The 123,955-nt window shown below is 32.9% G+C and overlaps 6 protein-coding genes and 1 long non-coding RNA gene across 10 annotated transcripts in view; 3 read left to right on the top strand and 4 right to left on the bottom strand.

Annotated features, from left to right (window-relative positions):
- The first annotated feature begins 5,408 nt into the window (after positions 1–5,408).
- LOC148610780 (uncharacterized) lies at positions 5,409–12,705 on the top strand. Its single transcript, XM_088596139.1, has 2 exons — positions 5,409–5,493; positions 6,853–12,705. Exons 1-2 carry the CDS (start codon positions 5,436–5,438, stop codon positions 11,103–11,105), a joined length of 4,311 nt encoding a protein of 1,436 aa, XP_088452265.1. The 5' UTR covers positions 5,409–5,435; the 3' UTR covers positions 11,106–12,705.
- A 4,428-nt stretch (positions 12,706–17,133) lies between these two features.
- Positions 17,134–37,955, bottom strand: LOC148610778 (uncharacterized). The gene is made up of 14 exons (XM_088543236.1): positions 37,883–37,955; positions 37,124–37,312; positions 36,080–36,178; positions 34,843–35,175; positions 24,499–24,786; positions 23,837–24,181; positions 22,904–23,479; positions 22,132–22,238; positions 21,324–21,379; positions 20,430–20,641; positions 19,890–20,010; positions 18,825–18,987; positions 18,110–18,259; positions 17,134–17,765 (listed from the first exon to the last, which is right to left on the bottom strand). The coding sequence occupies exons 1-14, from the start codon at positions 37,953–37,955 to the stop codon at positions 17,649–17,651; spliced, it is 2,829 nt and encodes a 942-aa protein (XP_088399362.1). The 3' UTR covers positions 17,134–17,648.
- LOC148610779 (uncharacterized) lies at positions 29,304–33,843 on the bottom strand. Its single transcript, XR_015924756.1, has 3 exons — positions 33,333–33,843; positions 30,578–30,779; positions 29,304–29,447 (listed from the first exon to the last, which is right to left on the bottom strand). It is a non-coding gene; the product is annotated as an uncharacterized LOC148610779 (long non-coding RNA).
- A 5,387-nt stretch (positions 37,956–43,342) lies between the features above and the next one.
- Positions 43,343–58,536, bottom strand: LOC148610777 (fatty acyl-CoA reductase 1-like). The gene is made up of 13 exons (XM_088596137.1): positions 58,397–58,536; positions 56,077–56,325; positions 52,189–52,364; positions 51,506–51,578; positions 50,214–50,320; positions 49,757–49,934; positions 48,456–48,500; positions 47,460–47,646; positions 46,900–46,981; positions 46,116–46,205; positions 45,490–45,619; positions 44,917–45,044; positions 43,343–44,243 (listed from the first exon to the last, which is right to left on the bottom strand). Exons 2-13 carry the CDS (start codon positions 56,275–56,277, stop codon positions 44,081–44,083), a joined length of 1,560 nt encoding a protein of 519 aa, XP_088452263.1. The 5' UTR covers positions 56,278–56,325; positions 58,397–58,536; the 3' UTR covers positions 43,343–44,080.
- A 20-nt stretch (positions 58,537–58,556) lies between these two features.
- On the top strand, positions 58,557–114,760 carry LOC148610775 (uncharacterized). Of its 4 annotated transcripts, XM_088596135.1 has the most exons (14): positions 58,611–58,695; positions 64,434–64,525; positions 66,620–66,673; positions 67,888–67,975; positions 75,074–75,252; positions 76,118–76,609; positions 100,458–100,586; positions 101,236–101,343; positions 105,287–105,379; positions 106,979–107,047; positions 108,677–108,763; positions 109,537–109,626; positions 111,988–112,101; positions 114,244–114,760. In XM_088596135.1, the coding sequence occupies exons 3-14, from the start codon at positions 66,623–66,625 to the stop codon at positions 114,385–114,387; spliced, it is 1,644 nt and encodes a 547-aa protein (XP_088452261.1). In that variant the 5' UTR covers positions 58,611–58,695; positions 64,434–64,525; positions 66,620–66,622; the 3' UTR covers positions 114,388–114,760. The 4 variants fall into 4 exon arrangements, with proteins under 4 accessions (XP_088452259.1, XP_088452262.1, XP_088452261.1 ...); XM_088596133.1 differs by lacking the exon at positions 64,434–64,525 and having other exon boundaries at positions 58,557–58,695; XM_088596136.1 differs by lacking the exons at positions 64,434–64,525; positions 114,244–114,760 and adding an exon at positions 113,113–113,157 and having other exon boundaries at positions 58,557–58,695.
- On the bottom strand, positions 87,414–88,739 carry LOC148610776 (octopamine receptor beta-2R-like). The gene has a single exon (XM_088596138.1). The coding sequence runs from the start codon at positions 88,592–88,594 to the stop codon at positions 87,563–87,565; it is 1,032 nt and encodes a 343-aa protein (XP_088452264.1). The 5' UTR covers positions 88,595–88,739; the 3' UTR covers positions 87,414–87,562.
- Positions 114,761–121,103: 6,343 nt separating the features above from the next.
- LOC148610774 (uncharacterized) overlaps positions 121,104–123,955 on the top strand; it is an 11,519-nt gene continuing 8,667 nt past the window's right edge. Inside the window, exon 1 of the mRNA XM_088543235.1 lies at positions 121,104–122,147. Within this exon, the coding sequence (XP_088399361.1) occupies positions 121,977–122,147 (171 nt within the window). The 5' untranslated portion in view covers positions 121,104–121,976. The remainder of the gene's footprint in view (positions 122,148–123,955) is intronic.

Raw genomic sequence — 123,955 nt, 5'->3', positions numbered from 1 at the left:
TTAAATAATCACGTGCCGACTTTTCATATATGAAAATATTGTTAATTGAAAAAAAAAGTCATCCGACATGTATAACTAATTTTAGCTAACTTGTAGCAGTTTCACAGAAGGGTATCTAAGTAATTCTTATGTGGTTTAAAATAACTTCCTTAAAAATATCATAAAGCTACTAAGTTATAATGAAACTATTATTTTGCGGACCTGATTTACACGTTAAATGAATCACACTACAAATACCCTTTACTACCGAGAAAACCCACAGATTTTGTAACACATCTGAAATAGAACGTTTTAAATATGATGCGGTGTGTCAAGGAATGGTTATGAATTAATTGTAGTTCTGTAATAATGAAATAAAGGTACACTTAAACCACAATATAATCTAAAAACACGGTCTGTTTATCCCATCTTAGAACCATTTCTCAACTTTTGAAAGCCCGGAACTCACGGTCGGATGCATGTCAAATAATGTGTATGAAATGATCAATCAACAAGTATATACTACATACTACACGACTTTTTTTAAGATAAGATGAAGATGACGCTTACCCTACCAGTGCACCTGGTCCATGCACCCAGTTTTAGTTGAGTACGAGGTGCTCATTTACCTTCGTTGCTTTGTGTTATTTTGGTTGTTTTATGTTCTTTGTTGTGTTTGTCTGTTTTCCATGTCTGGTATTTGTTCCTGGACAACATTCTTTTCTTTTGATTTCCGCCAGAATTTTGGTTCCCTTGATTGCTCTTATGTTAGATAGAGTATTCATGGGAACAAGAATTAGAGCGGAAATCAATAGAAAACATTCCAAGGACAAATACCAGGCAGGGAAAATAGATATTCACAGCAAAAAAATTAAATAAGCAAGATGAAATGTGCATGGAAACAAAAGTAAAAATAATTCCAAATTATTCTTGGTATAGAGAAATACTTTTAAAGATGTCATGGGCGCCTTAACCACTATTATTATTATTATTATTATTATTATTATTATTATTATTATAGTTGACTATTATTGATGATGATGATGATGATGACGAACAAAAAGCAAATAAAATTCACTATATTAGGAATTCGAGTTCTCTCAGCTTATTGTGTTGTACTACAGTATATGAAACAAGTTGAAGTTCAGCATTTAGGCGCCTTACAAGTGGTATAGATATCACACACACACTTATTATTTTTCGAGAGTTAATTGATATAGTTACTTCTGCATAGAAAAAGAACTGATATGGTGAAACGTAATGTGCATAGTTTCCTCCACTTTTCTGAATGTGGATAATAAATATCCCGATTTACTCACAATACCATCAGCATCCATCCTCTCCGGAGCATAAGCGGTTTTGGAAATTAAATTTCGCTTATTTGATAGGAAACATCCAAGTTGCTTATTCCTGATAAATAATTGTTTTTCTATTGTTTTTCTATTGAATCTCTAAATATGAACTTCATAATTTATAATCACTAAAATGCAGTTCACTTGTACAGTGACCATTCCACTTATCCTCTCTTTTTAGCAATTTCGTCTTCCGATATCAATTTAGATCTTATTTCAGATTATTCTATAACAACGGGACAAATAATTACTGGTACGTTTTTCACTTCAACAATCATCTACTCGTACGTTGAGTTCACTACCGTTTCAACCATTTTGACTCTTGTGAGCACAACACAGTCACAAGAGTACGTCGAAATTACGATGGTTACTATGAAATCGGAAAGTATTGGTAGCCATAAAACTTGGTTTAACCCACAATTTCACTTTGAAATCCCTGTACCAAGTGAGGAATATATCGGCTAATTTCATTTTCCAGGTTTACCATTGATTATGTCAGTTTGTACAATTTGATATTACCCTCGCCAATTTATAATTATGAGTTTGGTAGTTTTGTTTTCACCTTCATTCTCTTATGTCTGCCTTAGCAATTGAAGTATCCAGAAAGCAAGTATTTTGATCCCTTATAAAATTCAAATACCTAGATCGAAATAAAATTAAATTCAACAATCATTACATTAACATGGTTTGATTTTAACCCACGAGGATGTAAAATTATATCTTCATAAAAATCAAGGTCGTCGTCTGGCACACTTCGATATATCGTTGATCATAATTACCCGATTTTTATTTTAGAGTGAAGAAAAAAACACACCCAGAAGTGCTGCGTATGAAGAGATAATATATGGGTCAAGATAATAAATAATGCTCTTTAAAACCACAATCTCGTTCCTAACATCCTTACACATTTCAAAATCTGTTGTACTTAATGCATCAAAAAGTGTACCTACATTTGCATTGTAAATTTGAATAAAGTGATTTGAATGCATACGTAATATGAATGTAATTATTTTCGTTTGATTTAAGACCGAGTTTCTTTTTTGACCTGGCTTTCTTAGTTTGATCGATCCTGAATTCGACCTTAAAATTATACCAGTCCTTTAAATTAAAAATGAATTATAACTTTGATAACCCTTTTTCATTTATTTCGTTAAGAGGCTGTCCATGGAAAAAAGGCAAATCCTATGATGCGGTTTACACAGGATAAATTTTATCCTACTGCATTTTTTTTGTTTTTGTTTCAATGTAATATTCATATCAAATGTTTGTCAAATAGTAAAAAGCTTTGTTTAAAGCGACAATGGATGGCTCGGGAAAACGCTTTTAAAGTTCCCTAACAAAGGTGCAACCAAATCTTGCACAAAAACCTTATTCAATGAATTTAAATATTGTCTATGTAGTTTATATCTATTTAATCGTTGCAGTTAATCAAAACAAACCCAACATTCGACTTTGAGAAAGGACGTCAATCTTAGTTTAATCAATCCTGACCTTATAATTACACCAGTTTGTTTATTCGTACCATAAAAATACATAACAATTACTTTGCTTATCCTTTTTCTCTCATTACATTAAATCACTGTCAGATAAGTTGTCTAGCATTAAAGAGTAATCAAGGAAACCAAAATTCTAGCGGAAGTAAAACAAATGTAATCCAGGGAGAAAGACCAGACAGGGAAACGGACACACACAACAAAAAATATAGAATAAACAAATAATATACATACAAAGCAACAAAAGTAAATGAGCAAATCGGAGGTGCACCGGTATATTAAGAATCCTTCTGGTTTTTCAGAAACACCGTCCGAGCTGTCCATTCAAGTAAAGTAAATTGACGATTAACAAACCAAATAAGTGTTATCATCCGTTTATATACAACTAACAGGAAATCTTAAAAAGTACTGTGAATGAAGGAAGTAATTACTGAGGCAATTTTGTATTTTTGTGTTTTAAAATTTTTGCTTGAAATCACAACTACAATTACGATTCCGTGTAAAATGACGCATTGGCATTAATTTGAATAGATTTATTTACTTCTAAGACAATTATCATAAGTTTGAATACAATACTTGAAATGAAAATAAAAAACTATACATTAAAGTGATCCAGAAGAGCTTAACTTGTAAAATACTGTAAAAGGACAGGAGCATTCCGGTTTTTTATTCCTATTTGAAATTTGTAAAAAAAAACATGAATCGTTAAATGTTGCTATTACACTACTTAGAATTGAGTTTTATTCCCTTTTTAACAAAAACAATACAAAAGACATCCCCAAAACAAAAAAACAAACAAACAAACAAACAAAAAAAAAAAAAAAATACAAAATACAAAATACAAAAAAAAACAAAAAAACAAAAAACAAACAAAACAAAGACAAAACAAAACAACAAAACCCGCAAAAAATAGGGTAACATCTGGTCAACTATATCTTTAATGTTTGATAAACGATGATCTTAGTGTACGTATCTAAAATGTTAATTTATCATATTCATAACGCTTTGTGTTACATTTATAGAAGTTGTTGCAAGTCTGAAAATTTAATATTAAACTAAAAGATCACTTCTAATTGATTGATTGATTGATTGATTGATTATGGTTTTAGCCCTATGGCAGATATTTAATGCGTTCGAGGACAGAAATATTTGATCAGTCGAACTGTTTTATACTTGTAGAAAAGACTGAACATTTTTTTTGTGCTGGTTCACAGAATCAACAGCACGAATGTAGGCATGTCACCCCTCTCTGACATATTTTTTTACTCCGGACCCGGGCCAATTTATTTCATTATCCATTTATGTTATATGACTAGTTATGTAAAACGGTGATTTCCAATCCAAAAATCTTTGGTGTGACTCGACTTTACGCACCCCGCACTCGAGCTGAACATGCTTTCACTAGGCAATGGAGGCGGTGATTTCATGGGGCCAAATTAAAAAAAACAAAAAGACAGAGAGTGCAATGGTACGTAAATCAAAACATCGTTATTTTACCAATCTTATAGTTTAAGTTTTACTAAGATGTTCATAAAATAAAAATGTTCATTATATTACCTCATTGCGTCATTTATATACGTTTGTTTCGAATGCAAATTATACAAAATATATATCAACGTAGATATTTTAAGTGCTATGCAGACAATTTGAACGTAAGCATACGTTTGTTAGCCTTTTGTAGGTAGTTTATCATATGAACATATTATACAGTTGAAATATTAGACTATTTACAAAGGTAGTTCATTACAGTAAGTTGCATTTGTAATAATTAGGTGAATATAAAATACCTCGGACAATATTTGCATAAATTGAAATGATACAAAAAAACTACCTTGCGGTCATTGTTCTGAAGGACTCATATTTATTTATTTTAATAATTATTGACATTTAAATTAACTATTGTTGTTAATTAGTACAATAACAGTGCAGCATGTCAACATTTTTTCATAACACTGAGCTTATCAATAATATTATAAGTAAGTGACAAAAAGCACTTAAAGTTAGTCATAACTGATGTTGTTTATGGGCTCATCATCTCTGCATTTTAATTTAAAAAAAAACGGATTAACATATTTATTAACATTTTTGAAAACATTGCCATAAAAAATAAATTAGTAATTTAACGATCAGATATTTAATTTATGGAGTAGTTATTATCATTATGCGAAATTACATTAATAATTTTTTAGTTATTTGTTTTTTTTTTAAAGCAAAGCCAAAAACAAAATGACGAAACTTTAGATGTGAAATATGAATGCACGTTATTCTTGTTAATTTGTAGGGCTGCATTTACCCATAATATGTATGACACTAATCTTTCCTTTTTTCTATTAATAGTCAGGTGGATATTTATGTCATAAAAAGAAAAAAATAACTAATTGCTTTATAAATGGGCTTTTGTAATTCTACAAGCACGACAAGTGTCGATCATATGAATTTATAATCAAGTTAGTAGGATATATGCAAATAAATACGCACCGCATGATTCAATTTGCCGGGAAAATTAGCATAATCGACAATCAAATAATTAAGACCATATAAAATTGGAAGTAAGTTAACAAGGTGTACATTTCGAAATTATACACAGTGTTGGAGTGGATCCCTAAACAAGATGAAGGGACTAGCCAATTTGTTGATTTTAATAGTGCTTGTGAAAGTTTCTGTTTCTTGTAAGTATCGTAGAATATGTGTCAATTGCTAGTTTTTATAAACTGTAATTTCACGTATAGATATATAAAAAATCATTTTATTCACATATTTAACAAAAAAGTCAAACTATAGAAATTTACATAAAGCAAATATCAGTTTATGCCACGTCCAAATAACATTAATTTGATTTACTTTTTGCTCAGATAGTTGTATATATAACCTCACACTGGGCAACCCTTACCTACACCAAAGTTTTAATTTCTCGTTCAATCTGTATCATTTTATAAATTACAAACTTCTTTTATTTAGAAGCTTTGTTAGCCCAACAAATATTTACATGACCATCTTTGAGGTGTTGAATTTATAATGTTACGCAGTTGTAGCATTAATTCAGAAATTAACTATATTTCTATGTCATGTATTAAATCTTTTATCTTTTTATGTCATCTGTTAAAATCTAAAACAGGTTTTTTTGTACATGTATGACGGTCTGTTCTCAATTTGACCAATTATTAATTAGCGCATTTACATAAATACATAAAAAATACAAAGATATTTGTACATTTCCTGATTAATCAAATGTACCATGTAATAGTTTAATGGAAGTAGTGTTAGCAAGGATATGCTATTTATGTACTACAACATTATTGTCCCCTGGACATGGCGTTAGAACTGAATAAGGTGTTATGGGTAGGAATACACCGTTTACATGTACTTAGCATATCAGGATTGATACATTGTGGTAATGTGACAGAGGTATATAGGTTTAATTGCATACAACTTCTATTGGATTACCTTTCCAATTATCTTTATAACAGATATTGAGTTGTACATCCGAAATGTTTTTAGTACTGATTATTCTTTATATTTGTGTATATTTATAAATAGATTGGGATTGACATATACTTGAAAATTTCCTATCATTTTACCAACTGGGTTTTCGTAATGTATCTTAAAACATTTGTCATGTCCCTTTTGAATTTGTTACTGGAATGTGCCTGATGGTTTGACATTATGACAAACGTGATGACGTAAAATATAGGGACATCAAGTTATACAAGGAAATAATCCAAGGAAGTGTATAAACGTTATAAAACTAAAACAAAAAGTGTTCAACATATAAGCTTGTACTTCCATCTGAATCATTTAATTCCGGAAGGTAAAATATATCAACACTCAAGAAAACACAAAATTTTGTACACTTAATTAGGTGGTGACTATATCAATTCTCTTGAATAAAACTGTAACAACCATTAAATGTTTGTTAGACTGATGAAGTAATATTCAAAGGTGCAGGGCATTTCGAAAATTAGAATAAGAATAAAAAAAGATTCTACACAAGAAATGTAACTATAAAAAACTTTTTTCTTTCCATTTAGATCCAGTAGATTCGATTCTTTCGGGCAAAAGCTCTTTAGTAACTCAACTCAAGAGCAAGAATGAACAAACTCTAACTAGTAAAGCTACAAGTCCAGTTCTAAATGTAAAACCTACGGAGACGGCAGCATTAAAAGGGTTATCGGAGTCTGGGGTTGTATCAGAACCCGAAGCAAAGCCATCAGAATCTGCTCCGGCAAGTAACCCGTCAACAAAATCTGACCCATATTCCGTTAACAATGTGAGGGATAAAACTTCATCTTCAAGTTCTTCCGTAGCAACAGCAAAGGCTGTATCATCCAGTGCTGATTCCAACGGACCTGCTTTTATCGATGCATATGCTGAATCAGCTTCCTCAACCAATACAAATAAAATCCTTGAATCGTCTGGCACAACAACTGGAAACACCAATTCCGACCCTATAGCAGCAGGTGACAATAAAAGATCCTCCTCCATGACAGGAATAAGAGCATCGGAACCTTACATTGAATTATACCAAACAGGCCGACAAGCTGTAACAGCAACAAAACAAGAAACAAATTCATTATCCAAAACTTCAGGTTCCTCTTGGTCTTCCTCAAGCGTACATTCTACGAGTACTGGCACTGACGGAGGAAACGCCTACATACCGGGAATTCTCATGTCATCAGGCATTGAAAATTTAGTACCAACGGACCAGTCAAATACTCAAAATAATTTTGTTAGTCCCATTCAAGATACTAATGGAATCATGGGTGGCTCTGTCGAAATGCAATCAAATCCGTCAATGACCTGGGATATGGAAAACACTCAAGAACCAAATTTTGTTACCAGGGGGACACGATTTGGAAAATGGTTTTGGGGTAAAACAAACTCATTTAACAGTGACGAAAGTGGAAGCGGATTTGAAAGCAACTTTGAATACGGTTCCAGTGGTGACTATCAGTATAGTGACAGTGATGATACAAGCTCTAGCAGTAGCGACAGTTCTGATGATAGCTATGCATATAGAAACAGCTTCTGGGGTCCTGGTAATGATGCAAACGAAAACAATAGCAACGAGAAGGACATTGACGTCAATGCTTTAATCGAAAAACACCGCACTATGTTAAGAAATTCTAAAACCATTGGCACTGGCAACAATGAAAAATCTTCTTCTGATAGTAACAGCGACGAAAGCAGAAGCAGCAGTAGTGACAGCAGCAGTAGCAACGAAGATAGCATTAATAATGACGACTTTGGAAACAGAAATGTTGACGGTAGCAATATAAACAATGATAGTAGTAGTGAAGACGATGACAGTAGCAATAGCTATGATGACAGTAGCAACGGTAACGATGACAGTAGCAATGGCGACAACGATAGTAGCAACGGAGATGAAGATAGCAGCAACGGTAACAATGACAGTAGCAGTGGAGACAATGACAGTAGCAACGGAGATGATGATAGCAGTAACGACGACAATGACAGTAGCAACAAAGATGATGATAGCAGTAACGGCCACAATGACAGTAGCAATGGAAATGATGATAGCAGTAACGGTAACAATGACAGTAGCAACGGAAAGGGTGATAGTAGCAATGGTGTCGATGACAGCAGCAATGGCAAAAATGACAGTAGCTACAACGACGAAGATAGCAGTGATGGTGATGATGACAGTAGCAACGGAAGCGATGATAGCAGCAACGGAAGCGATGATAGTAGCAATAGTGACGATGACAGCAGCCATGGCAACAATGACAGTAGCAACGGCGGCGATGATAGCAGCAAGGGTGACAATGACAGTAGCAGCGGCGATGATGATAGCAGCAACGGAAGCGATGATAGTAGCAATGGTGACGATGATAGTAGCAATGGTGACGATGACAGCAGCAATGGCAACAATGATAGTAGCAACGGCGACAATGATAGCAGTAACGGTGACAACGACAGTAGCAACGGCGAAGATAGTAGTAATGGTGACGATAACAGCAGCATTGGCGACAATGACAGTAGCAACGGCGACGATGATAGCAGCAACGGTGATAATGACAGTACCAACGGCACGGATGATAGCAGCAACGGAAGCGATGATAATAGCAATAGTGACGATGACAGCAGCAATGGCAACAATGACAGTAGCAACGGCGACGATGACAGCAGTAACGGTGACAACGACAGTAGCAACGACGATGATGATAGCAGCAACGGAAGCGATGATAGTAGCAATGTTGACAATAACAGCAACAATGGCGACAATGACAGTAGCAACGGCGACGATGATAGCAGCAACGGTGATAATGACAGTACCAACGACAAGGATGATAGTAGCAACGGAAGCAATGATATTAGCAATAGTGACGATGACAGCAGCAACGGCAATGACGATGGTGGCAACAGTGAAGTTGACAATAGTAACGGCAAAGATGATAGTAGTGAAGGTGAAAATGACATTAGCAACGGCAAAGATGATGACGACAGCAACGGCAATGATGATAGCAATAGCGAGGATAAAAGCAGTAGCGGTTTGGATGACAATAGCAACGAAAATGGAAATAATGTTAATGATGACAACAATAGTAATGATGACAACAATAGTATTGATGACAACAATAGTAACGATGACAACAACGATGGTGACGATAACAGTGGCAACGGAGACGATCATAGCAATAGTTATGATAAAGACAGTGATGGAAGCGATGATAAGAATAGCGATGATGACAGTAGCAATGGGACAGATGACAGCAATGGTGACGATACCAGCAGCAATGGAAGCGATAACAGCAATGGGGATGATGAGAGCAGCAACACAAACGACGATAGCAATGGTGGCGATGATAGAAATGGTGAGGACAATAGCAGCAATGGAAGCGATGACAGCAATGGCGATGAAAACAATAGCAACGGTGACATCGACAGTAGCAATGCTGAAAGCAATAACAGTAATGTTGACATTGACAACGATAGCAATGGTGATGATAAGAGCAGCAACGGCAGCGATGATAATGATGATAATAGTAATGGTACCGACGATAGCAATGGTGACAGCGACGAAAGTAGTGCTGATAGCGACAACAGCAATGGCGACAGCGACAAAAGTAGTGCTGATAGTGATAACAGCAATGGCGACAGCGACAATAGCAGTGCTGGTAGCGACAACAGCAGTGGTGACAGCGACAATAGTAGTGCTGATAGCGACAACAGCCATGGTGACAGCGACAATATTAGTGCTGATAACGACAACAACAATGGCGACAGCGACAATAGCAGTGCTGATAGCGACAATGGCCATGGTGACAGCGACAATAGTAGTGCTGATAGCTACAACAGCCATGGTGACAGCGACAATAGTAGTGTTGATAGCGACAACAGCAATGATGACAGCGACAATGGTAGTACTGATAGCGAAAATAGCAATAGTGATACTGACAGCACCAGTTCCGATAGCAATGACATCAATGGCGACAACGACAGCAGCAGAGATGTCAGCGAAAACAGCAGTAATAAACTCGAAAACGACAAAAATAGCGATGAAAGTGTCAACATCAATGAACACAAAGAAGACAATGGCGAAGATAAATATGATGATGACAAAACAGTTGACGAAAATAACAATAGAAAAGACAGAGTGGGAGAAATTCGCAAAAATGTCAAAATTGGGGATGTGATGGAAAAAATAAGCGAGCAGCAAAATAAATTAATTGAAAAAATCAGTGAACATCAAAACAAAATACAAGAATCAATAATTGAGCAACAGAACAAAATAAAAGAAAAAATCAGCGAGCACCAGAACACGATAGAGCAAAATATGAATGAGTATCAGGAAAAACTGAGTGATAGCATGGGAAAAACCATTGATGGCCAAAAGACAATGCAGGACGCCCAAGAGAAAGCTAGCGATGATCAGACAAAAATAGGTGAGATAATGAAAAAAATAAGCGATTATAAAAACGAAGTCAGTGAAGTAAAATCAAGCGATGACCAGAACAAAATCAGCGACGTCATTGAGCAAATAATTGAGAAGAAAAACAATGGCGAAAACATACTCGCTTCCGTTCTTAATAAAGATATAAACAACGAAGACGATGACGAAAAATTAAAAGCCCTTTCAAACGCTGGTGGTTTTATGCAAAAAGATAAAATGCCATTGGTCGAGGCGGGTAGTGTCGCAATGGCTCAACAAAATGTTTTAGAAACAAATCCTCAATCAAGCTATGATGTCCAAAAACAATCCAAAGCCCAAGATAAAAATGACATTATTACAGTGATAGAAATAGTTCCATCTAAACAATAATAGGGACCATGTGTGTAAGCTGTTGTGAATGTGTTGTTAGTCGTTAAACGCGTGTGAAGTGATTTTACTGAACTACAAAGTCTCTTATTTATTATCAGTATTTTTTACGATTGTATTTTTTGTAAAGAACGACCATTTAACTTTCATTAAGGTCGTCAATGATAAAACAAAGAACGGAGATATTCATATTTACATTGAATACATAAAATAAATGTTTTATACAGAAAAACACATATTGTAGTTAATTTGTCCTAATCCTAAGTTAAATGGTCGTTTGTTTTCATGTAAACAAAACAACAAATGAAAAATATCAAAAGGGACAAAAACCCTGCCATTAGATTTTCAAGCTATAATTAAAAAAAGAAACAAAAAAAAAACAAAAACAAAAACAAAAACAAAAATAAACAAATTCATTGGTACATTTTATTGTAATAAACAAACGTTTTCTAGTCTTTTTTTCTACACTAATGTACATGTACTTATTTGATATTTTCTGTTTATAGTTTTGTATGCATCATTCATTTCCTGATTATATTATGTTTATATGAGAAGAAAATCCTTTTCTGTTAATAAATTGTTATTTTAATGCTGGTACTACTGATTACAAATACATCGAAACCTTTATTAAAAGAATTTCATGCTCCATGCAACAACGGTCGTTCGTTTCCTCTCTCCCTCATGCTTACCCTACCGGTGCACCTAGTCCATGCTCCCAGTTTTTAGTAGAGTCCGAGTTGCTCATTTGCTTTTGTTACTTTTTATGTATGATTTTAGTTACTTTATGTTCTTTGTTGTGTATGTCTGTTTTCCATGTCCGGTCTTTGTCCCTGGATTACATTCTTTTGATTACCGCTAGAACCTTGGTTCCCATGATTAATCTTAAAAGAAGTTTCAAGCTCCATGCAACAACGGTCGTTCGTTTCCTCACTTACTGCAAATAGGCCTATTAAAATTCTAGAACATTATTCAAATTAAACGTCGTTTGGCAATCGGATAACACCGCTTCAAACCATTAACTTTTTTCCGACTTCACAAGATTCTTGAAATTTATGGGAGGCCTGACTGGCTGCAGCGTCTTGAGTAAATTTCAAAGCTTGATAGAGTTATAACCCCACTTGCTACATTATACAGTTTCAAAAGGTTAAAATACAGGCCTAATTTTAATAGAAAAAAATTACTTTATCATGACTATAACAAGGGAGTAAATGGTTTCTAGACACTTTGTGCACAATGTTCACGATGATTGTTTCGTGAAGTGTAACATTTTACACGAGGTTTAATCAAGCATTCTGGGCATATAACCCCTCCCCCCTCCCCCCCCCGAAATGAAATCTCTTAAAATGACTAAAATTGATATTCATTGAAATGTAGTGCCATATTCGTTTGTCTCACCAAGCACATTTACAGGACGAATCATAAGTATCGAAATGTCTTTAAGTTATCCGTTGACTCACTAGTGCATGTTAAGATATCAACTAACATGAACAAACTCAGATGTGAAATGATGATACTGCTAGTGGAATGGGTTGTACATAAATGGGATGAAAAATAATTAAAATGAACACTTGATAAGTAAATAATGTACCACTATCTTTCAAGACACCGCGTCAATGTGTTTGTATGATGATAATAAAGACTAGATCTAATAGAATGTAGTTGTAAATCTGTCGCGACATTTGCTTAAGTAGTAATCTTTGTAAGAATCATGCAAAATCGGCAAATTGTGATACACACCAAAGAAGGCTACATATTTTTATTTTTGAAATGAATTTGTTTTATGGGTCTGTACTATGAAATGTGTAATCATTCATTCAAATCTGCCTGCTCTTAGGAGAGAATCAACATTGAAAATCCAATAGATTCTATTGTATTTAAGTGTCATTTACAAAGTTATCTCCCTTAATTTTGAAATCTACAATGCATTCTATATAATTGTTATCTCCTAAGAAAACGAGTTGTATGAAAAACTAAATGTTAGTCTCTCTTTACAATGGCAATTCAAACAAAATATCAAAAATAAAGATATGTAGGCTTTTTACCCATGAATCGCATTTGCATGATTCTTAGCTGGAGTGCTACTTAAATATTAACCTATTGAATATCTCAATATCTGAATCTAAATATCTGAATATCTAAATATGCCTATTACTTCTTAACAGTACAAATATCACTGAATCTGTCGAAAAAAATGCCACAGACCGATGGTTTATACATTGCAAGATATCTACACATATATTTCCCCCAATCGCCATACCAGTTGCACACACGAACTGCTATACAGTCTATCAATAACAAGCCAACTAATTATCAATATGGTCTTAAGATTAGCTGGTAAATAATTAGAACGTTTGTGGTGAAAACATATGTACAGGTGTCTTACTTTGTTAAAAGGGACAACACTTAACTTTCATTAATTATCAACACTAATAGAAAACGTGACATTTCCTTAGAAGTCAAATACATAGTCATATTACACATCAAAACAAAAAACAAAGTAAGCGACATTTAAAACTATTCCTTGATTCTATATTGTCACAATCACCTTTAACAAATATAACATTTTTCTGTTGTAATTAATAGCTATTTTAGGATATAGTTTGAACTAATTTGGTTTAGAGAACGTGAGCTGTCTTTCCTTATATAACAGTCTTTGATATACGCTTTGTCTTTTTGTAAGCAAGTGTCACAGTATTGGACGATTTTAACTGTACAGTCAGAGCATTTTTTCTAGCATTTGAACATGCAAATATTTTACTGATAAATTAAGAGGAAATAAAAGACAGAACATAGTTCAGCCAGATACATGTACAAAATATCAAAGAAGTTCTAAATGACATTATAATTAAGCATAAACATTCGTTTCACGTACTATACAGAGCCAGACATAAGAATCATATGATTTCTAAAATACGATTTTCACATGAATTGAGTATTATATGATAATGATGTTTCAGTTTACATATGAGTATGAAATTATTATCATTGATTATCATATGAGTATGGCATGATTATCATTCATTATCATATGAGTTTACAAATACATGTTTTAATATGTTTCCAAGGAAATGCTAGCATATGAGAATAATATGCTAATAAAATGAGTATCATATGTAAATTATGTACCATATTTTAATCATTTGTTCCAAGGAAAAAATAACACGAGAATCATATGATAATTATATGAGTATCATATGTAAGAGTAATCAAGGGAACCAAGGTTATCATACGTTTTGCATCGATGATGCGACAGACGGTTGTTTTTTCTCTCATTTACCGAAACAGACAGGCATTCCGAATTTCTCGGACATTATTTAAATCCATCAGATAACATGATATTGATTCGTTCCCATTTTATCAACTGCGCAATTGATAATATTGGTTTTAAAGTCATGGAACAAAAAACCGGCAAACATTACCTTCAAGATGAAAAAAAGCCGGGCACACAAATACATATATCAAAATAGAATGACAGTAATCAGATAAAAGCAAAAGAACAAGAATGAACAAAGAGATGATAGACCAGAAACAACGAGAGGGGCAAATAACGAATCGTCTTATTCAAATCACATCACCATATTAGTTTTATTATAAATTCATTAAATTTATTATAAATCCTGCGTATGGAGTGTTCATTTCACAACTCATACGTTATGCCGAAACTACGCAGAATTTTTGTATAGCGCTAGAACACTAACAAATAGACTTCTGGAACAGGGTTATATTGCTACAAGATTGAAGTCATCACTACAGAAGTTTTATGGTCGTCATCATGAACTCGTGGATCGTTATGGTGTATCCATCGGCACCATGAAAACTGATTTATTCAACGGGTCATAGTTTTCCTTTCCTCGTTTGTCCACCCGCACTTGACTTTTTGTGAGTAACTCTGCGGGTGTTTCTAGAAAAGCAGAGGACGCTTACCCTACCGATGCACCTGGTCCATGCTCCCAGTTTTTAGAGGAGTCCGAGTTGCTCATTTACTTTTGTTACTTTGTAAGTATGATTTTAGTTACTTTATGTTCTTTGTTGTGTGTGTGTGTTTTCCATGTCTGGTCTTTGTCCCTGGATTACATACTTTTGATTACCGCTATAACCTTGGTTCCCTTGATTACTCTTTCAAATATCACAATATACAGGTATTGATAGTTCTACTTGCATAAAATGATTGACAACTTCAAATGAGTATTAGAATTTCAATCAAGAGTTCTGTGTAATTAATGAGGGCATTGGTATAACTTTGCGTTTGAACGCATTGACTTACTTGTTCGATGCATGTAGATTGCATTTTTAAAAGCTAAAACTAATTGACGGTTATTAATATGCCATGTAACACCAAGGGTGATAAAGATTTCAATTTTGCATTGCCAATTAGGTACATCTTCATGTCATAGTGAGGTAAGTGGAGATATATGTAACTTTTAATTCTAGAATACAACCAATACACTCGATTGATTGATTGTTGGTGTTTAACGCCCGAACAGCAATATTTCAGCTATATCCAGGCAATGAATATGAAATACATTTGTAGATGATAAAATGAACATTATATGATAATGAAATGAAAAAAGGAATGGGATACAATGATTAAATAGTTTACGAATTGCAGTTGCCACTGGAAATAGAGAGGTGTGGGTAGGGTCAGGCAATATAGCCTCCTGTGGCGGACCGCAAAGGTTCCTACTCCTAATGAATACCACAGCAGGGTTCTTTAACATGCAAGGAATGTGGAATCTTTCCCAATACATTGTACCACTATGGTTTGCGGTCAGGTTTTCCGTATTATGGCCTGGCGATCCCAGCATGTAGTATGCCAGGGTGACCCCATTCAGCCACCTGAGGCACACAACCCATTTTCTCTATGGCCCCAACCAAGCTTCTGAGCACTATTTAGTCGCCTTTTACGACAACCTAAGCGCCGCTGCGGGCATATTCCTTTGAAACCTGGACCTGCATGGGGTCAAACCATTCGGAGTACACTCTTGATGCAACCAGTTCAAAGTGCTTAGGCTGCGTCGTTAGGACAGCAGTCTAAGTGCACGATTATATTTACTTCAGTGAATATCAACAAACTTTCAAAAAGAGAATACATATTTTCACAAATAAATGCGGAAATAAATAGACTTAGTATCTGAATAACCTGTTGAATGTATTTTAATAATGCAAAAATCGGCAAGATGTTGCGAGACACGTAAGAGTAGTTAATGACGATAAATGTCGCCACCATTATAATTGACTTCTTCTGACACCGATCTGTACTTTATATGAAGACTATTTGAGATACTTCGAAATAGCATTTCTATATGGTGCATACACATAAAATACATCGAGAAATTACACCGATATCAAATTGCATTTAAAAAAACTACTAGTTTTTCAATACTGACATTTTTGTAAATGTCTATCCAAGAATGAGCCTCCAAATTCAGATGTACATTATTGGAAATAACTACATAGGTTACATTCACCACTATCTATATAATACTGATAAAGTAATATTTTTACCAAAAAAAAAAATAATAATTCGATTTGTTTTCAAATTTTATTGGATAATTAATTCTTATCTATCTATATTAAATTTTCCTTGTATTTTTGTATGGTCGATATCCATTTTCGTCTTTTAAATCATTGATGGTTTTTTGGTGGAATCAATAGAATAATTGATTGGACTTACAAACCCTATGGGCAAAATATTTTTAGAAAGTACACAATTTCAAATACGTGTCGCTTTTTGATGAAATAATTATTGTTGTTTTCTTCATAGAATCAAATAATTTGACATGAAAAATACTTTCCAGGAATTTGTTTTATTTCATCGTGCATATTCATAAAAGGAAATTAATTAATTTAAGAAGGTTCATTGTCTAAGTATTCAACAAACACTGAATGTTGACAGTGAAATTTACGTACCATTCCGCATTTCTCAATTTGACAGTTATAAGATATTCAACAATGTTTTTACTACTAAGAATAAACAAATGCAAATTGTTTCACATTTCATTGGTTAATATTAAAATAGACACGACGAAAATGTTGAATTATGTGATTATTTATTTTTAGTTGCAATGGTTTATATGCAAATTCATGGTTTAATAGTTATCTATAAGAATCAAAATACATATATACAATTAGTTGAGTGGGTTGCAATCTCCAAATGTTATGTCTTGCATGTTTAAATAAAGGTCACAATATTTATTTATAATGATAGAAATGCCCTTGAAATTTACATCCTGTTATAAAAATGACATGATAATACGCAATTCTGTTTATGTCAAAATAAATAAACGGATTTTTTTTTCCAAAATCATTTAAAAAACACACGCTTTCGTATAAGAAATTATGTAGGAAATATTTTTCCATCAAATTCCTATACCTAACTATTTTTCATGAGCTAGCTTTTCAGTTCTAAGCAATATTCATATGTTTCACATATCGGTCTTAAACATGGAAAACATATATTCATTTATATTTGCCTTATAATTGCGGTTGATTCATCATTTTACAGCAATATGACAGTAATAAGCTGTTTAATACCCTTGAATCATTTCAAACACTATCCCCGCGCCTGTGCCTCTTCTTAATTTTCAGTCGTCTTTTTAGTGTTTTTGTATCAGCAATAAAATGACCAAGCCTTTGTACAATTTCATCTATTTCTCTTTCTTCCTGTAAAATACATGGAAAAACAGAATTGTTTTTGCAATACTAATAACGTAAAGCTAAGACTACATAGTTTATTGTCAGACTGTATGGTTTTTGACATGCATGTATCAGATTTTCCAGTTTGCTCGATTCTTACAAAGACTTATCCCAAACCTTTGTTAAGACATGAATGAAGGTGTTACAGCATCTAAAACTGACCCTTATAAAGAAAACAAAATCCCACAGTTCCTGATCCATATTTTCGGTTATTAATTATAAGCATTACGAAAGGCGCTCCTGTTTTCTACTGTGATTGCAACTGATTGAGAGTTTTTTGTACAAAGGGGGATAACCTCTACTACTTTTACCTTTTGACTTGCAAGAATCATCCTACATGGAAGAGACCGACCTCTCCTTTTAATCTTCTTTATACGCTTGCGAGCTGAGAATCCAGTCATAGTAACATTACCAGAGAATTTATTTGTGACGAAATCATGAACTGATATGATGTCATTGCTCTAAAAATAATCAAATCTACTTAATAATTATCAATTTTGTTAATTTTTTTAGCTTTGTAAAACTTGAACACGTTTTAAACATGATTGATTAGACATCCACTTTAAAAGTGAATAGACTTTTAATCTGTCTGTAGTTAAAACAATCATTAAATTCAATATTACTAAATCCAATTGGAACTGAAAGTATATTCGCCAAGAAGATATTTTTAATGCATCCAAACAATGTCGTATGTATATCCTTCTTTCTGGTTCAAACGCGTGTGAATCAATCGGGGCCTAATCTAGAGGGAGAAATGAGCAAACACTTCTCCTTGTTTGTGCTCACTTCTCCTATTAGTCATTGGCAGGGAGAAGTTTTTTTTTAAAGATTACAAAGATTCAAAGTCAATATTGTTGTTTTCCAAACTCTAGATTAGGCCCTGGTTTATACGCCTAGAATATTATAATTTGTCATAGTTTACTACAACTGTAACCTTAATAAAAAAATCCCTCATTCAATATATGCATTTACCTCCAAACGAACATTACATTAGAATTTTAGGCATGAGACGAAATACATAAATACCTCTATTCCAATATTTCGCCGGGAACGTTTTCGACAATAGAAAACTACCACGATGATGATAATTGTCAGTAAAACGGTACAACAAACAGCTCCAATTATTATTATATTATAGTCATCTTGATTGACGTTTGGAAAAGTCGGCGGCTTTGTGGAAGATTCCATTCTAAAAATAATTACGCTCATTTTATCACTTTTATTTTAGTGTTACTAATTGGTGTTTGTTTTGGGGCTTAGTCTGTTAATTTTGATTAGCAATAATAATTTTCATTTCAAATACAAGGGTAACAACGTAATTACCGAACACGTATCCGAACCATAATGAAGTCCAAACTTAAACAACACCACCGCAACAGATGGTACTGCAATGGCCCGGACTTAGTATAGGCATTTCACACGAAATGGTGGGTTAAATGATAAACACGGAGTCAGCGATAAAATAAATAAAGACTTTGCTATTCATTCTCCACTTTGTAATTCATTGATGAAATATACAAATTTCCAAGTAAATTTCAATGCGTACATTTGCAATTATTAAGGAAAGTTTCTAATTTTTAAACGGGTTATAAGACATAACCTAGTTTGTGGCAGCTTATACTTATAAAACGCTTCAAAAATTGGCATAAACCATATATTGGTTATAACCTGTTTAAAAGATAGAAACATTTTTATTTCAATATTGTGTGACAGGCCACATATAGAAAGAATGAATCGTAATAAAACATTATTTCGTTTGGGATTATTTGAATTGCGGACTGCGGACCAGTCGATATCAATGACGTCATAGTACCAAGCCAGGTTTTCACAAAATAACCTGGTTTGCTCTAAGACACCAACCAATCAAAACGATTGCTACACGTACTAATAAAATTTAAAAGGAAAGGCTAGAATATTTCAAACGTAGTACTGAATAAAGCCTTACATTCACCAAATTTTGGTGGTAAAAGGGAAACAATCGTGACCTTTTCTTGATGTTTTATATATAACATGATAGTTACACAAATAACTGGCGATACTCTAATAAAAGCACTTGGTTTAGTTTATCGACAGGATCTCATTATTGCTTACAGTGTCGAATTCTGGTCTCCTAACATGTCACAGTGAACATCATACGTCGCTGTAACACCAGCACGGCATCCTAAACAGGATTTTCTCAGGAGTTCGCATGGGTTATGTATTTCTTGATTTCCTGTAAAATGTGGGTGGGTTGAAAACGTACTGCATCTTATATTTATTACAACGAACCAAAAAAAGAGGTTACTAATTTCATTTCCATTTTCGATGCAAGCCAAACAAGACAAATAAATAAGACAACAAATGATCCATGTATTGCCTAGCATTTTCGACTAATTAATTCACACATGTAAATGCAGTCATTTCTTTTCAGTAGAAGTTTATTTGTTAGTTTGTTTGTTTGTTTTATCATTTAAGTTTCATTTGCAGTGGCAGATATAGGGGTCACCACCTTTTTCAGGTATGAAAGCAAATTCCTAATGTTGTGCATATTGGGGGTAATAATTGACTAATTACAATTCTTTACATATTTTGATTTTTACAGGTCCAATATGTTTCTCGAAGATAAAACAAATTGTATAAGGTTTCGCTCACGGAAGTTCGAACTGCTCCGGAATTTTTGCAAAGCTTGCTTATCAAGTTGAAGTTGTTGCACCCAAGTACGGTTGTCTGTCAATAAATGCTCTATAGCTGTTTGGCTGATGAAATGAATTAAACTAAAACTGGAATTTTCTTTAAATTTGGTAAGAAGTTTAGAAACCTGAAACTTCACTTCTATTTCTATTGGAATCAACTCATGAAGTAGTCTGAAATAAAATCGTACATGGAATAACTTCGATATTCGTTTTTTTTCTGTGATTCAATCAGGAAAATAAGCTTCTATCAAACACCTATTAATACTAAACAATAACATGGATAGTCATGAAACTCGTGAATTTTTAATCCTGCGTAGGCACGGACAACCCAGATAACATGCATAGAGTCTTACTAGTAAGACAGTAATTGAACAAGCAACCTAATTTATTGAAGCAGAAAAAATGCCAATTTTTTGTGGGGTGTTCGGTAGGTACATCAGGTGTTCGGTAGGTACATCAGGAACACTATATATCTGTATAATCTGATTTTTGTGTGAAGAATTTGTCTTGTTCGTTTTCCAGTGGATGGCATTTTAATCATAAGCGACAATCGAACTATTGATATCAGTTTTATGTTATTTTAACATATCTGAGTTAATGTAATACATGTTGATATCGTAAAGGTATTAAGTAAAGCTGTATTTATTGCATTTTTCGCGACCGTATTAAAAATTCAGAATCATAATTTGTAAAAAGAATACTTGTGCAAAAACAGATAAATGATTTGGTCCTTTCATTTACTTTTGGTTCCGGTGTATTTGGGAGCTTACTGAAATGTGTGTTTATACTTGTTGAAAACTTTTTGGTGATATCTGTAAGTATATATAGTTTTGTATCTCGGTTATATAAATACCTCCATTTTGTAACTTCTAAACTCTTAAACACCGATCTACTGAAGTATGGGACCAACTACAAAACAATCGTATTTCATTTCAGCTTATGTCATACAGAAAAATCTGTTAATTATCAATTATTCAATTGCTATAAATAATCCAAGTGGTAAACGTTGTTTTCTTTCCGTTCATTTTTTTTACATTTAATCAACTTAACAAATTTTATTCCAGTCCATTAATTTTCCTCAACAAATATTGTGGCAAATCATGGCCAACAAAAAAGAGAAATTCTTTGATTAATACAAGACAGTTGAACGTTTTATACGTATATTTTTAATTGTGTAAACCAAAGCATGAGAATTGTTGTTCAACGTTTGAATTTACATAGTATTTTGGACAACATGCTTATTAAAGTAATGTGGAATTAATTTTTGTCATGTAATATTGTTGGTAAATTGTAATTGTCTTATGGAGGTAGACCTAGGGCAAGGGATACAACTTCTAAAAATCATTGGAACGTTTGTATTCAGCATTTATCATCAATCTTATATAAGCATCTAATTAATTTGGATTCATTTTATTCTGATTCAAATGAAAGCTCGAGAGGCTTAAGTGAAATTGAATGTGATACAAACATATCACTGATTTCATGATTTGTGTCCCTTACCCTAGGTCGACCTCTTTAATATTTGCTTAAGTTTGTTGTGTGTCATCATCACCCCATTCAAAAATGCATGCAGTACTATTAATAGTAGGCTCAATGTTAAAGACAGGATGGACGGTGCTCGTTGCAACATTCACTAAAATTCATCCAATAGCTATTCTAACCTCATTCCGAAGTGCTGGTATTAGCTGTGTTGTGTTGTATTCCTGGCCGTTTGATGCATTGAAGCGGTAAATCAGCATGATGTATATAGGATGGCTAGGAATCCTATCTTAAACGATACAAATAGTATAGAAACGAATTAAATCGAAATTGCACCGGGGAAATGGTTGTCACTAAGTGCTGCTTCACCTAAGGAACTTTCCATTTATTTTTTTAGATTCACTTTGTCTTTAATTTGAGCAACGTATGCAGTTTCCTATATAAAAATTAAGTATACCTTTCACATTTTTGGCATCGTTTTTCTCCTGAAAATGTTATTTTTTTTATAAACGACGTCCCATGACACATCGATAAACGTTTTTCATTGTATTAAAAAGTCATCAATTACAATTCATGATTTGTACAGTAACGTCTCACTTAACGGTATTTCAATGAACATTTATGGATTGCAGTGAGTTTTTTGGACGAATTGGGTCCATATTGATTTCTGCCATTCGATAAATATCTCTTATTTTCGTTAATTCAGCTGCTCTCCTCCAATGGAAAAGACGAAAATTCTCGAACTTATAAGAAATTCCAGATCTCCAATGGGAATTCGTACAAGACAAATTTCAATTGTTACCATTCAATTGTTTCTAAAGTTATAACGAAAAACTAACTTAAAGGAGAAATCTAGAACTGAATCGATTTCACCTTTCATATCTCATATATGATGTGAGATAAATTATATGAGTAATTAACCTATTCTTAGAAAACGTTATAAATTCGCCTTACCCAAAAAGGGTGTAGATATTTCTGTAAAAGTTGAGTGATTCTCAGTTATATCATGCGAAGTAGTAGTCGATATAATGATTCCCTCTCTATCTATTGCAGTTGTCTCGTAGTCAGTTGAAGCTCGTTGAATCGACATTTGTTCATTTATCGATGAAGTTGTTGAGGGTGAAACCGATATCTTGTATATAGAATAGTGCGTCGTTGTTGACGACGTCGTTGATATTAAAGTGGATGTGCTAGTTGTCGGTGTTGGTATCAAAGTGGGTATGGCCGTTGTGGGCGACAGACTTGTATACAAAATAGTTGACCTTTCCGATGGAATGATATCAGTTGATACCAGTAATCCATCCCTTGATACCCCTTCTAAGGAGGTACTTGTTGATGACGTTGATCTTCTTGAAAATGGTTTTAAAAAGATATCAGAATGTAACAGAGAAACCGTCCCTGACGCCATTTTTAATGATGATGCATTTAATTGTATCATCAATGCAGTAAAACTATTGGAGGTGGATACAGATGATTTGAAATTATTGCTTTGGGTACTTTGCTGTAGTGTTGTCTTCGAAGGTTTGATATCTGAAAAAAACATGGAAGTATTACAGTAATGTTTTTCTTTCATATGTTTGTTTGGTTTGTTTTATTTTATATACTATTATTAGCCTTCGAAAAGAACCATAAACGCTACATTCTATATTTTGTATCAGATAGTTATCTCAAAAGTAAAATAAGAGTATCATATTGAACTGAAGAATGATATGCTCCACACTAAACCCTACCAATTTGTGTGCCGTGGGTAATAAATTGAATAAGTAATGCTTATCATTTTTGTTTCAAATCTAACAGGACTGAGCTATGAACCTAGTGTAATGATCCACAGTAATCGGGAAGAGGTTATCAGGCCTGTGGAATTTGGAAGAATTTGATTTATATCACCTGTTGCCTTAGGGTTGTAAGCTTCTAGTGAAAACCCGTGACCTTCAATCCTTTCGTCTGAAACAAATGTTAGCTCGACTGATCCCTTTTTGAAGACAGTGGTCGACAACTCATGTGACGTACCACACATTCTTTCCGTCTTTAATGAGACGAACTTTAGAAAGTCACCACTACATGCTGTTGTGTTCTGTATATCAATCCACTTCCGGTGTAAAGTTAGAGGAGAATAATCCTCTGTCCGGACAGACCAGTGACACATTACTCCAGATTTGTACAGTCCTGGATACGATGGGTGAGTTATAGATATTTTATGACTTTTTGGAACGACTATCATCTTTGAACAAACTGAAAAATTTGACTTTATATCAAGTTGACATAAACTTATGCATGTTGCAGTATTCGTACACTGATCACAATAACTTCGAATAACTGCAGTGAAACGAACCTTTTTTTTTTTGAATGAATAAATTATTTGGTTAAGCATGGTGTTCCATTTATGAAGGTTTATATATATTGCAATTAAAATGTTGGAACTGAATCAAGAAAAGTTTTCGGTTAGACAGATTTTAATGTATAAATACAAAGCATGACGAAAGAATAACAGCAATAACCCGTTCTCGTTCTAAAACATTGTTTCCAAATATATCCGGTGTCATACTTACACGCTCGTAAAATTTTGTTTGTAGAAAATGTACTTTCAACATCTTCAATTCTTGAAGTCATGGAGATAGCGAAGACTTGACCTTCGTGACCTCGAGTACGTAAGATGAAACGATTCTTTGGATTGGCTAAAATTATCACACAAATTCTTGACGAAACAGGCAGTATCTGATGACATAATCGGTATGATGAAATGTTAACGTGATTTCCTTCCGGTAGTGACCAAGTGACCAAGATAGCTTTCGAAAGCTGGCTTAGTGTAATATTGGCCGGAGCTGAAGGTGTCTTTACTGAAATATTTATATATAGAAGTAAAAGTCTTGATTCCTTGATGAAACAGTTATGTAATTAGATTTTCATAATTATCTTGCTTCATGTTAAATGACAATTTTAAAATAACTACTTTTGGTAGATCATGCCTAATATTTCTTGTAGGTACACTTTCCTAGTTTTTCTGGAAGATAACATTAAATAAACTTACTTTAGAATTTTAATGTGAAAAACACAGGTCATCAAACTTGATTTCGAGATACTGTGGGGAATTTCAATATTTCGCAAACAATGAGAAAACGGGTAGATGGAATTTCTTCTTAATTTATATCAAGAACACATAACTGACATCATTTCATATTACCAAAAGAAAATTGGGGATCACAGGAATTTTTTTCTTGTAAAATTTGCAAAACAATATATAATTTCGATTTCATTTCTATACAACATTTTCCTGACAATTACCTCCCCTTAAAAGAGGCTTTATACAATTAATGTTTGTAATTTTACTACACAATTTCCTATGTCAAAAATATTTTTTAATAATTTTAACATACTGTTTTTACAACATTTTAAACATTAGTACGTTAATGAAAAAAATAAATGTCATGATTTTGTAAGATGACAGAAAAGAATGCTCAGTGTAATAGGTATGGTCTATTTTATGTCACGATTTGGTATAGTTGAATGCTGAACTAGCAATAATCCTCGATTTTGGTTGCAATATTAATAGATGGCACTTTCTTAGAACACTTTGTAGTGGCTACAGACATATAAAAGTTATCTGTCCCTATTCACGAGATGTGCGTTCCTAACAAACGAAAAAGAGTGAAAAAATGCTAAAACTATATACAAATTCAGCAGTAATCAAGGGAACCGAGGTTATAGCGGTAATCAAAAGAATGCAATCCAGGGACAAAGACCAGACATGGAAAACAGACATACACAACAAAGAACATCAAGTAACTGAAATCATACATACAAAGTGACAAAAGCAAATGAGCAACTCGGACTCCACTAAAAACTGGAAGCATGAACCAGGTGCACCGGTAGGGTAAGCGTCCTCTGCTTTTCTAGAAACACCCGCCGAGTTGCTCATAAAAAATCAAGTCCGGGGTGGACAAACGAGGACTGGAAAACTATGACCCGTTGAATAAATCAGTTTTCATGGTGCAGATGGATACACCATAACGATCCACGAGTTCATGATGACGACCATAAAACTTCTGTAGTGATGACTTCAATCTTATAGCAACATAACCCTGTTCCAGAAGCCTATTTGTTAGTTCTAGCGAGATACAAAAGGTATAACGTATGATACAAAAAGTCTGCGTAGTTTCGGCAAGCTCTAGCATAACGTAAGATTGTGATATGAACACTCCATACGCAGGTGCTGAAGGGATGTTGCTACAGATGAAAGGAAAGTTGACAATTTTGAATGAAAAGTCATCACGTTTGTCGTAAAGTTTGGTCAATAGTTTTCCTTCACCATCGATTTCTAAGTGTAGGTCAAGATATGAAGCTGACTTCACAGTGCCTGTAGTATCCTTTATCTCAAGTTCTTTGGGGTAGATGCAATGTATCAAATCCCCGAAATTAGGATTGTTTAAAGATAATACGTCATCTATATAGCGGAAACTGAGATTAAAGGATCTAGCTAAACGATATTCTTTCTTTCGGATCAGATCAGCTATAAAGTCAGCCTCATGAGAGTGAAAGAATAGGGCAGCAAGTAAAGGAGCACAATTTGTTGGAATGCCGACCGTATGTTGAAAAACACGTCCACCACACTGGACAAATATACTGTCGATTAAAAATTCCAGCATTTTGTAAACATCTTCCTCTGTATATTTGGAAGATGATTTGGAATTATTTCTTACAAAGTATGCGGAATCTCTACCAAGAACTATATATTTGTATCTAGGTGTACCATCTTTTTTGGAAAAACAACGATGTATAATGTTTTTAAGTTGAGATTTTAACTGAGTATGGGAAATAGAAGTATACAGTGTTGAAAAATCATAGGTTTTAATGCTATTATATTCAGATAATAGTCTTGAACTGATTGTCTCCAAAAGATCTTTCGAATTTTTCAGGATCCACATTGAATTAATACCACTACTGGAGTAATAAGTGTTGTGGTAGGACTGCAGACCCTCTTACACAGTTGTGAGTATAGAAGTTAAGAGTTTTGAAAGAGGTTTGGTGGTACATTTTGCAGATCCAGCTATGAAACGTTGTTTGTATGGATTTTTGTGGAGTTAAGGAATCCAGTACATAGACGGTAAAACACAATCGTCGTCCTTGGTAGAGAGAACAAAAGAGGATAGCACAGATTTATGGTTTTCCGCAATCTCTTCTTTGGAGAGTGTGGTAGCAGTATAGGTCTTATCACTGATATTATTTTCTACGTCTACCTCTGATAATAAACATTGGATGTAAAACGTTTTGCAGACAAAAACAATGTTGTTTTGTGCCTTGTCTGCTGGTACGACAACATACTTGTCATGTATAGTAGACTATATTTTTGTTACATCGGGGTCTTTGAAAACCGATGTAGCCTTGGCACTCATCGACCTACTTAAAACTATCATTCGTTTCAAAATTAATGACCTTACGTCCTTTAACCACTCTTACAGAGAATCAATGTCTTCTTGTTCTCGTTTTATCCATTTTCTTGCATAAACTTCGACGGCATCCATAAGAACTTTAAAGTTATAATTCCAATTCATGGAGCGTGGCTCACGGTATTTGGGACCTTTAGAAAGGATATTACGCAGAGATTCGTTTTCGATGATGGTTAAATCTCCCGTAACGAAGTGACCAGGACCATATTGGAATGGAGAGTTTTTGCAAGAACAGTCAGGTGGTTTAGCCTTGAAGTCTTTAATCTCGAGGTTCTGCAATAGCCTTTAATTATTGAAAATTTTGAATGCAATGGGCGAAGTATAGGAATATGAAATAATTCGTATGGATTTGTCTTTGAAATATGGGGGAATTATGTTGGTAACGTTTTTGTGATGGAGGATGTTAGCCAAGTTAATTGCATCTATACCTTTGTTAACAAACGGTAGTGGAATGATCGTTTTTCTTCATCGTAAATCGTAAATTTCCCTATCTGGCCCGTTTTTTGTTTTTTTTTGTTTTGTTACTATTTTTATATATTAAGACTTGTTTTTTGTTTCGTTGTTTTTATTTTGTTTTGTTTTTTTTTTCATTTTTATATTGGCCCTTTACTCTGTATTGGTCCCGTCCGTGTTCTGATTAATTGATGTCAAACATAACTACAGCCCTTTTCACAAAAAAACTTTATAAGTATAAAATTAGTCGTAAGTTAAGACGTCATATTAGGCCACAATATTATGACGTCATAACTTATGACATATTTTACACTTACGATTATTATTTTTTTTTTAAGTCGACCACAGGTGAATATATTAGTGTATATATGTGCCGGCCCCAGCGCCACAAATCAAAGTGCTGAGGCACTGAGTCAAAGAAGACCTCAAATATTCATGTAACCAAGTTGCAAGCTAAAAAAAACAAACGATAAAAAACTTTGTCGTTTTAAAGACAACCATCTGTTTTAATGAAGTGTATATCAATACTGCTTGTTTATTAATGCATTTATGGATCTTCTTTTCTTTTATTGTTTTTTTGGTATTTCTGGCTGCGTACGTTTATGTTCTCAAATTTCTTGACACTTTACACCTAAACTAGCACTTCATTAAAAATATGATCTCCACTGTGAATCACTGAATATCAATACTATATGGATTTTCAAAGTAAGAAAAAAATCCACACTTTGAAATTTCGGGTTGGAGATGCATGATGTAGAAATGAATCCTGTGGACTAGGGGAGCTAGGTTGACCAAGGACCAAATCTAAAGGGAGAAATGAGCAAAAACACTTCTCCTTGTTTGTGCTCTCTTTGACAGTGATTTGTAATAGATTAAATGAACAAATATGTAGATACTGTTTTCAAACAGAATTGACTAAAGCTTGTCCTTATCATTGTTGTCTATATTAGGCCCCGAGTTGAAAATGTTAAAACTATACACTTTTTTACAATAAATAATTACCTAGGAATTTTTCAATTCAAACAAGGATACAAACTCTTGTTATCAAAACTACAAAGCAGTTTGAATTCTTTAAAGTAAAAAAAACTTTGGTTGTACCTTATATATTATAGCAATTTAAGGTTCCAATCAATATGGAAAGTCAAGGATAAAGAGATGTAGTGAATACAGGCAATATTTTGTATTTCTTAATAACAAATACACTTTGAATATAAATCCATCTTTTCTACTTTCCAAAACAAAAAGGTTACTAGTGAACCAATACCCCATGAGTACTACTTTTTATGATGAATCATTATTGCGCTAAAGCAGATTGTTTTATACCTGTCTGCCTTCAATAATGTATGTGCATTTCTTTCATTTTTTTTTTTCTGCATGACTGTTTCACTGATATGTATTATATTAAAATACAGGTAACTCTTATGTTTTGCCAACAAATAAGTGCTACAAAATCAGACTTCATATTTATAGTTTTTATTAAGAGATGTTGACATGTACCAGCACCTTATTTCATACCTAAATAGTGTCACAGCACAACAATAGTTCATTTTGCTTTTGCTTTCTTCTTGCTACATGTAGTGAAACTTTAAAAGGGATTACCACTGAAAAGAAATCAAGGAAAAGATGATAACAATGCCTTTGATAATTGCAATATGTAAATGCATGAATATATACATGTATTTTAGCCACATCATATGCAAGTACAGAAATCTGCTCTTGATGAGAAATATTCTTACATGTCTATATAATTGTGTGCAAAATCAGGCAAAAATAGAGGTCCGGTGGTTATCATTATCCCAGGTTTTTAATGGTTTTTAAGCCACCTAGTCAGTACTGGTTGATTGAAATTTTGCAAACAGTATTTCCGTAACATTATAATTTCTGTCCTACATTATAAAAAGTTAATACAATAAATATATATGATATTTTAGTGTTCTGAAATGTTATTCTTAAAATATCTCTATCATTTTTTAATTAAGAAAAAATGAACACTTCTTTCTCTAAAATAATTCAAATTTATCTTAAATAAAACCTAACAAACTTTACAAAAATGTAGTACAGTGTACTTCATGAGCACATCTTTGTTTCAATAACTGTTAATAACAGATAACATAAGTAAGAGTAGAATAGGTTACTTTTCACTTGTCATTGTCAAAACAACATCTCCTCATAACCAGAAAGATCATTAAAGTGGTTTGAAGTGGTGAGTTTAAAACAATAAGTTAAAGCCATTGCATGTACTAGACAAAACATCTAAATACAGAAATAGGAAAGTTTACTAATGATATTGCTTTAGGGCTTCTCCCATGTATGGTTTCTAGTTATCTGATGATTTATAATGATGTCTGGACCCCCCATTTCAAAATATCTGGATCCATCCCTGTCTGTTGATTTATTTATGAGCAATTAATGTCACACTGTAAAGTAAATAACAAATTCGATACATGTATTATTATATTACAAATATCATAATTTCATGTATGAAATCTTTAATTAATACTGTACTGCATATGCCAGTTAGCATAGTTAGAGTACATGCACATGTATTTTTGAAGTTTTCAGTATAAATTTCCTGTTCATAGAAATACAAATGTAAACTGAAAATTTTGCTAAGACATATGACATCTGTTCTACACTAGCAATGTTTACAATAGATCTATCATCAGTTCTGAAAATTTTAAATCATTGTGTACATTGGAAGTATATGAACAAACTGAATACCTTCACTTACCTAATACATTGTACATGTATGAGTGTCCCTGAAAATCAGCTCTTAGGAAAGGTCTACTTTTGGGTGCCTTGATATCCATCATATTTTCAATCCACTTTCATGAACATAGAATTTCTAACCTAATTGACTGTGTCCTTCATGTGTCATGAAAATCCTGTATCTAACTTAAGATCTGCATTCTAAATGATATCTTGACAATGAACTAAAAAAGAACCATATTGATAATCAATTATGACTTACATGTATATGGATATAATACACATGTACATTCCATACTGAATATTACATGCCAAAATCTGTATCACATGCGGTATCAACACAAGACTCCTATGCCAACCCACTTAGGGCTATTGGTCTCAGGGTGATTTAGGTTGAGGATTGATATTCCATCAGATACAGATTTTGGCATGTCATGTTCATCAAAACATATTTTAATTATACTTCATGTGTGTTCTGTGTAGGGTGTGATATAAGGTATCCAATATAGGTCTAGGGGTGGGATATATGGTATGCCATATACCCGGTAGATCTAAGGGTGTGGTATATGGTATGCCATATAGGTCTAGGGGTGTGATATATGGTATGCCATATAGATCTAGGGGTGGGATATATGGTATGCCATATACCCGGTAGATCTAAGGGTGTGGTATATGGTATGCCATATAGGTCTAGGGGTGTGATATATGGTATGCCATATAGATCTAGAGGTGGAATATATGGTATGCCATATACCCGGTAGGTCTAAGGGTGTGGTATATGGTATGCCATATAGGTCTAGGGGTGTGATATATGGTATGCCATATAGATCTAGAGGTGTGATATATGGTATGCCATATAGGTCTATGGGGTGTGATATATGGTATGCCATATACCCGGTAGGTCTAAGGGTGTGGTATATGGTATGCCATATAGGTCTAGGGGTGTGATATATGCTATGCCATATACCCGGTAGGTCTAAGGGTGTGGTATATGGTATGCCATATAGGTCTAGGGGTGTGATATATGGTATGCCATATAGGTCTAGAGGTGGGATATATGGTATGCCATATACCTGGTAGATCTAAGGGTGTGGTATATGGTATGCCATATAGGTCTAGGGGTGTGATATAGGGTATGCCATATATATGTACGTCTTGGGGAGTGATATGCAGTTTATGATGTGCATATTATGTATGAGTAAGGGTGTGATATAGTCCAGCGGTGTGATATAGGGTATGCGATATACATGTACATGTCGGTCTAAGGATGTGATATACAGTATGCCATATAGGTCTAGGGGTGTGATACACTTTTGTACAGTATGCAATATAGGTCTAGGGGTACACGAAATAGGTCTAGGCTTGTGATTTAGGGTATGCAATATAAGTCAAGGGGTGTGATATAGGGTATTTAAATCACAGGTCAGCCACAATGATAATGATTGAAAATTTGAGAGTGGGGAAATTTCTAATACAATAAAAATTTAATCAAATCGTTTTTAATGTATTTAGGAAAATTTTCAGCAGTAATGTCATAAGCGGGGATTCTTTATGCTCTAAAAGTTTGTTTGGCTACATATAAATACCTAATGTTTACTAGATATCCCTCTTTTTGATAGATCAAGATCAACTACTGAATGTGATAAATATGCCACATGGCTTCATATCATCCCAAAATCTAATTCTGATTAGATTTTAATTGCTCCCTCTTTTTCCTTTGTCGCATGACTTCATGTGACATAGAAAAAAGGGGGAGCCATTAAGATCTAATTTTAATTACATTGCCTTTCGTTCTTACCTTGGAAACAGACATTGTTTATGTTTCTGCTTTCGAAATCATATGTTTTTTTAACAATTCCATGATTCAAATGTTTATTTTCTAGTTTAAATACTTCATTTTGGATGAAGAAATTGCAAACAACTTCTCCTGATGGAATCAACGAGAAAAAATAATTCATTTTTAGGTTGGTCTAAGGCTGGTACAGCACTACTTGCTATACATCAATACGCCGTACTACTATATTTGGACTTTTTATTTTTTTTTAAAGTGTTTTCCACAGTTAATTGTAACTTTGATAAAAAGACCCTCTTTGTTATTTTCATTCAGGCCCCTTATCAGTTGCTTATGTGAGCCTTTGATAAAGGTACAATCACCCACAGCGTACGCGATTCAGCTTCTGAGTCTGTTTTGATCTTGAACTTAGTGAGTATTATGCTCATATAGTTTTATGAGTTTTATGCTGAGGAAGGATATCAGTTATCCGAAATATTCAATTAAAATTTTACCATCTTCTGGTGATGTTAAACATATTTAGACGTTTATTTAATTTATTGTTATGTTTCGCATTATATATATATAATCGTCTAAATCATATATTATTATTATTATATATATATATATATATATATATACAACGTCTCAGAATGTGACGACTCTATTCAATACACTGCTCCATCGGATCAAATTGATACAGGGAAGATAACGTAAACTTATAGAAGGGTCTGAAAAATATTTTTATCAAAATTGTTCACAAAAATACCTGTAATTTATAAATACTAGAACACTTTCTCAAACCTTCAGGACCCATCTGGCAGAGGCGGATCCACACACTTTGAAAATGAGGGGGTGGCAGCTTGGGTTTCTCAGAAAAAGGGGGCGCTAGGACATAATTTGCCATTTTTGTCAATTTTACACACGAAAATTATAATTTTTCCATAAAAAGGAGGGATGCCAACACCCCCCTCAATGTAATCATAAACATTAAAACTATACTTACGGGGTTTTTTTTGTACATCACAAAATAACGTACACTGCAGCTCCGAAAATCTGTTATTAGAAGCTCCTAGCATTCGCAATAGATCCTTACAGTCATGATAGTAATCTATATTTAACTCCTTGGTAAGATTGACAAACATTTAATACTTTCAAACCTACAAGACCCATCTTGTAATGATAGACATTAACAATATACTAACAACTCAAAGAGTGTACATTGCAGGTAAAAAAAATCCATCATTAAAAACTTCCGACATCTTCTTCGGTTGCTCGAATAACCAAAAACCTCGGTATTAACCGAAAACCAGATCGAAAATCCGAAAAGCTCAATAAAACACGTTTTTGGGGTGGTATAATTGCTCACTGTTTTATTTAAACACACTTGCAAAAATTTTTTATTAGTATTCCAGCACTTTCTAGATACCTAACGAAAGTCTGTAATAATCAATATGGCGTCAGTACTTTGAAATTAGTCACTTGTCCTTCCGACGTAATATTGTTTTCGGGTATTGGAGGTACCGTGTTTGACCTGCGTCAGGTCAATTAGAAAAAATAGTCCTGCTTGCTAAGTCAAAAATCAAATAGTTTAAGATAAGCACATAATCATATAAACATAGCAATTCAACAAAAATAACAAAAGCTTTGATGTCATAATACTTCCATCTCTTACCAAAAATAAAGGATCACATATTGATCGGCGGCGGAGCGACATACTAACGTAAATTTGCAAGGCGGAAAAGGGGGAGGGTAAAGAGAACAGACCGCGGAATATTTAAACAGTTCCATGTGGCAATATCCACTTCCAGTTTAATCCCACTTGCCGACGATCTCTAAGTCAAGTTCAGGATATAAATATTTGTGTGTGTGTGTTGGGGTTTAACGTCCGAGCAGCAATATTTCAGCTATATTCAGACGATGAAAATGAAATTGATGATAAAATGAATATGAAATGATGATGAAATGAAAAAGGGATGGGACACAAGGACAATGGGGTCGACAAATTTTGATTGCCACTGGAAATAGGGAGAGGTGGGTAGGGTCGGGCAATTTAGCCTCCTGTGGCGGAGCCCTATGGTTCCTACTCCGGGAGAATACCACAGTAGGGTTCTTTAACGTGCGAGGAACGTGGCATCTTTCCCAACACGGTGCACCACTATGGTTTGCGGTCAGCTTTTCCGTATTATAGCCTGACAACCCCAGCATGTAACACACCAGGGGTACCCCATTCCACCACTTGGGGCACACACAGGATATAAATAGCCTTCCTTGACAAAAATACTCATGTCTGAGAAAACTGTTTCTGACGTCATCAACTTCAAATACTTTGATTGGAGTTGCCATGGAAGTTAGGAATAACCTCAGGCATTTATTTTTAAAACTCTTATGGCGCCGGGCCCATGTCTCATTTTCTTGACACGGATTGATAGTTATAAGTTTTTTTAAAAATAAAACTCTGATCAATGCCCACCCTAGCTATCAATTAAATGACTTGATGGTAATGTTGTACATACCAACTGACGTTACAACAGCCTTGAACCCTCTGCCTGTCTTTCCGATCCCACTTTTGAACAACAACTTAACGTCACTAGATTCCAGTCGAGTGTCTGAAGTATTAGAGCACACCTTTTTGCTAGTGTTGTCTACGCCTATAAGCAGATAATTTGTCTCGCAGTTATAATTTTCTTCTCCCAAATCTATGTCTTCAATGTAAATGTTAAATCCGTGGGTGGCTTTAGTGGCAAAAGTCCAGACGCATACCACTCCTTCATGGAATCCGTCGGGATAGAAAGGTGACACCAATATATTTTTCTCTCCTGGGTCTATGAAAGTGTTTTCCCCGCAGCCTGAGAAAATAGAAAAATATAAATAATTTTATTGTCTTGTTTAGATATTTAATGAAATATATTAAACTAGGGCTGTATCGAATTCTTTAGTAGATTGAAATGGGTTATGGCATTAGTTAAATCCAAATGATACTTAAACGCGAGATTATAAATGAATGTTAAAAGGCGGAAGGGGTTATATCAGTCAAACAGTGTTCTTTTTTATTAACTTCTAAAAAAAGTGACAATTTCATAAAAGCCAAAAATCGATGGGCCCAGCCTTGAACATATGATCAAAATTGAACAAAAGTTTCTAAAAAGTTATTCATTAAGGTTCATCATCACCTTTGGACAAATGTGACCTCATTCACTCAGACTACAGACAAATCTGTGTATCTATAAAATTCTTAAGGCATAGCATCCCCTAAATATGAAAAAAATTACATCAATTATATATAAAATTATATCAAAAACTAACCTGAATTTTGCTGTTTTAATTTTATCAATTTTGCAGAAGGTGCCAAAAAACACCTCAGATTCATTTGTTGTAGTCCACCCATTTGCACAATTTAAAACACCTTTAGTGTATTGGTGGCTTTGTCTTTGTCCTTGTCAATGCGAATAGAGTTTACCTTCACAAATCTAGGGAACATCTCAAACATTATCTCGACTTAAATTAGTTTATTTTAGCACTCTCTGTAGAGTTGATAAAATTCTAAATAGGTCATGTCAGTTTTTCATATAATTTTACATAAAAATGATGTAACTTGCTCATATTTATGGAATGTTATGCCTTAAAATTCTTCTGGATACGCGTGTTTTTTTCTGTAGATAGAAGGAAATTTATGATGAAATTGAGCTCCACACTGTCGAAAGGTATAATGATGAACCTTAGATGATTTAACGGAAAAGGGTTTCACCGTACCAGCTCTGATATACCTAGGGCCAGTCTGTTTTCCAAGTCCAAAGTCATTTGACGCTTGTAATGATATTAAGAACAACTGTCCGAGGTGGTCTCCAAAGGCTGCAAAGAAATACCAATGAATGTAAACCGTTACACAAGTTTTCATTATGTTTTACTTCTTTGTTTGAATAAACCCACTCTGTCGAGTCATAATAAACCCACTCTGTCGAGTCATAATAAACCCACTCTGACGAGTCATAATTTAAAATAATTTTCTATGCATGTTGATTAATTGTTGTTAGTGTATGGTTTCTCTCATACTAGTATCGTGTTTCTAAAACGTATCATTTGTCTAAATATTTTGTTTGTTTGTCTGTTTTTATTGTTTGTTTTTTTTGTTTGTTATAAATGTTGTGTTTGTTTTTGTAAACTGTTTTGGTATCGTATTATAGCGTCAAGAATTGTACACAGGCAAAATTATTTCACATTTTTTTTTCAATCGAGTTTAACTCCATATCAGAAGTCTGGCAATGGCATTATCTTAAAACCACCTTCTTGGTTATCTCTGTAAGTTAATTGGTATATGATGGTGCATTTGTTTCGTTTCACCATATCTGTTCCTTTTTTCTATTTTGGATGAAGTTTTTACGTGAAAATGTCCATTTTTATTCAGTCAACTACCGGTTTGTACGATTTTTTATTTTATATACATGTAGTACAAACCACTGACTTATGGTCCCAAAATGTGCGAATATTGTACCGAACAAATAACTACTTGAGGATCAAATGGTGAGGACAGAATTTTCTTAGCGTGCATTCACTAGTCCGCATATTTTGGCTATTTCAAAGCTTTGCAACTCTGCATGCCGTACTCATCCACCTTTTTATGAAAATAAAATGCAAGTGCAGTAGAGTGGAAACAGCTCATTTGTTATGCAAAGTATTCATAGCCTTGTAAAAATGTTCACACCCTTTATAGCACAGCCTATAATAAATAACGAACTGCTTGTATGTTTACGGATGGTCGAGGTTGGCATCTACACCTGTGTTTATGAGTAAACTTACGGATGAGGGAAAATGAGTCGTTCCCATCGACAACATTAGTAAAGACACGTAAACTTGGTAGTACATTATAATTTACGAGATAGGTCAGTACTCCGCCATAGGTCTCTGAAGGAGGCTTCCATCTGACCAAAAACTCCCTCCCCGTTGATTCTATCCGTACCTCCTGTGGCGGTGATGGCGGTGATGGCGCTTCAAATATAAAGTTTCATTTAAGTGCATAAATATTTAGTTATACGGCAGTCACCTCATGACTTGGATGACCAATATGGACATATACAAATGTTTGACTAACAACCTTTATCGGTCATAGGCATTCTTCCTCTTTTCCCAGGCTTGACTCTCAATGAACAGCATGTTGATTGTCATGCAGAAAGCAGGAACTTCTCATCTGATTTCACGCCCGTTTTTTTCTCTCTCTCTTTTTTGTAAGGGGGGGGGGTCACATTGCAGGAGTACCTAAGTTCATTTCCAGTTTATACTGGGTTCGCGTTCTTTGTTTGTGTGTGATTGTTTAATTTTATTTCATTTTGCTGTGTGTGTGTACATTTTAGTTCCCTTGTCCTGTATGACTTGTTCGTCTGTCGTCCTGTTAGTGTTAGTGGCGCTGTTTCCTCCATGGACTTCCCCTCAGTTGTACACTTTCAGTCTTGCCATAGTTATCCTTTAAAGCCGTAATTATGCTCTTTACTTTCTAATATACTACAATAGTTTATGCATGTCCTATAAACTTCAAAATGTAACTCTAATATTTATATTTACCTGTAGCGGAATGACAGAGGAAATTAATGATATATATTACATCCAACACATGATAACCCGTGATGTTCCGCATAGTTTTACATTGTGGTGATCACATTTTGTGCTTAATTCTACAGAATCTTTGTTCGTTGTTGATTATGTCACTAGCCACTCTGTGTGGTCAAAATTGTCACCCTGTATCAATAGCTTGGTTAATTTTGGAGAGAAACGCAAATTGTCTCTCATTTTCCTTTTGTTCTTTATCGGATTTCGTGTAAACTTCGGAGAGATAACTGCTGGCTACACCTGTTTTCGGGGGTAGATGATGTGATATGTTGATAAGAGGTGTGGACATACTCAGATATGACCCAACGAGGTTATTTCGTGGGAAATTTAACAGATGTGGATGATATACAAACCCCACATATCGGTGCAACCCTACATTAGCAACAGATGTTATTTTCATGGCCATCATTTTTGTCCGTCTTAATCCCAGTGCAACTGGTTGTGCTTGTCCAAGATCGTGATTTATTAAGTGGTGTAATCTTTATTTTGCATCTTTTAAAACAGTGATGAGGTATTAATTCAATTTGATTTGCATGTAGTAACAAGCTTTCTTTTGAGTGTGGTACTATGTGGTCATTATTGTCGATTGGTTCGCACTCCGGAAATTAAAGTAATTCCTAACGGAATGACGTTTTGATTAGGAACCAAATCTTAAAATATTTGGTATGTCACACATAAGAAATTAATGTGCAAGATTTTGACCAGGTTATACTGAAATGGTATGATTGTTTAATTGGTTGGAGTCCTATAACTAATGGCTGGTATTCCATGCATTTAAGGACAAGAACGATTGACAAACTGAACAGACCCTACTTTGTACTAGTCTGATAAGCTAAGCCCGACGTTTACTCTGCCAGCTCATAGAAGCAAAAAACTTCATGGATCAATAATGATTATGCTTCAATCACTCATTGAACAAAACGTATCACTTGTTGCTCAATCATTCATGACTTCACAGGAACGGTAATATTTTACTTCAATGAACCTGAAGTATAGTTTGATATCTAGCAACAAGTTTCAAGGTATAGCAGGTAATTTTCGCATGGTGCCTATTTTGGAGTATTTTATCAGTCTGTCTAAAAACGCCAAAATAAATTCCATAAAACATTATACTGAGGTTAATAAGTTAGTTCACCACTTAAAATTCTGACAAAATTAGAAACACTAATTTTTTTTTCTTTAATTGAACTTTAACACCCGCCAAATTAACCAGCCATATGGTAATTGGCTCACTAACCACCTTTTAACATTGTTACTCTGGTCACTTTGAACTCATTGGATATACTTAACAAAACTCTGTTATTTTAAGAGAATTTTTTATTTAAGTTTTAAACTTGTTTTATATAAAGAGTTATAACAAAATTTTCATAAATAAAGCACTGAGCAGGCAACTTAACATGACATGTAAACTACACCAAATAATAATTGACATTAACATAAAGTTATGTAAAGTTTATATTTCATGTTGACACAGATATCAACGTCACATGCACTTTACTTTTATCATTGGTGTGTAAAAAAATCCTATAATTGATCAGTACAGTGAAACTGGCGTAACTGAACCCCTTTTCAGATTGATAATTTTGTTTGCTTAACACAATGGCAAGTTTACAAAGGTTCAAAATGGACTGAGATCAATTAAGTTCAGCTCAAAAGATGTCTGCTTGAATCATGTCTACTGGAATAGTAGTTCTGCTCATCAGATATCAAACAATTGGTTTAGACAGGTTTAATATTGTTTACTCAGGGTTCAGTTAAGAGTGGTTTCACTGTAGATGCACATTTGGATGGAACAGAGCTAAATTGGAGAAAAACAATACATTTTATTGTTAGAAACCAGTGATGATAGGATCAATCATTAGTATTGACACTTTTTAAGTGTAAGATTTTGTAAGAATCAGGCAAAATGGGATAAATCAGAACCATGCATGTCAAAAACCCAAAATCTGACAATATTATTTCAATCAAGGATGTTTTCTCTACTTGAAAAGACCATTATTGTATCTCCGCATCAATGGATTTGCTCAGAAATTTTTCAATATAATGTTTGAAAAACTTTGATTTTTGACAAACTTAGATTTTTGACAGAGTTGTCTATCCCTGAAATGCTCATTTTCAGCACATTTCAATGAAACTATAACTCAATTTAACAAAATGATATGGAAAATCTGTCTTTTTTCCTTGATTCTGATGGTGCAAATAAATTAGGCAAATTAAACTTTCAAAATGGTGTTTTTTTTTCATACAATGTTTCAACCACTACATGATTCCTACAAAGACGGACACTTCAGAACAATTAGTATTTGTCTGATCATGCTCAAGTCTGTACCAAAATGTCTCTAAAACAGTGGTTTTCAAATTCAGGTTATACCTATTTGTATTTTGGGTTTGTTTTGTCCCTTTATGGAAATAATTATGCAATAAAGGAATTTTAACAAAAATTACAAGCAAAATTATATATAAAAATTATAACGATTATTAAGGCACAATAAATACAGCAACTAGACAACATTTTAGCGTGTCACTATTTATAGAATTTACCTTGTTCTTAGTGACATATATTTCCCTTCTCTGCAGAGTAGAGTCAGAAGGCAAATTATTGCAAGACCAAAGATACATGCAATTGTAAATGTAAATAATGACATCATAGGCAATATATTATTAGGATAAACATATAATGATAGGTTACCTTCAGGCTGATTGATTTTCTTGTTTATGCTGTGCCTGCTGAAAATAGAAAATCAATATTCCTAAGATGATCATTGACAATATATGACCATTACAAAGTTTAAAGACTTTCTCCATAGAGAAAAATAGCTGCAGAACCATAACTCTTATAATCCTTAAGTTATTTTTGTGGACCAAAAAATTAAGGTCCCCCCCAAAAAAAATTACAGATCCACAGCTATAATGGAGGGCTGGAAGAAAGAATTGTTTTACAAGTACAAGTATGAGTAAAAGATTTGAATGTACAGTTATAGAATTTCTTTAGAAGTGTATAATAACATCAATTACCTGAAAGAGATGAAATAATTGCTTTAAAACTATATATAACAAAATCATCATTTTTGCACATTGGTATGTGAATAGTGTATATTAGTTGACTAGCCAATATATTCACTTATTGTTACAAGGGCAGTAATTCATGTAAATAATGATAAGAGTACTACCTCAAATGCCAGCGAAGTTTTATAATGTCAAATTAAAGTAGTTTTGTGCAGTTGCCTGAATGTGCTGAGTAATCAAGTCTTGTGACTGGCCGAGGTGTATGTACCTTGGTCATGATAAAGGTAAAATTTAAAGCATCATCTGGTATGGCACTCTGATATCACTGCCATATATGGATCCAAAGGGAGCTCATTTTGCTTGATTATAAAGAAAAACTCTAGATGGGTCCCATCTATAAAGAAAATCTCTAGATGGGTCCCATCTTAGGCAAGTCAGCACCCAACAACACCCACCCCCCCTTTTTTTTGGGGGGGAGGGATTTCTAGATCTGCCCGTGTATCATATTTGACAGATTCGTTGGCGTATTACTCTAAAGGTAGACTAAAACATGATTACATAATGAACTTCTTCAAAATTAAAGTCTTAAACATGATAAATTTGTATACATAAGCAAATATCAAATGCTTAAAAATTACTTTTAAATAGATAAAATATGAACACATTGTAGAAGAAAAAAATTGAACAAAGAGCTTGGATACAAAAATAAATACTGATAAGTTAATCAGTTGTGACTATTTGTTTTACCAGTCAAGCTTTCTACAACCTCCAAAGAAAAATAAACAGAGATGACTACACTACAGTTCTGGTAAATTTTGAAATTCCACTTGTCCATAGTGAATTTACAATTGAAATATTCTTATTATTCCAATCCATGTAGATATAAATGTACATATGTAATAGCATGTGAACATCACTCTTACACTAAAAATCACACTACAATAAGTGGAAATCCCACTCCACTAAAAATTGCATTACAACAAGTGGAAATATAAGAGTCCACCAAAACTGTAGTGTAGATATTTGCAGTGAAACTGAATCCATTTTGACAATAGATTCTCATACAATTTACATAGGTGCAAAGTTTACACAGGATTAAAATACATTTACACTAATATGAAGGAACATAAAAAAGTGTCTGAATTTGACAGGTTGTTGGTTTAGACACTGTATTTCGCTGGCAACAATTAAATCTATACAATAATACATTGTTTGTTTGAAAAATCAAATCTCTATAAAAAATGTAAACGTAAGTCAACAAATACAAGCTTTCTACTGTAGTAGTAATAATACTTTTACATGTAGTGGATATATAGGTACATGTAATTGCTAAGAGAATGTCAGATCCTAAATCTTTGAATAAAGTTTTCTTCTGTGCAAACATTCTAAAGTTTAAGTTACAGTTATGTGCATTTTCAACCAACTTGTTTCATTTATAACAAGAATGTTTTTAACATAAAATTGAAATTCAATATGGTAAAAAAGTTTTACAATTTATATGTAAATATACAATTATAACAAAATACATGTTCAACAATTATCATTGACTTGGTTCAATATTGTTCCCTGTACAAAGATTTTATTCACAGATAAGAAGTGACATCATTATTTTTTACTGACTAAGTAATTACATTCTCAGCATGCCATGGACATGCATATCATTGAAAATGTGAGAGTGAATATCCACATTCATATGGCCACAAGAGCAATTAAAATTCATCTTCACTCAAATTAATTTTTTAACTTTTGTCTTGCTGGGTCAAGTAACAAATTAGCTTTGGTGAAGGTGACAATAGAAGATATTAAATATACAACCTTACCAGAACATTTTTTTCATAAATTCCTAAAAAAAAAAAAAAAAAAAAAAAAAAAAAAAAAAAAAAAAAAAATGAAAATAATGCACTAGTAAATGACCTGGAAATTCATGAAAAGCCCAAAGCCTAAGTGTAATCTTATCCTACATGTACCTTCAACTGCATGAGGTAAAGTCATTTATATATAATATCATGTATACACAGCCAAATGTGCTACATATGATAATCATATGGTGCTTGATTCATATGATAATCATATGGTAATCATATGAAAATCATATGATATCTAACATATGATAGTCATATGATTATTATACATGTATGATAATCATGCAATTATCACATGTAAAGTGAATCATATGATTATCATATCGTGCTTGATTTATATGATTTTCATGTGTGGCACATTTGCCTGTGTAACATGTATCTGTCTGTAAATAAGCAGAAGAACTACACGTATGTGAAACACAAAGTCAAAAGCACATTTCTAAAACTAATTGAGGATTCATTAATGAAAACATTGCCATTTATATTGTAATAATTGATAAAAAAAATCTTAAAATAAAAACCTTAAGATTTTAATAATTCAAATTCATTTTTCTTTGTTTCTAATTGAAATATCATAAGCATATTTACAGCAAAATTTTCTATTGTTTATTTCAATAATCCAAGTACATCAAACTGGCTTTCCATAGTTTCTGATTCATACAGCATTTTCTATTTCATCAATTTAATTTATTCACATGGAGAAAAATTGGTAACGATATAAATGAATTAGTGCCAAGACATCATAGGTTCAAACGTTTTGGAAGGATTTGTTATTTACATACATTTTTTTTCTCAAACAAACCTGAGATACAAGTACTTAAAATTTTGAATCAAAATTATTTATCAGACAAACTTTGTACTTAAGTCCACCACCTAGTACAGAATAAAAACTTTTAAAATTCATGCATTTTCAGTAAACACTTACAAACAGGTCTTTGAACATTTCTCCTTTACAACTTGTTAAGATTTAAACACTTTTCAACATGTTCAATAACAAAAACTTTAAGGGGATTTTCATCAAAATTATAATGGGCTTACGAACAATTATAGCAACTTTACAGAGTCACAGACAGACAGACACGACATGTAACAATTGACAAGACAAATGAGATGATGAAACCTTCCTTAAACTTTCAACAAAATTTCAACAAAATAACAAGAGTTTGTGACCCCTGCTCCTTTTGTTCGATAAAGACATTTTTGTCTTGTTGCTCTTCTCTGAAGGAGATAAATTTTACTTGTGTCATAGAATCAGCACTTTATTCTCTTGACGCATCGTTTTCTGTTACCGTGGTAAAGCACTGGTCAATCGGAAAAATTTAACAAATTTTGTAACAAGTCCAATAATAAGTGTCCACAAGTTTCTAGCAATGTCACTCCTGGCGATAAGAACTCTCCATACTGCAACAATCACTACTGTGTTAAAAATGTAACGAATGTTCCTTAATCTAAAAACAGAAATATTTGTTTTTATAGTATGACTTATGCTTGAATTTAAGCATATAAAAAAATGAATTAGTGTTGAAACAATATTGTGTATTTGTATTGTTGATGGTCAAGACCTTATAAAACAAGTCTGACCCCACCACGAGTTCATTAACCTGTCAACAACCAGATGTTGGTCATAAATGTGTTTTTGTGCATTTTATTACTTTTCAGTTTGATTCTGAAGAATTTTCATCGTTATGTTACCATGGATTTATCACTTTTGTTGCTGAAGCGTTTCAAGGCTTACTTAAAGGTGTGTTTATACTAATTTAAGACCTTTCGGTAATCTCTGAAGGCATTTTCATTCTTGGATTTAGGTTATACAAATGGCAAATTTGTTGAGTCACCATATCCGTTCCTTTATCAGTTGTAATAATACACAGGCAAAATAGCTTCACATGAAAATTTAAGATGAAATCTATGTGATTTTTCAAATTTTATTCACTTGACAAGATTTTAGTGTGAACATATCTGGTAATTTTTTATATTCAAATAAGTATTGGTGTTTATATGTAAAAGAAAAGGATTAATCATGATACTTATTGGTTTGAATGTTAATATCTTTTTGCAATTTTTCCAAAATGCCCTGATGGGATATTTTTTCTCAGTTTCATTATTAGCAATATAACTTACTTCCTAAGATGTGCCCTGGCTGCAGGTAGACCAGAAAGGTCTTCATTTAACAGGTATTTCTTGGCCCCTAAACAGTACGACTCCATGTAAGTAGGCCAATGTAGTCCTCGTGGGTCAAAATAAAATAACTGCAAATACACATAAAGCTTTGCTAAACATATAATTAAACAAGAATGATTTAAATCTGAGAAAGGGCTGTCACTGAAAGGTGCTTTTTCAAAAACTGCAGACTTAGGGTCTTTATTCAATGGAAGTATGAAAGTGCTTTATCCCTTTACTATATATTGCAATGTGTTATGCTACAGAACTTTTTTAAGAAAGTCAAACAAGAAGTCCCAGCAGACCGAGCAATGTAGTGTATGACATTAGCTTTGATACTAGCTAGGATTCCTCATTACTTCATTCACATTTTCAGGGATATTTTTAAGTTATATGCTACAGTTGACCTTGTGTAAATATGGAAATTTACTGGGATTGTCATTACATCAGTACAAATCCCACAATGATAAAAAAAAATAAAAAAAAAAAATACCCCAAAATCTCTTGAACTTTCAGGTTATCTCAATTACCTACCCTTCTATCTTCAGGTGACATCTGACTCTTCAGCATGTCTAAGTTATTGTATGTCCATTCCCATGAATGTGTTGTAAAGAATGTCAAACTCCCCATGGCTTTGTGTAACTTGTTGTAAATCTTGACCATTCTGTGAAAATAAAGTTTCAAAATTTATAGAATAACGAAAAAACTAAAATTTGATCACAAATGCTGAGAATTTAACAAGAACAAAAATGAGTTGATTATCCTATTCATAATGTAGATGTATAAATATTTTGTGGTTATTTTCAAATAAATGTTAAATTTGGTGATCAAAAGATTGATATTCTACCGCTTACCCTACCGGTGAACCTGGTCCATGCTCCCAGTTTTTTGTGGAGTCCGAGTTGCTCATTTGCTTTTGTTACTTTGTATGTTTGATTTTAGTTACTTTATGTTCTTTGTTGTGTATGTCTGTTTTCCATGTCGGGTCTTTGTCCCTGGATTACATTCTTTTGATTACCGCTATAACCTTGGTTACTCTTTAACTCATCAGGGATGTTTTTTTTCCCAAATAATGTTGGCATTACATGAATAAGTGCTGTGATGTTTTTAAAGTGGCAAGGTATTAACAGAGTAAGTCAAATTTAAGTATAAGTTATTACCTTGGTCTTTTGCCTAACAGGAAGAAGCCGAAATCAGCGACGTACGCAGGAATCAGGTGACTGACTAGAACATAGTAGTCTTGTACCAAACTGTGAAAAAAAACAAAAAAAATCTCAATTCAAAAATATTGAGCATAATGTAGATAAAAAGCAGTCTACAGGAAGTTCTGTCAGACAATTATTGATAATCAGATCTGCACTTCCCATTCAAAATACGACCCAAACCAATGTATAAAAGCAAAAATTGTTTTGTTTTGACCAAACCAATGTATCATGTGTATTTTATAAAGACTGGAATAGAAAATGCTACAAAGATGTACAATTCAAATCAAGGTCTGTTATATCTGACTCTACAGACATGAACTTGTTACAAGGAAACTACAAAGTCACTAGAAACCATTTCATCTCAATTAAAATAGGTCAAAGACAGAAATGGTCGTGTTGCCATTGAAAGATACAAGTCGGTCACCAGGAGGTAGAAGTGCTACAGACCTGAAATTGCATTCCATAATATGGGAACCCATACTGGAGTTGTGTACCAAATATCTATGATGAGAAAAACGTGAAAATATTTTCCCAGCATGCCCGGCACTCACCTTTCTATTAGCCTTTTGCATGAATGCATCCAGGTCAAAAACCACATCTTAAAAATATTTTTTTAACCTAAAACACACCTGAAGTCATCAAAATCTTATATATTTTTTTTCAAATCAAATAGCATCTCTTCATATTCATTCCTATATTTATTGAAATGTAAATGATACATTCAAATATTGGTTTTTACCTATTTTTTGTAATTGCTGCTTTTGGTCTTCTGAAACATGAGTCTAACGGTACCTTCTTCCAAAAGTTCATCACAACATTTTCTAAAATGAAAAGAAGAAAGTAAATTTTGATTTCAAATGAAAATATAGTTGTTTGGAATAGTTCCAGTTTTGATTATTTTGTCAATTAACCAGACTTTTTTGTACACTTTTTATGAAAGCTGTTATATGTTCACAACACAGTAAATCATTCCTTTATTCAAGTGAAAAAAACATGGACAAGGGTAAAACAGTATACTGTCCATTCCTTCTGAGTGGTTGTATAGTAAACTGTATCAGTTGAAAATGTTTTACAAAAAGTGGAATTATCAGGATGGGAGTGAGAAAGATAAATGTTGTTGTGATAACAAAATTAGTAGGGACTTCACTAACAAAGGATAGATGTTTTATCCCATAAGGTACATGCAAATAAGAGAATTTTTTACATGGATAAGATGGGAAACCATATATAGTTCTTAAAGTTCTGATGCAAATAACAGAAATATGCAATAAGTGGAACCTTCTGTACTTGTGAACCTACCAATTTCTCCCCACGTGAATGGATTTACTGACCCCGTCGTACTGTGGAATATAGGTACTGAGCTAGGTTTGTGTACAGCAGTGAACCAGGCTACACTAATCATCATGTTAACAGGAATATCTACAGGAATAATGTCTGCTACACCAAGGGAATCTCCCTTCATTGATCTCAGAATTCCTTTCCCTGCCTGTAATTAGATAATGAATAATCAATACCATAATTAATTTACATTATCACGAAAATTAAGTGCTGGAATCTGTAAGAATCACACAAAATTGACAAATAATGAATAATGCTAATGAAAAAAATACAAATTTGACAATGTGGGTACATATTTAAAGGTCAATTGAAGATGAATTAACAGTTTTATCGTCTTCGTCACAGGATGAAAAAGAGTAAGTTCAAAGTTACAATAGAATAATAGAGGAAAAGTGAGTTATCTCCCTTTAATGATGAAATTGCAAATGCATTTTCATATAATTTTTTTTTAAACCTCGGATTTAATACTGACACTTAACAATGCTTAGAAATGAATTCCATTACAGTATTTCAGATAACATTTTGAAAAGATTTATGAAAGGACTCATGTTTCTTCCACCATGATTCACCCACAATACAAAAGGAAGTTATGTGTAACTAACAACAGATGTGTAGACTTTGCTTGCTATAACTCAGAAATTTATCCTTAGTATTTTTCCCTTTTTAAAACCTGTACATGTATTAACATGATTAATTACAGAATTAGAGTTAATTCAGCACGTGTGTTAAGAAAATGCATTGTTTTGTCTATTTAAATCTACTTCAAGTATCATAACAGGGATACTAAGAAATCACAGGAAAAACTCTGAAATACTCCATACACCATCATACAAAGAAAAAATGTTCATTTCATTTTGAAAGATTTCATTTTTCGTTTTAAGTTATTGACCATAAATATAATGTTTGGACAAAGATTCACCAGAAATAGCAGGGTTTTAACATAAAATAGTAACTCACCGCAACATAGAGACCACTTGGTCCATTGAAATTGTCTATCCAGCCCTGAGAAAAAAGAAATGAAATGTGTTCATTCAATGTTCAATTTCATTACCTATACATGTATTCATATACAATATAAGCACAGATACAAGTCAAAATTTGATTAGCTACTCAGTATGTTAATGATCTAATATGGTATAAACTGGAGAGATAATTTCTTATCAGGCCAAAAAAAAAAACAGTCTCACCAGCAAGAAAAATAAGGTAGGTATGTAGGGAAATTATTTTATTGTTCAAAAACATTTATACATTGAGTTAATGGGGAAACAATCTTCACTTTAACAGTGCTTGAGCCAAAATGGCAACAAAATGTTAAGGGTAAGCAAAAAAAAAAAGGGTAGGTAGGGTAGCAGGCCTCAGGAATGATAATCCCACAGTAATTTATGTGAACAGATCATCGGTGACATCCTTAATATGTAGATTCTAAGAAACGTTTATTGCTCAAAACTGTTCTATAGGTAGTGACATAAACAGAAATGAAGTATGCAATAAAGAAGTGATTGTTTGAACTTTCAATGCAGAGGATGAGCATGTGTCGCATAATCCCAAATGTTGGTAGAGACATCAGTGGTATAACAACATAACCATGCATTATTAACAGTTCTATGCAGTTCTGATATGCTTCAAAGCTCTTTAGACCACAACCATGGTAAAAAAAAAACAAACACATGACCAACATTTAGTGCAACCCTTAGGCTGTGTCAATAAAAAAACATGAAGAAACTAGTCCTATTAGAATTGAAATAAATCGTGGAAACTCCATTTTATCATTATTTAACCATGGGCTGGCAATTCATGTTGTTATTAAACCCCTTGCTATCGCTCGGAGTAAAACAATGTGACATAATTGGCCAGCCGGTAGTTAAACAACGATAAAATGGTATTTTTATGATTTATTTCTTAATCAAATGTTATTCGGGTACAAGTAGCTCCAATTCTCAAAGGCAAAGCCTAAAGTCATTTTATTTTAACAAAGGTTATATTCATGAGGTTCTTATCATTGATAGTCTGGTAATAGATAGAGGATGATAAAATCCCTATTAGAAAACCTGTATCTATACTTACTAGAAATGGGTCTTTCCAGGAGGCCCCTACTATGGATGGTATAACAATAGATAGAGGTAGATGAAATTCAGGTTGGGAAACCTGTAAATATACTTACTAGAAATGGTTCTTTCCAGGAGGCCCCTACTATGGATGGTATAACAATAGATAGAGGTAGATGAAATTCAGGTTGGGAAACCTGTAAATATACTTACTGGAAATGGTTCTTTCCAGGAGGCCCCTACTATGGATGGTCTAACAATGGCTAGAGGTAGATGAGATCCCTCTTTAATCAACAAGTGTTCAGCTAACTGTTTTGTGAAGGTGTATGTGTTTGGTTTGTTGCCGATCAGCTGTGGTGTTACCATGTCAACCATCTCATCATCCATCCATCTATAAATAGTAAAAAAAAAAACATTTTTAATTATTTATTTAAAAATAGATTCTTCCAGACCTAAAAAACATTTAACCGTTGACAACTGAAGACTTAGTGTCATTTGTACAAGACATCTGGACAGACATTTTTTTCAAAGTATATTTTGTATATAGGTTCTTCAGAATTTTAACAATCAGAAACTTTCAACCAGCAGTTATCAGATAGTTTTGAATTCCCATCTAAACATGTATGTTTTATTTTGTGTATACCCAAAATATCATATCAATAAATCTTACTCCATGGCATCTATAAGTTTCTGGGGCTCTACTGGAGGATTGTATACCATCTCCTCAATGAATGGTCTATCACAGTTAGCATAAGCAGTTGATACATGTAAAAATACCTGCAAAATATGCACAACATATGTATTACATGTACCAGGAACAGAAAGAAAATAAGAAAAAAACATTTTTTACTTTTATCAAAAGTAGTTGAAGTCAACTTTATTTAGGCCAATTGAAAGTTATATCTTGTTTCTCAGATCAATTTTTACAAAAAACCTTTTGTTTTACTATACTTTTGTCCCTTGGTTATTTTTAGAATTCCTTGACTTAATTTATTTGATAATAGTGTTATTGCGTAGCGAACTTGACCCAGAATCTGAACTATTTTTTGATACCTGAATTTGATAACCTTGTAGATAACTGATCAAACTCATTGACAGTCCAAATTGTAATCACAAAGATAGGGACCTTTTATCAAAGATTATCTAGTCAAATCAGAGTGAATAAACATGTCCTCTTAACAATAGAAAAAGTACATGCACATAACTGATCGTAATTAATACATGATTTTATGGACACTTTGTATTAAATCGATATTTTTGCTAAGAAAATATTAAAATAATGCATTCAGAAAAATAATTGTTAAAATTTAGTAAATAGGAACAATTTTGATTACACATAATAAATTTACAGACTTAAATTTCGTATATTTTTGTGTATTTTTTTTCTGAAATTGACAATAAAATGAAGCTATTTAACAATATATGACCTAATTAAAACAAAGGAAACAAATGTCAATAAATGGGTCTTTAATTAGGCCAATTGTTCATTCAAAAACTAGGTACATCTACATGTACATGTAAAGTGTAATTGTTATTACATATCTTTTTTTATTACATGCTTCAATGGTCTTTAGACCACAGTCATTGTAAAATGGTGAAACATTAGAAAATCACCATTTAGTGATTGTTTTACATTTGGTTGGCCATTATTTTAGCCTGGGCTATTGATTGATTAAAGGATTAGCCCAAAGAAATACAATGACTAAATGGAGTCTCTGTGAAGAATTTCTTAATTGATACTCCATGTGCAGTGGCTTCATCATTTTTGTCAATGACTATTCAATTTCCCAAGTGACTAAAACTTTTTCCTAGAATATGATCTTATTTAGTCAAAATGTGTATTTTACACAATGTCTGATAATGTGACTTAAATCTTTTGATTTCCTGACAAAAACTCTGCATGTGCATTTATATGTGTACACATGCATACAGTATGTGTGTTCCATGATTTTTTTTAAATACCTGTAGTTTCTGGAATTTACTGCACAACTTAACCATTTTTCTGACTCCCAACACATTCATGTCCATAGCAATCCTGGAAAAATTGAAACAGATTAACTCAAAATGTATAGTACATTGTACAACCAAAAAAAAAATGCTGTCAACAATACCACATGTACATGCACCTTCAAAGAAAAGTGCAGATTTTTTATGCGCAAGTTTAGTTCCTGAAGAAAATGTTCCTCAACAGACATCATGTACATGTACTGTAAAAATATGGTTGACCAAATTTCTAACTTTCCATAATTTTAAGTGAATGCCATAATTTTAAATGGAATACATCATACATGTACATATCTACCCATGTATAATCATGAACTTTAAGATTCTCCACATTTTATATTGGAGCTTACAAGTCATTATAGAAAGACATCCATATTGCATTATATATACAGTGAAATTCTTACAAATTATGGAGGAGCTAACTTGCAAAGTGGATGTCTTGGACGAACAAATGGATACATGGACATTGCAATTTCTATATTTCACATGCATGTTCATACCTCTCACTTTGTTTTATACAAGTTCATACAGGAGTTTAAAACGAACTATAACATTACTGTTACTCAAGATGGCTGGTTATGAGAATAATCTTTAAAGTTTAATCCTAGAAAGTTCAAAATGGAAAACAATACAAATCTTACCGCAATGGTTCATCAAACCGTACTGTTGCCGCACTATGGAACACAATTTGGATTTCTTTGGACAGAATTTTAACATCATCTTCTCTGATTCCAAGGTCTGGTTCAGATACGTCTCCATGAATAGGAATCAGTTTCTCATGGAACTTGGGATTTTCTGCACGAACTTTGTCAAATACCTAAAATAAAAAAACATTTAATGTAAAGCAGGAAGGTCCTACACCTTTCCAAGTTTCAAAGCAATGTCCACATAGAGAAAAACAGACATCTGTAATAAACATGATAGAGTCAATTTAAGTGTTTGAAGGTCCTGGACCCTAGTAACTGAAATTTAAAAAGACCATGGTTAGAAATTAAGGGCCTTGGACCATGGACAAACACTAGCTTGGACCCCTTGTGAGATTACCAAATAAATCTAGTAAAGCATTTATTGCAAAAGGATACATGTATCCAGTAATTGAACTAAATACATGCAAATTTGTGCAGAGCCTGTCTTAAAATAAAAGCAGTGGGTTTCTTCATCACATGTAATGTATGTAATAAAGGCCCCTCTATCCTACAAGTGACTCAAACTGTCAACCCAATTATCTTGCTTGAAATTTTATAAAACTTGAGGTAAAACTAAGACTTGAGGAAAATCTAAATCCTAGTATCAGACTACACTGCCTTGTGGTGTGAGGGTTTCTTTGTTGTTCATTCAAGACCCATGGGTGGCCTTAAGCTGACATTTTTCATCCCGATGGGGTTGTTGTCTCTTTGGCATACATGTTATGTATTTGCCATATCCATTCTCGTTATACAGCGTGAGACTTGTTTTCTAAATCTTCCTCTACATGTATGTAATTTTAAAGAATTTAAAGCATTTTTTCAAGAATAACATACATGTGCATAAGGCCAAAAAATAAAAATAGTCTTGTTTCTTGCAACCAGCAAGAAAAATTGAGTAGGTACAATGTACATATAGGAAGGAATTTTTTTTCAAAAACATTTTACATTGAGTTAATGGAGAAATAATCTACACTTTAATAGAACCTTACCCAAAATGGCCATAAAATGTTTAGTAAGCACAAAGCTAGGGTACATGTAGGTAAGGTAGCAGAAAACAAACATATTAATTTATAAACAGTGATGAGTTTACAAATTTTATGAAGAGAACAAAGTCAGCCGATCTAAAACATGTTGGCAAAAATTTCAATCTACATAGAATTAGATTTCACTCTTGATATGACCCAACATATCAATAAATAAGGAGCAAGTGTACATGTATTGATTCAACAACAAATGCAGTAAAATCTATCTTTCATAAATTATGTATAAATATGTTGCTGAAATCCATAAGGGTGCATTTAATTCACTTTTTTGTGACAGCAGATCTTGTAATCAATTGTAAAATTAAAAAGCCTTTTTAGAAAACTAATTGACAAGTACACAGTTGTATCAATATAATACATTCATAAAGCTCCTGCTGTTTAAATTCTAAGTTTTTAATAAAAAAAAAAAAATACAAAATCAATATTTAAGAGCATGTCACATGCACTGGGTATTGAAAATCATCATGCAGAACAGAATTTGGCATTATGATAAAATTACAAGATGGTTTTAAATCCCTAAATAATCAAAAAAAAAAAAAAACAAGAAAGAAACTGCTGATGCTGGTATAAATGAACTTTGCTCAAAATGAACGACAGTTTATGACACATATAATGAACTTGTATATCAGACTTGGTAAAATAGATTTTTGATCTGTCTGACCAAATGGCATACATGTACATTTACATTTCAACTATGTTTGTTCAATAAGAAAATGTAAGAATTTCTGTTGGATCACATGCAATTTTGTACCAAGGATGCTTTCACAAATTTATGGAAAAAAACAATATTTCTTGTGCAGTAAAAGTGACAGGACCAAATCTAAATCTTGATTAATACATGTATCTTACATGTATTTGATATTTCCACTGCATTTTAACAAAAAGAAACACAATTTGACTTTAATGCTCAAATAATTAATGGGTTTTGGGTGGGTATAGTCTAACAGTTTACCTGTGTAATGTTTGACACCTTGACAATAAGGTGTTAGGTAAAAAAAAGTGGCAAATTTCATTGAAAAGTGATTGTCACTTCTGAAATTTACATGTATTCATCAATTGTGAAAATGATGAGCTACACATACAATGTACATGTACATGTAAGTAAATCACTGAGTGTTGTACTTTTTAAAAACATGGGCTGGGTATAAAATATAAAATAAACTTGAAGGCCAACTTATGTTTAACTGAGTACAACACCATGCCTTACATGATTTTTTTCTCTTCTAATACAAATGTATGAAAATGGGACCAGCCCAGCAGCCAATACCAATGCTGGGAAAAATAGGGGCGGCCTTTCAGTAATTTTGCCTCCAAGCCAAGGTATATGTATCCCACATACCGTGCATGATATAAAATTCCTTTTAGATTAAGAGTAAGGGCTTGATGTCTGAAATTTTGACGGCAAAGACAGAAAACAAATTTTCTGCATCTGAATTACATTATATATTAGGTAATACATGTACATGTATATTGTTTGACATTTTAATGATTTATGGACATAATTTTTCTGCATCTGAATCACCCAGGGATAGATTCAAAATGTACATGTACAATGTTGAAATCATTTTTCTTTGATGTCATATTAAAATTGATTTTCTTACATTTATAGAGAGAGGTAATAAAACGTACAATGTGCATTTGCTCAATTTAAACACAATGTTAAAGTTCATCAAAGAAGTACATGGGTTAAATTATTCCAAAATATCTCAAGTGTCATATAAACAAAATATGATAAATATTTACAGAAATAAAGTAAATGAAGTAAATCGACTGAAAATGTTTAAGTCCATTGTCATTTAAAACTTCAATATAAAAATCCTATACAAATCAATACATTCATATATTAAATTTTACTTTGTGCTGTGAGTGGGATTAAAATGTGAGCCAAGGTTCAAATAAGTGGTGGTCTAAGATCCGATACCCTCAATTTCTTACTAACCTAGGGCCTTTGAAATTTCATTTACATGTCCAGGATGTAAATAAATGCCATTGTCCGGCAAAATTAGCCGGCCACTTGTCCATCTTTAGATGACTACACTATTTTAAGAAATGGGTGAACTCCTGCAAATTTTTCATCGGTTTACCAGCTACCTTTTCTTTTTTTCCTGCTGCTTAAAGAGGTAGACCTAGGGTTAGGGACACAACTCTCACAAATCCTTGGAATGTTTGTATTCAGCATTTGACAATAAGCTCAAGTAAGCATCTAAGTAACTTGAATTGATTTCATTCTGTTTCAAATGAAAGCTTGAAAGGCTTTGGTGAAATTGTATACCCCAGGTATACCTCCTTAAAATACACTGACACTTTATTGAAACTTTTTATTCTACTCAAGTGGACTATTAATTTAAAACTTGGAAAGATCCAGGCCCTTCCACATTTTAGGATTAATTTTAACCCCAGGAGAAAAATCAAAATGGACAATGGGCTATTTGCTGTTGGAACATTAAATTTGTATTATCTGTGCATTTCTGGTATTAATGGGTCATTTCTTGCTGGAAACTTATAATGCTGTCTAATCCACCATTTTGTCCACTAATTTCAAACACTGTTTGTGTATATGTACATTTTGTTTTTAATTACTGTACACATACATGTACTTGTACATTTGTTAACAGATAAATTGTTCAATCCCAGAATATGAGCATGTACCAGTGTACATGGATTGGAAATTGAGAAATGCTGTATAGCTATTCAATGAAAAAAAAATAGCCAAAATTGACATATGGTTTTTACTGACAGGATACTCAATTTTTTTGTAATTAACATGGGATTCAGTTCAGACAGCTGTGCCCATACTTACTGGACATTGTGAGATTTCATTAATTCTTTGATGGCAATCCTGAGATTTTTTTGGTCGAATTAGTAAATATAAATTTCCAACTTTAGGACAACTCCTCAACAGTTTTTCTATAAGCACTTTTCCTATGAAACCTGTAGCTCCAGTAATAAAAATGTTTTTATCAGTGTAGAATTCTGCGACATCTGGATTTACAGTGGCCATTATTGTTTTCTGTTTTATTTTTTGCTTCTTTTATACATGCAATTTCATCTACAAAAAAAAGGAAGGAAATTGGTTAGTGTAAGATTATGATCAATACATTTTTTTTGGCAAATTTCATAACCAATAAATACATGTACACATGTACAGGAAATGTTTCACGTCATCATGGTCATGAACACTTAATGTACAAAAAATATGAGCATGCATTAAACTATTCTACTGAATTGGTGAAATAATAGGTGTCTCCTTTTTTAGTTGGGTAATTTGAAATACTGAAGTATATGTAAATTATGTGTAATTTCTTAGATTTGAGTATAAAACTTAAAATTTTATATTGGATTACAAGAAAAATCAAAGACTGAAGTCTTCAAAGTAGCTAATCGTTAAATATTCTATGCCACTGAATTTGGCTTGCTTTCAACATCCGAAATGGTACAAATGTGATATGCTCTAAAATTGAGTGACTTCCGCAAGAATTTTGGTTCCCATGATATGATTACTCTTTTGTAACCTTGTTGACCCCAATGTTTTTCAATCAAAACAACTGATTCCTAGGAGGTGTAGGGTAATGTTTTTGTTCCACAACTCTCTCCCAAATTTTTAGCGATCTTTGGGTCGCTTATGATATTGATCAAGGAACCAGATTAGGAGCCAGTTTAACAACTGGCAATGGCTAAATACATGTATATAATGGGGCCCTGATAATGCATATGACCTACATGTATATAGTCAATTGTAATGAACCCCTGTGTCTGAATCAGAAACTGGGTAATGTTCAGTGCTAACCGATCATTCCATCTTTTCATGTAAACTTCCTGTTCTCATACAAGCAAACAACACAGGTAGAATGCATGTGTATGATATTTAAAAGGTACGTTTGATCTCGTATGAGGCTAGACATATGATGCTATGATGGTAAAAACAGCTTAATGTGGAGTAGTAATATATAATTATGCAAATCATATGTGATTGTAAAGTACTGAAATTATGAGTGAAAGAAGTTGCTAACAATATTACACTTGAAAAGGTTCATATAAAGTAAAATTCAGGCATTTCATGATGTAAAGAGAATGTTTGATTATCATTAAGATTAAGCTAAAATTGAATAAAGAATTACTTCAATTCTTATCCAAACAGCTTGATTTCGAACCTATGATAAAGATCATTAATTTACTATCATTGTAATATAAGGAAACATCATGTGTCATCTTTCAAAGTTGGAGACATCACAAGAAATTAAATTTATGTTCAATTTAGTAAAAAATGTAGCGAAAACAAAACCAAATCTCCATGACTTGCATTCAGATTTTTCAGAGGGTGATCTCCAACTTGACAATTTCCAAAGATTTACACCTGTAAATCAATCTAAAAGAAATTTTATTGTGCTACAAAATGTAGCTCCCAGAAGCAACATTCCAAAGGAAGGTTCATTTGTCAAGGACTTCAAGCCAACTTTGGTGTGACTAGGAAGGAAGTTGAACCATTAACCTCCCACAACTCATGTGGGTATGAAAACCATGAGACCACAAAGTCTATCAGTATGAAATAATTACATTAGACAATAAAAATGTATAATGTCCCCCCTTTTTTTTCTTACCCAAATTTTCTGGTTTGTATACATGAAGAACTAATTAACAGCAATGAAGGTAGAACACAATATTTTGACAACTGCATTATACTTTAATAATAAAATTACAAAATAATACAATAGTTTATTATTTAGGACTCGGCTGTAATGTAGCAACAAGAAAAACAATTATAAAGGGGCGCAATCCAAATTTGTTGTTTATAGATTTCTTACAATGTTAAATTGTGCATGCAGTCAAGTGCATGTAGGATATAATTATTGAAGTGCAAGATTTTTATCAACGTAAATGTTATATTCCTGGCATGATAAGTAGATGGACACCAGAAAGACGCAGTGTAAACAAACTTAACTCATAATGATATACGAGGCTTGACTTCGACAGCCGGCTTTTTGACCCAGCCCTCATTTCAGACAGATTAATTATTGAAGAAATCGATCATTTTACGGAGTTTCATCACAAATTTCGTTCAGAAATAGTTCGAAATAATTGTTACATGTCTGTTTATAAAAGTTCAGTTATTAAATACTCACATTATGTCTTAAATTTCCACTTCTACAGTCCTCCAGAAGAGAGGGCTATCCCAGCCATTCAAGGTTAGAGTTCAAAGGAGAGATTAAAGGTTTTGATTGGTCAACTTTCATGAGTCCACGACATGAATTTTCGTCACGTCTCGTAGTTGTTCGTGACCTCATTATCCAGACGAAGAAAATATTAGAGAGAACCCGAAAAGAAGTGATATTACTCGGGACGTTTCTGTACCATGTATTATTAGCAATGTCAGCCTCCAGTGATTAACTCCGCAAATCCTTGTTTTTAAACTCTCCGATTTGTAAGCACGTAACAGTGGATCATTGTTAGAAGTATACCATTAGCCTTACATTATACACCAACTGACGTTTAATTTTGAACTTCAGAATTGTTTTTTTTGGGGGGTTAACATGTTACAAAATTTTGTCAAAATATAAAACCGACTGAGACAGCCCACACGGCCCCTGACACTCAACGTTATATCAAGAACTTTATATAGTCCCAGGTTATATCAATATTGTGGGAATACTAACCATGGGGAGAAATACTATCAATGTTTAGCTTTTTTTCTGTTATTAAGACTGCACAAAACAGCCATGGGCATGGAGCTGTAAAAGTGGTCATATCACAGCCAGCATTTGTTTCATTAAAAATAGCTCCCTTGTTGAGGGTGCTAGAGTATATTGAATCATGAACATTAATCATACACCCAAACTAGGGACTTAATATGGTAGGGACTGGTCACTCCTGATAAAGTCTACACAATATACAAAAAAAAAAACTGCTTCCCTAGTCTTTATAGTATGTAAACTTGAAGCCTTTAAAGTTTATATTTGACTTATGCATACTGGGGGAAGAGAAATTATTCAGGGTTCTAGTTATATAAGTTATAAAATTAACATACTGATTATGACAAAGTTATGATGAAAATACCGAGGCAATACTAAAATATAATAAAAATTACAAAATTTACCTGTAAAAGTCAATAATTACTCTGTACTAATCAGTAACCACCCCAGGGAAAGTTAATGAAGTTGGTCTACTTCTAACTGTTAAAGTATTTCAGCTCATTATTTTGCAATAAAAAATATATCATTTTAAAGAGGTTTCTTTAATCTTCAAATTGTTAGTAAATCGAAAGGCTAAACAAGCAGAAAGACACAATGATTGACAGCTTATTGGAGTACAGTTTTTGGAATTGGATTTTTTTATATTTCTCAAGAAATAGGTGTATTCATTTAGTCATCATTTTATTGTTATTCAAAGCTCATATATTAAAAACAGCCATTGCCATTCAGAGAATTTTTCTTTTTCATTTGATATTTACTTCATTTTAATAGGTGCAATATTTTTACAAACACCTAATGACAAATCAACCTTTATGAACCTTTGAAAAAGTGAATTTTTTGGTCATTCCGGAAGGGAAACTGAAACTAGAATGAGACTTACAAACCCTATATACACTCCCTGCCCAAACATACAAAATGTAGTTAACAAATAACAACATCCACAACCATTCATACCTGATTTGCATTAATTTGAAGCATATGATTTTAGAAAAAGAGAGAAAAAAATAATATGGTAAGAGCCATTCAAGATACCTGTACATATGGCTTTACATAAAATGTTAATCAAGCATTTTTGCACTTTTTTACGTTAAAATTTGATTTCAAATAATCCGCCAGGAAAGTCAGAACTTAAATATTTTCAGTGGTTAAATTCCAGATAAAAAGCATTTCAGAGTTCAAATAACTTAGATTTGGACAAGTTGTATAGCTTTTCATACAACACTTTTCTGCTCTGATCCTAGTTAGGACAAATACACATAAAGTGTAATTTGTCTTCAATACAATTAAGTGTGCATTTTTGACAGACCCTTTCAATGCAAGGTAAAATCTCTTGATTGTCCACATTGTTTCCTCTCATGGCGACCAGTTTCTATTCTTAGTGAGTGGTTACTTATTCAATATTTTGTTGAGGTTTTTCGGTTTTCATGATTCTTAATATCTAAATAGCACTCAAATTTAAAAGTTGTTTTAACAAGTTTTCCATGGTCCTTATAATTAGATTTTTTGATATCCCAATATTTCAGAATTTTATTTTTTTATTCTCTTTTTCTATAGCATTTTAAATTTCCCTTTGCTAAGGACTATGCAAATTGTAAGTTCTATGTCAAATTTTCTGTTGGTTTGTTTGTTTAATCTATACTCATTGTATGCAAAATTCTAAGTCTATGATAGTGAGATCTCAAGTCTTTACCAGTACATGAACATCTGGATTATAAGGTCACAGTATAGCGGAAATCTTGAAATTTCCATGCAAACTGATTTGTTTCATGTTTTATAGTTTTCTTTTTCTTTTTCGGTTACCTGGGACTTGACTTTTTATGAGCAACTTGGTTTGTGTTTCTGGAAAAGCAGAGGACACTTATCCTACCGGTGCACTGGTCCATGCTCTCAGTTTCTAGTGGAGTCAGAGTTGCTTATTTACTTTTGTTACTTTGTATGTATTATTTTAGTTAATTTATGTTCTTTGTTGTGTTTTTCTGTTATCCATGTCTGGTCTTCATCCCTGGAGTACATTCTTTTGATTTCTGTTACTATCTTGGTTCCCTTGATATAACTCTTCCAAGTTCTTATAACATGGCAATATTTGTTGCTTGCTTGTATTTTTGGTTGAGTTTTTCATAGTCCCAATCTTTGTAAACTTCAAACAGATTCATTGTTTTCCTCTTTGTTGTGATATTTAGTACACCCCAATTTTCACTACCATATAATACAATCAAATATGTGCAGTAAAGTTTTTAGTGAAGGTGAGGTAGACTCGATGTCTCTGTAAAGCTAAAAACTTACTTTCAGAGCCTTGTCATATAGTTTGAACTTGGCTTCTCTGTATTTACCTGAGTTATTAAAGTAGTAGTATTTGTAAGGATCAAATTCTGTAATATGTGATACACCGAAAAAAAAGGCTACATACATGTATTTTTATTTTTGTTATTAAGTTACTATATAGGTCTATATGATGAAATGTATAATTATTCATTCCAATCTGTCTGCTCCGAGCAGATCATCCACATAGAAAACCCAACAGTTTCTATTGTGTTTCCGTGTCGTTTGCAGAGTTTTTGAATTCTATAGTACATTCCTTATAATTTATATTTCCTATGAACAGGGCTCTTACGAAAAGCCACATGTTAATTTTTGTTTCTGTATCAAAAATAATAATATGTAGGCTTTCCAACCATGAATCACATTTTGCGTGATTCTTATCTGGAGTGCTACTTAATTACTATTCCCAGATATCTATTATATTTTACACATTCATTTGGATGTTCATTGTCTAAAAAATCCTACTTTTGTTATTGAATATTTAAACCTTGTTTTTTTCAGTGTTAATATCTAGACACAATTCAGTGCAATAGTCATTTAAGATATTTACCGGTAGTTGATTCTGTAAGTTCACAGACATCAGCACAAGATCATCTGTTTACAACAAGCATGTTATTTTTTTTTCATCCAGTATTACAGAACTAGACTTATCTACATGCATACCAGGCAGATAATTAATAAAAAATTTAAACAAGATGGGATATAACAATTCTCCTTGTTGAACTCCTACCTCTGCAGTGAAGAAGCCTGTCCTTTTGTTATTTACTCTTACACACAGCTTGTCTTTGGAATACATATATTTCCATCTGCACCATGAAAACTGATTTATTCAATGGGACTTAGTCTTCTAATTGGTTAGATCCATTTGGCATAACCTGGTCTGGCCCTGTGGTCTCATTTAAGATTATTGGAAACTGATTTGTTCAGTGTGTCATAGTTTTCCTTTCCTCATTTGTCTACCCCGGACTTGACTTTTTATGAGCAACTCGGCGGGTGTTTCTAGGAAAGTAGAGGACGCTTACCCTACCGGTACACCTTGTCCTTGCTCCCAGTTTTTAGTTTAGTCCGAGTTCTCATTTGCTTTTCTTACTTTGTATGTATGATTTTAGTTACTTAATGTTCTTTGTTGTGTATGTCTGTTTTCCATGTCTGGTCTTTGTCCTTGGATTATATTCTTTTGATTACCACAACAACCTTGGTTCCCTTGATTACTCTTTCAATATTCTATAGAAGTAACCATTTACATTTATTTCCAACAATTTAATCATGATACCTACATGAATGACCTATTGACCTTGTCAAATGCTGATATGCTGGCCTCATTGGTATAAGAATTAATGTACAAATGTGGCATTTTTATTTAGCCACTTATTTGCATGAGATGGCTTCCTATTGTCATTTCTTTTGTCAATGATTTCAATTTTGATCATGACCTGTGACCAACATTAATTTGGCAGAAAACTGTGCAGATTGAATCATTTCACAACGTGAAAAAAATAAGAAAAAAAAAAACCTTTAATTCTTTTACAGGACTGAATTGACATCTTTATTCCATGATTTCATGATCCATGATCACAAGCACTTTAATGTAAAAAATCCTTTCAATTTGAATAATAATGATGATAATTTGCGAATAGGTTAGAGGACGCTTACCCTACCGGTGCACCTGGTCCATGCTCCCAGTTTTTAGTGGAGTCCGAGTTGCTCATTTACTTTTGTTACTTTGTATGTATGATTTTAGTTACTTTAAGTTCTTTGTTGTGTATGTCTGTTTTCCATGTCTGGTCTTTGTCCCTGGATTACATTCTTTTGATTACCGCTATAACCTTGGTTCCCTTGATTACTCTTAGAGAAGTCAAATTTGGTAATAGTATGCCTGGTCAGGAAGTGTGTATACATGTATTAGTATTGTCAGGGCCCTTGCCTCTTAGGGCTAATTGAGAAAAGCAGAGAGAAGTGATTCTCTTTCACAGAGACACCAGGAAGAAGTGAAGGTGTATGCGTTTTATTCACCAATACTTTTTAAAAAAATATATGTGTTGCATGATGTTACATCCATGCACACAACAATCTTATTAAAATTAGACCTATCAATTGTTCCATTCAGTCACTGCATGTAGGATCTAACAACACTCAATTCTACTTTTGTATTCTGATGACCTTTCTGATCAACCAATCAGAATTCATCTTTCATGGTTTTGAAAGCATTTTTCAAAGGGAAAAACATGAGAATTCTGAAAATGTCATTCTTTTTACCCTAAAGTTGTCTTTTTTGATAGAGTAATCAAGAGAACCAAGATTCTAACAGAAATCAAAAGAATGTAATCCAAGGACAAAGACCAGACATGGAAAACAGACAACCACAACAAAGAACATAAAGTAACCATATTAACATGTTCAAAGTAACAAAAGTAAATTAGCAACTCAGACTGCACTAAAAGCTGGGAGCATGGACCAGGTACACCAGTAGGGTGAATAAACACTCCTTATGTTTTTGAATGTGAGTTATGGTACCATTCTTGTGAAGTTGTAGAGTTGATGAGACTTGCAAGCCTTTTACAACCTACATTGCTCAAAATGTATGTGTAATATTTACTTAAGTATCATTTTTTTTCTTTTGATAAACATAGATAAAGATAAAGTGAAAGAGTACATATGGTTGTTTACTGTTAAAACAGTATTTGTGCGTATCTATTTTTGTATATTTGTGATTTATGAATAGTCAGTTAGACAATGAACCTTTGTATTCATAAATTTTTGGGGATCCTTTCAAGTTTCGAAAGATAGTGGTTGAAAATTTGAATTTATGGTTTGACATATAACAAGTAAAATAAAGGTACCCCAAGGTTGTTATTAAGTTCTTCCACAGCTCTTAGATTCTACGTTACTAAGTACGGGAAAGTTGTTTACTATCATGCTTATGTTTCACTTTTACTTCAGTAGAAAACTTTAACTTCTTGAAGGATTTGTTAAGTTTGGAAAGCAGGTTTTAATTGAAGGAAAGTTAATCTTCATGTGGAAAGCTAAATTTAAGAAAAAAGTCAAGAACACTGGACAGTAGGGTATTTGAAAAAAATTTCATAGATCTGTAAGTGCAATCAATTTAATTGTGTTTTATCTTTTCAGTATATGTGATATTGATTTCTTTCAGCTATGCTGACTGAAACGAGGAACTTGATACATGTATCTCTGCGTGATTGAAATATACATGACCACAAGCTGTTGCACTTTTACAAATAATATGTACATCAATATTAGTAAGCTTATTTGAGTAAGGCCTAAAAAGCATTGTTTGTGTTTCTGATAACACTACTGATCCTAAATTTTGTGGCTATTTTTTGCCTTTTTTTGTCTAGTTACAATATTAACATCTGAATGTATCTACAACATACACCAGTCACAAACTTCGAAAAAAAAATTTAAAAGCCTACTTAATGACCCTAGTTTTTTAGAGTATATTTATTAGAGAAAAAAAAACTGTATTTATTTTTCTTGACTTATCCTCTCTCTTATTAACTTCTTCTTTCAATATCAGTCTTATATTAAATTATTCTGTAACAATGGGACAAATAACTACTGGTGGGCTTTTCACTTCAACAATCATCTAGCATGTATAGTCTTAATTTTTGAATGCATATGCAAATTATAGTTTATTGTAAAAAAAAAATAAATTAGTAGTATATTTACAATGAATAATGGGTCAAAATTTATTGTCTTAAAAATTTTACTTACAATATAAATGTAATACATACTGCAATGTTTTGCTGAAAAAAAAAAAAAAGAATCTTATCCAGCTTAAAGATTCTTTTGGAGATTAGCAAGCCAGGAAAATAGGTCACTTTTATTTTATGCTAATTTAAGTTAAACATCACAGGGGCGGATCCAGGACTTTAGATTTAAAAATTAAAATTTTTTGAGGTTAAATTTTTGAAATATTCTTCTAGAGTGGGTGCAGTGTATATATCTTTTGTGGTAAAATCAGCAAGAAATTAAAGTTTCCACCTAAAACCGTCTAAATCTACCCCTGACAACCCATGCTTTGCGAATTTTAGGGGCACGCACGCCCGCCACGCCCCCGCCTGAATCCGCCCCTGCATCATAAGAGCTTATGTTGTACATTTTTTGGGAAGTTTTTGTTATCTGTTATCATAATTTGACTTATTCTATGTTAAAAAAAAGCATTTTTCAGATTAAAAAAAAAAACATTATAACCCAAAAGAATGTTCATTTCCTTCCTAAGGACAGAAGGGCAGACTAAGTGGTTATGCCCCTTGTATTTAACCTTGAGCTGTGATTCTGAAGAATAAAAGTTTATCTTCCAGTCAGCATGATTATGTCCTTTGACGTATATAAATTAGACACAATGCTTATCATTCATGTATTTAATTTAGGGAATTGGCTGTTGTATTTTTTTTTGGTCTATCAAGAAATAACTTCAATCATGTGGTGCACACTTAATAATCTGTTTAGCACGTTATTTTCAAGTGTGCACCACAGGCATTGAGGTTATTTCTTGATAGACGGAAAATATATAAGCCATTTCTTATAATTTAATTTTAATATCGTAATTCTAGGAGTAAATCAATAAAAAAGTTGATGATGTCACAGTCCTATTACAAAATTTATTTATAATAATAATATTAGAATAAATTATTCTGTTATCTATATAGTGTTTATGTAGATTGTCTCTGTTACTGGTTTTGGACATGTCTGTATATAATGGGATTCTGATATTTTACAATTGTCTCTTTGCTTTAATTGATACTTTGGAATGTTTTTTTTTTTTTTTTTTTTTTTTACCAGAATTCACTTCCATTCATATTTAGTATCCTTTACCAATGAACATGAATTTTCTTAATTTTAATTTTAGTTATTTTAGTATTTAATAGTTTCTCTTCATTTATTTTGTGGTCTTATACACCTTGCTTTATAAGACTGTGTGGTGACCTGTAGAAGTTTAATTGTTTGTTGTTTGACTTTTGCTGGAAGTCTGTCTCATTGGCAATCATACCACATCTTACATTTTTATATGAAATGAAAACTTTTATCTGGTAACAAATCTTCTTAGATCTACAATTACAGTGGATAATATTGTTCTACACAGTCATATGATGAAAATACTTCTCTCATTCGTGGTTGTGTAATTTTATTTTAAACATGCTCACTTATGAAGTATTCTGTTTTATTAGGGCTCTAGAACTCACATTTCCTGTGTCTATATAGAGAAAATTATGTAAAATCCTGTTATAAAAAGCAAATAACAATTTTTGAGTAGGTAAGGGAAAAACAAATATTTATATTTTTCTTTAAAGACCTTATTGTTAATTTTCATTTCAGTAAATGGATGCTGGAGAGGAAGAGGATGATTTTGGAGACTTCGGAGGATTTGAGGTATGGAATAAAGTTTGAATTATCTCCCCTTTTATATGTAATAATGGAATATGAATGATAGTGAAAAAGATATTTTTAAAGCATATTTAATATGTTTAAAGCCCTGGAGTGCCACTTTTCTTAACATGCTTAATATATTTAAGGAATAAAATTCTGTGTATGAAGAAATTACCTCAGTCAAATGATGCTCACTGATAACAGAGGAGGCAGATTGTTTTCAAGTTTTTTTCAATTAGACAGAAACAAATATAGCATTCATTCCTTATAATTCAATTTTATTATCAAAATGCAATGAGTAGATCATCAAAAATGGTCGATGACATCATTTTTTTGTCTTTGAGATGATAAATTGTCTTATTCATCATTCGAAAGTGTTTCAGCCATAGGCCCTCTAATGTTTCTTCTTCAACTCGTTCAATACATGTTTTAGTTGTTTCAACTGAAGAAACACCAACTGATGGGTGTAGGGAGTTAGACAGAGAGGAAAATGAAGAAAGCTTATGGCCGAAAAGTTCTTCTAAGGTTGAAAAAGATAATTTATTACAGAAACATTCTATAAGGAATTCTAAAAACAAAAAAATTGAGATGATAGACAGAATTTTTTATCCAATCAGAGTGTGTGGTACTTCTGAATTTAATAATAGAAAGTTTTTCTTGGCAGTTCTAATACATTTGAGTTTCAAATTAATTTTTAAGATAATGAAGACTAATTTTTTAGTGGAGTCCGAGTTGCTCATTTCTTTTGTTACTTTGTATGTATGATTTTAGTTACTTTATGTTCTTTGTTTTGTATGTCTGTTTACCATGTCTGGTCTTTGTCCCTGGATTACATTCTTTTGATTACTGCTATAACCTTGGTTCCCTTGATTACTCTTTCATTTGTCGGTATGGCTTATCTAGTTTAATTTCATAAAAAAGCAAAGTCTGGAAACATTTAGCTGAATCCAGCTCAACTGAAAATTAAGTAGAGTCATAATCTAATTTAGCTAACTATTTAAATGAAAAAATAGACCAGTGTATGTTTCATGAACATGTATACCAATTAAAATTAAAAAAAATACATGGAAGTGTAGGTATTTCAAATTTAATTTTTCTTTGTAATAATTTCTTATCTGCAATTCACTTACTAAATAATTTTTTGCCTATTTTCTACTAGTTATTATATGCTACAAGGTTCTAAAAAAATCTATAAAAAATGTAATATGTATCTTTAGGTAGCAGAGCCAGTTTTGCCCAATGTTGCCCAAGTAGAACCATCAGGTGTTGAAGCTTGTCCATCTCCTTGGGCAGTATTTGCAGCAGGTAAGTCAGATTGCCTTAATATTGAAGTTTAGAACCATCAAATGTGGCTAGTCTGTTTCAATGGGCAGTATTTGAAGTTGATATGTGAAACTTTGCCTAGTGTTGCCTAGGTCGGTGGCCAGTCCATTTTAGTAAGCAGTATTTGCAGTTGAAGCTCTGCCTAATGTTGCCTGGGTAGAACCGCCTGTAGGTATTGGCTGGGTAAAACCATCTTCATGGGCAGTAGTTGAAGTGGGTATGTTCAGCGTGATGTTGCCATGGTGAAACCATCATGGGGGTAGGTAAATCCATCTCCATAAAGGGTACTATGCATGAAAGCATCATTGTTTGTGTGGTACCAATTTTTGTGGTTTTCATGGGTTTTGTAAATTACAAAATTTAGTTTACTACAAAAGGGAAATAAATTTCCCATTCATTTGTATGATGGAGTTGTCAAATCCACGAATTCAAGAATCTACGATCTGAACTTTGTGAGGGTTAGGTTGTTCTTTTTGCAGTATTTGTAGAAAATATCTACAGCTTTGCTTAATGTTGCCCAGGTTAAAACCATCAGGAGATATTCCATAAGTCATAAGTAAGGAATGTAGTATTAGTCCCTTTAAGTAAATGTATCCCTTCTTTTAACATGTTAAATGATTAGCAAAATTCTTGTGTTTAGAATGTCTATCTGTTAATCCTTCTCTTTCTTTGTAAATTTCACGAACACTAACATTTTCTCAATATGTGTTTCTAAGATTATGGCATTGTGTAAGTGGAAGGTCATGTTAGCTATTGCCATATTTAGCCAAATTCTTTCAATTGCTGAAATGATCCTTATTATAAAGCTTACAAAAGTCTTCAAGGGGTCAAAGTTGTCTAATGACTCCATGTAAGAGCTATTGCCTTTGAAAGGTGAAAAATGAGGTTTTTTTTTAGCTCACCTGGCCGAAGGCCCTGTGAGCTATTGCAATCACTTGGTGTCCTACCACAGTCTTCTTGAGTCAAAATTGTTGGACAACTCCTTGTTAAATTAATTGCCCTTGAAAGGCAAAATTTAACCAGGTGAGCGATTCAAAAGGCCTACAAAAGTTTGTTTGGATCAAAGTGTTTGGACGACTCCCTGTTAGAGTTATTGCTCTTTAAAAGCAAAAAATTATGTTTTTAGCATTTTTCAGTCAATATCTTGAAATCTTAATAGATAGAATAAAACTTTCAGTTGATGAAATGATCCCTATAATAAGTCCTACCAAAATCTTCTGGAGTCAAAATTGTCAGACAAGTTCTTGTTAGAGTTATGGCCCTTGAAAGGCAAAAACTTAAGCAGGTGAGTGATTAAGGCTCCTGGTCTTGTGGGAATATATTTTCATTCGTTCGTTTCTTCTCTTACTCACTGCTGCAGACAGGCCTTTTGAAATTCTCTTGACATTATTCAAATCAAACTTTGTTTGAAAATCAAATAAAGTAGTGTAAAATCATTGTCATTTCCTGACTTCCAAGATTCTTTCATTTTCTAAGAGGGCTCGGGCTGCAGTGTCTGGAGTAAATTTTGAAAGTCAGACATTGTTTCAGAGCTTGCCCCATTATTGTGACACAGTAGTTGTGACGGTCAAATTTTTAGAAAATCTGATCAAATTTTTTTTTTTCAGTGTGAAAATTGAGCATCTCAATAAGTGTAACAGATTCTGCACTTATTAGTTACGTAAATCTTTTACTAGTTATATTAAACATGTTTACAAAAATTTCCTTACTATAACTACAGACAGATTGAATAAAGAGGTCTTTAAACATACAACATTTTCAAACCCTTTAAGAGATTTTGATAAGTTTAAGCCAGATGTTTGTTTTTGTTTTTGTCTATTTTAAGATTCATATAGTTTATTTACAAATCCTGCAATACAACAAACTCCCCTTTCAGCCCAGGGTAGCTATAAAGTGGTTCCCTGATTTCTTACACCCTTCACACCCAGGGATTGTGTGAAGACATACAAAGAACTCAAATTAAACACTTGTAAGTAAAATATTTTATATCTTGTATAATATCACAATTTATTTATTTGAAAGTATCAGCCACATGCACCTCGATCATTATAAATCAATGAACTCCAAAATAAATACTGACATAAAAAGACTTAAGGAGTTTACCTGTTTATTCAGGATTAAGACTCAAGCTGAATATCACAAGAGACTTCCTGATATGATATAATACCTCGAGGAGATACAATATTGTGACATGTACTCGGTATCTTCATACAATATTGTGACATGTACCCGGTATCTTCATACAATATTGTGACATGTACCCGGTATCTTCATACAATATTGGCCAGAATTGTCTTGCATAAACAGCAGTCTTTATTTAATCAATAGGCCAAAAAAATATATATCTGTTTCCTGCTGCCCTACCTTCCCTTTCTTTTAGCTCAAGCACTGGTAAAGTCTAGGTTGTTTTCCCATTAACATTGATTAACTGTTTTGTTCTTGCTGGTAGCAGGAAACAAGACTATTAGTTTTTTTTGCCTTATTTAATAAGCCAAATGTGATGAAATTTGTGTAAGGGGATTCACTATTTGAATAATCACTCTTTAGTGCCTTCTAGATTTACTGCACAAGTTAAACAGAAAACAGGATGTAGACATTAAATAAGCAACATTTCAGTTTCACAATTAAGGATGTTAGCTGCTCATTCTCAGTCATTTTTTTTTCAGATTTTTCAAACTCTTCTAGTTTTATCCATTTCATAGCATAACTATTTTTTGCCAATGACCCCCATTTTTCTCTTCATAATTTAATTAAAGTTTTTATTTTTTCAGGACTTTTAATAGATAGTACCTACAAAGTCAAATCCTATTGAAAATCCAGAGAAATCCTTCTTCTGCCAAAATTTCAAGTGCTTATACATGTATCTCATAAAATGAGCATACTGACCCATCATTTTTTGCTATTCATATTGTTCAAGCATGAAAGAACTATAAAGATTTCACAACCCTCTGAAATCCTTGTACTTTTGTAGCGATTCATCGTTACATTGTTACACCCCTAGTTACAGTTGTAAGACTGATTGCCCTGAATCAGACAATGAATTGAAAACAACCCTTGATCCCCTTCAGTACTAAATAATTTCAAAGGCATTAAACCCATGGATATACAACTTAATTTAACTAAAAACGACATGTTGAATCATGTTCTGTTGATTTTATATACAGATCTTCAATTATCTGTATGTGTTTAACCATTACAATTACGGAATAATATCTTGAACTAGACATGCTGCAGGAAACATTCAATTATTTTTTAGCAATTAATACAGAGAAAAATTTGGTTTTTTTATTGATCTATTTTGTTCGTTGATGTTGGCATCTGCTAATGAACTAAGTAGACAGTGATAGAGGAGAAGGGACCCTAAGCATCTTGCAATTCCCAAAATACATTTACTGTTACAAAAACAAAGATAGTGTATTAATAAAACGGACATTTTTAAATTAATGAGTGTCATAGATGTTAGTCATATTTTTTTTCCAAATTATATACACTTTAGATTTTACCAGAAACTTGTCTAAACACAAAAAAAAACCAAATAAAAACTTGCATATAGTGAATAGACATAAGACCTATCTAAACCAAGCATAAAGAACCTATGTGTGGTGAATAGACAAGAGACCTGTCAAAAGCAAACATAAAAAACTAGGAATGGTGAATAGCCAAGAAACCTGTCGAAAGCAAACAAAAAAAAAGGGTATGGTGAATAGACAAGAAACCTGTCAAAAGCAAACATAAAAAACCAGGAATGGTGAATATACAAGAAACCTGTCAAAAGCAAACAAAAAAATAGGAATAGTGAATTTACAAGAAACCTGACAAAAGCAAACATAAAAAAACTAGGAATGGTGAATAGACAAGAAACCTGTCTTAAGCAAATAAAAAAAATTAGGAATGGTGAATAGACAAGAAACCTGTCTTAAACAAACAAACAAAAAAACTAGGAATGGTGAATAGTCAAGAAATCTGTCTAAAGCAAGCATCAAAAACCAAGGTATAGTGAATAGACAAGAAACCTGTCTTTAGCAAACATAAAATACTAGAAATGGTGAATAGACAAGAAACCTGTCTAACGCCAAAATAAAAGAACCTGCCATAACCAAACATAAAAATATGATTTTACCCAACATCTAAGACCAGCCAAAACAAAACATCGAACTTGTATTGTTTTTTTTTTTTTAATGAAACAAAGGCCAGATACACAGGCAAATGTGCCACATATGATAATCATATGGTGCTCGATTGATATAATGATCATATGGTAATCATATGACAATCATAGGATATTTAATATGTGGTAGTCATATAATTATCATATGATTCTCATATAATAATATGATAATCATATATTTGTGAAAAAACATGTGATTATCATATGATAACCATGCAATTATCATATGTTAACTGATTCTCATGTGTGACACATTTGCCTGTGTACTTAGTTTTTTAGTCGTTAACAATTATACAAAACTCTTCTCCTCTGAAACTACTTGACTAATTAGAACCAAACTTGGTATGAATGTTCCTTGGGGTATCTGGCATAGAACTGATATGGGGATTTTTGATTCGTCAAAAAACATGCCCGCAGTTACTGAAAATAGAACATACGGGTCAGACAGTAGTTTTTCACATATATCTCCTAACTCGTTAGGTTTGCAGAATTTTGACCAGGGTAAAAGTGTTCAGCATGATGAGATCTATCTGTGATCAAATTTTGGTTTTAATCCATTAAGCCATGTTGGAGTTATTGCCCTTTTTCAATGATTTTTGTTATTTTTAATGTTATTTCTTTCAAAAATCTTCTCCTCTGACACTACTAGACCAATTGAAACCAAACTTGGTATGAATGTTCCTTGGGGTATACTGCATAGAACTGATGTGGGGATATTTGATTCATCTAAAAACATGGCCACCATTACTAAAAATAGAAAATAGGGGTCAGACAGTAGTTTTTCACAGATATCTCCAAAATTGTTAGGTTTATCCCAATTCTTCAATAGCTGAAATGATCCATATTATTAGGACTACAAAAGTCTTCAGACTCTTGTAAGAGTTATTGCCCGTGAAAGGGGAAAAATAATAATTTTTTTAATAGTTTTCAGTCAATATCTTGAAAACTATGATAGATTAAAAGAAACTTTTAATTGTTGAAAAGATCTTGTGATAGTCCTACCAAAGACTTCTTGAGTCAAAATTGTTGGACAACTTCTTGTTTAATTTTTTGCCTTTGAAAGGCAAAATTCAATAAGGTGAGTGATTATGGCTCCTGGGAGCCGCTTGTTTTTAACCATAAGGATACTTGATAGGCAGGAAACCTGTTTTAACCAAACATTAAAACACAATCTAAACAAATTCTGAATAAGTAAGGAACCTCACAAAATTTTCCAGAAACTTTTGTTGCAACAAAACAGAACAAATTGATATTACAAAAACCTGTCGACAGATGAATAACCAAGAAACCCTTAAATCAACATAAACCAGTCTACAGATGAATACCCAAGAAACCCTTAAATCGACAAAAACCTGTCTACAGATGACTACCCAAGAAACCCATAAATCGAAAAACCTGTCTACAGATGAATTCCCAAGAAATCCTTAAACTGACAGAAATCTTTTGAAGCCAAAGATTAAACTTGCCTAAAACCTGTCTAAACATTTACCAGTACTGAACCAACCATACTGTTTTAATTGTACAAAGATTATATCGTCTGAATATAGCTGCTCGGATGTTAAACCCCAACAAACAAAATCCTTTTTAATGGGCCATAAATGTACTAACTGTCTCTCTTCCTATAACCTGTCTGAAGGACAGTGAATGTCTGCTGTGTCATCTCATGATTACAATTTTTTCAATTAAGTAAATTCCAGTATATGAACTATCATGCAACATAGCATGGCACATGTCATAATTCTGTAGACTAGTTGAGTATTTCCGTTCAATTCTAATGCTCCTCTTGATTAGTTAAAAGTCCACCAATGATATATTGATTTTCTACCCCCCCTCAAGGAAATCAAATAAGTAATATAAATGCATCCATTTCAACGATTTTCTCAAAACATTTATCTTAGGATGGGATTAATTAAGGGTAGGATATCAAAAACCCAAAACATAGCCTGAATGTGAACACAGGGAACAAAAGGGATCTACATGCACAAAGTAGCCAACTGAATAAAATAAATTACACATAAAAACTGAAAATAATGAAAACAAGATGTCCAGAAAAATTAAATCTTTGAAGTCTAATTTGATTTCCATAAGTTCTTTTTTTTCTGCTGTTTGCAATATGAATTTCAAATATGGCTGACAGTTGCCTAAAAGTTGGTTTTTATATGCCCGTCTAGGATGGAACGTATTATGGTCTGTCCATCTGTCAATCGTCAACACTGAGGACAATAACTCAAATACACTTTCACCAACTTTTATGAAACTTTGATGAATTGTTCATATCTATTGACGAAAGTTCCCTTTCGATTTTTATAAATTTCAGATGTATTGTTTCAGTGTTATGAATTTTTATACTTAAAAAAGGGGGATTTTCAAGTTTCCAGACAATAACTCAAAAAAAGTTTCACCAACTTTTATGAAACTTTGGTGAATCGTTCATATCTATTGAAGTAAGCTCCCATTAGGTTTGTATAAATGTCAAATTTTACATTTTCATGTTACGAAGTTTGACTCTTTAAAAAAAAGGTGAAGACCGGCAAGGAAATTTATTTGTTGAAAAATTGTTGAAAACAGACCATTTGTTATGATGATCAACTAATGAATATGAAGGGTTCTTGGTAACATTGTCAAAAATGTGTGTTTTTAACAAGATAGAAATGTATGGGTGAAAAAATCAAGGCAACAAATTTAGTTGAACTTGAGGTAGCCTTGATAGTGCCAAATTTTTTGTGCATTTTTCATTTACTTTTTTTTTTGGGGGGGGAGGGTATATGACAGGACTCACAGTATTCTAGTTGATAATATAAATTCATAAAAAGCATAAGGACAAATTAACAGGGCAACAGGCATATCATGCACTGAAAGTGCAGCTCTTTATTATTTACACAATTGTGTGTTAATGTTGTTTTTTTTTTCAGGAACAAGCCCAGGCAATGTTAAACCAGATTTGTTATGTGGACAGAACAGATTCCCACCAGTACTAGATCCATCAGTACCAAGTTCTTCAGCTGATGTTGTACAAAATGTCAACAACAATGGATCAAACCAAGAAGATGTGGTTGCTGTGGGAAACAGTGGTACAGCTGAAGACCAAAATGTAATTATAACTAAGGGGACTGAACTTGCTAGGGGGATGACATGTGGGGCATGCCCCCTCAAGAAAATTAAAACTGATTAGCAAGCATTCTTACCATACCTGGAGGTATTTTTTTTAAAATATATTAAAGAATTTGGTATCATTTGCATAAGTTAGCTTTCCAGGATTATACAATGAATTCTCTGTGCAAAGGTTTAGTTTCCTTGGGGAATTGGAAATGGACAATTTTCATGTCATGTATAGGTTTGAACCAACCAATCTCCCTGTCTTAGATGTTGAATACCACTGTATGTTTCTCACAACTCTTACTAATCATTGGAATGTTTATATTCAGCATTTTACATCAATTTCATGTAAGCATCAAAGTTACTTTGATTGATTTCATTCTGTGTCAAATGAAAGCTTGATAGGCATAGGTGAAATTGAATATGATACAAATCATACAGGCATATCACTGTTTTCAAGAATTATGTCCCTTACCCTCGGTCTTCCGCCTTAAAAAAACACAAAATGTAATTGTTTAGTTGCAGTGGAGGTTTATTAGAGAAATAGTTTGTCATATGAAGCTACAATGTAAACTTTGACATTTAAACAAATTAAAAAAAAAAAGACAATATTTGACATTTAACCAAAATAACTTAAACAAACAAAACTTATGTAAAAAGATGTCATTACAAGTCATCAAATGTCCAACCTTGTTATGGCCTACTCAGCTTCCTAGTTCTATACATTTTATGCAGAATCTTCCAGATTTTGACCCCAGTATTTCTTGTTACTCAGTATATTTATGATGTTCTGACATAAAAATGAATCGCATCCTTTTGTATGCTGTATACTTTATGATGATTATTTCTTTTTGTTGTAGAATTTTGAAGATGCTACTATAGCTAATGATATTCTGGATGGAAGTTTCAAGTCATCGTCAAGTCAGCATTCCAACTGTGGGGCAACAGCTTCTGATCTTTTTCAAAATTCCGAGGATTGCAGTCAAACATCACAGAAAGAAATATCACAAGTGCCTGTAGATTTGGTAGGAGATCTAATGGGAGCTTCACCTGGAATTGTAGTTGTCGAGGATGATAGTTTAGCCTATGATGAATCTAATGTCAGTCCGTCTGTTCCATTGAAAAATCAAAGTTCAGAGGAAAAGAAGGTTGTGACAGAGAGTAAAGGTCCTCAGAAGTTGGTCCTTGAACTAGGTGGTCCAACTCAACATGTCCTTGGTCCACAGTCACCCGCAGGGTCTTTACACTCGTCAGAAATGGCCCATACTAGTAGTCCTTTGTTGATTGATAGTCTCCGTAAGGCCATGCAGCCCAAGTCTTCTATGGACATGATCAGATTGACTAGTAGGCAGGTTTGTATTAAATTTGTGAAGTTTTAGACTTTTTTTAAGGTACTAGTACCATATGGCATATTATTTTAGGGTTGTAAAATTTTACAGCAAAAGAGTATAGGAAAAATTTTGCCAATTCCAATTTTTGCAGGGCACTAAATAATTAAAGATCATAATAAACATTTCAGACTGCTATAAAATGCCAAAATTAGCACCATAAAAAAATTCTGTTATATATGGTATTTGGTTTGATAAAATTCTTACTTATCATAATGAGATTTTTATGAATCTTTAGTTCATGGAAGTTTTCTGAATTTGAAAACAATCTAGATGTTTAGATCTCTTATTGAAAGGACCTTTTTTACTGGAAATTTCCTACAGTCCTTCATATTTCATGGATTATTTTTTAATAAACCAAGGTTTGGTAGCCAAAATTAGCTTGAACTCTCCAATATTTCAGAATATTGGGCTGATATACAGGTATATACTGTATATATACTTTCCATGTCTTAGCATATAATACGGAAAACCTGACTGCAAACCATAGTGGTGCACCGTGTTGGGAAAGATGCTACATTCCTCGCACGTTAAAGAACCCTGCTGTGGTATTTGATAGGAGTAGGAATCTTTGCACTCTGCCACAGGAGGCTAAATTGCCCGACCCTACCCATCCCCTCCTTATTCTAGTGGCAATCAAAATTTGTCGACTCTATTATCCATGTGTCCCATCCGTTGTTTCATTTCATCTTCATTCATGTTCATTTTAGCATCCATTTCATGTTCATAGCCTGAATATAGCTGAAATATTGCTGCTGGGGCGTTAAACCCCAACAATCGATCAATCGATCATATTTTAGCATCTGTTTGTTCTTTAATTTGTTCCAGACTTACGATACTTTGAGTGGTTGTTGAGAATCAGACAACTTTATTGAAGTGGCCTATAATCAAGTTAAAATGTAAAGATCATTTTTAATTCAATTTTCATATAGTGATCTGTGAAAAACTAATCCTATGAGACACTTAGCCGTAATTTCACCCTCTGTTTAATGACTAGATAAAACATTGGAACTCTCTGAAGTTGAATTCAATTTCAGATTATCAGCAGATTATTTGCTCTATAGCCGTCAATAGCACAGATAATTATTTGGTGTGTAAACATCGCCTGGGTAATACTGATAGCCTGGGCCTATTTATACAGTAAAAACTGTAAAAAACAAACTTTGAATAATCTAGGATTCTGTTAATAAACTAGAAAGTTTAAAACATCCCTAAACTACACAATAAATCAAAATGTGAATCTTGTGAAATCCAAAACCTTGAATTAATTAAGTGTAAGTGTTTGTAAGAGTTAGGCAAAATGGGAAAAATGAGAAACATACATGTCAAAACCCCACCAATCTGACAATATAATATCACACAAGGATATTTTAAATCCATAATTTAATCTCTGCATCATTGGCTTTGCTCAGAATTTTTCAATAGAATGTTAGAGAAATGAGGTTTTTGACAGAGTTATCTGTCCTTGAAATGTTCATTTTCAGTGCATTTCAATGAAATTGTAACTCAATGGGCCTTCATGATATGGAACATCTTATCTGTTTTCCTTGATTCTGATGATGAAAATAGTCAAATTAAACTTTCAAAATGATGTTGTTTTTTTTTCATGCCATGTTTCACCCACTGCTTGATTCTTACGGGGACTGATACTTAACATCTTGTTTTATAGTACCAATTAAAAAGTGTAAACCAGGCCTATCCAGGTACTTGAGTATAATCTGGTAAAAAATTTGAAACATTCCTTATAATTTAATTTACAAAGAATGACAGTCCAAATATTAATAATTGATTCATATTTAAAATGTTATATTTTTTTGGTGATTATTTGAATCGTGGACTGCGGACCAATCAACATTAATGATGTTATAGTGCTAAGCCAGGTTATACAATATAATCTGGTTTGCTCAAGGAGAACGAACCAATCAGAAAAGTTGTTACAAATCAAGTTAAAATAATTCATCCTGTCATACACAGGAAATCCGTCTGAGTCATACTTTGAATCAGCCAGATACTTGATTATGTGAAATCGTGAAGAATCAGGATATCTGTCTAAAACAAACATTATAAAAGCATATATCCTGTATAAAGCAAACAAGTACTGTCTAAGTACAGTTTTTTCAAACACCACACAGTTATCAGTATTTGGCCAAACAGGAAACAGAATTGCGATCTGGTGACTTGCGTTTCCATAGAAGAGTGTCAGTAAGGTCAAAGGGTAAAAAGTAAACCTATACTGACTGCGTCGGAAAAAGAAATAAAGAGGAAACTTGTTTTAAGCCAGATAAATAAGAACCCTGTTTGCAACAGAACAGGAGCAGGAGCCATTTAAACTAGCCCATTTCTAAAGCATTTTGAGTCCTGTACTGGTATTATATTTATAGTGAAACCTGGTAAAACCAAGCCCCTGAATAAACCAGAATCCTGTCTAAACCATACCCTGAATTATCCAGAAACATGTCTAAACCAAACCCCGATTAATCAACAAACTTGTCTAAACCAAACCCTGAATTATCCAGAAACCTGTCTAAACCAAAACTTGAATAGACCAGAAACCTGTCTAAACCAAAACCTGAAACAACTAGAAACCTGTCTAAACCAAACCCTGAATACACCAGATACCTCTCTAGACCAAACCATAAATAAACCAGAAAACCTGTTTATAAAAAATCCTGAATAAACCAGAAACCTGTCTACACCAAACCCGTAATCAACCAGAAATCTGTCTCAACCAAACCATAATTAAACCAGAAACCTGTCTAAACCAAACCCTGAATTATCCAGAAACATGTCTAAACCAAGCCATGAATAATCAAGAAACCTGTCTAACCAAACCCTGAATCAACCAGAAACCTGTCTAAACCAAACCCTGAATCAACCAGAAACCTGTCTAAATCAAACCTTGAATTATCCAGGAACATTTCTAAACCAAACCCTGAATAATCAAGAAACTTGTCTAAACCAAACCCTGAATAGGCCAGAAATCTGTCTAAACCAAACCCTGAATCAACCAGAAATCTGTGTAAACTAAACCCTGAATTATCCAGAAACATGTCTAAACCAAACCCTGAATAATCAAGAAATTTGTCTAAACCAAACCCAGAATCAACCAGATACCTGTCTAGACCAAACCATAATTAAACCAGAAACCTGTCCAAACCAAATCCTGCATAAACTGACACCTGCCTGAACCAAATCCTGATTATTTTAGAAACTGGTCTAAACCAAGCCCCGAATAAACCAGAAGCCTGTTTAAACCAAACCCTGAATAAACCAGAAACTTGCCTGAACCAAATCCTGAATATACCAGATACCTGTCTAGACCAAAACATTTTTTACAGTCCCCATTATGTCAGTTCTAGTGCATTTATAATCTGTTTAAACTGAATAAAAGTTTCAGTCTGAAATGCGTTTGGTTTAGTTAAGTTTTACTATACATTTTGTACGTGTATCTGTCTTTTCCCCTTTTTAATAGAAGGAGTTGTTTGAATAATTGTTAGAATAGATTTTAGTACTCCTTTATAATGAGTGCATCCCTTAATAGAAAATTTGTGCAGCTCTTTGACTCCCTGAAACCTGTAAAGCCTACCTGGCTAAATAGGACATATTTTTTTAATTGTACCCCAATGAGTGGATGGTATTTTTAAATCACCTTGTCCATACGTCACTTCATCCCTCTGCCAGATTTACGTCATAATTATCTTGGCACCCTATGGTTTGATTGATTTAACATTTGGTGTGTAGCTTCATATAGAGAGGGCATATGTAAGTGATTTCGTTGCCCTCAGATATCAACTTCCTGTATGAGTGAGGGTATGCATAACACAACAATGTGCGCAACTTCATGTTCTTTTGAATATTTGTTTAAAAAGGTTTCACTGTATTTTATCATACACTGGACAAAGAACATTTCCCTGCTGATTTAGTTTTTAAGGTTGTTTCTAGTGCGACATATTTTGGAAGAGATTAAAATAGAATGTTTTATATCAATTATATTTTTTAACGCATGTTTTTCGGGAAGCCTATTATGGAATATATATGCAAATTAATAAACACTGAACAGAATTCTTGGTCCCCTGTGCGTTTTGAATAGACTGGTTTCATTGTATTTGACAAGTAATTGTAAGAGATTGGGATTGGAATTTTGTTTTGATAATTTTAATTTTTTTTTAATTGCATTTTTATGCATGTTTACATGGGTGTGTAATATGGAAATTTTATGCCAACTAATTAATTTTGAAAGGAATATTGGAATAAATTACATGTTGATATGCACAATATGACAGTCACAGTTAAATACTTGGTTCTTTTATCATTGATTTAATCTTCCCTTTTTGTAAACGCTTACTGCATGTCAATAAGCATTCTAACAGCCATGAGATAACGATGTACAATGAGACTTGTCTAAACCAAACAACCATTGGACTTTAAAACATGTTGGTTACAACAGGTTTCCATTAATCAAGGTTCAAAATACATTTAAATTAATGCTAAGGGACTTCAAAAAGTGTCAGATTAAGACAAGTTTTCAGATGATTCACATTTTGGTTAAGACAAGTTTTTAGATTATTCACGTTTTGGTTAAGACAAGTTTTTAGATTATTCAGGGTGTTGTTAAGACAAGTTTTTAGATTATTCAGGGTGTTGTTAAGACAAGTTTTTAGATTATTCAGGGTTTTGGTTAAGACAAGTTTTCAGATAATTCAGGGTTTAATTAAGACGTGTTTCACTGTAACTAAGACAGTTAAGATGGTGTTTGGTTTATCAAAAATAAAACATTGAGGTTGGGCAGCAGTTTTTTACTTTTAAATCTCCAAATCTGTGAGGTTTAGCCAAATTCTGATTTGGGTAAAAGTGTTCAGCAGGATGAAACATATCAGTGGTCAAATTCTTGTGAAAAGCTGTTTACACATGTTGCAATTAAAAGCCTTTTTTGAGTTTTTATTTGCTAATTTTGATTTTATCATTTTTGAAAATCTTCTCCTGTGAAATTCATGGATAGAATTAAAAGAAAGTTGGTATGATTGTATTTCTTTTTTATCCAAGAAGAACTATGGTCACCTTTTACAAAAATAAGATGTGACCAATTAAGTCAGCTGAGTGATTCAGGCTCTTTAGAGCCTCTATTTAAAATTTTGATTTCAAATCAATATGGAAGGCAAAAAATGCATTTTATCAAATGGAGGAGTAAAGGGAATCAAGTTAGTGAGCAATGCTCACAGTTTTTTTCATAATTTACTGAAAAAACAATAGGTGTTAATATGCTTACATATGGCTATGTGCTCAGAGTCACATCATCAAAGTGCATAAAAATTTTAACTATACTTTCTACAACTCCCGAAAGCCAGCTTATGAGTTGTCAGTTATTTTGACCAACAAATTTGAAAGTTATGCCAGACTTACAATCTAACAGTTTTAATGTATAAATTTTGATCTTTGAATTTTTTTTCTTTATAAATAACCATGTTTTTGATTATGCATGAGATGTCATGGCCTGAATGTAAATCAAGCCATATAATGTTAGTAGTTGTTTGATCTGGACATTTAAATGTTAAATGCACTATCAAGATTAATGGTTCCAAGGAAGCAGTATTTCCCTCTCCCCCCCTGGTTTAGGGGAGTGAAACACCTAAAATTCATGACTTAATAGACACATTGTTACTTGTACTTAAGTAAGTATTCCATCATGGCTTAAGTATTGTGATCCCACTCAATGATCATGTTATCTATTAAGTAAAAAGTGGGCTTTGGTTTAATAAGGTCAGTGACTTTTCCTGCTGAAAATAATATGATTAATAAGGCTTGACCTATGAAAACCTGAGCTAGATACAAGATAAAGAGTAATCAAGGGAACAAAGGTTATAGCGGTAATCAAAAGAATGCAATCCAGGGACAAAGACCAGACATGGAAAACAGACATACACAAGAAAGAACATATAGTAAATAAAATAATACATACAAAGTAACAAAAGCAAATGAGCAACTCGGACTCCACTAAAAACTGTCAGCATGGACCAGGTGCACCGGTAGGGTAAGCGTCCTCTGCTTTTCTAGAAACACCCGCCGAGTTGCTCATAAAAAGTTAAGTCCGGGGTAGACAAACGAGGAAAGGAAAACTATGACCCATTGAATAAATCAGTTTTCATGGTGCAGATGGATACACCATAACGACCCACGAGTTCATGATGACGACCATAAAACTTCTGTAGTGATGACTTCAATCTTGTAGCAACATAACCCTGTTCCAGAAGCCTATTTGTTAGAGTTTTAGTGCGATACAAAAAGTCTGCGTAGTTTCGGCAAGCTCTGGCATAACGTATGAGTTGTGATGTAAACACTCCATATGCAGGTGCCGAAGGGATGTTGCCACAGATGAAAGGAAAGTTGACAATTCTGAATGTCGTTTGTTGTAATGTTTGGTCAATAGTTTGCCTTTACCATCGATTTCTAAGTGTAGGTCAAGATATGAGGCTGACTTCACAGTGTCTGTAGTATCCTATATCTCAAGTTCTTTTGGGTAGATGCGATGTATCAAATCCCCGAAATTAGGATTGTACGTCATCTAAATAGCGGAAACTGAGATTGAAGGATCTAGCCAAACGATAAGAACAGGTAATGCTGCTGCACACTTCTAACAGCCCCAGATAATGTGAGAATTATCACATATTCAGGTTGCGGCTATGCTTTGCTAATGGCCTCCAGGCTGTAGAAAAATGGGGTATAAGGGGATATGTGGTCTATAACTGTCAAGATTGTTTATGTGGTCTATAACTGTTTCTGAACAAGATATAAAACTGATTTGGTGGGTTTTTGATATTCATGCATAACCTTCTGCCTGATTTTTAGAAAGCCTGCTAATTCCACTAAATAAATGGGAAACAGTGACTTGTGGACTTTACTCACTAAACTCTCCGCAAAGCTTTTTATTCCCTATAGGGATGTGCTTAACATGTCAATGCGTGCAAATTCATGTTTGTTGATAATTATCAAATTAGTTAGCGACTACCACCCAGTATCAATATTACAAGATAGTTATGCTGTATTCTGAATAGAATGTCATCAAATTATCACTTTATTGGGTGGGATTTTTATCAGGCTTTAATTGGAAAAGTGGAAGTACAATTTTATTGAAAACATTGGTCCCAATTCATGTAATTACCATAAAAATCCATAAAAGTATTTTATCACAGAGCTTGAAATTGTTTCGTGATGTTCATATTTCAAATATCGTGTGTTACACCCTTTTTGAAAGTAAAAGGAGAAATGAATACAGGCTAATTATGTTAATGGTTTTGTGTGTATTGGCTTGATATTGTTAATCCCAGTTTATCAGAATTTGTATATTTGCATGGTGTTGTCAGTGCCAGTTTACTAGAATTTGTATATTGGCATGGTTTTAATAATGCCAGTTTACCTGAATTGGTATATTTGCATGGTATAATTAATGCCAGTTAACCAGAATTGGTATATTTGCATGGTGTAATTAATGCCAGTTTACCTGAATTGGTATATTGGTATGGTGTTATTAATGTCAGTTGACTAGAATTTTTATATCGGCATTGTGAAAAATTACCCATCCTACATTATTTTTACCTTGATGGTTAGTTTACCCTAGTTTCATTTAACTTGCTCAGCCACCACCCCCCCCCCCCATCCCCCTCCCTTCCAACCCTAGGGGTTTATATTATCACAAGTATCTAGAAAATACAATGCAGCCAGGTGGTAAAATTATCATAGGGGTCAATATTATTTCACTGTGGTAAAATTTAGATTTTCATTTATATGTGCAATGATTGTAATTCTGTACCAATCCATAAGAAATTAGACACCATGGAAATTATGATGTTTACTGTATTATGTCAGTATCTGTTTCTGAATTAAGTAACAGAATAAATTTTGTGGGTTTTTGACATGAATGTATCATCTCCTGTCTAATACTTCTAAAAGACTGCTACCTAAATATTGAATAGAACAACAAACTTGAGAATGTATGCTTTTATTTCAAAAGATAAATGATAGAATATCAACAATATGTTTTTCTCAAAGAATTGATTATGTACATGTATCACAGATATTTTGTATTAAGTGTGAGTATTTGTAAGAATCAGCCAAAAAGAGAAAAATCTTCATCTTTCTCTATTTGAAAAGATCTACTAGATATATGCAGCACTGGATATGCTCTGAATTTTTTCAATTTTTTGAAATTATATCTCAGTTTACCAAAGTCATATTGAAAATCTTGCCTTATTTCCTTAATTCTAGTGGTGAAAATAGTCAAATTTAACTATCAAAATAGTGTTTTTTTTCGTACCATGTTTCAACCACTGCCTGATTCTTACAGAGACTGAAACTTAAGAGTATAATTTCCTTGTGTTACAACATTCACCAGAACAGTAGTGTTTCAAATTATAGGAATGATTTAGGGTTGTTAATCTGAGAGTTTTCTTGTTCTCTGAAATCATGTGGACTTGTATGGTAAGAGAGAAGGGACAATAAAGGGGTTTATATAGGCATTAATTTTTAAAATATATTTTATTTATGATTATTGTTTTGAAAGAAAATATATAAAATATATTCAATTGAGAGAAAAACCATTTTCTTCTTATTTTTATTTATTTATTTATTTTTTTTTTGTGGGGGGATGGGCAGGACAATGATGCAATGTTTAAAAAAAAACAGGATGATCAATTGAACAAATGGGTAAATCCAGGACAGGCTAAAGTAAAAAATAAAAAATGAGATCATGCACTTGGGGAAAAAAATCCAGGACACAACATTTGATCTGACTGCCCCTTCTACAAATCAAATGTTGGTTTGCTCCCTAGTGAATAAAAAAAATGCATGTGTTTGGTTTGAATCATGATGTTACAATATTACATTTTTTAGGTTTAATTTAAAATAACCATTTTTTCGAAACTGGATTCTAGCAATAAAATTGTCCATTGCTGTGTTTGAAAGCAAATTTAATTTGATATTTTAGCGAACGCTGACAAAATTGGGCCAGTTGTATCCATCAACAGACAAATAAAAAAACAACACTATTATTTTGAAACATAATCTTTTATCAGTGCATCAATCAGTAGGTGTGAATGTTTATAAAATCATATAGTTTATTCAAATTAACTTCCTGGTGCAATGAACCTGTTGTTGAATATAGAATTGATCATTTCCTTTGATTTTAGAAATTTTAAAAAATGTAACAAAACTTTTTCCTGATGATAAAAGATGATAAATATGTGAAATGCAGAATTGATGTTTTTTCTCAGTATTGTATTTTTCATATCATGAAAAACGAAGGTAATCATTCATGATTTTTTTTTATAATTTAGAATTTTTTTAATACAGTAATAAAAAAGAAGAATTGTGAATAAAGTAACTTCAGAATTGTTTTTTTTTATAAACATTGGAATAGGGTGGAAGGTCCTGGGCTCTTCCAAATTTCGAAGCAACAGTCTACTTTAGGTTCTGGGAAATACTAAAAAGCTGACATTATATTTTCAATTAAAGCAAAAAAGAAATGGAAATGGACAAAAGTTTTTTAAAGTAGGGCAATGAATGACCTATTATTTTTACACTACAGTGAAACTTAATTGAACTGAACTTCTTTTTGAATGAAACTTTTATCTGGTTAAGGCGGGTGTTTGGATTATACAGATTTTACATGCAGCAGAACTGATTTACCAGGGATTTCAAAAGTGTCTGGTTTGGACAGGTTCCCAGGTTATTCAGAGCTCAGTTTAGACAGGTTTCCAGGTTTATTCAGGTTCAGTTTAGACAGGGTTCAGTGTAGACAGGTTTCCAGGTTTAGTCAGGGTTCAGTTTAGACAGGTTTCCAGGTTGATTCAGGGTTCAAGTTTAGACAGGTTTCCAGGTTTATTCAGGGTTCAGTTTAGACAGGTTTTCAAGTTATTCAGGGTTTGGTTCAGGCAGGTTTCAGGTTTATTCAGGATTCAGTTTGAAAGGTTTTGAGTTATTCAGGATTCATTTTAGACAGGCCTTACTTTAAACTTTGATTCTGTTTCTGCTTTACTTAAATTGAAATAATAATATCTGCTTTTTAGAAAAGAACTTATAACCTTTGATCCTTCACTGAAAAACTCCACAACATTGAAACTTTACAAATAAAGGCTTTAGAAAAATTTAAAATATTTCAAAAGAACTTTGTTTTTTTCAAAGTTCAAATTAAAAAAATGAAGAATAACAAATTATTTTGATGTAAGCTACTGAAAGTGTAATTACAGTAAGGTAAGAAACTGATGTCTGCATTAAACCAGCTTTGTAAATTTTGCTGATAATGTGATTTTGTGATAGTTTTGTGAAAATTGTGTATTGATAATATTAAAAGTTTTACAATGGAAGTTCTACTCATAGCTATTCATTTATTAGTCAGTCCCAATAATAAAAATCTTTCTTAAGTTTCTGAATTTAATGCAGTACACACACACTATCATTCCACAAAAAAAATGTTCTTTAATTGTAAATGTTGCAAATTGTTTGGTTAAGGTCTTAAGTACTTAATACTTTGATGAAAAGTGGAGGGAAATATATTTTTATTCTGGCCATATTCACTTTATTAATTACTATATATCATATATGAAAATTAAAATGTATGTTTTAATATATGAATTATTATATTGCATACCCTATATCACCCCTCAGGCTATATCACATCCCGAGACTAATATGGCAATATACCCCATATCATGCCCCTACTTGGAATGCACTTGAAATGTTGTTAAAATATATGATATAATGATCATGGCATGTCAAAATCCATATCATATGACATATTAACCTGTGACTTATCTATCACCCCTCAGGCTAGTCGCCCTTGGGTTCATGTAGGAGTCTGGTTGATATGGTACATATGATATATATTTTTGCATGTAGTATTCAGTACAAGTAATGAATACCATGTTTCTAAGTTGAATTAGAGAATTCTATTGTTGATGTATTGGGAATGTTTCTATTCACTCCTAAAGTTGTCACTCGTTTCCGTATAATGTTCTTGAAAGCTTTTCTGAAATCTTTCCGAAATATCCCATATATCATTGGGTTAACAACACTTGATCCAAAAGCAAACAGACTCGCCATTGTGTTGACTTGGCCAGGAATTATGGGATTCACAACAGATACTTTTATCAGTTTGGTAACACTAAATGGTGTCATACACACAAAGTAAGCACAAACAACTATCAGTAAACTTCTCACAGTTTTAGCACTTGCACTTTGCTTTTTTACTTTCTTCTTCATGTCCTTGTCTTGTGTCGTTTGATAAGTTACGGCCCATATTTTCATCTTTTTCTTAGCCTCTCGAAGAATTTTTATGTAATTAAAGGCCAGTACGAGTCCTGGTCCCAAGAAACAAAGTAAGAATGCTACAACTACATAGTATATTGCGTCATCACCTTTCTTATGCCACTGAATGGCGCAAGTAATTTCCCAATAATCGTATTCGACCCAGTCTTCAATGTATGGCACTACTGCAAATGCCACGCCTTGTATCCAGGACCAAATGATTGCTATTGCTAAAACTTTGTTATTTATACTTTGAATATATGTTAGTGGGAAAATGATAGCATAGAGACGGTCAACACTAATGAAACACAGAGTCATCATAGAGGCAATAATGAGGCAATAGTTGGCAACACATATAAGATTACACAAAAAATATGATACTGTATGGGTGTCCGTCACGGTCGCTATAAATGTTGATAACATCACTGTTGATCCATTGAGCATGTCTGTTATGGCTAGATTTATTACCAATGAGTTGGACTTGTCTTCACGTAAATATGGCGTCTTTATCACAGCTAGAACAACCAAGATATTACCACAGACTGAGAAAAATATGAATGCTATCAGAATTAGTCCAAGAATAATGATAGTTGATATATTTCGAATATCATTCTGGGTTGAGTCGATAGTCGAATTCCCTGTCGTATTCACCATCTTCAGTCAAATGACATACATTCCTTATTTTCACATTTAAACATTTGATTTTATTGTCATTTTAAAGTAAAATCTATTCCATTTGTCATTGTCAGTTCAAGGAAAAAAAATCGCTTTTGTCAATTCTCAGGCATCAATGAAGTCCATGTCACTGTTAAGTCTTTGATATGGTGCTTTTACTATTGTTGTTGTCTGCTGTTCTTAAGTTTTATTTTATCCTTAACATGAGAATTGCATCAGAAATCCCTGGTAAAAATCAAGTCCAAAACACAGAATTATGTAATCTTCATTGGAACTGGCTTATTATTAGCAATTAATCTGAGAAACATAGCATGATTATTACTTTTGTTACAGCGAAGGTGTTCCTCCCTCTAACGAACTGTAACTCACTCCTTGTTAAATCTGTTAAATCCGCTCAAATCTCTTTTTATATTTCCTGATTCTATCACTTTTAATAGTAATCCTTTTGATAAATATATATTATAATTTCCTACTTATTTATATGCCTTTATTTTACAATAGTTGCTGTATTTAAAGGATATTGTGATGATATATTTAATTTACTGCCCAAGGGACAATGACAGTGCCTGAAACAGTAATCATGGTAATGTTGCTCCACATTTTTATTCCAAGATATGATGAGTATTTTCCTTGTGAAGTATTGAAATTATCGTAACACAAGGTGACTTGAGAATATTTTCTTCCTTACTTAAATATTTTAAGTAGTTTCCCAAAAATATAGTTGGTCGAAATTGATCGTTTTATGATTTAAAAACACTTCCTTTCTGAAATGTGAGACGATATTCAAAATCTGTGTGTTGTTGACAGCTTGTCAAACTGTAAGAGACCTGTCAAAAAGTCTATACTTATTGGTGATTTCACTGTTAGTGAAGTTTGACGTTTTTAGCACATTTTTTCCTTGTCCAATCAGTGTTTTCTGTTTTTGAGTAGAATAATAAAATACTCTTTCATTAATTTGTAGATATATTCCTCTGAACAACCATTCATCCAAGGTAGTAACTGTTATTTATGATACAAGCATTATTTATTATTCAATTTCATGCTATATTGTGATGTGGTTTGATCTCTATCGAGTTTTTGATCTAACGCTCTTTTGTAAAAATTGCTTTTCATCTATTGGTGTTGTGTCAGTTTGTTTAATATCCAATTTGCAGCAAAGATTACATTTCTTGATGGTTTTTCTGCTAATTGCACCAGAAAAGACTCGTTAGTTTTTCAATAGCGACACATGATTTATAGTCTGGGTTTTCCGTGGGAAGCCAATCCACAGCTAACTTTAGCAGATACTGATATTGAATTCCTATTGTCTTGTCGTCATTTTTTGTGTCAAAAGAGTCATTCTAGAGGAAATGGTTAGAATTACTGGTAATTATAAAAACTGCTCACATGGAACTATTTTGTAAACAAGTCATTTATAAACTTTTAAAGGTCTAGGCTTTTTATATAGTGCATATATATATTTGTTGAACAAAACATGCCCTGCCATGTAAAACAATGCATCGTAAGTGAAATCCCTGAGTTTTTGTAAAAAATTAGTTTATTGTATAATTAATCTTCTCCTTTTACAAAATATTATTTGAATGTGGAATTATTTTGATTAGAAAATTAGTATAGAAAGTATTTTGTTAGTCATGACATCATACAAGCGTGTAAGCTAGTTCTTCTTGCCATTTTTTATTTAACTAGCACTTCTCCTTAGCTATGCTGACATACTTAACACTCCTAAACAAGTTAATTTCTACTGTCAGTTTCCAAAATTAAAAAATAAATCAAATTTAAAAATTATTTATATTTTCTCACATTTTTCTCCAGGTAAAATTAACCCCCTGTTTTTGTAATCTCTGGGTTGCCCATTGCTAAAAGTAGTAAATATTTATATAAATAAATGTGGATTTACCTATCTTCTCGTGGTGTCCATTAGGAGTGGTATAGTCATGCCAGATTGTTCTGCACATGAATTTTTAGCATGCCCAATTATTTAAATAAAAACAAGAAGACCATGCATATAAAACTGCATATTTCAGTATGTTGTATGTCTGTTTCAAAGAGACATAACTCTCATCATATTGTGTCAACTGTTTTTTTTTAGAGTTCAAGTTTATTAATATCATGTTTTTGGAAATGCATACGTGTGTCAGCTGGGTGAGAAACTAAGGTCATTATTAATGCTCCTGATTTAAAAAAAAAAATTTTAGCCAAATACATTTGAATTTAAGAGAGACAGGTTAAAATTGAACAAGTTTTGTTTCTCATTAATGGTCAGGATTTAACAAAAAAAAAAATTATCTTTTTTTTTTTTTGGGGGGGGGGGGGTTATAACATTTAAAAAATAAACAATTATGGCAAGCTCTGTAATATAAATTTATGGTATTGTCAAAAATTTTTAGTTTATTTATTGAAAAAATACAGAGCATAATTTTGCTCATAATTGATTTTGCATAATTGTGTTAGATACAATTATTATGTTTTGGTAGCATTATCTGTGTAAAATAAGTCTATCTTCATTGATCAGGAGAGAAAAAAATCAGTTGGAGGTGGCTGAAAATGATACTGACTTAATTGGATATTTTCTAAGATTTGAATTGAATAAGAATCCTTTAGAAAATAGCAATATATTACTATTCAAACTATTTAAAAAAAATGGGGTCCATAGATTTTTTACAGACTGACTCAGACTACTATAGATTTGTACTAAAGCTTAAGTTATAAACCTGCTTTAGATCTCAATTTTTTGTCAATATTTCAATAATCATGATTGATTAATAATCTCATGTCTTACATCAAAAAATTTCCAATGGAAACTGTCAATCCAGCTTTGGTAACTATTTTTAAGTTGGAATTTTCTTTTGTTCATTAATTAGCAGGTTTCTGGATTAAATGTAATCTGTAAATTATTAGAGAGTCACACCTTTCATTAATATATTGTGATATGATTGTAGGCTTTGTTATGTTACAGAGAGTGTCAGAACATGTCTAGCAGTGGCTTTCTCTCTTTATAGATTTTTTATTGTCATTATATTGTCTACATGTCACTCAGCTCAGCTTTGTGGCATTCTGTATCTTCTATGCAAAATTACACTCCATAATAAACCCAGGGTATTCTTGTGTTTTTTTTTTGGACACAGAGGACACTTACCCTACTGGTGCACCTGGACCATGCTTCCAGTTTTTAGAAGAGTCTGGGTTGCTCAATTATTTTTGGTTTTTTTTGTACATATTACCAATATTTTGGTTATGTTCATTGTTGTGTGTGTTTTACCAATCAATTCTTTGGCCTTGGAGTATTTTCTTTTGATTTCAGCACAAATCTTGGTTCCCTTTGGTTACTCTTTTCTCACATCAAACAAAACAGATTTTTTTAATATGGTACTTATTAAAAAGCAAATAATGATAAAAAACCATTCAATTCCTGGCTTTAAGTAGCACTTTGTACCTCTGAGATTACTTTTGTATAATACTCTCAACTTCGATATTCAGTTTTAAAGACATAATTTGATTAATTACAAGTACTAGACCTCATCGTGAAAAATAAAAATTGAGATAAATCATTTCTATCCTAATGTGCTTTATCCAATAAATAATGAATGGTGTTCTAGGTATCTTATAAAATGCCAGTGTAATCAGGTTATAACGATATTAGTTGATTTTTCTTTTCTAGACTGAAATAAAAAACATGAACCTTTGCAAGAATCAGGCAAAATGGGAATCAAATCTTATTGTTGATTGATTGATTATTGTTTAACCTCCTATAGAATTGTTTATGGCAGATATTTCATGCATTTCAGAATAAGAACTTTTGACGAATTGAATAAACCTGTGGCCTCTATCATTTGAGATGAACAAGCTTAAACCTGAGAACGCCAAGGAAAATCTGAAACGTGCACACAAAAACCCCTACAATTTGACAATATTCTTTCATTCGAGAAGGTAATCATTATTTGAAAAGACCGCATATTTATTTTTGTAAATGGTTGGAAATTTTTTATTATGTTAGATGAACACAATTATCTGCCCATGAAATGTACATTTGCAGTGCATTGCAATGAAATTATATCTCATTTACCAAAGTGATACAGAAAATATCTTTATTTCTTGATTTTTGATGGTACTTTAATAGTCAAATTATACTGTCAAAGTACAAGGTTATTTCCATTCAATGTTTCACCCATTGCCAGATTTTTATGGCAACTGATACTCAATACTTTATCAAAGAGAATTAGATAGAGATTTTGAATTAACATATTGTTTCTGCTAATGGAGATGTTAGATCAATGGACATGTTAAGTGCAAAGTATGGTTCAGTTTGTTGACCTGTTTTTTCTTTGTTTTGTTTTGTTTTGTTTTTTTCGCCAATTTATGGTACACTACAGTTATCATGATAGCATGTCCTACATCCTACTCAATGTACCTCAAAAACAAGATGATAGATTTATTTTGAAGTTTTGTTTTGGGAAAAGAAAGATCTTTTGTTTTCTTATCATTTACCTTTCATTTGCGAAGTTACTGCACATATAGTAAGATTTCATGTATCATGTGCTGTGTAGCACAGCTGTTTATTTGTTACAATATTTAGTGAAAATCATTTATCATTTAAAGAAACATCTCATTCCGAAGCTGCTAATTAAAATTTATACCAGTGCATATTTTTTTAAATAGAGGTGTAACAGGTCTCATTCAATAATGAATCATAATGGGTTTTGGTCAGAACAGAACATGTTTTAAGCTGACATTTTTTTATCCCAGCGGGGTTGTTGTCTCTGTGACATTTTCACCATATCCATTTTTGTTATTATGTATTGTCTATCCTGAATTGTGATCCTAGAATTTTAAAATTAGAAAAAAATGTCGAAGTTCCCACTCAATGCAGACAGATTGATTTCAAATTTTGTATATGGCTTTATATAGATAGGGAAGTATTTGGTTGCTGTCCTGCATTAACTTCCTGTATGAGTGGGGATATATCTAGCAAATCAACCTGAACAACTTCCTGTTTAATATACACAAAATTTGTCCCAGAGAATATATACTCTGCAATTACTGTAGAAGTTGTTTTGTTCATTAGGAACCAGTTTTCATGGGTAATTAGTGTAAAAACTTTTTTGTAGTTCCTGCTTGCATGAAACTGAAACTGAAAAAAAATAATGATTTTATCACCTTTCTATGAAAGAAACATTGGCCACAAGCCCAAAAACTCTTAATCCATAAAAAACCTTTAGTATCATGACAACAAAGTAATGATGGTGTGTGTAAAAAAACTTACGTCCTCAAGGAATGATTATATCTCTTTCACTTTTGTGGGAAGACATTTCCATCTGTGTACCCTGTGTACCATGCTTTTTTAAGCACAAACCTTAGAAACTACTGTATCAAATTTCATGATTTTTTTCTGATAGTTTTGATATGATCTGTAGCTGTGCATGTTGTGCATATTACCAGGAATTGAAGATCAATTGAATTTTGTGGGATTATATCCCTTTGAACTTTGGTATGAGGGAAGGTATACAGTTTTTAAGGCAGAAACAAACATTTTTTGTCCCTTTCGTTATAGTGTTAGTGTACTGTATCAATCTTGGTAGTTGAGTCTGGGTTTTACAGATTTTTATGGTTGTTTTTTTTTTTTTTTTGTTGTGGTTTCCCACCACTGTCATAGGGAGAGCTTTGAGCGCAAACAAGCATGTTTAAACCACCCATGCTTTGTGTGCCTATCCCAGGCAAGGAGCCTGCAGTCCAATGGTTTTCATTGTTTTTTTATGTTCATTGTCGTTAGTTTATCTTTTTTTCTATAGATTAGGTCAATTTTAGTCTTTTGTGAATGGCTTCAATTCATTCATTTCTGGGGTTTTTGACAGCTTATGATTTATGGTATGGGTTTCGCCCATCATTGAAGACTGAACCTGTAGAAGTTTAATTGTTCCTTGCTTGACTGTCTCATTGACAAATTAATTTATATCACTTCTCCTATTTTTGTATTTGATTAAAATTGCATATTAATGATAATTTTGGACCAGATTTTGAAACATGAATGTCACATTAAGATCTCTAACTTCAGTCACCTGAAATATTAACAGGTCCTGAAAATTTAATATTTAAATATATAAGATTTATACATTTTAAGTGGATGTCTTTTTAAGAATAATGCAAATTCTGTAATATGTGATACACCTACAAAAAGGCTATGTATTTTTATTTTTGTTATTAAGTTGCTTCATAGGTCTGTTTGATGAAATGTATAATAATTCACTCCAATCTGTCTGCTCTTAGGAGATAATCCACATTGAAAATCCAATAGTTACTATTGTATTTTAGTGTCATTTACAAAGTTATCACCCTTAATTTTGAATTCTATAATACATTCTGTATAATTGTCATCTCCTATGAACAAGGGTTATATGAAAAAACACATGTTACTTTCTGTTTACTATGATATTTTATACAAAATATCAAAAATAAAAAAATACATAAGCTTTCCAGCCAGCAATCACATTTTGCATGATTCTTATATGGAGTGCTATTTTAAATTACCCGCTACAGTCTATTCTGAATGTGTTACCTTCCATCTGACTGAGTTACCTCCCATTACTGTGCTTTTACAGTGAAATCTATCAAACCTGAACCCTGTTTCTGTCTTGAAATTTGGTCTGGTTGAGACAGGTTTTCTGTTACCATAGGTTCAAAGTACACTTTAACTGATATAAAGATCATTTACAAGTGTCTGGTATGGACAGTTATTTTATATTTCAGGGTTCTGATTAGACTAGGTTGTCTACTTATTGAACATTTTATTCTCAGTCTCTTGTATATTTGGCAAGACTCCTCATTGAAAACATTAATCCTCTTCTGAAAGAAGCCTTTCTATTGACAAAATCCCTGGACAGTTCGGGAACTTATTCCTGGTATACATCTTTAAAAAAAATATATTTAAAGAAGATAATATCTTGCAAGAGATTGAAAACTGTAAAAACCTTAATGACGTCAATTTTGTAAAGATCCATATAAAAAGATCTGTAGAGAAATATAGATTACTTATGGAAAATAAATTAAAAAGCTATGATGAAAATAGCAAACTTTCACTATATAAAAATATAAAATTGTCTTGATAAAGAATTTTATTTAAACTTTCATGACTTATACATGAGAAAATGTTTTACAAAATTACAATTAAGCGACCACAATTTTGATATAGAGAGGGGGAGATAAAATTCCTAGGGAGCATTGCAATGTTATTGAAACTGAAGAACACTTCCTTATACAATGTAATTTATATGAAAACTTAGACATAAACTTCTGAAAGATTTAAATTGGAAATTTGAAGACATGACTGTATCTAAACTACTTAATCCCTCCTCTAAGGAACATGTAAAATTTATCGGATCCTTTATGAAACAGTCATTAGAACTGAGGGTAGAAGAAAAATAACTTTTTTGATGTTCTACTTTAAAAAGTCTCATATTTGCATTTGTCATTATTGTATGATTTGTGATTAATTTTGTGGTTGGCTTTTGTTTGTCACAAACATTAGTATGTTTACATGACATGAAAATATTTGAATTTGAATTTAAATTTGATTGGACAGCTGGTATTGTATTTTGATTTCTAAGTTAGAAATCCAATTTTGACAATTTCCATATTTTTGTTGTCCTTGTGTTGACCTTAAATTCTTAAGAGTTAGCCGTCTTTGTGACAACAAGCTCAAACTCCAAAATTTTAATGAACTTAAAAGCAATCATTGACATGTTAGCCAAATTCTGCAAGCCAGCCACATTTTTACTAGTCACGACTGTCGAGTTGCTGTCAATTTCGAAAATTGATTAAGTGATAGTTGATTCATCACTAAGTTCACGAAATATATGCTACCTAATTAAATCGGCTTGAAATGATTTTAGTCAAAGTTACACTCAAACCTGTCTTACCAAACATCTGCATTCAGTAATAAATTGTCTTAAAGGACTATGATAAACATATCCTTATGTAGTGCATTATATGGTAAATAAACCTGAATATAAAGATCACCTGTCTTTTGTGACATAGATTTTACTCTTGGAAAGCCCCTTTATGCAGGTTTCACTGTAGATAATTGACTATTTTTGGGATTTTATTATATTTAAATCTAGAATGATTTTAATGTTTCAACTATTTTGATGAAGGTCTTAGAATCAACTTTCCAGTATCAAAATTTCTAAGTAAAACGTGGTGCTGCAGGTGGAAATAAGTCTAAACATTTTTAGAGGGTTTTGAGGGGGGTTATTTAGAAGATTTTGATAGTGCTTGACCAATTTAAAGCTTATTTTTAACAGTTTTAAATGTTTTTTCTTCCAAGGCAGGGATGCATCCAGGTGAGGGCGTAATGGTCTGATGCCCCACTTTTCAAAGAAAAAAGCAAATATCTATCATAGTCTGCTTAATATTGTATTGAATTTGGAAATTAATCATATTTATTTACTAAACATGTCGTAATCTGGTCTCCTTTTATACTGATTCTGGTAATTTACCCCCACCCCCTTTCATGAAATCCTGGATCCACCCCTGCAAGGGGCGTTGGGGGGTGAGGTCATTGTAACCCCCCCAAACCCCCCTACCTAATGGTAAGTGCTATACATTATGTAGGTGTAACCTAGCTCATAGAAGTATACATGTATGCTTAGCTATGGAAAGGGCCAGATTTAAACAAGAATATTGAAAGAATTTATCATATTTGTCTATCATGAAATAATGGTGAAATTGAAGATGAACATCACTTCTTTTCTATGTGCATTCGCTATACGTCAAAGAAAAATATTTAATGTGACAAACTAAAACTGAAGTGCTCGCTTTCTCTATCAAAACTTAATTTTACAATAAAAGACTTATATTACATTGGATAGATTTGTCACTTGCTTTAAGTTGGCTGTCCTACCAGGTCGTACTTGACTTGGGACGACAAGTTTGAAGGTGAAGTTGACCCATACTTTAAACTTCTGTATTTGCCCTTCCTGTCAGACTGTAATCAGATCCCAAGTGATTCTAAGGTTAAAGGTTGAATTTATTTATTCTGCAACCATTCTATTTAAGCAGACAAAATGCATTGACCATATATTTACAAATGAAATATAGTCATTAACTGAATATAATGCTCTGTTGTAACATCACAGATGTTACATTGTTTTGTGGTTGCCAGGATGTTTCTTAAATAAAATACTTTGTTTTACTTGCTTAAACATCATTTTTTTTTATATTTTGTTATAAAAACGATAACAGTGCACTGACTTGACAATACTTTGATACAAGAATTCCTCTCAAACCAATTAAATGCTCACTGGGCACTGCCTCACATTTTCCTGCAGTTCTAAGCCTCATTTGTATATCAGTTAAGTAGCAGTCTATGTAAGAATCATGCAAAATCTGAAAAAATGTGATGCATCCCAAAGAAGGCTACATATTTTTATTTTTGTAATTAAGTTGTTTTATGGGTCTATGCTATGAAATGTGTAATTATTCATTCAAATCTGCCTGCTCTTAGGAGATAATCAACATTGAAATTCTAATAGATTCTATTGTATTTGAGTGTCATTTACAGAGTTATCTCCCTTAATTTTGAAATCTACAGTGCAATCTACATAATTTTTATCTTCTAAGGACGTGGGTTATATGAAGAACTGAATATATAAATATCAAGTCAACACACTGTTATTGTCTATATAAATTACTTTTATGAGGACTTCATCCCATATTAGCAGGACTGTTAGATTTTCAGGTCAATATTAATTAGGGTGCATGAAATTCACAGTAGTTTAAACCCAGTCACAAAATGAGTGATAGGTCTCACTATATTGAAATCACTTTGTACATCTGCCTGTCCCAGTATCGTTTCAATGATATCCTTTTCCAATGGATGGATTGATTTCAAACTTAATATCTAGAGCAGATTTTGTAAGGGATTTCAGTTGCTGTCTGACTTCGTGACACAGGGAACACTTATTGTGAAAACTTGTGCAACTTGATGTTATTCTAATAAAAAATTGAAATAGTATTAAATTGAGGTCAGTGATCGAATTTAAGGGGAAATACTCGCTAAATGCAAGTTGAAATTCATTTTTGCTAGTAGAAATTATTTCCACTTGCTAAAATTTGCTAGTAAAATTCTATATGTCGTACAGGTAAAGGCCAGAAATAACCCCAATAACTTAAATTTAGCAAGTGTAAATTTTCAGTACTTGCTAAATTTAGCTAGTGGAAAAAATTTTAAAATTCAGTTTGTGGAGGTATTTTGTATTATGAAGAATTCTCTTTATTAATTTTGTGTATGGTATCTACCTTACCAAATGTACCAAAGTTTTCCTTGAGTTGAAATAAAACCAGCTTATACCCTTAATGCATCAGAAAACTAATAATCATGATCTTTGAAATATAATGGATTTAATTTGTTAAAACTACAGGAGGTATTATTCAAACATCTTTTGTTAATTTGAATTAGATATACCTGAACAAGTTTGTTTAGAAGTAGCATCAGACATTCTGCCATCTCATGTAGGCATAATGCATATAGAAATGTACATATTATGCAATTCTGCACAGTAAAGATTTTTTTTCCAATTTGATATTTATGTAAGTGGCCAAATGTATTAGGTAAAATGAAATTTATGAAGGAATTATAAATTTTAGAGTCTAATCCTGTCAAAAATAGGATCTTTAAATATATTTTTTTGATATTGGTAAAAATTATTATGTAAGATGCTGAGTTGTGTTGTCAAATGATTTGTCATGATCACATGTCTAGAATTACTCAGAATGAGGCTGCAGGCATGAATTCCTAATTTGTATTTGGTCAATACATTTGAACTTGATTAAGGTAAATACAGTGATATTTGTCTAAACCAAGCATGGATTAATCAGAAAGTTGTGTAAACCAGGCAATTTATCAATATCATATGAGATAAAGTATCAAATCTTGTGGCTTGGATTTTGTTTTCACTATAATTTCGGCCCTGACTTTATTTTTTCATTTAATCCTCTACTGGAGGTTTGTTTTCAAACCAAATCCTGAAATTTTGGCTACAACTGGCATCCTGCTGTTTTTATTTTTCCCAATTTTTTATGACGGATTAATTTTTAACCATACATTATCGTCCTGCTTTTTAATTTCAAATTTGATCTTAGCCTTTCCCCAATAAAAATCAAATGGTGACTCCCTAAATAGAAACATGTGAAGATCACAATAAAATGCCTATGGGATGTCCTCTGGAATGGTAGAAGTTACATTTGTGTGACTGTACAATAAGCTGTTGACCCAATGCATATTAGTGTCAGGGGTGGATCCAGGATTTGAGTTTAGGGGGGGGGGGGGGCGTAAATTGAATTAAAAATATTATGGGGTGAAATTTTTTTTCTTACCGATATAGGGGGGCGTACGCCCGGTATGGCAGTCCTTGGATCCGTGCCTAAGGGTCAAGGAGTAGCCAAGTAAAAAAAAGCATTCATTTTAAATTTCTTTAGCTTTTATGTAAAAGCATAACAAACACTTGGGAAAGAATATTATTCAATTAATAATCAAGTGTTTTTGTTTTCTAGAATCGTACTGTTAGAACAAGTGATTTTTTCTTCTTATCACCTTTTTCTTGGTTTAAACAAATTGCCCTTTTCCACCATTTCATGAATCTCTGAATCCACTTTGTACTAGCTACTTCAGTGATGTAATATATATTTTGTCAGATTTATTTTGGACTTGATTATGGATTGAATTAAGTGTTTGGTAATTTTGTTGTTACCCTTATTCCCCACCACATGGTAGGGATTAAAAGCATTATGTAACAATGTTTTTTGTAAACATATTTAAGTTATTGATATGAGTACATCGTTATGCTTTCAGTCTGAGACACTTAGCGCTACAAAGATAGAGACAAACACCACACACATTGACTCAACAATCCTCGAAGAACTGAAGCAAACTAGAACCAAAAGCCAGGCAGCTATTACATCAGTTGTAGAACAGTATAAAGTATGTCACTTATATAACAATACAAAGTAGGTTAGTTGTACACTTTGCAATGTAGGAGAGTTGTTCACCATACAAAGTAGGTCAATTGTACACGCTTCAATATAGGACAGTCATTCACAATACAAAGTAGGTCATTTGAACACAATGCAATATAGGACAGTCGCTCACAATATAAAGTAGGTTAATTGTACTCACTACAATGTAGGACAGTTTTTCACAATACAAAGTCTGTCATTTGTACACTATACAAAGAAGGACAGTTGTACGATATACAAAGTCAAAATACATAGTCCATTCCTTGTAAACTGAAATAATTCAATAAGCAATTCACCAGTTTAATTACAAAACAAACAAAAAAAAAAATGCTTCTGTTGCAATTTGAATATCTTAAAAATGAGGTACAGTGAGTTTTTATTTATTGTGAAGAGTTGGAATATTATGTGTTACCATTTATCTTGATCTATAAATTTTCATGACTTACAAAGAATCATTTCATGTTGTTCAATAATTTTCTTATCTGTACCAAACCAACTATAATTTGAGCCAAGTTATGGCTTTCAGTGCTATATACAGTGTTTTTCATGCAAACAATAGTTTCTTTCTGAATCTTAACTGACTCAGTACATGTGTACTTTGAATTTGTTAACAGGAACTATCAAGACAGTGTGTATCTCAGCAGGAAGAGGTCTTGAAGGAATGTAAACAAATACTTAAACAAGAACAAGAAAAACAGATTCAGGAGTTGCTATGGCAACAGGTTTGTACTCAGTCATTTCATGAGTTCATGAGTACATATGCTTTGGACATAATCAATTGGCCATTTTTAGTATTTCAAGCTTCAGTTTTTTTTCAATTCTTACTTTTTTTTCATGATGAAGGCTGGACATGAATCTACAAAGTGAGAAATTTATATGTAGCCATTTTCTGTGATCTCTGGAAATGTCCTGAATGTAAATTCAATACTTAAGTCAATATGCTTCTAATTTTAAGACCAATTGTGTCATTCAATTGTCCAAGTACCAATCAAGTGATTTTGTAGCATTATATTTTCTGTAACTATAACACACTTAACATATTCTAAATTCAACATATTTCATTAAGTTCTTCTCTGCCTAAGAATCAGGCAAAATGTGCACACACGTGTGGCACATGAAGGAAAAAAACACAGATTTTGTTGCCTTATTGCTTATACAGAAATGATCATCAGAGTGTTTGTAAAGTTTGCCTTTTTAAGATATTGATAGGTTAAATTGGGCTGAAATGCACTATGGAAAAAAAAAGTTCCCACATTTTTTCCCAATATAAGCAGTCAAAAATATCTATGTCACTGGTGCTTCAGAATACATTGAAATAGCTTTTCAGTTGTTTTTTTAGATGTATTGAATTACAAATTTGAGCAAAAAAGACAAAATTGAGTATACAACATCAGTGTAGAAATACAAATCCTGCACTACAAAAAAAAAAAAGAAACGTTTAATTTTATTGTTTTATTGTTGATATCATTAGTTAGTCTTACAGTTGTGTCAATCAATTCTCATTTGTTGAATTAAGTATCTGTCTTTATAAAAATCAGACAGGAGGTGATTCATGCATGTCAAAAACCCACCAAATTTAGTTTTATTCCTTGTTCAGAAACCGTTACTGATCACATATAATAAGTCTTAGTTTTTCATTTGGTTGTTGTGCATTTTAGATAAAAATTATGTAGATTGTACATGAAATTGGCACTTTGCAAGAGTTACTGTTCTTGATTTTGTTTGATTTGGTTGATTTTAGTGAGAGAAAAATGTATGATTTTCTCAAAAGTACAGATCTGAATACAGATATAGCTATCGTTATGTGAAAATATAGCATATGTAGACTGAAAGAGCATTGTTTGTATGGTGGGTTTTTCTACTCCATTAATCACTTTACTATTGGCAGTGTGTGAATTTTATGTGGACTGGTACTTAAATGTTTTTTATCTCATTCTTACCTCAGTAAATTTAATTGATAAAATAAACCAATTATAATAATGAAAAAAAAAGGCTTTTAGAAGATTTTTGTTTAGTAAGTGAAGAATGCAGTTAAACCTATCATTTAATTCTGGAGAAAAATCTTTTAATCTGTATACAGTAAAATCTGGCAAAACTGAACCCTGAATAAAAAGGCAAACGATGTATATTTTATATTTTTGGATCTTTGATCCTTCAGATTCAAAATACCATATGTTGCCAGTCTATCACTGGAACTTCCCTACTATTTCTGAACTCTACACAAAAATATAGTCCGAATGTAATTCCTTATATATTGTTCTATACCTCTTTCATAACCAGTAAATATGTATCTTGCAATTATTCAGCTCAATAATATTCTATTATTTTTGTAAATGAAATTGAGATCTAGTCTTCATATGGTACTCCTTTCTGGCCTTGAAAGATATTTAGTAATAAATTTACATTTAGGGAATTTAGTTCTTGTAGTAATGTGTCAAGTAGCATAAAATGTGTTAAGTATGTTCCATTATAAGTCAAATACTCCATCTTTTCATTTATAGTTTACCATTAATAAACAGGAAGTGAAGAGTGCTGATTTTAACCAAGTAAAATTGGTGAAAAAATTCAAATTAATAAAAGTGTCAAGTTTTTGGAAATCTTATGTTCATGAAGGAAACTATTTTCTTAAGCTAAAATTGGTTTTATTTGAGTATACTTATTTAATGTTTAACTTTTGGACAGTTTTAAAAATTTAGGAAAATGGTGAAATTGAACAAAATTGAATTTGGGTGTGAATCCATCAGAAGTATGGATTGACATTCAGTTTATACCTATTAGGGAAAGAACGGTTCTTGATATTAGATATAAAAAATGCAAATGTTTGATCACAATATTATTTTACATCATGTAATCTTCTAAATTTCATTCATGCTATAATTTTCACAAGAATCAAAAACGTTATGTCCTGACAGCACTTTGATTACATTTCATAAGTAACAGACCCAAGTACAATGCAATACTTCGAGGCCCACAACTGTTAAGATATCAGAATAAAATGAATACTTCCTTTAGAAAATATACTTCCAATTAATACTCCCACTTTTGAATAAAAAATGGCCATTTCCAAACTTTCTGATTTTATAATGGAGAAAACCCAACATATGATGGGTAGTACCCCAAACAGGCGGTTGACCCTAATTTCAGGTGCCGTTCCAAACCTTTTCAACCCTTGTGCTTCATCCTAACACACTTCTGTACATAAGCTGTTGTCAGTTACAATCATAATTTATAAAGGTAAAATTCAAGAAAAATGATGTTCTGGCAGTGTTTTTTGAAAATGAGCTTATCAAAACTGTTTAACACTTTTGATTTTTTTCTGCTATACATGTATTTGTTTACGATAGTCACTATGTGAAATTAGTGTCACTGATGTAGAATAGTTAGATCACTATAGCTGTGGAACTTGAATAACCAATAGAAAATATTTGAAAACAACAATACCTGTTAATTAGATTGGCATTTTGATAGTTCTATTTTACCTTAGATTTTGTGTAAAGTTATATATACATGTTCTGTGTGTAGCTTGGTAAATTATACTCCCACTCAACAAGTGTCTGGTACATGTAGAATGGAATCACCTCGTACCTACTTCTGAATTTTATCAAAATTATCTTGTGGATCGTTATGGTGTATCCATCTGCACCATGAAAACTGATTTGTTCAACGTGTCATAGTTTTCCTTTCCTCTTTCTTCTGCCCAGGACTTTTTATGAGCAACTTCGGCGGGTATTTATGGAAAAGCAGAGGACACTTACCCTGCTGGTGCACCTGGTCCATGCTCCAAGTTTTTAGTGGAGTCCGAGTTTACTTTTGTTACTTTGTATGTATTATTTTGGTTATTTTATGTTCTTTGTTGCGTGTGTCTGTTTTCCATGTATGGTCTTTGTCTCGGATAACATTCTTCTGATTTCGGCTAGAATCTTGGTTCCCTTGATTACACTTCCATGTCTGGTCTTTGTTCCTGGATTACATTCTTTTGATTTCTGCTAGAATCTTGGTTCCCCTGATTACTCTTTCATCTCCTGATGGATGGATTGATTTTAAATTTGTTGTGTGGCTTTATATAGATGGGGCATAAGTTATAAACAGTTTTTGGATGCTGTGGGTAAAACAACTTCCTGTACAAGTGGGGATGTTCCTGGCATAACTACTTCCTGTACAAGTGGGGGTGTCCCTAGCATGACAACTTCCTGTACAAGAGGGGGTGTCCCTAGCATGACAACTTCCTGTACAAGTGGGGGTGTTCCTAGCATAACAACTTCCTGTACAAGTGGGGTATCTCTAGCACGACAACCTCCTGTACAAGTGGGGATGTCCCTAGCACAAGAAGTTCCTGTACAAGAGGGGGTATCCCTAGCACGACAACCCTCTGCACAAGTGGGGATGTCCCTAGCACAACAAGTTCCTGTACAAGAGGGGGTGTCCCTAGCATGACAACTTCCTGTACAAGTGGGGGTGTTCCTAGCATAACAACTTCCTGTACAAGTGGAGGTATCCCTAGCACGACAACCTCCTGTACAATTGAGGGTGACCCTAGCATGACAACATATGCAACTTTATGTTATGAATTGTTGTTGTGCTATCAAAAGGAGGTTGCTATATATATACTATTACTAGATTTAGGGCAGTTCTGTTATTAATGGATGTTCTTTTGCTTTTATATAGAAAGAGGACTTTGCCAAAGCTTTAGAGGTGGAGAAAGGAAATCTGAGGAAGGAAGCATCTGACCTGTTACAGGAGTTAATAGCAGAACAGAAGGTGAGGGTATCATTGGAAAAAGAAGTTGGTGACAGATATCATTGTAGGTTGGCGAGTTTTAATCATGTTAATTCGCAGAACAAATTATGTGTTAAGTAATGGTATAAATAGGGTTATAATGGTATAAGGTGATTGCACAGTGACAGTTGACAGCAATGTAAAGGTGGGTTGGGATTTTTTCTAACTTAAGAGACAAGAACATATTCCTACTTTTAGCTGTGCAAGGTTTATTATTTCACCCACAGATTGAGACAGAACATGTTTGCTTTTAGGAATTTCTGGCCTCTATATGTCTTGTTTTGATTTCACCTTTAGTTTATTTTTATGTTACTTTAGTATATAGGGACAATTCTTTTGCTGTACCCGTGAATAATGATGTTTGGGGCTACAGACTGCCCTGTGGTGTGAGGTTTTCCTTGCTCATTGAAGATCAATGGATGGCCTTGGGCTGACATTTCCATCCTGGTAGGGTTGTTGCTCTTCGACATATACACCATGCTGATTCTCATTGTATTTCCTGTAAAATATGTGTACGAATAGTTATAGAGTGAACGATCATATCTAATCATTATGTTTTTGAAAATTCTTTTTAAATAAGAATTTAATGGAGAATAAACAGTGATTATTTCAGGCAGTTTATTTATATCCAATCATTGTTTTGAATTACCTTTATTTTAGATCTGGTTGTTATGTATCAATGGCCATTTCAATGCAAACATGAAAATAAACTGAAAAGTAAAGATAAGAATCTAACACAAGCTTTTCTCATGGGAAAATCTCAGAATCTTTAGATATAATAGTTCTTTAACTTGATGGAGCTTCATTAGAGAACAATTAAATCCTTGGGTGTCTAAGGTTTCCATATCATGCATTGGTACAGGTAATAGATTCCCTAGTTGCTCATTTACTTTTGTTGCTTTCTACATGTTGTTTTGTGTTCTTTGGTGTGTTTGTCTGTTTTCCATGTCTGGTCTTTGTCCCTAGATAACATTCTTTTGATTTCCCCTTAGAATCTTGGTTACCTTGATTACTCTTAATATCTTTCATGGTGGATACATGGTGATGGTAATTATTTTATTGCACAGTCAGGGATGTAGGAGTAATCAATTGCAATGTGTATGGAGGTTGATGATATAGAATGAAATTTTGATATTTGGTTGTACACAATAACAGTCTGTTTATGTTTTTTTTTGTCATGTTGCACTCGTAGAAATTGACTTATAGAAGGGTGAATGTTGGTCAGGCGGGTGGGCAAATATTTTTCACAGCCACTAGATATTTGGTACGCATTTTCAGTCACATATCTTGTGATGAGATTTCAGGTCAGTCACACTTCTACTTCCTGTTTACCAACTTTTGGCAACCCAGACATTTTTTCTTTGACCCATTTTTATATTTTTGTTAAAAAAAATAGAGAGGCATTTAGGAGATTGCTGTAGTATAGACCTCAGTGGTGAAATTATACTTGCATCAGCAGTTCATTTAATCTTACTTGTGACCATCAAATCAAGATTGACCATGACAATTTAGTGTTAATCGCAACTCATTTTTTATTAGAATTTTTGATATATGCACATATTTGTCCTCATTTAATTTCAGAATGTCTTTGATGCACAGATGGAGGAAGAAAAAGCAGTGTATGAAAGAAGATTAAGGGAAGCTTTAGAGGTTGAAAATCTTATTCTTGATTCAGACTCTTCAGATATCTACCAATTTAACAACAAATTCATCTTTCCCATGTGAATTTTACTGTAATGATTGGTTCATACTCTGTGATTCAAATGATCCCAAACACAATAATATTCTTTATGAATAACCATTTCCTAAACAGCAGCTTTATATTTACTATTTTTCGCGGTAAGAGCTGTAACTAGAAAATTAAACTGTCATGAAAATTTCTTTGAAGAACATTATAGTATATTTTTGGGAAAGATTGTGAATTGAATACTGCAGGAAAAATGATTGGTCACAGAAATCATGAAAAAAAAACAGCTCCAGTTTACAGTAATTGGATTTGAATCAACATGTATTATACATTGAACTAAATGCAATGTTTCTCATTTTTATGCCCTGCTTCTTAAAGTGGCGAGGTATTTTTTGAGACTCTCCAAAAAGTTGCATCTCCAATTGTCCCTCTGTCTGTAAGCCTGTGCAGGTCCGGGTGTTAAAAGAATAGGCCTACAGCAGCCCTAAGCTTGTCGTAAAAGGCGACTACATAGTACTCAGAACCCTAGCCAGGGGCTAGGGCGCTCTGCCCACAAAACAACTGTGATGTGTGCCCCAGGTGGTGGAATGGGGTACCCCTGGCATGTTACATGCTGGGGTTGTCAGGCTATAATACGGAAAACCTAACCGCAAACCATAGTGGTGCACCATGTTGGGAAAGATGCCACATTCCTCGCACGTTAAAGAACCCTACTGTGGTATTCTCCCAGAGTAGGAACCATAGGGCTCCACCACAGGAGACTAAATTGCCCGACCCTACCCACCTCTTCCTATTTCCCATGGCAATCAAAATTTGTCTACCCCGTTGTTCTTGTGTCCCATCCCTTTTTCATTTCATCATCATTTCATGTTCATCGTCTGAATATAGCTGAAATACTGCTTCTCGGACGTTAAACCCCAACAAACAAACAAACAAACTGTCTGTCCTTCCCACAGTTTTCAGATGAAAACTTTGTTGAGGACCATAAAACACTGGTTAAGTTCTATTTTCATCAAAATCCAAAATGTAATATTTGACTTAGGCCATTTTGAACATTTCGCCATCCCCTTTTTTTCACCATTTTGTGGATGTGTATCACTAAATGTTCCATAAATGAACTGCCGGTATTTTGGAATACTGTGAAAGTACTGTTGTTTGTGGGGTACCAGTTTTTCGCAGTTTTTGTGGGTAGGTAAAACTGTGAAATTTGGTTCCCAAAGAAAAGGAGAATTCCATCGATATGTATACTGAAAACTTCATAACCAAGAACACAAACATGTGTTTCTTCCCAAATACAGGAAAATTGGTTCCCGTGAATTAAAGTACTTTCACAGTAAGTTATTTTATATAACCTGTTAAAATACTAGAAACATTCCGTAGACAACCTATCAACAATAGCTAAGTAGTACTCCAGATAAGAATCATGTGATGCATGGTTGGATAGCCTACATATTTTCATTTTTGAGGTAACTACTTAAAATAAATAATCATGCTGATCAGTAAAAAACACACTCACATTTCAGGAGAAATATTTTTTCTGTGACAGTTTTAAAATGGAAATAACAGAAATTATTTAAATTACAATGTAACAGGAAGAGAAAGAAGTCTGTAGAAAGAAATTAGAAGAATCCGTAGAGACTGAAAAACAGATACTGAACAAAAAATTAGAAGAAGAAAGAGTGAGTAGAATGATAAATTCTCCTTCAGTAATAGTGGTTTTAATTATTTTCCCACTCTAGATGGTAAAAATTACGTTTTGATAGTGCATGATTAAGCTAGCTAAGTTCTGTCATAGAGAGTGGAGAAATAATGTAAATGAAGAATAGGCTGAAGGAGAATCTGTTTCACTCATGTTACCCATGAAATCTGTACAATTAAAATGTCGAAAATATAAAATGGTGGGAATTTGTCGCAGGGAGAAAAATTCATTTGAAATTTATTTTTTTTAATCTTCACAAGGGTAGATAATCCATGTTACGCATTCAGAGTTCAAATTGAGCCGAAGTCTACTTTTGTATCTCCTCCTAAGCAGAATTGCTGAGGGATATATTACTGTTGTTGCAATCCATAACATCCTTGTGATTTCTCTACCATCAACAGATTCTTCAACAGATTTTCACCACTATAAAACTCTATTGATTTTGCAGCCAAATATTAAGGTCAAATAATGGAATATATGCTTTAGGTTGCACTTGTAAACTTTCTCAAAGTACTTACAGTTTCTTAACAGAATCCAGAAATAAGAACAGCTTTGTAATATTTATCAAATTATGCATTAGTTATATATACTTAGAAAAAGATGACAAGTATAAACCTTCTACAAGTAACAGATTAAACTGACTGAAAAAAAAGCATCTAATCATTTGTTTTCACTATTTGAAACCATTTACCATTAGTTTGGAATATATTTTGGCTTCTTTTACATATTTTTTATGATTTTTTAATTTGCTAGTCAAAAATGAGGGAAGAAATGAATGCAGAGAGGAAGAAATATGTGGAAGAAATGAAGGCTGCTCTGAATGAAGAGAGAGAGAAGAATAAGGTGACATTTAAATTCCCTGAACAATGATTTTTACAGTCCCCGAACGGCGATTTTTTACAGTCCCTGAATGGTGATTTTTACAGTCACTGAATGCTGATTATTCAAACAGTCCCTGAATGATGATTTTTATATTTCCTGAACAGTGATATTTACCCTCCCTGTATGGTGATTTTAAGTCTCTGCATTGTGATTTTTACATTCCCTTCAAGGTGATTTTTAGAGCTTATGTATTGTGATTATACAATCCCTAAACAAGGATTTTTATAATCTCAGAACTGTGATTTTTATTGCCCGTGAATGGTGATTTTTACAGTCCTTTAAAAGTGTTTTAACATTCCCTAAATGATGATTTTTACCGTCCATGAACAGTGATTTTTACATTTTCTGAATGGTGATTTTTACAGTCCGTGAATGGTGATTTCTACAATCCCTGAACATTCATGTTTACATTCCCTGAAAAGTGATTTTTACAGTCCTTGAACAGTGGATATAATATTCCCTTAATGGTGATTTATACAGTCTTTTAGCAGCGAATATTACTTTCCCTGAATTGTGATTTTTACAGTCCTTTAACAGTGAATATTACATTCTTTGAATGGTGATTTTTTTAAGACATTCTCTGAATGGTAATACATGTATATACATTTCCTTAACCGTAATTTTTACACTCCCTGTATTGTGATGTTAAAAGTCTCTGAATTGTGATTTTCACATGCCCTTAAAGGTGATTCTTAGAGTATGTATCTATATGGTAATTTTACAGTCCCTGCACAATAATTTTTACAGTTCATGAATTGTGATTTTTACTGTCCCTGAATGGTGATTTTTACAGCCCCTAAACATTTATGTTTACATTACCTGAAAAGTGACTTTTACAGTCCTTGAGCAGTGAATATTACATTCCCTGAATGGTGAATTTTACAGTCCTTGAATGGTTATTTTTACAAACCGTGAAGGGTGATTTTTACAGCTCTCTAACTGATTTGCACAGCACAATGATTTGGCATTTTAGTGAGTGATTATTACATCTTATTCATTGTTTGTCTGTGGTGATTAATTACTGTTAGTTAAACTCTTTTTTTTTGGTTCAACCATTTCCCCATATACCATTAAATTGGTACCCATTGAATAATCATACCACGGTTATCTTTTTTCTCGTTTATGTGTACTTTTTGGGGAGTTTTGATTCTTCAGAACCAAAATACCTTATGTCACTGGTTCATGTCAAGAACTTCCCTACTATTTTTGAAAACTACACTCAATGAAGTTCAAAGTGATTCCTTTCATATTTCATTCAGTACCTTTTTTATACTTAGTGAATATATTTCTGACAATTATTCAGTTAAATGATATTCAGGGGCTGATTCAGGCAGGGGCGTGGCAGACATGCAACCCCCCCACCCCCCCCCCAAAAAAAAAAAAAAAAAAAAAAAAAAATTGCTAAGCATGGATTGTCAGGGGTAGATTTAGGCGGTTTTAGGTTGAAACTTTAATTTCTTGCTAATTTTACCACAAAAGATATCTACATTGCACCCACTCTAGAAGAATATTTAAAAAATTTAACCTAAAAAATTTTAACTGTGTGCCCCCTAATCTAAAATCCTGGATCCATCCCTGATATTCTATATTTTTGGCAAATAAAATTAAGATTTACCAGTGTCTTCTAATCAGCTGATGATTTGATGGACTTCTTTTTTTGGCTTTGAGAGATTGTTTAGTAATAAATTTGCATTAGAGAATTTAGTTCTTGTAGTGTTGTGTCAAGAAAGCTTAAATGTGTTCCATTTAACTTATCATTTCTAAGTAATATGGGAAATGCTAATGTTTGATGAAAGTTTTATTTTACATCATGTAATCTTTAAAAATATTGTTTATGTACAATTTTCACAAGAATCCCAAACCTCCAGTGCTAACAGTACTTTGATTCTGTTGATCTTTTGGACTGATAATTACAAGACAAGGGTCTTTGAAAATATTTCGTCAAACCATTGAGAGTGATTGTGGCATCATCAGATCTTGAGTTTTGAATGAAATTTATGTCACAATCCAACAGTTTGTAGTCCCGCTAATAGTCATTATGTTACTTGAGTATGCAGGGGGACTTTTTTTTCCCCGTGTATAATGATGCTTTGGGGCCAGCTGCAGCCTGGCCCGTGGTATGAAGGTTTCTTGTCATTCATTGAAGACCAATGGGTGGCCTTGGGCTGACATTTTAATCTTATTGGAGTTGTTGTCTTGAACATAGACACCATACCTGTTTTCGTTATATTAGATTTTTTGTGTGATGAAAATACTCAGAATATTTTTTTTTAAAAGGATTTAATTTCTATCAAAATTAATCTCCTGTTATTTTATATATAGGAGACAATGAGAGAGTTACTGAACCATGAGAGTGATCACTGTAGAGAGTGTTTAAAGGCTGCCATTCAGGATACCAAGATTGACATGCAGAACTGTTTATCACAGCAAAAACAGGTACTTTTTATGGAAATCTTGACAGTCCATTTCTACAAAAGTATTACCCATGATATTTAATGGCTTAATGATGGCATTCATTTACATGTTAAATCGGTTTTCCAAAACGCTTGAAAGGGAATTTAAAAAAAAAAAGATTTAGTTAAGTACCAGTCAATCTAAAATTAAGAGACTGCCAGTGGTAGATTTATGATGCAGATTATATAATGAGAATAGAAATGGTGAATATGTCGAAAAGACAGCAACCACACCATGATAAAAAATGTCAGCTGAAGGCCACCCATGGGTCTTCAATGAACAATGAAGAAACCTTCACACTGCAGGGCAGGCTGCAGTTGGCCTTAAAACAACATAATACACAGGTACAACACATTAGTTGATCCTGCAACCTAAAAACAAACTGAAAACAAAAATAATACAATACATACAGAGACCAGAAATTCCTGACTTGGGGCAGGTGCATAAAATGCTTCCGGGTTAAAGTAAACCCACCGATCAAAAGATATATTTTTTACATCTGTATACAGGTCTGTATTTTGAATAAAACCATAAATTTAGCTCCTTCTTAAGGAGGTAGACCTAGGGTAAGGGACACAACTCTTAAAAATCATTCAAACGTTTGTATTCAGCATTTTACATCAGTCTTATGTAAGCATCTAATTAACTTTGATTCATTTTATTATGCTGGCACAAGCCACAATTAATTTTCAAGTGCATTTCAATATACACATTTGAGCAGATTTAAAAAATTCCACCGGCGCAAACTGAATAAAACTTCTCTGGCCTTAAGATATGTACAAACAGGATTTTATATATAAATTGTAGAAAATTTAACCATCATTTTCTGAAATTAATACATATAACTTGGAGATGGGGTAAACATGACAAATGAACTGATTAAAAGTCCTAAATTTTAACCTTCTTCCACTGAACCAAATCACAACTTTTAGTCAAAATTGATTAATGAAAAAAATTCCCATGTAATTTTAACCTATTTTCTACCAATTATAGGCAAAACTTCAGCAAATAAGTTTCCAGTAAAAATATGAAAAAAAGTGGAAGGTACCTACTACCAAAGTTGGAACTGTATTCGTATTCAAAGAAAACCAAGGGGAATTAATTGTGTTCTCGTACCTGCTTCAAACAAAAGCTTGAGAGGCTTTGGTAAAATTGAATATAATACAAACATATCACTGATTTCATGAGTTATGTCCCTTACCCCAGGTCTACCTACTTAAATCAGCCAAACCAAGAACAATTACTCTATCTGACAATTTTCTTTCATTCTGTATGATTTTATCCCAATTAAAGTGCAACAACCAATTGACAAACTGAGACTTGTGATGTGTTCTGTAATTGTTTCTGAATAAGAAATAAAAGTGGATCTTGTGGGTTTTGACGAGAATGAATTACTTCCTATCTGATATGTATCTGCTGTTCAACTCATTCACATCAATTATGATGGTTTGTCAAACAGGTGATTTTTGTTCTTCCCAAACTTTTGAACCGCTAATGAGAGATTTGACACATCAAATAGTTATCTACACTAAATGGAATCAAAGAGACTTAAAATTGTGATTGATATTGTTCTTAGAAAACTTAAATTTTGGATTTTTCATGGGGGAAATCTCCCACTAATAGTGATAATTGGATTTTCATTACCCACACCCCCCCCCCTTTGCAGTGGGGGTAGTATAGTGGTCCATATCTCCTTCCTTCCGTCTGTACTGTCTTACCATTACTCAGGGGGAACCCATCTTATATTTTATTCCTTCTACACCATTAAATAGAACTGAATGAATTTGTACTACATGTTCACATTGTCTATCTCCTCTTTTAGATTTTGAGCCAAATTAATTCACGGGTTTCACATATCAAAGCATGGACTTTGTCAATTATGAATATGGGGACATAGGGGATCCATTTCCAAATCAATTCTGAGCTTAAAGGTGCTTGTTATCAAATGGGGGAGTTTCGGTATCAAGTAAATGAGCATTGCTCACAGTTTTTCTAGTATGTCACTATTAAGCAAATGTCATTGTTTTCAAATCTCACTTTTACCATAAGGATCATAGTTTATGTTGCATTGTTTAATTTTGTTTTTGTTGCCAATCTCATGGAATATTTTTTTTTTATTTACAGAAAGACAGAGTTGTTCGACAAAGACAGTTATCAAGTCTGGATGTTTTCTTAGAAACAGCCAAACAACAACTAAATGTACTGATTGAAAGTAATCAATGTGAAAATGACTCTTCTGTGTTGGAGGATGAAAAGGATGGAACTTGAGATCACTTCAAAGTTTGATCTTATCTCCACATGCCATAAATATTTCAAGCATTTAATGTGACATTGCCAGGAAGTTCTTTCAGCTCATCATTTCTGTGCAATATTTACAGTTACTTTTGTGTTGGTTCTAATTTAAAAGAAATAGGAAACCTTTGTGAATTATTTGTAGGAAAGCAGAGTGTTTGGTTCAGAGAAGTAATTGAAATAGTTTATTTCAAAAACTTTCAAATAATTTGTTCAACTGTTTGACTTTTAATATACTTATAAAATACATAGCCTTTTGGTGTTTCACATATTACAAAGGCATCTTTGTTTACTCTTTGTTAAATCTTTATTCTGTGAAAATTTGTTCTAATTAAAAATATATAGGGAACCTTTGTTAACTTTTGATGGGAAAACTTGACTGTTTGGTTAAGAGGGAAGGGGTAATTGATATATTATATTGCAAAAACTTCCCAATAGTTTGTTCATCTGTTTGATTTTCAAGTGACTTAAACAACTGTTTTTTTTTTTGTGTTGAAATATACCGGAAATGATAAACTGTAATGGAAGCGGGAGGTTTAGTGCGCTATAAAATCTGTTCTTTGTTGTGTATGTCTGTTCACCCTACCATTGCATCTGGTCCATGCTCCCAGTTTTTAGTGGAGTCTGAGTTGCTCATTTACTTTTGTTACCTTGTATGTATTATTTTAGTTACTATGTTCTTTGTTGTGTATGTCTGTTTTTCGTGTCTGGTCTTTGTCCCTGGATTACATTATGGGAGGTTCAGTACGCTATAAATTCTGGTTTCTGTAACTTTCCAGCTTTTACCCTGATGTTACCATTGGTTATGCAGACAGATTTTATCAGTTCGGTAATTTTGTTATATCCCTGCACATAGAATGGTCACAGTCCATGAATTGATCTACACATCTATAATTTTAAAAAAAATTATTTAAGTCCAACATACATATTGCTATACAATTACAATCATAATACCAATGCTATTGTATTATTGTTTATAAATATAAATACATTGTAGTTGGATTTTTAGTATTATACAGATTAGAATTTGGAGAAAGAGATAAAAAAAAAGAAAGAAAAAAAATGAAAGAAAAAATATCTGATCATTATCTTAATATCGTAATCTGATCAATGACGATGATGAATGATCGCTGAAAACCGATGACTTGTGACCAATCTGATTGCAGTTTTGTTATATTAAACTATTAATAATAATAATAAAGGGAAAAATTAAATTTACTTTGAATTAAAGATGTAAATTCAATATTTTGTATTTTATATGAACGTATCAGAGAAAAATAATCAAATTGATGTCTACATTTATATCATTTAGTAAACATGTGTAAAAACGAAAACTGTAACAAACCCATCCATAAAATATACATGTATTGACCAATCAGCAGTCACATAATGTCAAACTGAAGTGGTCACATGATGTTAAATGGTAGTGGTCACTGGTTTAACGCATCTGTTTCATTAATCTGTGATCAATTATAGTTGCAGTTCATGTACTGTAGTATATTGGAGTCACCTTGCCTGTCACTCATTCCGTCTGTCTCTTGATTCATCCAAATTTTGTTGCAACTATCTGATTGAATTGATTTCAAATATTGAAATATTCGTTTTTTATGTTGACAGAACGCAAGAAATTTAACAAGTTTTTCAAAGGGAAGTAACTCTCCAACACCCGGGAAAAGGAAAAACAGTAAACATTTTTCCTGGAAACTTCAGTAGGTACCTGAATGGTTTAAAATAAGTTATTTAAAAGTATCCAAATACTTACCACGGCTCTAATAATTTGAATATTTGAATTTGAACTCTTCTGCTGTCCAATGCTCCAATTTGACACTGAACCAGTCTGTCGGATGACTAATTTGTAGAAAGTTACTCCCCTTTGCTTAAAATCTTAAATAATGAACTAAAGTGAGCATGAAAAAGGACTATTAGGTAAGTAGTTTTATATAGTTGGGGCATATATTGCATTAAAGAGATTTTGGGTGCTATTTGATATCAATTTCAAGTTTTATGGGACTCTGCCATTTTGCATTATATGGAATAATACAGAAAATGTTATGTCACAAAAATCTCAGCTCCTACTGTTCAGATTGATTTAAAATTTGGCATGTCCTTATAAAGAGGAAGCATGTGTTATATTGAATACTTGTCCTTATTTAGCGTAAGCGTTTGTTATATTGAATACTTGTCCTTATTTAACGTAAGCGTTTGTTATATTGAATACTTGTCCTTATTTAGAGGAAGCATTTGTTTTAGGCTATTTTGGATGTTGTCCCATATAAACTTCCTGTACAAGTGGGGTTATGCCTAGCCTTTGCCTATGCATGCATTTTTTTGTTATTGTAGCAAAAATAACAGACATATTGTGCAGTTTAGCTACCTGTTTGTTTCATATGTGTATTGTCATATAATGCACCAAAAGAAGATAAAATTTTAATGTATTTATTCCAACCATCCAAATTGAACTTATTCTCTACTTCCAGGAGATTAAGATGTTAGGTAAAATGAAAATGAAATCTTTCTTTTCCCATTTCTTGTTAATCAATGAGGGAATTACTGCCTGTACAGCACACATAGCAGCTGCCATACTAATTATTTTTGTAGGTACATATCAGACCAAAAATTTTGACTGAAAAGGATCCCCTTAGCTATCTGTCTCACTGGGTTATTGCCTGTGATTGAGAATGCATTCAGGAATTCCCTCAGCTATCTGTCTCAGTGAGATATTGCCTGTGATTGAGCATGTATTCAAGAACCCCCTCCGCTATCTGTCTCACTGGGATATTAATAAATAATCAGAACTTCCTATATATAACCTTTTCATTTCTATTTCTAGTTAAGGAGATAGACCTACATTGTTGGGTAAGGGACATAACTCTTGAAATCAGTGATTTGTTTGTATCATATTCAATATCACCAATGCGTTTCAAGCTTTCCTTTGAAACAGAATGAAATCGGTCCAAGTTACTTTGATGCTTACATGAGATTGATGTACGATGTTGAATACAAATGTTCCATTGATTTGTAAGAGTTGTGTCCCTTATCCTAGGTCTACCTTCTGAAACCTATATAACACCATTGCTAGTGGAAATGCTTTGTTTAATCAGATATGAGTTTTTACCTTTTTTGTTTGCTTTTTCTGAATTGGTAACATATCCAACTTATTATGTACTGCCATGAGTGTATTTATGCTGATTATTGGTATTATTTATTGGAGTTATTTTATTCTATAGGGTAGAGAATGTATACGTTCGTTTTATTTTGTTTCCATTTTATCTGGTACTTTGTACGATGACGTTGATCTCCATATTTTTACAATGTAATCTGTTTAATCACTGTATCAAGTCCAACTTTAGTATTCTACAATATTTTTTTGACAGAATATATATGATACTTTCATTGTTTTTCAAGTTACATAATATAAAAAAAAGTTCTTAGCCTGCATATTATCATGTCTACAAATTTGTGTTTTAGAAAAGACATCTTAAATACATCTTGTTCAATGTAATTTTTAGACAATATCAAGAAATCTTCTTCAGTTTCTTCCCCGTCCTTTGGTAACTTTAAGTGTAAATACTATTTTGTTGTATAAACTTGATTCATAAATATTTCAGAATATAAAAGAATATCTGCCAATTGCAAATAAACAGTTGTACATCAAACAAACGTCAGACCACTTATGGAGATCTGATGTTTGTTTGATGTTTTGAGCAAAAACTAGACCCTTAGTGGTTCTAACATGTTTTACGCGGTTCTAACGAGTCCCTGATTTACCATAGTGGTTCTAACATGTTAAAGCATGTGGCATACAGGATATAGAGTCACGACTGATTTACCATAGTGATTCTAACATGTTAAAGCATGTGGCATACAGGATAAAAAGTCACGACTGATTTACCATAGTGGTACTAACATGTTAAAGCATGTGGCATACAGGATAAAAAGTCACGACTGATTTACCATAGTGGTTCTAACATGATAAAGCATGTGTCATACAGGATATAGAGTCACGACTGATTTACCATAGTGGTTCTAATATGGTTCTAGCATGCTTCTTATCGCGGATGCACCCTTGTCCCATTTTACTCGATCGACGATGTAACGTGTGATGATAAACAATATTTTTTTTTTATTATATTTCAATTTATTTTAGTTTATTTCTTAGCTTTTGTGCATCTTTAAACAAAGTAAGGTGACTGTATAGCGGATTATTAAAATCCAATACAAATAATATGCCTTCCAATTAAAACCAATCATTTGATCGTTTTGAACAAAAGAACTTCTGTGACAATTGAAATATGTTTTGTAATGAATATATGATTACTAAATGTGTGTTATAGGCTCAACTGCATTCATAACTTGCAAACGCTGGGAAAATATATAAACGTATAGAAAGATCCTCTATCCTACATATTAACATCTAAATGAACTGTCCCGTACCACCATACATCGTGTACTAAGTTACAGCCCTAGATTAATCCTACGAGGAGGAATGACCCGGCCAGCGAAAGCTATATTTTCATATAGCCAAGCTGGCCGAGTGGTCTAGGGCGCTGGACTTTGTGCAAGCGGTGTTGCCACAGATGTCACAGCAGTACGAGTTCGAGTCCCGTGGAGGGAACGACAAAAAATTTGCATCGCAAATTTGACAGTTCTAACATTGTTGGGAATTTTCCAGACGTTTCTATACGTTTATATATTTTCCCTGTATCAATTTGATCCGATGGAGCAGTGTAGCAAATAGAGTCGTCACATTCTGAGACGTTGTATAATATTGATTTGTTGTGACATGCATCATTAATTTGATCCTCTATCCTACATATTAACATCTAAATGAACTGTCCCGTACCACCATACATCGTGTACTAAGTTACAGCCCTAGATTAATCCTACGAGGAGGAATGACCCGGCCAGCGAAAGCTATATTTTCATATAGCCAAGCTGGCCGAGTGGTCTAGGGTGCTGGACTTAGTGCAGGCGGTGTTGCCACAGATGTCACAGCAGTACGAGTTCGAGTCCCGTGGAGGGAACGACAAAAAAAATTGCATCGCAAATTTGACAGTTCTAACATCGTTGGGAATTTTTCAGACCTTTCTATATATATATATAAAAGAAGAAAAACCAGTATCACCCTGATGCTTAGAAATCTGCCTTCAATGCAGTACAGAATGGATATTATTTTTTGTTTTACATTTTTTTTGCTGCTGTTGATTTTATTAAAGTTGTTCAAATGTATAAATGATTTAATTTTCTAACTTGGAATTATATCAAATGAAAAATAAGTTGTACAAAAATGGTATATGAAATACATATATAAGAATATTTAAATATTTATCAATTAAAAATTAGCAAGTTTCAATAATCCAATGATTGAGATCACCTAGTATATCAATTTTAAGCAATCTAAAATATTCTAAATGATTTCAATTCTTAATCAATTTCAATCAAATGATCATTTGAATATGAATTGAAATAAGATAAACATCATTTTGAAATAATTTGCCTTAAATAATGAAGTGTTTAAAATTCTCACATATAAATATTTCTCTTTAAATAGACTAAAAAAAGTATATTCTATAAAGGTATTTTTGTCCAGTACTAAATAAATCCAATACTAGCATATTTCTATTTATTTAGTTGAAATGTATTGTGTCCCATATGGCTCCCTATACTAGTTTAATCTCTGAACTGAAAGTGCACGGATTTGGGGTACGACAACAATAATGACGGATGATTGACATTCGATTTTTAGTCACTGGTGTAATAATTAAATAAAGACATGCACATAACATAAGTGAAGGAATGGAAAGTAGAATGTCTGAATTTTATTTTTATGAATAATATTAGCGTCGTCTGGTCAATTCGGTAACTCGATAGGAAGAACATTATTTTGACCAACGGAATGGGAGTACCCCAGTATATATTGTACTTCTATTCTCCATATTCAGTTAATAGCCCGACTTAAAAACATTATGCATCCTTGTTACTCAGACAAGACGGTACACCTATAAATACAGTATGTAGTACTTGATAGAGATTCCTCGTACTTTGTAAAAAACAAAAACAAAAAACAAAAAAACAAAACAAAAAAAAAAACAAAAAAACGGGAAGAAATTGAGCTCTGCTACTCGCTGATCTATTCCTTCACTCTTTTGAGGCTGACTTTAAGGCTAATCTGATCCATTAGATGGAACAATTTTTATCTCAGTTTCCGCAATGTAGATGTTGTATTATTATAGGATTGAACAGCAATTTTCGGTCGTTCATGCATGTATGAACGGATCTCGGAGTCTCAAACTCAATGAACGGCCGAAGGCCGTTTATGTAATGTTTGAGAGTGGAGAGATCCGTTCATACATGCATGAACGATCGAAAATAGCTGTTCAATCCTTATAATTCTACCCGACAGTCAAAGTTACCCTCTGAGAGCCTCGGTTATATTGATACACTGTGTTTATGTTTACGCTTCAATACACACATCCCTTTGCACACGTATGGGAGCGCTGACGAGTATTTACACATCATCGTCTGCACAACAACATTTAAGGCGGCATGGACAAAGTGATAGTTATTATAATATGGAAAATTATAATCCTATTTTCGGGAATTTCATACATCGCATCTAACCAGTAAAACTTTTAGTGGAGTCCGAGTTAATCATTTTCTATTATTTCTTTGTACGTATTATTTTGGTTATATGTTATGATCTTTGTTGCGTGTATATGTGGCTGTTATCCCCTGTCTGGTTTTTGTCCCAGGATTACATTCTTTTGATTTCTGCTAGAATCATTGTTTCCTCAATTACTCTTTGTGTGTGGTAACAGCATAGGCAAAAAAATGAAATTATAGATATTTTCCGCTAAGCTGTTTAATTTCAGTCTGCAATCCACTTACCACATAAGGTATGTAAGTCTTGTCATGTGACTATGTTGTTTCACGAGGATGAGTACTAGCCTACCATAAAATACATTGAGATTGGCCATTTACAAAGCGTTTAGTTCAGTATTAAAACAAAACGTCTTTTGTATAAAATAAACGATAAAAATCATACACATTTAGTATGTCAAGTTAAGCATAAAGTAGAATATTTTGCTTTGTAATGCAGCGGTTTGAGATTCCGGATGTAAACAATAAGAAGTAGGTTGGTCTTCGGATTTCAAAACGTTCTATATCGGAAATTCCGGAAATGAAAACGAAAATATAATGAAATTTTCAAACCCTATAGACGAATTTCACATTCGCTTCTGTTTCGGAAAAGTTCTTCAATTACATTAAAGTCAACAGGTGTAAGATCAGATGACGTAATGCTAGCAACTTATTTCCACATAACTGTAAGTTCTTCAGTTACATTGAGGCCAACAGGCATACATGCAAGATCAGGTGACGTTGTAGCCTTCGAATCCGATATCCTTTATCTAGTATAAAACCAAAACCAGTTTTCCCATATTCGACGTAAATGACGAATGTGAAAGTCGTTTATTGAATAGTGTAATGCAGGGTGAACGCCATTTGTAGAACGTATTTTATATAGATTAGATATTATATAGATAAGCACGTATACAGCCTGAGCAATGAATGAAAAAGCAGAGCTGATAAGAGGACTAACATCGCCCCGAAGATACGTCCCATACTGGTGCCAATACGATGATAAAGGAAGCCAGGATTTTGTTGAGAATTCTGAATGTAACAAGTATTATTATCTCCCGAAAGCAGAAAAACAACTAATCCAGGATAATGTGAAAGTTAGTTTATATTGACATTTATTTATCAAAATCAAGTTTAACAAACGGAAAAGATCTACATGTATAGCATCTGTACTCCAAAGATTTTGAAGGTTGTCTAACAGCAAAGTAATGTATTTTTATCGACAGAAATGTTCGGTAATGAGGCTTTAAATGCAAAATCACTATTAATCTTCTAAAAATATATACTACAACACTGACGAGTTTCACATCCGTGATTTACTCAAGAATATCTTGCTAAACAAAGTAATGGTATTTTTTCGTTTAGAGCCTCATTATCGAGTTTTCCTGACGTGTGTGCAATCTACGGGAATTGTATGACCTTCTGAAACTCAATATATTAACGTAAACGATGAAAGAAAAAGATAGGGATTTAAGTATAGTTAAACATTAAACAGGTATGCTACACAAATATCAGAAACCTATTTGTTTATTTAAATTAATAATGCACTATAAAAAATTAGATATTTAGTAACCTATAAATATACCTTCGATCGAAATAAAACAATTCTTTTTTTTTTTTTTTTTTTTTTTTGTATATTTTGTATTTGAGAAAAAAAAGTTTTTTTTCAAGCTTTTTATTTTTATTATTTTTATAGCTTTATAATAAAAAAAATTATACAAAAAATGTGTATATATCGAGCAGAACTGGACTTTGGAAACGTCTGTAATTGCACTTGGAATAAGAGGGAACGTATGGAATTATATGCACAGAATTTCAACAGTAACTGGGTGTTTTTGTCACAAAAAATCACGACACCTCATGCATTTTTTACAATTGTTCTTGTAAGAACGATGCACGTGTTAATCTTAATTAATTAATTAGACAATACGGACATTATTAAGGGCAATTATTTGTTAAAACGCTTCAAATTTATATATTATATCTTGTTTTGATATCAAAATGATACCGCTGCAACTGTAATACCCAGCGTTAAATCGAAATTCCGTGATTTTACGAAAATGAAAGCATTTATGGACAATTTGAGAACACTGCAGACTAAATGATGACTTTAGGAGTACCCCTATAAACATGCGAGGGTTATGACCAACCGTTGAGGTGGAAGAGATAAAAAAATAAGACAAAATTCGTTTTGTTTACTTTTGTTTTTCACGCAAAATTTAGAGAACGATACACTATTGCCTCTGAATAAAAACAACTACTTACAGATTATCATTTAAGCACTGAATGCTCACATTGCTTTAAAGATTGACTAACTTGTTATTGATATCAGGGTAATCTACTCACTACTTATTCTCTCAGGAAATTATAAGGGTGCACTATACAGTTACATTAAGGCGCACTGTTTCGCACACCAAGTTATCCCGGTCAAATTTTGTAAAACTTAAAATTAAAAGTTGAAATTTGGTGGGTATTTTGATTAAATGTAGATAAGCATTTATACATACACAGATGTAATATATTTTATGGTAAACAGGCGTAATTTAAATGAAAAATGGTATCCGAAATGTTTCAGTCCCATGCCGTATTAGGTTCTCTCCTCAGCATCAGATGGCTGATTTTCAAAATACCTTATTTTGCACGAACGTTTGGGACTAAAATTGTGAGAGAATGGATCGAAAATGGTCTTATTATTTTTACCTTTTTTTCCACCTTCTTCATGCATGCTTTCATCCTGTGGAAGTGTCTAAATGCCTGATATTTTATAAAACATTGTATTTGGCTGTTAGTTTTGGAAAGGCACCCCTGATTTAAACTAAAACTCAGTAATATTTTTTTCAGTATGTTACCATGGCTTCTTGAATTTATAAGAATAATCACTAAATTACTTATAAATGACTTGAAT

This window comes from Perna viridis, chromosome 8 (genome assembly GCF_037379345.1).
Source record: "Perna viridis isolate PV_CMFRI_1.1 ecotype Kerala chromosome 8, ASM3737934v1, whole genome shotgun sequence".
Classification (NCBI taxonomy): Eukaryota; Metazoa; Mollusca; class Bivalvia; order Mytilida; family Mytilidae; genus Perna; species Perna viridis.
This window is presented reverse-complemented; position numbering and strand designations above follow the sequence as displayed.

Coding starts and splice junctions, on each gene's coding strand:
- LOC148610775 (XM_088596133.1), top strand. CDS start 66,623: ATGGATGCTGGAGAGGAAGAGGATGATTTTGGAGACTTCGGAGGATTT. Junction 67,976..75,073: donor TTGGGCAGTATTTGCAGCAG/GTAAGTCAGATT, acceptor TTTTTTTTTCAG/GAACAAGCCCAGGCAATGTT. Junction 100,587..101,235: donor CAGTTGTAGAACAGTATAAA/GTATGTCACTTA, acceptor ATTTGTTAACAG/GAACTATCAAGACAGTGTGT.
- LOC148610776 (XM_088596138.1), bottom strand. CDS start 88,594: ATGGTGAATACGACAGGGAATTCGACTATCGACTCAACCCAGAATGAT.
- LOC148610780 (XM_088596139.1), top strand. CDS start 5,436: ATGAAGGGACTAGCCAATTTGTTGATTTTAATAGTGCTTGTGAAAGTT. Junction 5,494..6,852: donor TGTGAAAGTTTCTGTTTCTT/GTAAGTATCGTA, acceptor CTTTCCATTTAG/ATCCAGTAGATTCGATTCTT.
- LOC148610778 (XM_088543236.1), bottom strand. CDS start 37,955: ATGCGGAACATCACGGGTTATCATGTGTTGGATGTAATATATATCATT. Junction 20,642..21,323: donor TTAGAAGTTACAAAATGGAG/GTATTTATATAA, acceptor ATTTTATTTCAG/ACTACTTCATGAGTTGATTC. Junction 17,766..18,109: donor TGATTCTTGCAAGTCAAAAG/GTAAAAGTAGTA, acceptor TGTATTTTACAG/GAAGAAAGAGAAATAGATGA.
- LOC148610777 (XM_088596137.1), bottom strand. CDS start 56,277: ATGGCCACTGTAAATCCAGATGTCGCAGAATTCTACACTGATAAAAAC. Junction 47,647..48,455: donor CAAGTGGTCTCTATGTTGCG/GTGAGTTACTAT, acceptor ATCTAATTACAG/GCAGGGAAAGGAATTCTGAG. Junction 45,045..45,489: donor TGTCACCTGAAGATAGAAGG/GTAGGTAATTGA, acceptor GTGTATTTGCAG/TTATTTTATTTTGACCCACG.